This window comes from Acipenser ruthenus, chromosome 13 (assembly GCF_902713425.1).
Source record: "Acipenser ruthenus chromosome 13, fAciRut3.2 maternal haplotype, whole genome shotgun sequence".
NCBI classification, from domain to species: Eukaryota; Metazoa; Chordata; class Actinopteri; order Acipenseriformes; family Acipenseridae; genus Acipenser; species Acipenser ruthenus.
This window is the reverse complement of record NC_081201.1, coordinates 6,560,770-6,676,287: the sequence shown is the minus strand read 5'-3', so window position 1 is coordinate 6,676,287 and position 115,518 is coordinate 6,560,770. Positions and strand designations below refer to the sequence as shown.

Sequence of the window (115,518 nt, the reverse complement as noted above, 5' to 3'; positions counted from 1 at the left end):
TGACAAAAGTAATTGGCATCCATCATTGTTTATTCCATATTTAATAGAAATCAGACTTTGCTTTTGATTTTTTATTCAACATAATATTGTAAATAATAAAACAAATGAAAATGGCATGGACAAAAATGATGGGACCGCGAACCTAATATTTTGTTGCACAACCTTTAGAGGCAATCACTGCAATCAAACGTTTTCTGTAGCTCTCAATGAGACTTCTGCACCTGTTAACAGGTAGTTTGGCCCACTCTTCCTGAGCAAACTGCTCCAGCTGTTTCAGGTTTGATGGATGCCTTCTCCAGACTGCAAGTTTCAGCTCTTTCCATAGATGTTCGATAGGATTCAGATCAGGACTCATAGAAGGCCACTTCAGAATAGACCAATGTTTTGTTCTTATCCATTCTTGGGTGCTTTTAGCTGTGTGTTTTGGGTCATTATCCTGTTGGAGGACCCATGACCTGCGACTGAGACAGAGCTTTCTGACACTGGGCAGTACGTTTTGCTCCAGAATGCCTTGATAGTCTTGAGATTTCATTGTGCCCTGCACAGATTCAAGGCACCCTGTGCCAGGCGCAGCAAAGCAGCCCCAAAACATAACCGAGCCTCCTCCATGTTTCACTGTAGGTATGGTGTTCTTTTCTTTGAAAGCTTCATTTTTTCGTCTGTGAACATAGAGCTGATGTGACTTGCCAAAAAGCTCCAGTTTTGACTCATCTGTCCAAAGGACATTCTCCTAGAAGGATTGTGGCTTGTCAATATGCATTTTAGCAAATTCCAGTCTGGCTTTTTTATGTTTTTCTGTCAAAAGTGGAGTCCTCCTGGGTCTTCTTCCATGGAGCCCACTTTCGCTCAAAAAGCGATGGATGGTGCGATCAGAAACTGACGTACCTTCACCTTGGAGTTCAGCTTGTATCTCTTTGGCAGTTATCCTTGGTTCTTTTTCTACCATTTGCACTATCCTTCTGTTCAATCTGGGGTCGATTTTCCTCTTGCGGCAGTGCCCAGGGAGGTTGGCTACAGTTCCATGGACCTTAAACTTCTTAATAATATTTGCAACTGTTGTCACAGGAACATCAAGCTGCTTGGAGATGGTCTTGTAGCCTTTACCTTTACCATGCTTGTCTATTATTTTCTTTCTGATCTCCTCAGACAACTCTCTCCTTTGCTTTCTCTGATCCATGTTCAGTGTGGTGCACACAATGATACCAAACAGCACAGTGACTACTTTTCTCCATTTAAATAGGCTGAATGACTGATTACAAGATTGGAGACATGTGTGATACTAATTAAAGAAACTAATTAGTTTGAAATATCACTATAATCCAATTATTTATTATCTTTTCTAAGGGGTACCAACAAATGTGTCCAGGCCATTTTAGAATATCTTTGTAGAATAAGCAATAATTCATCTCTTTTCACAGCTTCTTTGCTTTATTCTATGACATACCAAAGGCATGCAAGTATACATGATAAAATAGCTTTTAATTTCATCACTTTTCAGGAGGAATGAAGCATTATTTCAATGAGCTGTAAGGGTACCAACAAATTTGAGCACGTCTGTATATATATATATATATATATATATATATATATATATATATATATATATATATATATTATTTCAATGATAAAATAAGATAAAATTGATGAATGTGACAAAATATGATTAAATGTTATTAAAGATAAACGCATCTCTAAAGAACCAGAAGAATCCTGCAACAAGAAAAACATTCCAAAACAACTAAAGCATTCATTTCAAAATCCACCTTTACCAAATACTAACATATTTCATCTAAATGAGAAGGAAAGAAAGGGGAAAAAAAACACCATCATTTATGTGCCAGTGAAAAATGTGCATGAATCCATTTCTGCAGCTAGAGTTGAATGGAATGCAATACTTCCTGAACAGAAAGAATATTTGAACATTTATTAGCATATAACAATTTACTGCAAATAGATCTAAGATAAATCACTGACAGTGTGTTGTAGCTGAGAAAACCGCAATCCAATTCATTGATCTGTAAAACTAAAAAAAAAAAAAAGTAAAAGTACTTTTGAGAATGTATTTCTTAATTGTTGGTTATGCAGTGTTTCCTTAACATTGATATTGTCAATACAAAATTGAAAACATTTTCTGAACCATATTGAGAGGAATGGTAGTTCCTTGCGCCTATCAGCGAGAACTGCCAGAGACTCTATACAGCAAGGATAGATTACATGTTTTTAGGGTATTGGCACAGCAAAAGCACCATTTCACTTTTAATTTGTAGTTCCCAATGCTCTTAGGTGAAATAAAGTAAATACCTGTCATACAGTAAGAGAAATAAGTTGCCTAAGTAAGGTAAAAATGTCCTTCCCCTCCTCCTTTTTCTCCAGTTTTTTGCAGACTTTTGCAGACACAAAAAAGAGCTTAAGTCCCTTAACTGAAAGGTTAGATCATGTCCAAACAATAGTGAAGAATTCCAGGTAGACTCCCCAGAAGAGTGTTTCCTTTGCAGTGGTGTAGTCACTCGAAAAAATGTGTGTAATGCATGCCCAGATATACTTGTGATTTCTCTACCAAGAGCACAGTACAGAGTTTTTTTTTTTTTTTTTGCAGACACAGGTGTCCGAGGGAGGCCATTAGTGGTCAACACTGCTGAATACTAACAACCATAGCTGTTTATATAGCTTGCATATTTCAGATCCAACATCATCTTGTAAACAAGAAAAAACATGCAGAGTATATTACTTCTTTGAAAAGACTGACATGTTTAAAGATATAACTAATACATTCACTGAGAATAAACACATCACTCATTGTAAGAGTACTGAAAAATGATATATGTGAAATCCAGAAAAATGAAAAAACATCCATAAATGATACTGACTTTGTTATTTCTGAGAGCAACAGGTTTATTAGATAACAGGGAACACACATTAAAACCATATGAAATATTCTTAACAGTACAGCAGCAATTCATCAGACTCACAGTCGTTTAAAACATGCAATAAAAAAATGTACAATCAACAATTTCAAAAACATACTTTTAAAACTGGAATATATATATATATATATATATATATATATATATATATATATATATATATATATATATTAGCTCAAAGAGCCAGATAAAAAGTAAATCTCTACAGAGACCGTTTCAAACAGTTAACTTGATTTATCTAATATGGTTGAGTTTATTCATATTTTCTTAAATACAAATCGTTCAGCACATTCAGTCTTGCTGATGCCCTTGTGTATATCTCAAACAGTTAGAAATTCTACTTACTAAGAAATAAGGATGATAAATTCAGTAGAAATATCAAAAAGTGGCATTGAAAAATGCATTTTTTAGACTACCCTGTCATCACAAATATGGTCTGTAAATGCTATGCAAATTCTGATTTTAACATTTTTTTTTTTATAAAGTATAATATTTTACATCTCCCGCTGACACTGTTAGTATTGTGCAATACTGCGGGGTGCGACTATGAATAAAGGGGTAGTTCTTAAATGTTTTTGTTTTAAAGGGCAGAACATTTTAAATAAATACATACATTAGTCCAAGTTCTTACCTTTCAAACAAGCCATTGATGATCACTCTAGGACCTGTAGAAATGGATAAATGATGTTTGAAGTGGCGAGTGGGAGTGAAACTGCAGGTAAGAGAGCCGAAATGGTGGCTTCCATGTATGAGGCGACACGTGTAAAAAAGAAAAAAAGCACTAATGTTTTTAAAAAAATAATAATTACATTCACTGATTTATTTGTTAAAAACCCAGATTTCACATGCTGACAAAATTGGGTATAGTTTTGAAATGATTCAGAACATGGTTTCTAAATGTTCTTTCCTCATCTGTGCATAGGACTGCATTTCTACACACAATCTAAATGAATACAGCATAATAACAGAGATGAAGAGATTCTGAAATGATCAGGTTGCAACATACCTGATGGATTCATTACAAAGATATGAAAATGAGTTAAAAGGAGTTCTTTCCTGTCTACAATTATACCTTACTGTACAGTACTTGTCTCTGACAGACATAGTCTGTCATATAAAGTTAACTGTTGAGTAAGTACATAGATGTCTGCATTTTCCAAAGCAAACAGATGGTAGTATTATTATTTATTTCTTAGCAGACGCCCTTATCCAGGGCGACTTATAATAAGTGACTTAGTAATTGTGGACTTTACGTCTCCCTTATTTTCAAAAAATGTGTTACCTGGAGGAAACTATCTTGTTCAGTGCTCTGAGAAAATGAGGGAAACAATATTATTTGAATTACAAACTCAGGATGTTATAGTTTGTGCTTCTGAAAAACTACGGTATTAGTAACATACACCCCCATCCACGATTAGAAACAACACATGAAATCATGTATGAAGTTTGCAGTCTGTGACCTAACATGCTGGTTTGCATTTCATTGTTAATATCTGAATAACTGTACTGTTTTTTTTAGGCCTTTTCCAATTCCAAGGCCTGCCAGACCAAGAGGAAGACAAGAATGCCCACTTCTAGATTGACCTTTGCACCGAGATGGCCTTGCCTCTGCACTGGAGCCATTCAGATCTGTGTTGTCCTCCGGCACTACAGGTCTGGTGGCTTCGCTGTGGATCCGCAGTGCAAAAAAAGACGGCTTGGCAGAACACGTTTGAGAGGACACGTGTGTATACCGCTGTATTGTGTTCCTCTCCCCAGGTCTGTATTACCTGTAGTTGCAGGTTCGCTCTGTCCTTGTGGCTGTGCTAACTATCCTGCACGCATGGTGTGCTCTGGTCCCTGTCATTGGCTGTTGGTTGTGTGTGTCCATTGGTCCTAGTGTGCGGCTGAGGACCAATGGGATAGCTGTTGGCTCTGGCACCCAATTAGCATAAAGGTGCAGAGCTAAGGGTGCGTTCACAACACGCAGACTTTCGTCATCCTGCTACAATATATATTAGGTACAATTAAAACATATTTTAAATGTTGAAACTTGTCTGTGTGGTTTTAGATATTCGCCAACAGTATAAAAGGTGGTTTACTTTCTACAGCGACCTAATACTGATACAACCCTTATTATTTCCTACTGTTTGGGTCTATAGATCACATTTCACCCCCTTTTTATTGAGTTACAATAAATTGCCAATATGTATGCTCCATTACTCTTGCATTTTAAACACATTTTATTGAGGGAGTTATTTGTTATATTTAAGAAAATTGAATTATTTTGATTCTTTATGAGCAGATGAGAAAGTATTTAAAAAAAGAAATCCATATTCTATTACTGTAGCTAAGCTATTTGTATGTATTTTACTGTTTAATGCATGTACGATTGCCTTCCACAAGAGGCTTTTATTTTGAAGTAAATGTGCGATGCTACTAGCGGACGTTGCTTGTTGTTCCCAGCAATTGTTGCTAGTTGCACACAGCCCTTGAAATGTAGCCTTGGTTATCTCCCCTTTGATACTGTGATGCTACTATTCATGTTGAGATATCTCAAAGTGGCAGATATCTACCGTTTTCTTTTTCGCTGCTCTTCTGAAATGTACTTTCATTAAGTTTATTATTATTATTATTATTATTATTATTATTATTATTATTATTATTATTATTATTATTATTATTATTAGTCATTTAGCAGCGACTTACAGAGACTAGGGGGCGAACTAGCGAACTATGCATCAACAACTGCTGCTGCAGAGTCAGTTAGGACCTCGGTTTTACATCTCATCGGAATGATGCAATTATAAGGCGTTTATTATTACACCCACTACAATGTATTCATATATAACTTTAGTCGGCACTGAAATACTGTAATTCCATGTGTGTCTTACTCACTACAGTGTGGGTGTTCCCATGATATATATATATATATATATATATATATATATATATATATATATATATATATATATATATATATATATATATATATATATTACTACTGAGCAGAGTTACAGGTCTTTGATTATTGCTTTTCTGTTAATGTTGTATTCCTACAGTGCAGCATTCAACATGTGACTCTAACGCAGCAATACGACTAATTAAGATACATTTTATTTTGTATGTATTTAGTTAGCAATTGAGACCGAGGCTTTGTTTACGAAGTGGTCCTGGAAATACTTAAAATTATCCATTGCTTTTTGTGCATATTTAAATTTGAAAATGTGATACTCTTTTATGTTGATGCTATAGGCACTCTTAAGACTTAAGCATGGATAACGCTTTATGTTTATTTTTATTTTTTAAATAAATTGCTTACCTGAATTTAAAACTATTAATGACGCTTAGTGGCATTAGTGCATTTTATTTTTGTATACTGCTATACATAACAAAATCCAGTGGATCGCGCTTGGATCCCCCTATGCACCAAATCTGAACGGAAACAGCACTGTGTTAAATACAGCTTTTGCTAAGTGTGGAGACAGACCCCGCGTAATGCGAATTGTGTACATGAGGCGCAGAGCAAAGCGCAGCAAGTGTGTTTAATGCGGTGGAGACGGCGCTCTGAGGGTCTAAGGTCTCCTCTTGCTTGATTTTGGCACCCTTCATATTAAAAAGCACTCCCTTTGAGGTATTGCGCTGTCAGATACCACCCCTCTCTCGCTCCCTCGCTTTCTCTCACTCACTCACTCACTCACTCACACACACTAAGATCTGCTGTTCAGTTTTAGCACCACAGTTTCCGAGGTGAACTGCATGAGAACGCGCGCTCTGCTCATCAAATTGTAAAAGTAACCACAAAGAGTATTGCGGGGGGAGTTCAACCACTCACAACAACAACGCGTGAGCTTCACAATACATTATTTGTTTCGTGTGGCGGAGCTGCAGTAGTAGTAGTAGTAGTAGTAGTAGTAACAGTAGCGAGAAGATACCATCCAATTTTACTGAGTGGCTGTTGTGGATATGCATCTTGGCTTCTTGTGAGACCAGGTCGTCTTCACTTCACGCCGTTTGCTTTTCTTTAAGTCTGTCAAAGGACATTTGACAAGCGGGAGTACACGATGAACAGAATAGGGCTGCTGCTGTGTTACTTTTTGGTCGAATTTATGACTTTGGTGTGCAAAGCACAGGGTAAATCCGGGCACAATTTGGGGAGCATTGTGGTGGTTTCGGGGTCGAACGGGTCTAAAGACGGTGCTAACAGCGTTTCAGACCCTCCACCCTCAGCAGACATGTGTCGGGGTTACTTTGATGTGATGGGGCAGTGGGATCACCCGTTTAACTGCAGCGCAGGTACTTACCTGTATTGCTGCGGGACCTGTGGCTTTAGATTCTGCTGCCAATTGAGGCAGAGCAGGTTGGATCAAAGCACCTGCACCAACTACGATACCCCGGTTTGGCTTATGACCGGCAGACCCCCTTCCAAGAAAGACGATCCCACGCACGACCCCACAAAGGATAAAACTAACCTGATTGTCTATATCATTTGTGGAGTAGTCGCAATCATGGTCCTGGTTGGGATTTTCACTAAACTGGGTCTGGAAAAAGCACACCGACCTCAAAGAGAAAACATGTCTAGGTAAGGTTAAAAAAGACGATTAGTTATTGGTGTGTATGTGTTGTGTGTGTGTGTGTGTGTGTGTGTGTGTGTGTGTGTGTGTGCAGGTATTACTATCAATGTGCGGACAAAATTTGAGAAAATGACCCCACAAAGATAGTAACTCCTGAAAAAAACGACGTTGTGGCGACTCCCCCACTTTGTAAAACACGTTTTTAAGAACAAAATATGCCTTCAGAAAATAATACAACTGCCAAAAATATTTAGTTTGTTGTCGACTTTCACCCTTTGTGGAATTTTGTCTAACGAGTTAGAAACAGTAAATACAAATATAGTGAGAGTCAATGAGAGGTCCCCACAAATATAGTGAGAGTCAATGAGAGGTCCCCACAAATACTGTAATGCAAACGTGTGTGTGAGTGCAAGTGACACGCAGCATGCAACAAAATGTAGGTATACTCCGATATACTCTTATTAATAGAATGCGATCTGCATCTCCAGAAAAACAGTAAAAATTGTATTTCTTCCGTTGTCTCTTCGTATGCTCAATTGCTATAGGCTACTAACTACACGTTTGTTTTTAATACTTATATTTGAACGCGCACTGTATCAATGTATACAACGTTTAAACACATACCCTGTTAACTTACTGAGCTTGTGGGAATACAGCATGTTAAAGAAAACTGAAAGCCAAACGAGCTTTTTTTTATTATTATTATTAATCAGGCCAACTGTTACATTGAAGCTTGAAAACACCTGTGAAACACTCATGCACACACACACACACACACACACACACACACACACACACACACACACACACACACACACACACACACACACACACACACACACACTAAAAACTGTATTTAAACAATACTTTAGATATGTTCAGTGTCTATATAATAATAAGAAACTAATATGGAAAGCATACAAAAACCAAAGGGGATACATTCCAAAATACTCTCTCCACATATTCGTTGAGATCGATCATATTATCTGTTTTGGTCATGATCAGTCATTTTAGAACTGTGGATTGCGCAGCATATTGAAAAAACTGCAGTGCTTAAAGAGGGCTACCCACAACTGTTCCAAAGCATTTAGGTACTAGAAGAGATCTGTGGTATTAATGGTTGTGTTGAAAACTGGCACGGTTTAGATGCACAAAAAAGTGTTACCAAAATATACATTGCGTTACTGTGAAAAGCATATGAATTCTAAAATGTGTTTAAAATGTGATTTACAGTGTGGAGAGTATATTTTTCAATGTTCTGCCATTCACTGGCATATACATATTTGCCGGTATGTACTGCAACGCAGACGCTCGTATGTGATGGAGGCTGGTACTGTAGTTCTGTCTAGTTTCGTACACAGCAAGAGAGAACTCCCCGTTGAAATATAACAGATATCTCCCTTCGCATACATTAGCACGAACAAAATGATGGGAAGTGAAGAATTGGGTCAATGTTTTATTTGTCCTTTTTAGAGTTAATTAAATAATGAATCAAATGTAGGCTATTTAGCAAACTAATCTTGCAGGATATTTGCGAGTTACTGCCGTGATAGATTTATATAAATCAAATACATAAACCAATAAATACATAGATAACATTAGCATAAACAACAGTCGCGTGGATGTGAGGGTTAGGCAGTCAAAGATTTTGCAGATTAATGCTGAATATGGTTTTTGTATTGACTTTGTGTTCAGGTGACAAACTATAAGCTAACAAGGTTTACATAATAACAAGGCATGATGTAGCTGAACCACTGTTGATGAGCTCCCCCTATCTTTTGGTGTGCGCTCTGTTAAGAGATTAGTTTAAATAGAAGTATGACATTCCAAACTGTTGTGTACTGAGGGTATTCGAATTAGTTATTTAAAGGGTGTTCTTAAACAAACAATCAAAAAACTATGTTTGAGTGCCTATATCACTCCACGTTTTTTTTTGTTTTGTTTTTCAATTTTGGTGACTTCAATGTTTTAGAAAGCTTTAGTACTTACAAATGCTCCTCATAAAAAAAATAAAAAATACGATGTCGTGGTAGCTCATAACAACTACCCCATCAAATGTGAGGGACGTTATTTTTCTAGTCAGTCCGTGTTCTTTTTTTCAGTCTCAGAAGTCTTACATTGTGTACAGCAGTCGCATGTTGACAGCACTCTGGTTTTCAACGATTTTAACAATTCCCTGGTTTCACCGCGGATCCGACGTGCGTGTTCAGTACAGACAATGTTTAAATGCATTAAAAGCATCTAATCTACAATTTAAAAAAAACAAAAAACTGAAGCATATGCAAATGCTGCCAGAAAGATAGAGAACGGAACTACATAAACCCCTTGTTTTCTGCCCAAGAGAGCTTCAAAGCGTTTTAGACCCTGCGTGCATCACAGATAAGATATATTTTTGAATATGTATCTCTTTATGCGCGCTTTCTTTTTGGTATTAGATTGGTGTATTATTGCAGGAGAATTGCCGAATGATTTACAAAATAATCCTAGTTGTCCAGAAATGATGACTTCATGTTTTCAGCTATATTTTGCCTTTTTGAACATCAGTGACAGAAGACACTGAGCAAGGTCTGTATAGGCCGTATATAAACAATTGTGTGAAGCTGTGTGAAGCTGCTTCTGTTAAATACAGTGTTTGAAGAATCTTTCCTAATTAGCAACTTTACCAAAGCGATACTGCGCCCCAACAATGGCAGCAGTTAGGAGCGGATAACCCGGACGCAGCTGGAACCAGCTCCGTTCTCATTTTGTTCAGCACTTTCGGATCACCACTCTGCAGACTGACACGCTGTTGCCTTCCCCAAGATATGGGTTTCAAATATCTACCCCTCTTCTATGTTATACAGTCGTGTCACTTCTGTGGCTGCTTTAATGTTGTACAGTAGACTGGTTGCCACATTTGTTATACATTACATAACCCTGATGCTCATATACGCGGGATGTCCCTGGCAGCTGCCGATGAGTCACACTTGACCTAGTCTTACGCGAGAATATAACAAAAGGGAACCGTTGTTACTAAGGACTTACATGATCATAAAACAGTGTGTCAAACACAGCCTTGCAGTTGCATTTATTTAAAAGCCCAATTAAATCTTTATTTTTCTTCTTCGATTAAAATTACGTTGGTGCCCTTTTGTATCTTACTCTAGACATAGCCCATACGTACACACACATTGCTAGAGAAAGTGAATATCCATCTAACTGGAAAAAAGCAGGATGGGAATAAATGTTTAAACATTCATCACCCTATAGTTCCCCAACAGCTCGTAAAAGCTGGAATTGTCTTTCTTTCAATCTAAATTAAAATTTTATCCTGTCAGCAGTGCATGCGGCTTGTCTTAATGACATAACTCCCGTATACCTTTCTCAATGTGTGTGATTGTGGTAACTAACACCTCTGTTTCATCCCCAGAGCCCTAGCAGATGTGATGCGCCCGCAAGGTCCCTGCACAGGGGAACATCTGGAACGAGATGGCAAGTTCGGGGCTCACGTACAGCACTACGAGAACATGCAGTCCAGACCCTCCGCCAACAATCTGCGTGAGTCCCACGGATTGTGTATATATATACACACACACACTAATGTCTTGTTCAGTGAGGTTTAATGTATGTTTACCAATCACTTGCGGGCAAAAGATCTGTAGGGTGGAAGTACTGGATTTTCTTTAAATGTGAACAGACATCAGAGGCAAACGTCTGTAGATTGTGGTTGAAGGGCATCCTCTTCTTTCTTCCCAATATATATATATATATATATATATATATATATATATATATATATATATATATATATATATATATATATATATATATATATATATATATATATATATATTTACAGTTCATTATTCCACCAAAAGCCAGTGATTAGGATTACTTAAGGGCTTTTATCCATCAGGAATTGGTTATACAGCCTAATAAGGCATCGCGCAGCTTTGGTGGAGGCAGTTTCCAATAGAATGTACAAATAACTGGTATTTCAGACGAAGGAATGCTCAGATGTATGAATGGAATTGAATGTATTTTTTCTTGTCCTTATTTAATAAGCTTTACGCCCTGGGCATTATTACCTATTACAAGTGGCAACTGTTTCATGAACACTACGCTCTCAATTATAGGTCTAGTATCTAATGCATTTCTAGGCAAAACGATCTAGTAGCATTGACATACTAAGAGCTTTATTAAAATATATTTTCCACTTTTTTGGTGATTTGGAAGATAAACGTCTAGGGGAACATATATTTTTGGTGGCTATTAACATTTTTTTGAAAGAAGCAAAAAAAATACATACTGCAATGTATCCAGTGTGTTCTATCTATCTATCTATCTATCTATCTATCTATCTATCTATCTATCTATCTATCTATCTATCTATCTATCTATCTGAGTCTACTGGGAAACGAAGCGGACATTGGCAAATGTGTAACGATATTACTTCACTAATAAATTGACTTACTGAGTTTCCCCTTAGGGGAATACATTGCTTGCTTCTTGCAAATCTTCTTAAGGACTATACAAAGGGTTTAGGTTTCTGCACTATCAGATGCATAAAATGCGATTGCAAGTTATCAAACTACCGCTTACGGCTATGCTGTAGCTACCTTTTTTTGCACACAGTCATTTCTAAGAATTGCTGCCAAATGAAGAAAAACTGTGAAATATGTCTAGTTTGGATAGTTCTGTCGGTAGTAACAAGAAGTTTTAACATGTATGCTGATAATTTCACGGGCAGTTCAAATACTCCGGCTTTTATAATAATACTAAGAATGAATACATAAAAATAAACACAGTTTTAGCTTCATGGTTATTTAAGAGCAAGACTCACACTTGTCTTTTTGGTAAGATTCAGCTAGATTCATCTGGATTCAGAAAACGTATAACATTGTATTGCTTCAGTGAAAACCGCACCAAAGGCACTAGCCATGGTGCTGAAATAAGCGGCTGTACAAAAACAATGCTGATGCTCAGTTTCATTTTGGTCGCTGCTGCTGCAGTTCACCCTGGCACTCACCCTGGATAAACAATTATTTGTTCTTTAGGAGAGAAACATCAGTAGATATTAGAGCACAGAACTACAGATTATGCACAAACACATAGGCATTTAAACTGGTCACTTGTTGGTCTCAAACCAGCATGCCTGGCATGTATTTGTCCAAATGTAAATCTAATTAGAAGCTAAAAAGCTACAGAAAATTAAGTAATTAAGTAGAACTTGCATATCTCTGGGCCTTTTTATCTGCATGCATTTCCTTTGTTAAGACTGTAAATGCTCATCTACCTGTTATCCTGCTTCAGTGGTTAAATCGGACTGTATTTACAACATAAGGCATCTACAGCAAGGCAACACACACCAGTGTCGATAGCACCCTCCTGAACAGCCAGGAGAGGACAGCACATGGAACTAAGAGCAAACATTTTGTTTTTGCCTTTTTTGTAATTATTTATATCAGTAATCTAAATATTAGCACCTATCAGAACTATGGCGTGCTTCTCATGATGTGTTTGTTGTTAATAAAAGACAAACAGACACACAGACACATGCATACATACAGTCCCTTTAAGCCCACCTATTCACCCCTATCTATAATAAAAAGGAACAATTGCACAGATTTAACAGCATGGTGCTTTCTATGGCCAAAACATCCTTTTTGTTCATTTTAATGAGGGCTGAAGCAATTAATTTACTATTCGTAAAAGCCTTCATTCTTAATTCATTGTTGTGGATCCCCAACACTTAAGGGCCCAGTAAAAACTAATTGTATTACCATCGTCCCTGAAGACAATAATGGGGTTATAAGGTTAAAAACAAAAAAAATGTCTGTTTGACTGGAAAGAAGAGCTAGCATCAGTTTTGACTGCGGCAGTAATTTCCAGATCTAAATCTAAAAGATGCATACGATTTACTTTTCAGGTCAAATGTTGCTAATCCTGGTAATCAGTTGCATGTGTCCTGTATGTAACTGTTTTATGCAATAAAGTATTCTGTGCAATGAGTTTAATGGGTTGAGATCACAAAAATATGTTGTGCAATTAAATCCACATAAGTCAGCATTTGGATATTTTTTTTTTATATGTAGTTATTCCAATTCGCCTCCAAATGTTGCATCCTCCAGTGTTTGCAGTAAAACTAAATGCACAGAAATAAATACCTTACCCAGTCTACCGATTCATTCAAAGGAGCTAGCTATGGTGCTGAAGAATGGAAATTAATGACACACACACACACACACACACACACACACACACACACACACACACACATACACACACACGCACACGCACACACATACACACACACTATTAATAATGCAAAATGAGTAAGAAGCAACATAGAGATATCAATACCTATAGCTCTACTGTTATCCTGTTCAACTAATTGCCTCATCATCTATGTCTATCATTAACCATATTGGGAACTACAGCAATGGCCAAAAGTTTTGCATCACCCTATAGAATTAACACATTTTACTTCATAAAGTCTAATAAAGCCTGCTGAATAATGTTACATTAACATATTTAATTACATACCGCTTTGTCGTTTTCCATATACTTGACAAAAAACTGACAGAAATAGAAAAATGTGACATTTCGAAATCTAACAAGAAATACTGTACTACTATTATGGCTTCCAGTAGACTTTTATAATATAATTTTTGTAGTTTCTTTCAATACATGATGTTAAATAAAAGATCAAAATTATGTTCATATAGTTTTTTTATTTAAATAATGTCTCAATCCTAAAATTCTAGGTGATGCAAAACATGTAGCCATCGCTGTACACCTTTTAGTAGATAAACTGGAAATAATAAGCTTTGAAAACATCCTCCTTAGCACTATGCACAGCCTTCATTCTTCAACAAATGTCAGTACCAGAGGCAGCAAGATATCTTATTACAGATTATTGTTCCTTAACTCACTTATCACTTCTGTCCTTTTGATTCTAGCTGATCCCATTGTGCATTTCACATTGAGCCATGTAACAGTGTCCCAACTGGCTCATAAAGAGAACAGACTATAACTATACCAATCATAGCAACAATTACTTTGTGTCCCCTCTCGATGGGTTTCAGAGTAAATGTTTACGTGTTTTAAATGAGTGGGATGTAAATGGTTATTGCACTGCCTGAGGGGATATAGGCTATAGGCTATATCAGCTTCAACAGCTGGGAAGGTGTCGGTATCTCTCTATAGTTGTTTAGTGCACCCAGAGGAGATGAATGATGGTGATTTTATATCCACTCCCTAATGGGACTTTTCTGAGATTCAAGATCTCATTTTCTGTCTATTCTGGCTGGTTGTGATCCAACACTACAGCAGACTGGATTTCTGCCATACCTGTTCCGCAGGTGAGAACTTCAGCTTTGCTGAAAGTGTTAAAAGCTTGTTATTTGTAATGTTCCATTCTGTATCTTGGATACATCTTAGTAACTGTACTTCAATTGCTCCTGATCAGTGTATTTTAACAACAAACATGCCTTTTGATTAAGATCCATGTTTTCTGTTAATCTCTGATACTCCCACAGTCACTGCAATCAAAACTGAACTCATTTTATTTATGCATTGTATAGAGAATATAACCATTACTCAAGGAATGCTTTGTTTTATTTAGGCAATGTTAACTTTTTTTTAAAAAATGGCAATGAAAAACATCAGTAAAGGACACCCTTTTAAAGGAAACTGATAATAAAATATACAGTATAATTTGAAATGCATTAAGGTGAGTAATAAACTGACTCCATTGTGATTTAGCAGTTGGTTCAAATAATTTAACAGCAAATGCTGGAATGTTTCTGAATAATTCTGTGTAAATAAATATAAAAATACAAAGAAGATCAACAAAGTTCATCCAGAAATAGGACAACAGTTTTTTTTTATGCTGGGTTGTTATTTGGATGATACTACTACGATGACTATGACTACTACTACTACTACTACTACTACTAATACTACTACAAATTTCACTTATACAGTGTTCTTCATGCAAGAATTCCAAGGCGCTTTACAAAAGAAATATAAAAAAGGCTGTGTCTAATATATAATCCAGCTACAAATAAACAGACCCAAACAAATACATTTTCAAACAGGAGTTAAAATATTAAATTGTGCTAGCATTCCTGGTATGAATCGGGAGCAAGCTCCAAAGACGAGGTGCATTATACCTAAATTCCCTGGCTCCAACAGAGTTCAAATGAATTTTAGGGACTGTCAGAAGATTAGCATTTTCTGAACTCAGATGACCAGGGACATGTGGGGTCAGCAGACCTTGATGATAAGAAGGTCCAAGACCATAAAGGCCTTATAGGTAATAAAAGAAAAACTTTAAAATAATAATAATAATAATAATAATAATAATAATAATAATAATAATAATAATAATAATAAAACACATTTAAATGAGATGGATGCAGTAATTGTATAAATTAAATATGCAATTAAAACCAAGATTAACTAAGATTACAGTTTTTAATTGTGAGATTAATCATGATTCATTTTTTTAAATCACTTGACAGCCCTAGTAGCAATATGACTCTAGGTAGAATGTCATCTGCATAGACATTAACAACTGTCAGTATAGATTTCTCCTTAACCTCAAGTCACAGTAAGAAGTTTTAAGACTAGTGTCCAGCAAGTTGCGTGGGAGTGATAATGTAGTAATAGGCAAGGTAATGTATGTTCTTATCTTAAAAGCATGAGTGTGATTAGCAGGTTATAAATGTTATAAATAATATGTCCAATAGGTGAAGTACAGTATAGTCAGTGTGTGTTTGTAGTCTATCTGTTGTATATATCTATCTGTTGTATATTTATCTACCCCTACCCCAGATCTCTTGTGAAATCGTAGATGGACCCCAACTGGTCTTCATGTTTGTTGCAGAGAACTTTCAATCACTTTTGTGGATAGTGTCTGAGACTGCATATCCATTCTGTATTCTCAGTCATTTTTAGATTCCATTTGGGGAATAACCTGCAGAAAAACACTCTATTATAATACTGAATGGTTTCACAGCATGGCTTATATACTGTAGGTTTATCAAAGGGGCACATGTAATGGTCCAGAATTAAAGCACTGCATGTCTTTTCTCTATGCAGTGAATGGTGTAACGGGCTCTCTTGGGATTGTCAATTTGGTCTAAAAACGTATTGGTTTTGGAGCAATATTTAAACACTGTAAAGAAACTTCCACAGCAATTTAGAAAACTCCAAGGGTAAACTAATAAATATTTATTAAACATGTCAAGATTTCACATTGTGTTCCATCTACTGGGGTGATCATTTTTACTTGATTTTTTTACTTGATTTATGTTATATTTATAAGTTCCTTTAGTGTGTATTGGCCATAAGAAGTCAGCAAAACCTCAAGGAGTAAAAAGCTCTACGCAGAAAACTTTTAATACAGGTTTTGCATCCTCTGATGGCAGTGCTTCAGAAATCTTCATTTTTGAGTGGGAAAGGATAACAAATTTACCGTACAGTACAATTAAATAAAATAAATTGAAAATGTAATAAAGAGGGTATTATCCTTCTTGCTGGATCCTCTACAGCTCAGCTTAGCACCATGATCCAGGGCTATAAAACGTGGCCGGTAAAGCTATTTAATAATCCAATCGATTTCCCTTTTCAGCTTCTGTTAATGATGAGGAAATTAGCATTGGGTGCATTAATAGCGAGATCAAAACGGTTACAGTTCTTATTTCTTTTTTTCCCCTCCTAATCCTTTAATCTGGAAGCGGTGGAGTAATTGTTCTGATTTTATTAACCCTGGCAACCTGTGAGCCTGAACTTCTGATTTGCTGGCAGTGGCGATTGAAGTGTGTGCTGGCACATTCCATTCAGCCAGAATAATCTCTTTCTCTGTGGCTGAAGCGCTACTTTGTGAAATGAGAAGTTTTCATTAGAATAAATTAGGCTGCAATCCAGGCTGTGCTTTTATTCATTAGCTGAGGGGCACGGGAAGGGATTTTAAAAGTGAGGGAATTAAAAATGCTGATGCCCGGAGAGGGTGAGTATATTAGTGCATCCCTGGGCTGGATTCATGTTTGACATCTTTCTCATTTGAGTCTTGCACTTTCTTTGATGCATTCAGTTGCAGCCTTTGAACTTTATTAAAGTAAAATCGCCCACCTCTGCTCTGTTTACTGTATATCTCACAGCACATAATCTAGACAAGGTGCCAGGGTTCAAATGCACTACTGTTTGTGCTTGGGACCATTTTTATGCTTCTTATCCGTATTCGATCAATTCCTTTTTTCCAGGTCAGCCTTATTGGTTGTATCCCAGACAAAAGGGTGAGGTTGACCCGCAGCTCAGGATGTGATCAGTTGCCAAGAAATAGAAGCTTTCCTTTTTTTATATTTGTATTGTGTATAGTTTAACCATGCTGGGGCATTATTTAAAGTTGCCCTTCTCTTACAGCCACTATCACCACTTCCTACAGCATTTATTTTTCGGTAAAGCTCTCCCACCCAACTTGAAACCAGACCCCACCTGGCTTAATGTACAGGATCCCTATCCCCTGCAATATTTATTTTATAAAGGGCTTGCGTTTTCAGAGTGAGTCAGCGCTGCTTCAGCACGACACAAGTGATTTTTCACGGATAAAACAAATCCATCAGCAACAAAAATGTTGCTCAACCACTTTCTATAAGTTCAGACAAGCACACTTATGCCAAAGCTGTTGTGCTGCTATACTTAGATGCTAAGTATAGTTTGGCAGGCATGGTTTTGAATGAGCAGAGATCCCGTAGTCAATTGCCCATTGTACAGTACAGCAGAGTGCCAGGTATTCTTCAGCCTAGTGAATCCGCTGTTACATAATGTTCTATTCAGATCATCAGATCAGGATGACTCCAAGGCATTTTCTCACTCTGTTGTGTTAGCATACAAAAGCATGCTATCGGCACCCAGCGCTGAAACAATCTCCGCCTAAGATAAGCAATTGTGTTTCAAGGGAAGATTTTTAAATGTCAGAAAAAAAGAAGAAGAAAAAACGTGGTGATTCCCATTTAAAAAAGAAGTATGAATTCATGGGTCATTTAGGGCTGTTTTTCTCTCTCATGTATCAATGGTAACAGCCTTAGCTTAGAAACCTTTCAGCGGCGTATGGTGTGCTTACACGACAAAACTCAGGTGTAAACGATTGTTTGAATTTGTGCCTGAACAAGTCTCCCACTCACCTGTGGTATGAAGCACACACTTTTGTTCCAATGGTGGTACTTTGTATGGATCAGTCATGTGTTATACAAATGACATACCTGACGTGTGGTGCTGGGGTTTTAAAGCAGCCCAATCCAAAAAGCAAGCTAGCTAAGTAAATGAAAAGGCCACTTAACTCATCTGTTAGATGGAAGAGGTGATTTATATGTTTCAATTTCAAATTTGATCCATTTTTAATTTGGGAAGGAATGAAAAACCCACAAAGCCTGTGCTTCAAAGCTCAAAGCGAGGAAACTACAAAATCATTCTTTAGTTCATGGGAGTTGTAATATAAAGATACTTGTTCCCCATTTACCATCAGTCCACTAATACACCTCACACAGGGATCAAGCTGTTTTTATAGGGCTGTTTCAATTCTACTGCAAAGTGGGTGCAAATTAATTGTACCTATGTGTAGTTATGAGCTTGAAGGAACACATATCAGCTCTCATTATTCAGGATTCCAGTCTTGCTATGTTAAAGGCAGATTAAATCTTTAAAAGCAGAACCTCACAGTACTTTTAGTGTCAACCGCATGTTTTTAGACACTTTGCACAAAATGGCCCCAAAGGTTTCATTATACAATTTTATAATGTTCTGTTTTTTTGCATGGTGCATATTCGTTTCACTCGATACTATGTTTCAGTGTTTTAACAATATTGTACTACGGTTTTGCATCATTTTATCGTGCTTGACTACTTGTTAACTGATCATTGCTTTACTTTTCCAACATTATAGTGGCTGCTACTACACTGAAATAGAACTAACGCTCCAGTAGTGCTGCGCTAAATAAAAACAAAGTTATCACCATTGTAAAGACACTAGGAAAGACTTTCTAGAACTGTGTGTATTTTTAGAACTTAGCCATCTCTCTTTATTCCTGATCCCTCCTGAACCCCTTAATGAGTGGGCTCCTGTTTCTATGGGTCAGGTTGGACCCCATAATTCTAATCAGGGCTTGAGTGACATGATGCTCAAAAGAAAAAGAGAAATAACAGAATGAAATAATAACTTTTTTCAGGCTGCATGAGTCAAAGGCTGCAGCAGGAAAAGGAGACAGCAAATGTAGTCTGAATTCATCTAGGCTATTAAAACGGGTGCAGAGTACAACGTGACACTGGCTCAACAGTAAGCCAGTAAGCTCAACTATTTGAAAATCATGGAATTCTAGTTTAACTTCATTCTGACCTCTCTAGTGCTTGTCTGAATACCCCATGATCAGCTGTCCAGCACTGTGACCCTGCACCTTATAAACAAAGCACCTTTTCAGCACTGCAATTCCTGGATATCTTAATAATGATAACTAATCTAAAGACACCATTCTCAGGCCTATAGCACTGCTTATATAATACGCATTACAGCATCCTATTTTCCCACGCTGCCAACCAAAAGAAAAGAAATTAGGCATGCTGTATTGGTGTGGTGGTCGGAGCTGTGAAATCTGCTGTCTCTCCTCCCAACCTGTCTGCTGACCCTTGAAATCTTCTTCTGGTGTGCTGGGCAAGCGAGAGTGGCAGTCACCCAGCATAGCAATGGAAACAGAAAGAGGACGAATGCCACCAGATGCACATTGTATTCTTCTTAACTCCTGTTTTATTGGCGGTGTATTTCTAAATTGGATCTGAACCATGTCTTCTTTCTGGGACTGAGATGCTATGTTTTGTATCAGAGCTATTGCAATGCACAGCCCTCGGCAGTCTGATTGTATTCACTCCTAATACAGTAAAGCTTCATTAACACAGACTATAAGGGGCCGATAGCAATGCTTCTCCCGAGACACAGCTGTTGTTTGCTCAGGTATCAGATGGAAAAAAAAGTAATCAGCTTCTCCAGCATCATCGTCATCATCATCGTCATCATCATCATCATTATTCACAGGTTTACCACCTTACTGAGATGTAGCATAGCGCCCGTCATACCTGACTTTCTGAGAGGGTATTAAATTTGTTGAGGAAAATAATAGTGTAGTAAATAGACATGAACAGATGATTTATATTAAACCCCCCTTTTAAGGAAAAAGCTTTGACATTTCCTTGAAGGTAAATGGAAAAAAAAAGTAGCTGAGTTTTGGAATAAAGTAACAGAACCAGCTGTTTAATGATCTAAATACAGCCACACTTTACATTAATCCCACTGGGGTTCCCCCTGTGATTGTGATAGAGCAGGTTTCAATGTTTTAGTGCAGTGTTATTAACATCTGACACTTTTTAGATCTTTTTAGAAATGTATTACAGTACTGATTTAAAGTGATTGCAGATAACACAGGGATTTAGTTAACAAAAGAATGTACAGTAGTACCAGATGTTTGAAAAATGAAAGTATGTGTTTGCTATAACATGTGTTTCTGTCAAAATTGCACATTTGAGACCTACACAGTTAATGGAAGGTAAGGTTTACAGAATTATTTTGTTAGCTAACATCACTTTAATGGGCAGAAATCCAGACTTCTGAAATGTTAGATTTCTCTTATCTCTATACTGCAGTTATGAAGTATGCAGGATGGAGGCAACATTGCCACTCTCAGCTGGCAGTGTGGGTAAAATGGGCCTCAATGAATGTTGGCAAATTTGTTGTAATTGTATTTTTCCAGCTCACACTGGGACGGTGAACAGGCTCAGTTTGTTTTAATTAATGCAGATCCACGTTGCAAAAACCTCCTCCAGCCCCCACTGCTTTGACTTTTATGTTTTTTGTGTATGATTTTTCATGCCATAAATTAAATTGGTATTAAATTAAAAATATATATATCGCCCCGCGCTGTACTGCGAATTGGCCTGGAGTTGGCTCCCCATTTTTACTGTCTAACTGTGTATGCCTTAGCTGCAATATACATAGGCACTTAGAATTACTGTTTGTTTTATTTCGTACTGCACATCACAAACAGCAATATACAAAATAATTTAAAACAAAACATTAATACCGTACTGTTATCATATACACACGCATTGCACAATAACACAAATATGTACTTGCTGAAGCGGTTTTTATTTTAGCCAACAAGGTGTTCACGTGTGGCAGCAATGCACTAGCAAAAGTCACATGGCAGTGACGTCAGCTCCCTAGCAACAAGCCTCCTATGTTGGGAATGGATTATTTCAATGCAGCGGGTTTGTGCATTTGAGAAAGGAGAGGAAGACTCATAAAATTACTTGGAAACTCAAGTTGATGAGAAGCAATTACCCTCCTCTGTACAAATTAAAACAGTGTGAAAAAATGCAGGTTGCGTAGAGGATTTATACTGGACCCTGACGCCCCTGATAAAACGAGGGAGTGGTTGTTCAGTATTTGTTAGCCTATTTAATTTTCTATGGGTCTCTCGCTATATTGCGGCATGGCTCTATGCTTAAAGTAATGCAATTACAAACTTTTTTTTAAGACTAAATACATGTTAAATATTTTATGACATTCCCTGCAGCTTCTACTGTCGAGAGATGTGAGCTGAATTTAAAAAGCATTGATTACCGCTTGAGCATAAATATACAAAATCTATTTTTATCTACATTTACACACAGACAGATCTGCCAGGCTATCTATACACATATGTCATATCTGAGCGATATACAGTAAGGAGGAGACCACATGCTGCCTGTCTAACTGTACAAATGAGAAATTTATCACAAAAGCATTAGGTGCCTATGAAAGCTATGATTTGATAATGAGAAACGAGACTTTATCTAGGTTTATACAGTTGTCAAGGAGACGGATAAGGTACAGTTCTATATGTTAATTAAACTGGCATAGCTTGTTAGAATAGGTGGGAAGTAAAACTGAATGGCACCCTGATCCTATTGATGATGCACCAAGCCACTACATCCATCAAGAATGTCAATCACCCTGGCCTGGCTCATCTGTAACACGTATGTACTCAGTAATCACATGCAGATAAACCTTGCTTTTGAAAAACTAATGATATTTCCCAGTTATGTTGCCACAATGTGCTTTTCTTTCAAACACAATACTGTTGATGGCGTCCTCACTTACTGGACCTAACTCAGACACACCCTAACTGAAATATCTTCAAGGTAGCACAGTGTTATACAGAACAATAGTTAGTGCCAATGGTATCATAATGATATGCACCAATACACACTGAAAATATATTGTTCTACCATGGTATTATATCAGCACCAGTGTGCTACCGTGACCATTATCAAATCATTGGGGTCAAATCACAGTGTTTCTTCTTATTATAATGATATCCCAATGGTATTTTCCTGGAAGGGCACTGATACACACAGACAGCACTGACTAGCATTTCAGAGCAGTTTAATGGCTTTTCGAATGGTGGTATTTAGTGTTGCCATTAACTTTGGAGCTGAGAGGTGCTTTAATGCGATTCACAGCCCTGTCGGATAAATAATTCATAGATATTACCAAAGACTGGAACACATGAATCATCATCAACTGCTGAAATAAAATAAAAAGGGAACATAATGTTGTCCCGCCTCATTCTCAAAGATAAGCTTCATTAAGCCATATTTCAGATCAGACTAGCCAAATTTTCTTCTTTCTCTTCACTGTAAAAAGTCTGATTGTAGCTTTTGGTAATTACATTCTAGGGAAGCCATTTGCTTAGGAGTGTGTTACATACAGTATTGCAAAGCTCTCGTGTGTTATGATGCACTGTAAGTGCTTGTGGTGTCTTTCCTGCGCTGTGGCCTCTTGACTCTCATAGAAGAAAAGTGTTAGAGAGGTGAAGGAAACAAGCAGGAAGATGGCAGAGTCTGAGCGAAGGGCAGAGCAGAATTTCACAGACCGATTGAGAGCTGGAGAAAGAGAGTAATAAAAAAGGAGCTGTGGCATTAGATTAAAGTTTATCCTTTAATCTTTAGCACCTATGAAATATTTGCAGATTAGAAAGTGACTCTCTCTTTTTTCCCATTGCCTCTTTGGCTTAAAGCTACAAACTAATAAAACACACTGGTATTCAAAGAAAAAGGAGAAAACAGACAGTCATGGCTTGAGGTCCAAAGACACTGTACTAAAAAGGCTCTCTTTCTCTCAATAGGAGGCAATCTCTCCCAGTATATCTAGATCAAAACTTCATGTTTCCAGATCGCATTGATAAACGGACGAAGCATAGCAGGGCATCGTTCAAAATGAAGTGTCCCATATGGTTTAAAAAAAAGGTTCTTACATCGTTACTAAGGCTGTCACTATATAAGCCTGTATCGACATATCAGCTTTATACAGTATGTTTTGCTTGTAAAATATCAGACTAATAATAGTAATAAAAAACTCCCATCTGAACAGGCAATAATATGAATGAGCTTAGATATGTGCTGACATGGAGGCAAACCTCTTTCAAGGAGGTAGGGTCCCCAAAAACTACCATCGAGGAAAGTTTACAAAACAAACCGGGAACAATGTGGCCATCAAGGTCTGCTCTCCGAAAGTAGAATGCGCAGGAGGCTAAACCATGGAAGATTATAATAAACCGACACCAAGTCATTCTATGTTATTTGAAACATTTAATGATCGTGGGTCACTGCAGGCTTTGGGAAACTGCAAAAGAAATGCTCATTACAGAGATGTCCGAAACCCACAATGTATTATGTATTGCAAAACAAGGATGATTAGGCAGCTCTTGAGATTACAGGGCATGTATGTATATGCACTAACATGGTAACTGCTGTGCAAATTCATGGAAAAAGCCTTGTGAGCATCTTCTTACCTGATTTAATTACATTGTATCAATGTGGTTCAGATCATTTACATGTAATCACTATGTAAGTGCAAGAACCATTAGTTCTTTCCCAGTTATTACAACGTTATTACATGGTTATGTATGGCCATAGAATCTAAAGTGCTATAGATTATTTTCCTTATCAGTTGGATTCCTAGAAAACCAGTTGTCACAAGATGAAGAAGCACTTGACTTTATCTTTTCTAATTAGGTTCCAGGATCCAAAAAGCAAACAAAGCAGGGAACCTCCAGCCCTTAAAATACAATTCAGATGTTAATGAGGCAGGGAAAAAAAGATAAATATACAGTATATTTCAGTTTTGGTATTTCCAATTTATACTAGTAACTAGCTCTGTTCAAGAACCTTTTTCAAATCTCCATTACACTTGTTCTCTTTGTTGTGGGGGTGGCTGGATCTATTGTCCATTATCAGAAACCTAGATTTCATGGCTGTACCTTCAGTATCTTTATGAGAGTTGAAGGAAACACTGCAATCACCTTTTCTGATCAATTTCTTCACCTTTCAGTCAAACCTTCAAAAGAGGCAATGTGTTCTTCTAGTGATGCATCCTAATAGCAATCCTTATAACAGTCCGGGTGATGAGGAACAGACTTGTAGTATCCCCTGCTGTGATTGCCCACCCCCACAGCAATATAGGTGGAGGTGGGCGGCATACATGTCTATATGCAACACGTTGTAGTTTTGCATATATCTTGAATCAATCATAATTGTGTGTATAAAGAATCTATCTGTCTCCATGCATGCTAGACAAAAGCTTGTCTAATTGTGATGAAACGTGCTAAGGACTATTAGCACAGTTTATTGAGTCTATCACAATCGGTAGGTATCTGGAAGCCTGTCTGCCTTTCCGCCTGTCCGACTGCCTGTTAAGATCTAGTGCAATTTGTGCAACGTGGTAAATTAAGTGACACATACACGCAACCTATAAATCACAAAAAGGAAGATCAGACTCAGGAATTGCAGTTAAACATAACAAAGTGTGGTGCTGTGTGGAATTGAGTTTCCGATTTTGAAAGCCCTCCCAGCATGTCCATTTAAGGATGAACACGTAACCTCAGGGACAGGCAGAGAAATACAGTATAGTTCAACCACCTGCTGCTCATTTTAGCTCCAGTGACATGCTCCTATAGTCCATTTTTAGTGTTCATTTTATAAGTGCACTCAAGCGTTGAAGGCTATAATTCATATAGATGAAATATATGTCCACCGAGGGCAGCACATGCAACTCATATTTGGTGTTTCATTTTTATTTTTTTTAACATAAAAATCATATATATATATATATATATATATATATATATATATATATATATATATATATATATATACACACACACACATACACACAGTATTACACTGCTACAAAAAAATAAGTGTCATACCAGCTTTATGGCATATGGAGATATTTAAAGTAGAGTTCTGTTTGGTTTTCTAGTTTTTGTGGTTAAAATAGTTACAATTCAGAGTGACTGATCAGGGCTTATAGCTTACAGTTCTGTTTATAAACTGTGTGCCGTATGTTGTATATTAGTTCTGTGACATGCTGTTCAGAATCTGTAAAGATATATAACTTGCTGATTATAAAAGATAGAGGTATTGGGATACATAAATGGTAACTGGAGGGAGGGAGGGGGACACACACCATGGAAGGCTCCTCATGAAAAGCTGCTTTACTGCAGACAAACAGTAATTGTGTAGCTATAATCAAGTTACAAAAGCGCCTAATTACCTGTCAAATAAGTCTGCTTCAAATGTCTACCTCCAGTAATCTGAGGTACAAGGATAGTAGTTCTTTATGTCCTCTTTTGACAAGACTAATTATTTAGCTCTTCTTTATTAGACCCATTGCCATGGCAGGTAGTTGAAATTGACCCACATACACGTACAATTGTTTCAGCGTCAGTGATAAGATGATGCTGTGATTGCTGTAGTTGTATCTGTGACCACCCCTCACAAAGGATACTTTAAATAAAGCAATCCAGAGAAATGGTCTGGATGTATAAGCCATGGAACAATGAACACACTTGATCCTGTTACTATGCTTTACAAAGCCATCGGGAGACTTGAAGCTTCCCTGTCATGACCTTTTAGTTAATTTACACAGTATATTTATTCTGTAATATATAAAAGATTAATCTCTATGTTTCAGGTCTGTTTCAGTCACAGAGGTCAAGACAGTAGGTCTGACACATTTTGATTATTTGATTATTATTTGTATTTTTGTTTGCGGCGCGGACAAAAGTGCTGCGTCTTTTATTACTTATATTTAAAAACCCTGTGAGGATGCATGACTGATCAGCTACTGATTATTTAAGTACCTGACAGTCATGCATCCTTACCAAACGCGTGCAGACTCTGGCCGAGGGGTAATAAGATAATTAACAACTAGTTAACCCCTCGGCCAGAGTATAAGAAGCTGCAGCTGTCCGTTCTGCAGGGGTGGAGTGTACAGAGGAGAGTACGGGGAGCGGAGAGAGCGAGGAAAAATAACAACATTTAAAAACGACTGCTAAACAGTCTTTGTTTATTCGTTTGGCCCTTGTGCCTTTTTGTTTTGTGTTTTGTTGTTTTGTTTATTTGATTTATTAATAAATTTGCTGAATGCAGTAGCATTCAGCTTCACCCGCCCATCCATTGTTTTGGTTTCTGTACTTCCTGGTCCGTGACGTCACCACACCTCACCACTGCGAGCCAGACTGTCACACGGGGTTATTGTATTCTCTCTCTAGTCAGGTACTTCTCTATATTCTAAATGTATTCATTGCAGATGTTTCATGAACAGCCACCTCAAACATCATGATTTAGAGGTGCAGGATCATATCCCTATCATATCCCATGGCTGCCACCATGGTACAATCAGATTTCCTACAAATAAAAACGATTTAATGACTGGCTTGGTCTGATGTTTATACAGACTGATCGTCTTGGATGTTGTGGAACTCATATCCCCGTAGCACCAGAAAAACCTTAGTCAAAACCCCTGAGAGTTGCCTGCCCCTGTGTGCATGGGATCCAAGGAAGCAGCTACTCTGTAATGAGAACTGGAACTGATCAGTTATCAGATGTCATTCTGTACCTAACAAGTGCCTCAAAACCGCAGAGTGAGATTGTAAATAAGAAAAAAATAAATGACTGCCTGCAAAACTATTTCTGGCATTTGCCCAGGGAATATGTTGCTATGATTCAGAGCAGGCCAGAGGCCCAAATACCGTATTACTTTGAATTAACTCCCCTGCATTTATTTTAAATTGCTAAAAACAACTGCGGTGCTTATTGGCAGTTTTCGAAACGCGCCATTTTTTATTGCAGTTTTTACGGTATTTGAGGGAGTTGTGTATTGAAGTTTATTTCTGCAGATAAAACTTGATCAGGATGGCAAAGAAGTCATACAACTTAGCTTTTAAACTGAAAGCTGTTGAGCTTGCAGATCAGAAAGGCAATCGACCTGCTGCTTGAGAACTTGGAGTTTTACCCTGCTCGGACCGATATTGAAGAGGAGCTAAGCAATTGGATACTGCAGAAGAGACAGAGACAGTTAAGGGTAACACGAAAAGCAATTGCATCATCTCACCGTTGATTATTATTTGTTTATTTAGCAGACGCCTTTATCCAAGGCGACTTACAGAAACTAGGGTGTGTGACAACAACGTCTCACCCGAAAGACAGAGCACAAGGAGGTTAAGTGACTTGCTCAGGGTCACAGACGCAGTGAGTAAGCCAAGATTAGAACCGGGGACCTCCTGGTTACAAGCCCTTTATGTTTAACCACTGGACCAACACAGCCTCCTTGATGATGAGGTGCAACTCTCAAGGAGGCAAAAACAAAAATGTCTTGCATTCCTGGTGGCTGCACAAAGTTGATCCAGTCAGTTTCTTGGCATGCTCCATTTAAAGCAAAGTACCGGGATTTCTATGAGGAGTGGCTGCAACTCCCTGAACATGCTGACGATTTAACAGTACATGGAAATCCCTGAGCTCCTACTCAACTTCAGCCGGTGGTTTGGATAAAGAAAGCATGGGAAACGGTGAGCAGGGAGATCATTTTGAGATCTTCTGAAGCGTGCAGAACATCGGACCCAGATCTCATACACTGCACAAAAAAAGGAGGACTAGCAGGAGTGCACGAGAGTTCCTCCTTAATACCAGTGCTTCCGATGGTGACGCAAATGAAAATGAAAAGGAGGACAACGACAGAGAAGAAGTTGTGTTTGACTAGGTAAGGACACATGCAAGTATCAGTACATCGTGCTGTCGAGCTTTAGTATTCAATTCATTTTGTTTCTATTTGTAATGTTTTGTCATACTCATATTTTAAGGAGAATGAAGTGCATTTTAAGTGATCCAGGTGATGCTCAGTGGTTTCTTGCTGTAACATCAGCAGTGTTAACTCAGCACAGTGGCAAATGCTTTACAGTATGCATATGGCCCCTAATATCTTCTCTACCATTGTCAGTCCTCTCCTTTTGTTTGGTAACTGACAGGCTGTCAACATATTTGATTTCCTTTACCCTACCATTTCTCCCTAGTAACAGGAAACAGAGCAGAGAGTTGATGGTAAGGGAGTATGCTAACTCTGCCAGCGCACAGCATAGGGGGGATGGTAGTGCCTTCCGGTTTCTTCACTTTAATTGCTAGGCTAACCTGACTCTCCATCCTTTAGATCTAACCATTAGTTCCACAGTTCATTGCTTTAATTGCTAGAGTTTATACCCCTGAGCTAGTTGATTCAAGAGATTCTATACCATGTGCCATGTGCAGAGTCCTGTAGCATGCACAGGAGACTGGAGCTGTGTGGAATTGTGGGAAGAGTCTCCAGCGGTTTGATGGCATTAAGGTGCACATAATGAATCTCTGCTGCACTCCTGAACTGTGCCCCCTCCCAGAATAACTAACAGCTCATTAACTAGCCGCCAGTCACACTGTCACTTAGATGTCTCTTAAGAGTCCCAAAAAACAGGCTCCGGTCTATGGGAGATAGGGCTTTCTGTTGCTATGCACCTAAGTTATGGAATGCTCTTCCACAGATAATTAAGGAGTCAAAGAATGTGGATATTTTTTAAAAGACACCAAAAACACATTTTTTTAAATTGGAATTTTAGCCTGTGTAAGGAACTTTTTATGAGTTTGCACAGTACTTGTGTTTTGTTTATTTAGTTTTATCGTATATCGCCTGCTGTAATTATTTATGATTATGTATTATTGTGTTTTTATCACGTCTATAGCCTGCTGTGATTATTTCTGATTATGTACTATTATTCTTGGACTGTAAAGCGCTTTGAGATGTGTCGCATTAATTGTACTATATAAAATAAAGATGGAGACAGGGCGTTTCAGGGGGATTTGCAAACATCAGCATTATTGTCTTGAACTCGTGGTATAGAACAACAGCTTTAGTAGCAAGTGATTTTCAAAAGGAATTTGTTAATAAAATCAATCTGATAATGCTTTGAAATTGAGTCGATGAGGCTTTTAATTACCATATTTCTCGTTAAAAAGATTCATTGTCGCAGGTCACTTACATAACTTCCTGTCTCAACGACTAGATAAGGGGAACTTGTTAATCAAAATGCAAATTGATTCAAGCACCATGAAAAAAAGCCATAAACTGGGTTTAAATTTTACATCAGATCTGATTCTACCTTCCAGTGATTATATAGAGAGTGCAATCTATGCAAAGGTGTCTGTATTGTGCACAGATCTGAAAACTTTATATTTAATTGTCAAAACGCATCAGCCCAATATACAATGTCAAATTCTTTTCCTCAGAAGAGCCAGCTTCCCAACTCTTCTGCTAAGATTTATTTTCTCGAGGGAGCGTGCATTTGTAAAGAATCTGAATCTATACTTTCATAATGTTTTTTTTTTCTATTAGTCATTTTTTTTTAAAAATCACAGCTCTTGCTTTTGGTTCTACTGCACCTGCTGAAAACATTTTCAACTTATAACTTAACAACTTTCTAAAACTTTTTTTGCATACTGATAGACAAAGGCATCATGAATTTCAGTCCTAATTTAATATGGCGGTTGAAAAAAATGAGCCACCCTGTCTGTTTTATAAATTCCAGTAATGAGACCAAATTTGCAAAGTCTACACATTTTAGCTCAAGAGAAGTTTGTATGTGAAAAAGTGGTGTGCCTCAATTCATAAAACTGAACTGTTGCCCCTTTTCAGAAATGTGTGCCATAAAAACAGTGGCACTTTAAAAATAGAGAAACACACAAATAATGCAAATAATAATTATCTTCCTTGGAGTTACTGGCTTCAAAATGCAGGAAGACCACAGAACAATATCCAAAAACAACAAAAAGAAAGCTTCAGTCCAGTGCTTTTGACTCAGTTTTGAAAAAAAAAAAAGTTCAGAGCAGTTTTATTTTATTTCGTTGGGTCCTGCCTCAGGCAGATACTGTTTTTTTTTTTTTTACTTGTATAAGACCGCCCCCCCCCCAAAAAAAGTTTTTCAAATACAGTGTATTTGCTGCACAGAGCTGGAAAATGTGTGTGTTCAGCTGCAAGTGACTAGAAGCGCCTGCAGCAACATGTCACCAGACTAAAGGAAGGTTCCTGTCACGCAAGACCCTGCCATGTCTCCCGCTCACAAGAGGCGGAATCAAATACTGTTTGTTTTCCGATTGCAACATTGGAGAAACCACTGAAACTGCCATGTACTTGTCTGTCACTATTGCTTACATTGGAGGGGTGCACCTGTGAGGAGCTGGTTCACTGAACTACACTTTTAAGCCTTCAAATTCTAATTTCAGTTTATTTGTAAGATCGCTGGTGCATTCTATTTACAACATTCACCCATTGTTAGCCCCGGTTTCTATGCAAAATAGTTTTAAAGTTAGACTCAGCAGCATTCACAAAGCAGAATGACTTGATGGCATTTTTATGGAGCAGGGGGAGGGGGGCTCTCAACATTTTCCTTCTTTTTGGTCATTTTTCTTTTTTATCTCATCTTTTATTGCAGCAAATGTTTCAGGCTGTAGAGTGAGGCAGTGTTTGAGTGAATTTAACTGGCCGGTTAAAGCTCTGTAATTTAACTTAATTTTCTCCAATGCTAATGAACTGCAGCCCAGTACCATGTCACCCTAATTTACAGTTAAAACAGAAAGAGTCTAAAGAAACAGGCACGGAAACCCCTGCGGAACTGATAATTGCAGATTTAGCAGAATATCTAATTAAAGTTCCCAGCAACAGCTGTCATTGAGACAAAGGTATTGCAAAACCCTCTTTCCCCAATATTATAATTGTTCCCTGCTATGATACAAGTACTACGGCTAGAAACTTTCCTTTTCTTAATCCATGCCTCCTACTTTTAAGCCTCGTCTTTTATATCTTAGGATGTGCACAAACACAGATCCTGATCTCCACAATATACCGAATATTTTTTTTGTTGTTGTTGTTGTTATTCAAATGAGAAACACCAGTGGATTGTACAACGAGAGCACACCAGTGGATTGTACAAGGTACTATGTGTTGAGGAATTTGTGTATATTTTGCAGAGCAATAAAAGGGTACTGTTTTTTTTTATTACTGCCATCTTATCATAATCTCAAGCTTAAATCATAATCAATTCTTGAGCAACAACACACAGTACGAATGCCTCCTGTGTACAATGTACAATGCTGAAATCTGTATTCATTCCCTTTTTCATGCAAATAGTTTTCTGTTAGAATTGTTCATTTTTTTTTTTTTTGTACCAGAGTTTGAAAAGAGGATTTGAAATATTTCAAATGAGAAGCACATTCTTGTTTATAGTCCACAAGCTGGGCTCTGAGCTCTTAAAACTGTTCACAAAGACTGTCCCTGGTCAGGCTGTTAATTTGCTCCTCAGCATTTTTAAAACATATCAGTGCAACGTGGGACTATAATTGTATCACGGGTTGCTGGAGATTGGTTCAAAACTCATCATCTCCAACACTCAGATCTTTGTTAAAGCAAAGGCTAACAAATAAGATCATTGCTATGCATGTTTGTTCCTGTCTGATTTACCCTGATGATGGCTGTAGCCACACGTTGGTACAGCCGTAAAAAAACCCAAAAAAAGCTGTTTTGTTGTATGTATTCAGCCACTTATTGTTACTGTTCTCTGACAAACATATGGAAACACAATCAAATCAGATATCTTCTTTGGAGAGCAAATTACATTTCATTGACATTCGATTTTCACCCGTTTTAGTAAAATTAGTTTCCTTCTTGTTCAATTCAGCAGATGCTGAATGCTGTAATATACTGGCTACTCGCCAGTAAGGTATACTGTACATCATTATAAAGCAGCACCATACTGTGAACTTTGAAAGGGTTCATATCTAAGCTGCTTGATTGAGATATTTTAGGAAATCTAGTTACTAAAAAATGTGAAAGAAAGAAACAGGCATCATTTCTTGACATAGTGCTGTCTCTGAGGACCAAACAACAATGTAGACATCAATAGACACAATCTGTTTGAAACAAGTCTGGTCTCAATTGAAGTTGATTGCTTATAATTCCGCCACACCATCAGAGAAGCCAATTTGTTTGAGTCGTGTTCCAGTAATTTAAAGGAAGTTAAGCAGCTGCCAATCCAGATTAACACTCAAACAGTGCTTATCTTTTCTCTCTGCCTATAGACAGTTTCAATCGAGAGCCACACACTCAATTGCTTGACTATAAGGGGGCTGTTAGTTCATTTATATTAGGGTGACTGAATGAAAGAAAGCAAGCAGTTTCTCCCCTCAAAACAGCAGTTCTGTGTGCTAGAAAATGTATTGATTCAACCAAATGCCCAGTGAGTTGTGGAGTCAACAAAGTTTCTGAAGATAACCAAGAGATATCGCCCATAACTATTCAACACTCAGTCGTGCTGATTTTAGAAACAGTAAAAAAAAAAAAAACTTAATTTCAATGATACGCTTTTTGATTAGAAGTTTTACAGCTTTGCTTGCTGGTTCATCTGTCTAGGTACTGAACCTGGCAGATAAAGTCTGAAAGAAGATATTGAATGCACACAGCTTAGCATCAGGTTTGGTCCTTCTTTATTCTTATAGTGCTGGACTCTACCAGTCCCAGGTTCTTTGTGGTTCTGTGTAGATCAAGGCAGCCATTGCAGTCCATTCTGTGGCTTCCATTGTGGACATTTAAAGGCTAAATGCTACTGGACACATCTCCATTCCCCTGCAGGAGATTGGTACAAGCTACAACCGTACCTCTGCGTTCCATAAAAAAAAATATATATTATTCATCATAGAAGTAAGGTAGGTGTGGTGAGATGCTGAAACTTGTTAGCAAAAAAAAAAAAAAAAAAAAAAAACGAATACAGGTCTGTGTTTAGGCACATTCACCTTATAGCTGAACTAATCCTTGATGTGATTATATAAAATCGATAATGACAGGAATAATTGTGCTTTCACCAGGGGGTGCAAAATTTACAATGAGCTAATTTTTTTTTGATAACATAAACTGTAAATTATCATTTGAAAGGAAGCAAAACAAATGGAATAAGTTTTTATTGACAGTTAATTTAAGGAAGCACGTTTTTCCATTCTAAAAGCATAAGAAAAGTTCTCCTGGTAAATAGATACATTTTTTAGACATGTTTTTTAAATTGAGAAAGAATAAGATAATGATAACATGTATAAAGGCTTATTTCAGCTGCATGGCTAAGATAGGACTTCTTCTGCTTGATGAGTCAGGGGATTCGCTTCACCTGCACTGAACTGCAAGCCAAAACACTGTCACCTGGGTGAATAAAATCCCTTTTTAAAAAGCCTGTCGTCTTCTATTGAGGCAAAGTTACATTTCAATATGTCAAATGGAAAGGTTACCCTTTCCTTTCAGTTCATACCTTAAGAACTACCGAACAGGGGCTCATATGTCAACAGTTGAGAAATCTTTTTGAAGCTGCAGAGGAGACAAAAAAGCAACGTTACCAAAAATAAAATCGAAACAACTCTGGTTGCGTCAGTAAGAAACTGAAGCTAACTGTGCCAGTACTGCAATATACATATAAATCTTTTACCAGCATCTGAAATTGAATTGCTTAAATGCCATTTCTGTGTGGTCAGCTTGCAATTTCATGAAGACTTGTCTGGTTGCAAAGGTCTGGAGAGGTGGGCTCATTTTATTTTTTGGTGGGGTGTTGGCGTGGGTGGGGAGGGTGAGTCATTTTGAAAAAGGCAGGCAGCAGATAAAAGCTCAGTGCTGAGGTGGCTGTTTGGACGCCCACGTTGTTACATCACTGACAGTCGCAGGATAGTTGAATCTAATATGTAGTCAAGATAACAAAGATGTTTAGCATCAGTAGCAACCAAGTTGAATGTGCGATGTTTCATTAAATTCCACACATAGATATAGCTGCATTTAGTAAATCTCTGTAGGCAAATAGCATTACTTAAGTTACTTTGATTTTTTAAAAAAAGAGTAAACACTTACTCAACGTTATATTTTTGAGCACAGTGGCTTGCTTTCTGAAATCCAAATTATTTCTGATTTATTTGTGCATTTGTTATGTTTTCAACAGCAGCAGTGTGTCAGATTATGCACTAGGGCAATACAAAGAAATAAATAATTCAAGAGCAGCACACATAAACGTGACATGTTAATGGACTTTTAACAGCACCCATGCAATCTGTCAGAGAAGTCTTACATGTAGTTTAAAAAAAAAATCTATATATAACATACAAACGTGAACTCCCTGTATTGGTTTTTAACTGGCACACATTTTGAAGAGTTGCATACATACAATCACAGCCATAAAAGGGGCTAAATGCAAAAAAAAAATTTGTTGTATATTATTAGTTAAGGAAAGTGTGTTTCAGGGTTAGATCGTGCAAAAATGTTTGCCATAGTCCTGTTCATTTTTAAGATACTTTGTAATAATCTTTATTTTATAAAGCGCCTTTCATGAAAAGTCACCACAAGTAAGTTTTAATGTGAGATTTAAAAACACCTAAGGATTCAGAGTCCCTAATTTCTTTGGGAAGGGCATTTCACAGGGCATAGGAACAGAAGACCCTATCACCCACAGTTCATAGTCTGGTCGTGGGGACACATAAGAGTCCAACACCAGTGGACCACAAACTGCATCTAGAGCTATAAATAGACAAAAGTTTAGTTATGTAGGGGTGAAACACACCCTTCAAAGTCTTAAAAGTCAATAGCAAGATTTTAAAATCAATGTGAAATTTAACAGGATGTAAGGATTCCAGAACAGGGGTAATATGATCACCAGATCGAGACCGAGTCAAAACCCTGGCTGCTGAGTTTTGAACATACTGCTATTTGTTGAGGGTGTTCTTGGAAACCCCAGCAAGCAGGGCATTACAGCAGTCATCTGGATGAGACAAAGGCAAGGACCAGTTTCTACGCAGCAGGCACAGAGAGAACAGGGCATAGCCGGGCGATATTCCTAAGATGGAAAAAGGAAGTCTTGGTGATATTCCATACATGAGGCTCAAAAGTTAAGCGAAGGTCAAAAATGACCCCAACATGTTTCATTTTAGAGCAAAACTAAACTCAGGTGTCATCAGCATAGAGATGGAAATTCACACCATGATGTCTAGAATATGTGGGAACATATGTATACTAAATACAAGAGGCCCCAATATGGAGCCCTGGGGAACCCCCGAGGAAACCATCCCAGTAACGGACCTAAACCCACCCAGAGAGACAAAATGCTTTCTCTCAGAGAAATAACAGCTAAACTGAGCAAATAGAATGTTATGGTTTACAGTATCAAAAGCGGTACTAAGGTCCAGTAAAACTAAAATAGAAAGCGCACCTGAGTCAGAAGCCATTATAAGATTGTTTACAACCTTGACAAGGGCTGTTTCAGTGCTATGAAGCAGTCTAAAGCCTGATATGAAGAGGTTCCTAGAGTTTATTTATCAAAAGATGATTATTCAATTGTTGTGCCAAAACACGTTCCAAAAATTTAAGACAAAAAAGGCAAATTTAATATATAGGCCTATAATTACCCAAATTATCAGTGACTTGAAGTTGACGTGTAATGTTATCAATCTTGGTGATGAAAAAATTCTAAAAAATTTTTACATAGCTTTTGAGAAGCTGATAGATGTTAATGATTTTATTAGGTAATCCTGAAATACAAAATTCAGGAAATGAAATACTGCTCCGTTGCTAAGCGACACTGGAATGGGGGGTAATTCTCGCCTCTCAGGCATTCCAAAATTGCCCTAATTTGTTAATACTTATGGTATTTGGGAATACTGGGTTCCACCCACTACAGCTGTTAATAGCACAAAAAAACATCCCAGGTGGTAACGTATTGCACTAGTTGAAAGGCTGTATACAGATGTCAATGAATGCATACACTGTGTAGGTAGATGTTTTAGTTAAAGGATGCTTATAATGCTGAACAGAGGACAGAGCTGCATGTGTTAAGAGGGGATGGACATTAATGGATGTCAGAAGCAGGTCTCAGGCCACAGGCATAGCTGGCCAGTGCAAAAACACAAGATGGATAAATTGAGATTGTAGGAGGTTTAGTACTGGTCTGCCACAGTTTGCATGAAAAAATGCATTGTAATGTATGTCATAAAAAGTGCACACAAATTGGAAATAAAACAGTTAATACTGTAACATTCCTTCATAGTCTAGTCATTTGACCACAGGATAATGGTTACATGTGTATTATTTTATTATTATTATTTATTTCTTAGCAGGCGCCCTTATCCAGGGCAACTTACAATCGTAAGCAAATACATTTCAAGTGTTACAATACAAGTAATACAATAAGAGCAAGAAATACAATAACTTTTGTTCAAGCAAAGTACAAGTGTGACAAAACACAATTCAATAATACAGCAGATAATAGTGATAGTTACATCAGGATATGATTAAATAGTGATAGTTACATCAGGATATGATTAAATACAAAGTACTACAGGTTAAACACTTGGCAGATTACAGTATTCTGAAGTACAGGATTAAATGCAGTAAAATAGGGGGCAGATAAGAGCAAAATAAAGCACATTTACATGAAGGGTGATAGTGTCCCAGGATACAAACAGAGGAGTTCTACAGGTGCTGTTTGAAGAGGTGAGTCTTAAGGAGGCGCCGGAATGTGGTCAGGGACTGGGCAGTCCTGACAGCTGTAGGAAGGTCATTCCACCACTGCGGAGCAAGGGTGGAGAAGGAGCGGGCTCTGGAGGCAGGGGAGCGTAGCGGAGGTAGAGCCAGTCTTCTAGTGCAGGTGGAGCGGAGAGGTCGAGTGGGGGTGTAGGGAGAGATGAGGGTCTGGAGGTAGCTGGGTGCAGTCTGGTCAAGGCATCTGTAGGCTAGTACAAGAGTCTACAATGACATGTAGGACATGCTTAAAAGGCAAAACCAGCAACGAGTGCCTCATCCTGTATGCCATGTTTTCTGGAATTCAGTAACTATCAAGTTGCAAGAAGTTGCACTTTTGGAATACTTTGTATTCACAAATGAGAAGACAGGTAATGGCTTATTTAATTGTATTTAACTCATGAGCACACTTTTAATACTTTGTAAGTTAAATACTGTAATAATAATTATGTTTTGTTATTGTAATGCAGGCATGGTAATGTTCTTAAGGGATACCCACAATTAAATTATATTTTCATTAAAGTTAGCACTTTATTTCCACAGGCATTTTGAAGTATTTGTTTATAACATTTTTTTTTTTTTTTTTTTTTTAGAAAGCAGTTTAAGATTTGTTTTAGTTGTTGGACTAGCTATATGTGTATGGGTAATTATTATTATTTGTTATAATTTTTTCACAGCACTGCCAAACAATCTAAAATGGTGCTGCAGTGGAGAGGACTTGACCGCTAATTATCATATCAACGTACCTTCCAATTTGTTGTTAGTGAAGTGTCTGAAGCTGGTTCCAGTGAGAGATTGTTAACACACCTTCTCATGTATGCAACATTACCATTTTAGAAATTACTTTGGACAGCAATTAATATTCACGTTGGCTGTGAATATTCAGTCCAGTACCACCAAGGTAATGGGCACCTGTAGACTCAAAATATACAAAATAAATAAATAAACCAGGAGAAGAGCGGTGAAGCAGAACTCTCCAATGATGATGACAGCTGTTCACTGCTCTTGTTTATTAGCAATTTAATTACCAGGAAGTTGGGCAACCCTGTTCTGTTTATTAGACCCTAAAGGCAGCAAGAGTGTTTCTCAGTGCCAGTGCGAGAAAGGGAGCACAGGTCCTGGGATGAATTTCATTGTGTATAGAATTAGGCCACATGCTTTTTTTTTAAAGAGACAGTGAATCGGTATGAGCACAAAACAAAACCCACACCGTGCATTGGCTTCATAATAACTGGGATATAAAGGAGCTCATTTATAATATTTAAAAAGCATTTCCAAGATTTTTCAAATGGTTTAAATTAACCATACGGGAGACTTTTGTTAATCCATACTCCGGTAATAATCTGAACCACGCTGTCATAATGAAATGCATGCTGATTGCAGCCGTAGAAACCAGATTGCATTATCATAATTGTTTTTTGTATTATGTAAAACATTTACAGCAGTCTGTGTGTATTTTTTTTTATTCCAACGGCTATTGATGGATTGACTGTTTCACTGGCGTTCGGTGGGATTGTTAATGGAAAAAATGCATTTGAAAAAAGTTGCTTGAACTGATGAACCTTTGTCTAGCAGTCTTCCAATCAGTTCCCCATAGAGCCGTTTTAAATAAAACAAGCCCCAGCTCACCCAGTCGGCAAATCTCAGAATGCAGTGTCTCACCAGTTTTACTACATTTGTTTATAAGAGGTTTTGTGCACAAGAAAGAAAGGATAATTTAAGTAATGCAAGTCATCTGATGTCGCTTTGAATATGTCAAAGTGTTTACTCAGACCTTGTCCTGATCTAGCCTGGTGTTATGTAGCAGAGATACCTCTGTACATATATAGCAGGATGTGTGCCTCAGGTCTCTGCCACACTTCACAAAAAGAGATTTAATTACTGTTGAATGTCCTTTGACATGCCATTCTCCTGATTTCCTTGCTCTTGAGTTAAATACAGTTAAATGAACTATTACTATGTCAGTCTTCTCCTTTGTGAATACAGACTTGAGATATAGTGCAACGTGATCATATACCGGTAGTTATTCAATTCCAGATGAGAGGCACCCCGAACTTCTGCTGTAGTTGCCATCAATGCCTTTTAAGCATGTCCCACATGTCGTTGAACATATACATTCAACCGCTGTACTGCAGTCAAATTAGTACAATATGAAGAAATGGTACAGTATTAAAAGGTTTTCTTTTCATACTGTATGCATTTTTTATGACATGCATTACAATTTATTTGACGCACCATTATATTGTACACAGGTTATTTTTTTCATGCAAACTGTTGCAGACCACTAAACGCCCCTACAATCCCAATTTATCCATCTTGTGTTTTTGCACTGGCCAGCTGTGATTTGATTTGTATGATGTACATACCTATATGCATAGGCTACAGTATAATATAATGTACACACCAGTGAAAACAAATTACAGAAACTCCCTTAAGAAAGGTCAGGAAGCAGCTTGAGGGACAACAGTTCAGTTTCTTAATGAATGTCTGAAGCACATTACCAATCTTATAAAAGACACAGTCGTCTCTGGAAATACAATTTGCTTTTTCCAGGTGTTATAATGAAGTGCTCACAGTTGCACTACACGGTGCAAAAAAAAAACAAAAAAACGGTTTACTCCATGTGGCAGGGCAGGAGCCCAGCGCATGAAGAGGGAGTTTTGTGTAAATGTATATTGTAAATGGTGTGTTGATGAATTACCTGACGTTTCCTGGGACAGCCTGCCTGCTGTGTGTGATTGTCAGCTGTGGATAATAGGCAGGTAGGTGGTGGTGCTTACTGCAGTCTGTAGGCTAAAACCTTAAAAATCTCAAAGAGTCACTGTATTATGTTGCTTCTTCTAAAAATGTGTAGTATTTACTAGGTAAGTTTACTTTCTGAAGTTTAAATGTTCAGTGTTTTATACTTTATGTTTTTAAATAACAGTATTATTGAGTGGAGCAGGCAGCTGGGCAGCCTAGTTCAATAAAACACTTGTTCTGCGCTGGAGCGACACGACTGTTGTCTTTACTTGCAATGCTTGTATGTGTTTTTTCATTATTAATTAATTTGCTGAAGAACTATTTTTATATTATTATTACAAAAATGGAATCCCGGGATTAAGAAAATAAAAAAATGAAAAAATCTGTCCCTACTCCAGACCTATTGGGTGTGTTCATATCATACAGGGAGCGCCCATCAACAAGCTTTAATTGTTTTACAGCTGATTAACATTAACAGACTACTGCACTATAATATGTAAGTATTTTGCTAAAAGTTTGACTGCTTTATATAAATATCCCCTTTCTACTTTAAAAAAATTGGAAATATTCACTTCAAAACAATGTGCTTAATCTTGCTAGATTCGATACCGCACAAGACACACATAGCTCAAGTGTTAAATTTGAGTTCAATTAAAAAAAAAAAATGCCTATATTTATAACTTTTTAAAATGTTTTTTTATGTAAACTGCCCCATCTGTTTTCTCTCTACACTTATTCATTTGTTGGAAGAAATGCATGACTTGCTTTCTGATTTTGTTTTAAATTGGAACCTTCTGCAGCGTACCTCAGTTCCCGCAGGCAGGCGCATCACACAGGGTGGGGCAATCCACACACAGGCGGAGGTCGGGCGCGGACCCGGGACCTCTCGCACTGAAGCATAGTGCCAATACCGCTGTTCAAAAAAAGCCGTCTCCTTTGCAAGGAGTGTATATCGCCCGGGCTTATGTCGTTGTGTGTGATTACATCTAGCCCTGCTTCCCCTGTGTACGCTACACTTTGTTTTGTTTTTCAGAAGCATAACCTGTTTTGGGGTTCTTAATTTAGACTCATTTTGGCATACTTATTGCTGTCTGGATTTTAAAATAATTTGACATTGCATTTTTAGTTAACTAATTTTATTTTGTTAGTTTTTAACAATAGTTTTCCATTTGCAGTACTTGCACTACTTGTTTGAACTCTAGCCCCTCCTCCTTTCCTGTGTGCCTTCTGAGTCAGCAAATTGAGGCACTTTTTTTAAATGGCCCACTTAACACTTTTTGTCCTATTGGTTCATTTTTAAATACAGAATTCATACCCTCTGTGTATGGCTGCATTGTTTACTTATCCGGGCTTAGTTTTACTGAAATCATCTGCCCTGCAACACATGACAAATCTGAAACCAAAATATTGGCTTGCAGTCTAATTGGCCTCATTCTAAAGACTGCCACACACCAGATGCGATGAGATTTTTTAAATTGGCGATGAGACACTTTCGCAGCGACATGACCATACACACCAGAAGCGACACAGAGGTGATGCGACAGGTTTGAAAACTGCCAGATCTATACAACTGTTCAAAATTGCTATTGACAAAACTATGGTCAAGACTGGTACATATTCGTCAACATGATGTGGTAATTATGAGTGTCTTCTCTGACGGTATTTCAACACATATGGAAATAAATCATACACAACAGGCTTATCCAGTTCCTTCGAAATGGACTCCCATATATTATCTTTCAAATCTGTATCTTTATAATTGTGATGACCTTTGTCATAAAGCTCTGGGTAGTTTTCCACGGCAAGTATTATTGTTTCCTCCGTCATTTTGGATGCTGCTTCACCCTGCTGGACCACGTGCATTGAAGCTGTTCTCTGATTGCTCAATGCCCTAATTGCAAAAAATAGGATTCAATCCTTTCATGTCGCTCCGGTGCCACCCTGGTGCTGCCCTGGCGCCACTCCCACATCGCCTGCCGTGTCGCTTGTGGTGTGAATGATACTTATCAAAAGTAGAGGTTCTACTCATTTTGTCACATCGCTGCACAGTTTCGCTTGAGAGGGAACCAGGGTTACGGTAAGTAACTTAACGTTATCGGCTTCTGCTGTCTAGTTAAGAGGTTTTGCAAGTAATGAATCTAGTAATCAGAAAAAGGCCATATTTTTTCCTATTTTCAGAGGAATTTATTATGACCCTATCTCAGAGGGGGGTACTGCTGGGCAGCAGTGTGGAGTAGTGGCTAGGGCTCTGGACTCTTGACCGGAGGGTTGTGGGTTCAGTCCCAGGTGGGGGACATTGCTGCTGTTCTCTTGAGCAAGGTACTTTACCTAGATTACTCCAGTAAAAACCCAACCGTATAAATGGGTAATTGTATGTAAAATAATGTTTTAAAAAATAATGTAATTGTATGTAAAAATAATGTGATATCTTGTAACAATTGTAAATCGCCTTGGATAAGGGCGTCTGCTAAGAAATAAATAATAATATATTTTGTATCTTTGTTAATATCCCGATCACAGAACTGCATGCTAAGCATTATTTATTTATTTATTTATTTATTTATTTATTTATTTTTTGGGCAGACACCTTTATCCAAGGTGACTAGATGTAACTATTTCAAGCATGGTAATAACTACTGCACAAGGTAGGTGTATTTATATTTTGAAGTTTGTATAGTTACTCCACTTTGATACTACATCTGCATTCAGCGGAATTCCTGGTTTTAGTAGATGTACTATATGTTTAAATGTATTCCACCAATTATGCACTGAAATAATCAGTTTAAAATGATTAAATTAAAATGATCATATTAACATGCACTTATCACACCACATCTCCTCTCTAATTACTCACTCAATCAACATGTATAAATAGGAAACTTCTGCTTTAACTACAGTATGAGGTTTTTAATGAGGGAAGATAAATGACATGATTAACAGCAGAAGGAATGGTACAGTGTATCGGCGTTTTACTTTTTTTTTTGGTTTGTTGATTACAAGGAAACTAGCATGAGTGAATGAGCTGGAGTTTCTCCTTCAGAAGAACTAAAAGCAAAACAATGCATAAAGAAAAAAATATGTCATTACGACTTTAAAAATATGTCATCGTTCTCAGGATTTGAACTTCAGTGTGTCTGCATACAATTTAAAACACAAAAAGAACTATGTAGATCAGACGATTCTTGTATTTAGAGCCAAACAATATATAATCTTTTTTTTTTTTTGCAACTGCTAACAAAATGCCAAAAACAATGATGGCAGATTTTTCAAAAGCAATTATCCCAATTATCCCAGATAACTGTCTCATTATTCTACCTAGTTCTCATGTCTGTAGGAGTGACTGTCTAATCTGGTTCACCTGTAGCATGTCAACACTGACCTCAGGAAATACAAGCGGAGAAAGGGTGCCAAGAGCAGGCACTGGGAAAGTAATCTCAACTCTCCAAATAATGTATAACATGAAATCAAGTTGCATGTTTACCAGACTGTGTTTTTCTGTTAAAAACTCCTTGGGAATGGCCGCGCAGTCCAGTTAAGATGGTGGAGTCCTTTTACTGGCTTCTTATCCTTTAAACAGAGGTATACTTTGTGGTCATGAACAATGTAATGGCACTGTTTCAAAGATCAGCAGTCATGTTCACCCTGTTATCAATACAGATCAAAAAGGACCTGGCTAAATCATGCATATTCCCCGTACCTCTGCTTAGCTGCTATAATTAAGTAAGATCAGAATCCAGGGATCTTATTTTATGTCTCCTGGTTCAGGAAACCTGTGGTCCCTAGGAAAGAGAAAGAAGATTCTGTTTTGTCATTTTGTGTGAAACTCAGGAAATGTCATTAGAGATTGTTAGAGGGCTTAGCTCTTTAAAAAAATCCCAGTTTAAGCAGCAGCACTGGGACTATGACTAAAATCCGTTCCTTAAGCACTGGAACATTCAGCGCTACTTTCACAAAGAAGAGGGAGAAAGCTGGCAATTATTTTGTATAAAATAAATACATAAGTAAAGATCATTAGCAGTCCCAGCTGGGGTTCCGCTTCTCTTTGTGGAAACCCCTGGCACTTTATTGAGACGGGGAACAACCCTGACGCACAAGGTAGAATCAGAGCAACATTCTCGTTTGAAGGCTCTCCAGTTCAAAATGTATTTATTTACCAGAAAACAAGAGAATTGAGATTCATTTTCTAATGGTTTAGTTTTACACTGTATTTACTTATTCATAGGGGTTGCTTGAGTTAAATGTTCTCTCTGCAATTTGTTTAAGACCGCCGGGTGACCCTCTTTTTTCAAGGCAGGAGCAAATTCAATAAAAAAAGTGAGATGTGTGTTTTTTTTTTTTTGTTTTTTTTTTGCTGTAGCTGGCTTTGTGCATTTTACTTCTTTTTATTTTTCCTCTAATGGTTCTGAAATGAGAAAATTAGGAGTGGATGGAATGGGATTTGCTGGCATGCCGGAAAAATGATTCTTCTTAATCACAGTGTCTCTCCTGTGCCACTGAGGAAGCCATCAGCCTTGCTTATATACCTCTGTTATTAGCATAATGCTGTCTGAGAATCAGCATCTGTCATAGGCTGACATACCCCCCCACCTCTCTCATTGAAAAACACACATACTTTACCAGTACCCATTCCATCAGGCTGTGGAACTGACCAAGCCTTGGAAGTTCTTTACATTACATCAAAGGGGGTCTGATGTTAGTGTTTATTTTGTTTTTTTTGCTATTGCCCTCTTCAGAGCTTACTGCACTATACCATGGTGAATGCAAAGTATAATAAATTAATAGTTTTTACTCGACTGCTAAGAGTGGTGGATGCTGTATCGTTGCAGTAACGAAGCAGAATGCCTCATGCCAGAACTGTTTGTGAAGGTTTATACAATACTAAATCTTCAGTATACATTATATAAGTATACACACACATAATACATACATTCTCATCATGCAAGAGCTTTAGGATTAGAAGGTAGCCTAATGGTTCAATGTAGTTGTGTGTGTTTGAGTTTGTTTGAGTGTGTTAACAGAAAGCTAGGGGTGAACAAGTTCCAGGTGCATTTGGGTGGATTGGGAGAATTTGTGTAAGAGTCTGACTTTACTGATAGGCTGTGGGTTGAACAGTGGAGATGAAAAGGGTTGTGTGGAGTACACATCTGTGTTTAATCCAGCATACTTTCAGAGAGCTTGGTAGCCAAGCCAGAGACCAGGATTATAGAGAAGTACCCTGGGGCTGTTTTTTTCAAAACTTTTAATCTGGATAACAGTGATCCAGATCTTGTAATCCTATATTTTGTAGATCCTTTTTTCCTAGTTAATCTTTGGTAAAAACAGAATCTCAACCACACTCTAACACAGGCACTGACAGGCCAGGTCTATGTTTCAAACCTCACTGCAAGAAAGTCAATTTAACTGAAATTATAAACTGGAGGCAAGCCAGATAAACCAATCTATAATCCAGGCTGTGATTTGTGAGGTGGTTCGAAATAATGCGGTGCACTTAGACATATTCACCTTTTCAAGGGGCTAAGGGCAGGCTGCAACATATGGCAATGCAAAGACAAGTTGACAGGTAGATGACTTTTAAACACAATTTTCTTTTTAGGTTTTATTTTAAAGTTTGACTTTTCCACATTTCTGCCCTGTGTGCTGAATTAAATTACCTCCCCTATAGTTTTAGGAGACCGCTCTGATAATTGTTCCTTGATATTAATTTCTTATTTTCGTCTAAGCTTGGGTGTCACACTTTGTTAACATCAATTCTACACTGTGTCTGTCTGGTAATGAACCCCCCCCCCCCCCCCCCCCCCATGATAACTTCTTGGTACGACTGGAATAGCGTGTTAAACTCACAATATAAAAATGTATTACATTGCTCTTACCGTATATAAAATTCACTTCACGGCTCCAGTGCTACAGGGGGGTCATACAAAGCAATGGGTTCCCTGAATCTAGCGTATACAGTTGTAGTCAAAAGTTTACATACCCCAATGGAAATTTCTCAAAAACAAAGAATTTTAGGAAAAATCTTTTGTAGCAAAAGTTTTGCTTTTGTGGATGAGGAAAGAATGTGTCAAGAAATGTTACAGCAATTTTTTTTTTTTGGGGGGGGGGGACTCCAAAAATGCTAATTAAATAATATTCATACCCTTTGATGCTATGATAGTATTGTCTTCAAGGTGCTAGAAATTTCAATATGATAATGCAGAACGTAATTCTAGAAAAGTCCAGAAAATGCTGGATTCTAGATGAACATTCTTAGAGAGTATAAAAGGGTTAGGCATAGGATGATTGCTGTCATTACCAATAAGTCAATATGGTAAAAAGTAAAGAGCTATCTGACGACCATAGGCAGAACATTATTTATTGTCATGAAGCTGGAGAAGGATACAAGAAGATTTACAGGCATTTGAGCATCCCAATTTCAACTATTGTTTCTATTATCAAGAAGTACAAGACTCATGGTTAGGGCTGGGATCTAGTCACAGTGGTCGTGGGTGTCACGGATTGAGTGACTTTCGCTAGTGTCCGCGATTTTTGCTGATGCCCATGACTTGCGGGGATGTCAGTAAATTGTGTTCCGTCTGTATGTGATTTTATTGGAAAGTGTTTATCTTATTAACATTGTTTATCGTTTATTAATTGGAATAAATAATTACAAGTTCCAACACTTTACTCAGGAGCTGTTGCAGCCTTTGACTTTGACAAAAATGAGGACATTTTCTCTCTACCACAATGTTTTTAGGGAAAAACCGGTGATACATTAAGCCAACAAACCTCTCAACATACAACATGCTGTACCAGCATAAAATTTGAAAAAAAAATACAAAAAACAATGAAAGCGAGATAGACTGCAAGCCTTCTTTTTATAATTTAATTTTTGCTGTCCTGTTTGGTTTTTTTTGGAGAAGAAAAAAAAATTCTGAATCAAACAGAGCTCTTCGATTAAATACTTCTTGAAAGTTATGTTAACAGTTCATAAATTCAGTGTGTGTGTGCGTGTGTGCGTACTATACTAACTGCCAGCATTCGCTGTGGGAGATACATTGAACAGTTTTCTCTTTTTAATTTAAATTATTGTTCCACTTGTTGTTTAATTGTTGTATGGTTGCACTTAATGTAATGTTATTAGAGGTTATTATTGCTAAAAGTGCCTCAACTATGAATACGTTTGAATTTGCATTTCTTGAGTTTTGCAAAGAAATTGCTGAAATAAATAATTGTACACATCTATTTCTTGTAACTTTTGCAACAAAAGATTTTTTCTATTATTTTTTTTTCTAGAAATTTCTAGAAATTATAAATTTCCATTGTAAATCCATTGGGCTATGTAAACTTTTGACTACAACTCTATAGTAGATTATATCATTCACATGATCCCTCTGAGGCTAAAGAAAACAGCAGCAATTATATACAGTAGCACCACAACACAATTCACCATTATAGCAGTGGAAATGTTTACTAAAACAAAATTCACAATCTGTGTCCGTTAAGCTCCTTTAACAGGAACACGCAGTGAATTCATTTATGTACAATATAAGAATCCTGTGTTAGCGTTTGTGAAGAGTCTTGTTCATGCTTAAAAAATTCACATTCTATTCGGGAAATGTTGGTGCCGTGTGCACAGCTCTGCTTAAAGACTGGCATCTCATGTATCACTTTCTGAAGCTCGTTGCCTTCCCCCAATGCATGGGCGGTGTTTTCAAAATTGCTGTTCTGAAACTATTTCCATTTTTTGTGACTGGCTTTTTCGTGATGACCTTGGGGTTTGACCTGAACATTTCCAGCATCTTTAAAAAACTATAGACTTGAAAATGGGGCAAGGCCAGACAGGAATAGAACTACTTTGCTTCAAGCGATATTTACATTCCTTTATTGCAGGTACCCTTTTCACGCCTAATCATTGTGCAGTGTATTTTTAGGCTTGAAAAGGCTCTTATACTAGCTCCACGACCTCCCTCTGTGTGAAGGGAGGCTCTTGTACTTGCTGAACAGCCTCCATCTGACCCAAATTAATTACTTTGACAAACATGCATAATTAATGTTAACCGATAACTGGTTCCAATCCTAATCTGGTTAGCATCAATGTCTAACTACAAGGCACTCACAGCGATGCAGCTGAGCTGAGGAAACCAGCCCTGTTGTTCGGCAGAGAGAGAATACATTAGGCAGAGTGACAGGAGGAAGAGCAGCTAATGATCTCGCATCTTCAAGGACAAGTGTGACAACGTGTAATTTCCAAGGGGCTGTCAGCCTCTTTAAAGTGATGGGAGAGCTGTGGGCAATCTCTGGGAGCAGTGACCTACAGGGGGGCCTCTTCCTACGCAAGGGAAGTTTTCCATCTCTGATCCAGGAGGCTATTAACTGGAGCTGGAACCTCCTACTGTTACAAGCCTCCATATTGAAGGACACTATTTATACCATGACTGAAATGAGTGTAAAAATCTATTGGAAGCCTGAGCAACCTCATCACTGGTATTCCTTTCATTTTAATGAAAAACTCTTGGTTCCTTCATGCTTGTTTTTTATTAGCTTGGATGGCAAAATCTCAAATGTATTTCAGCGTTTCATTAAGTTGTGGTTATTTCTACATCCTTGGATGGCTTTTCTCACAAGACACCCTGGCAGGATGACTAGTATTTCATGCTGTGACCTTAATGTTGGTGGATTCTCAAGGCTAGCTAACCTGCAGTGTGTCCCTCATGCTTCCTCGCCTGGCTGGCAGCAGTCACTGGGTGCAAAGGGCTGAAATGCCTTTTAACATACTTCTGGAGGTTGTTTGGGTGATTTTTACTGCATTCGGTAAGGAATGGCAAAGGAGTTTGTCATAAAATGGAATAACCCTTTTATTAATAGTACAAGAATGTGCATATAGATGCAGCTATCAGAACAGGGGAAAAAAGAGTTAAAGCAGATTTAGATTTAGTCTGGAGACCAGGTGTGAACCTACAACCTTGCAATCCCCAAGCATCTTAATCACCATACAAAAGGACCAGTCTGTGTTCATTGTGTTCCCTTTTGCTGTGTGTTTTTTTGTTTTTTGTATATCAGGACTTTTATGTTTTCAAACAGTCTAAATTGTTAACGTACGTAATATAGGGTTTGTTATTTATTACATTTTCAGGTTTGAAATCTACAAACCCTTTTGTTTATTGTTCAGCTTTTTGATCCTACATACTGTACAATTTTATGTGCAATTTTGAAGATTTTGTCTGACAGTGAAAACTTTTAAAGGGAGATAAACAGGATATGCATTATATTATGATCCCAACATAGAGCCACAGCACATGTCTAGTACTAGTCTCCACGGTGCAGTAGTCCAGCAGATGTGGGCTTGTGTTCTCAAATGACCATTAGTGTGAGAGACAGCTCTTTCTTGTCTGGTGCTCAAGAAAGCATTGCAACAAGCTTCAGGGAGACAGTATTTTGCTTTCAAAAGTAAATCCCATTGGGTCATTGTGATGGGGTGCAGCCTATTTTGTGGTGGTTTTGTGTTTTTTGTATTGTTTAGAGTGAGTTTGGGGTGTGGTTCAGTGAGGTTGTGTGAGGAATGTGTGGAATGTGCCTGGGCTAATGATGTGCGAATTGCCCAATTAGCCCAGGCACCTGTATAAAAGGGAGTGGTTGGGTATGTTAGTTGGTGAGTGTTTGTGAGATTGAGAAGACCTGTGTGAGAAAGTGAGTGGTTCTTTTTGGTATAGTTTGTTTAAAGCCTGTTTTTGTGTTTGTCTTTTTGGTTGGCCAGTGTGCCTTTTGTTTTGTGTATTTTGTTTAATTAAAAGTCTTTTATTTTCTTTTATATATCCTGACTCTGAGTCTCCTTACCTTGGTCAACCTGTCACAGCTGGTGTCAGAGAAGTGGGATTTGGTGTCAGAGATTTAGATTTGCAGTACAGTCATTCTCTCAACAAAGCAGTTTAACCAGTAAGTATTTAGGTACTGTATACAGGGTATTGATCTAGAATCCTAAAGAATGATACCCTATCAGCACTCCTTATATAATGTGTTGTATTGTGTTGTATTAGCAAGCCTCATGAGTGACACCTGTCTGCAATCTTGAGGGTTCTGAGTACCCCATCGATGTGTTAAAAATTCCTAATCATAAACCCTCACGACTAAAAATGTATCCTAAAAGCTGACATTAAAATAGTTCCAGTAAGCATTCGCTGTGAAACAGTGCATCCACACCTACACTCTGATCTATTTACACATATAAATAGTGCTTGCTGCTCCAATACACTGACGCTTATGACTGCATTACTGGGAGAAGCCCTGCAGTGTTTCATGCCTCTGTTGTGATATTATGCCTTCTACGACATACAGTAATTTACATTGATATCATACAACCCACGCTACTGCGTCAGGATCTACAAAGAGAGCATCTGCCAATAGCCCCCCCCCCCCCCCCCCCCCGCACACCCAAACACACACACTTTGTTCAACATTGTACTGTAATATATATTGAATACAGAAACTTAGTTATACAATGAGACAAACATTTCAACTTGTATATAATTAATCAAAAATAATTTTAATAACTTCAGTTGAAACCTTGTGAACATGGCCCTTTTATTCCTACAAAAATCCTAGAAAGGGCAGCAGTGTGGTGTAGTGGTTAGGGCTAGTGGTTAGGGCTCTGGACTCTTGACCGGAGGGTTGTGGGTTCAATCCCCAGTGGAGGACACTGCTGTTGTACCCTTGAGCAAGGTACTTTACCTAGATTGCTCCAGTAAAAACCCAACTGTATAAATGGGTAATTGTATGTAAAAATAATGTGATATCTGTATAATGTGAAATAATGTATAATGTGATATCTTGTAACAATTGTAAGTCGCCCTGGATAAGGGCGTCTGCTAAGAAATAAATAATAATAATAGAAAACAGTGAGTGCAGCAGGAAAATGTTTCTATTCTTCCTTCTCTTTTTTCTTTCTGTTAAAAAAAGTCACATTCCCTTCTTCTCTCTTTTTTCCCAGTACACACACATAACAGAGTTCCACATTATTTATTCATGTTGACTCCCAGGCTCTCTCTGGAACATAGGAGCTGGTCTCTCTCGGCTCCCTTTCAGCCTGGTCTGAGTCCCCTCAAGCTACAGGGAATGGAGGGAGAGAGTGCTAATTTATGGCCATACTTCTGACTCCCTTTTCCTCCCGGGAATCTGAATAGCACTTGTTTTGTCAGGTTTCCAAAAGAAAAAGTGGACAGGCCCTTTGTGTTTAGTTCTGCCAGCAGCCGCATGTGTTGCAGGCGAGGCAGCGTGCAACAGCATTGATGGAGCTGAGACGTAGAGACTTGATTGTCATTGAGTTGCATAGTAATATGCAGTTGAGCAAATCCCACCTCTTGAAATGGATGTCAGGTACCTAAAGATTGAACAGTTAACATTTAGCCATAATTGGTTCCCCAGCTCTTGGTTCCAAAGGGTTTAAGTGGATGTTAAAATCTGTATCTATGCAGAACAAATCAATGGAAGACAATAAAATGGTCACATATGGAAGGAAAGTCATATATATCTTGTATGGCCTTAAGAAAGGGTGTCACCCAAAGTGCATACTTTCTGATTCCTAACCAGTCATGTATGACTTTGACCTTTCAACTCTATTTGCTCAACCTGCTTCTATACTATGTCAAAATTCCAGTACATTGTCAGAAATCATTACTATAGGGTAATATTGGAAATGCTTACTCTTGCTCTTTTGCTTGCTACATAATCCTAAATATAGACATGTGTGCTCACCTCACTAAAACGCCAGACATTACACATTATTCTGTCCTTTATAAAGGGTAGTAGTTACCTGACACTTAAAATACCTTGTTTTTCTATGTTGAAGGAGTTGTTAATCGTCTTAAGGTTAAACCAGGACCCTGATCTCTTGAAGTTTATTCTACAACGAGCAGACAATGTTACTTGTTTCTTCATATCCATGTTTTGAAACACAGACCACTGAATCTGACGTTCGTGAAAGTTTTTTTCCCGCAACATTTTGCTTATGATTGTCTCAACAAATTGGGTTCAATTATATCCCTTCCTGTCATTCTGTCATTACTCCTCGTTGTCGCAGGCTTCAGTTTCTCTCATTTCATTTCTTTTTTTACCTCTCGTGTCCATCCACATTGCTCATAGATAGACTCAGAGGCAGGAACCTGACAAGACAAACGGCAGTGACAATGGAGGGGGGGAGGGGGGGTGGGGTGGGGCGAGCTGGCAGAGTACGGCACAAACCTTTGACATCCTGAGGCCTGTATTTAAATCCAGCTTATACCACAAGTGAAATTAGATCTCAATGCAGTCCTCCATGGATAGTAGCTAATTTGCGGAACTTCATGACTGAACTGCTCCCTCATCCCTAAGAGGGTAGTCAGAGGACTGGAGTGAGTATTGTTGGGAAGCTCAAATTGACTTATAAAGTCTGACCTTTCAATTGTACAAAAAGAGCCCATTAAAAAAGAAAATGTCAGCCGTATGAGGATGTGTTATATTCAGAAAGTGCCAAATTAAAAAAAAAAAAAACAGGTAGATTGGATAGTGAAGAAATATAAATATGCCAAAATTACACTGGTTACAATTAGGTTCCCACCATTAAATACCTTAACTTTAATATAAGGGTACAGCTTTGTTTTTTTGTTTGTCCAATTATGTTATACAATAAGCTCTGAAGCCAGAATAAACAAAACAGAACACAGGAACAGCTGTTGCATGGCAACCCACAGCCTATGAAAAATAGCACTGAAGTTAACTGTGTTAAAGTGCAGTAAGTTAGAACAAATAAAGTGGAGGTGCGCTCTGATAAATATACTGGAACCACAATTGGAGACTGAGGTAATAACATAATAATTGTATTTTGGAGAAGTTCAGTTAAACTCAATTTGAACTTGATTGTGTTGTTGTCTGTCCCACATTATAGAAATTTCACTGGCGTTTATCTACAGTAATGTTTGTTTTAAAAATGGAAGTCAACTAGCTGACGGTGTTAGCTATCATGACTGTCTACCTGAATTAGATTCATTTATGATTGGATGTTTTTATGAATTATGGGTGAACTATGGTATTGCAGGATCCACACACCACAAGAAGAACCAGATCCTTAGAAAATCACAAACAGCTTTCATAGTCAAGGAACAGAACACTGTTCCAAATCAAGAGGAAACCATTATACTGAGAAGCAAATTAGCCAAACATGTTATTTTTTAATTATTTTAGTTAAACTGGGCCAAACGATATAGTGCTTAAACCAAACGATATAGTGCTTTTTGAAAGGTGCATTATATATATATATATATATATATATATATATATATATATATATATATATATATATATATATATATATATTGTAATATAGCGGGTTGTGAGAGACGGCAGGGAGGGAGTTAACCTCCCTGCAAGAAAAAAAAAAAAAAAAACATGTGGGAATGCACCTTTTGGTTAATTGTTTGATTTGTATTGCTTTATTGTTTTATTTAATTTGCTAATTGATTTGCTTATTGTTTAGTTTAATTGTTTTATTATTAATTATTATCCACACCTGGGCATTATTAAAAATTAGATCCAGGTGCGGAAGTTTAAAAGGAGAGCAAGCAGTCTGTTCGGGGCTGCTGAGTGGAAGGAGGCAGAGAGGTGTGCTGTCTCCGAGTAGCCAAAGGAAGAGAGAAAAAAAGTAAGTGCTGTGTGAAACCGGCGTGTTTTGTGAAGACGGGAAAACAGCTTAGCTGTCCCGTGTTAGGAAGGGGATTCCTGAAAGTTGAGTTAGTGCTCCAAGAGGAGCTAGGTGTTTATTTTGATTTTGTGTGTTTTGTTTTGTTTCCTGTTTATTAAAAAAAATAGCGCAAACGCGCTTGAAAAAATCCACTTCTGTGTGCTGGGTCAAGTTCTTAAAGGGGCAACGAACCCAAGTGGGTGCGAATCTTTTACAATATATATATATATATATATATATATATATAATATATATATATATATATATATATATAAAGAACAGAGCCCCTATAGACAGCGCTGTCTGCTTTCAAGTTTCTGATGAGCTAATATTTAATAGAATAAGCAGTAATATGTTAAATGTCCAGCAGGTGGCATTGGTGTATATACTCATTAGTGTCCATTTGGTGACTGACAAGTATATGTATGTTTATAGTAAGCAAGTAGTAGTTAAAGAAGGTAGTGTTTTAGAAAGCTGAAATCCAGTAAAGAAAGCTAAAGGCGGAATAACAGTACAGTATTCTATGTGTAACTAATCCATCACAAATCATAATCCAAAAGTGACCTATTTCAGACCCAATGAAAGCGCAAAGCTTCATTTTAAACAACTGTGATTGTCCTCGGTGCTTAGATAATTCACATTCCTTTTTACACGGCTCTGCTGTAATGTGAAAGCTACCATAGTACAGACTGACATGGATAAGTGGTCTTCCATTTTCAAATGAAATCCTGTTTCTTTCCGTGGACTAAAATGAGTACCTCTGAGAGCTGCTCTCATTGCATCCACTGTGGATGCGTGGAAAGCAGATGTTACTGTTAATTTTATCATTAGTAGATGTCGTTATAGTGCCATTGATTCTTTTTCTTTTTTTTCTAACATAAAAATCTCATTTTCAAACTAATTATCATTGTTTTGAAATGAGTCCCATGCAGAAAGGGTCATTACTCCCAATAGCCTTTTATGAGCAGAGCATTAATGGTGATTAAAGGCACCTTGTATTGTGTCAATCAGCCTGGTACGGGGACATTAACTATCTGGAGAACGATTCTACTCACACCAGACTAGTGGCATTTTAAATTTGAGATGAGCAAATTCCGTGTCTGTGTGTGCGTAGATGTGTTTTGTTGATATTTCCTATAGGAACCTCACATCCTTATTTGATTTGATTATTAAAAAAGAGCAAATCCTATCCACTCTATAGCTTGTCTTTATGAGAGTTACACAAAGCACAAAACAAATGTTCCTTTATTAAATAGTATTCTTAAAATACTACTTTGGAAACACAGTCTATTCATGCAAATCAGGGTCCCCAGTGATTTACACAGTACCATCTCTGATTTTTGGAGTGCAGGGTGAGCCATGAAAGTCTGGTTCCAACCCCACTCACAAAAAGTTGCCAATATTGGCTGGGGACCCACATGGAGCTCTGCATTGGCCTTGCGCTGCCATTGGGTTTAGGTGGAAAATCAGAGAGGGTTTGTGTCTCTGTTGGGTGGAAAGAGGATTGGCCTGACAGTGGAAGTCTAAGTGGGTTGCAGTAGTCAAGCGACATTCGAATTGTCCAGAAAAATCTGAGATAAAATTGATAAGTCGTTTAAAAAATAAAAAAAATCAACAATACTCTGTAGGTAGATTTCAACTGGAAACAGTGTGAACTTGGAAATGCAGTTTCTAAGGTCATTTGAAGAATGGTAATTCCTTCTGGAAAACAACATTAGCACCACATTGCAGGGTATATGGGAGAAAGTACAGTAGGTTTCCCCTGGGAAGCAATATAAACTGTGACATGCAGTTTTTGTGGCACAAGGAATCAAATTGGGAGCTAACCATAAGGAAAAAGTATCCTTTCTTTATCTGAACCCAACACACTGGAAAAGCTTACCACATGATCCTGGACAAATCAATAACATCCATCCACATCCCCTAGGCAAAGGAAGTCTTCCAAATTTAAAAAAAAAACAAGTGCACCCAAGAGTGATTAATACTACACACAGTTTGCTGTTTGTACCCTTATTGGTTTTCTGAATAATCTCTATTTATTCATGCATTTTTTGTCCTCTTTCCTGTAATTGTTATATTATTTTATGATAATTTATGCCGGGACACATTTGCTGATAAGAAGTTGCATCTTCATGTTCAATTCTGTAACTTTTTTTTTTATTTTTTTATTTCAACTTGGTTGCAATATGAAATGGGGAAAAGTAGTTTCCTTTTAGTCTCAATTTCTGAAAATGAACTCTTAAAACAAAAGGACCAAGCATCTATTAGAGACAGTAAACTGAAACATGTGAATCGATTATATGTCCTGCCTGAACTTTTAGCTCCTAGATATCAGCATCAAAGTGTGCAGCCTGTATCACAGTCTGAACCACAAGACGAGGTGATACCCGCCCGGTAGCAATGACTTCAAATCAAATAGAAAATATTTTTAATGAGCGGCGATTCCAGCAGGCCTTGTGTATAGAAATCTGTATATGGTGGTTTAGGGTTGCCTGTCAATACACAGACCTTGCCTGATGCCTGTCACAGACTCCCTTTGAAGATGTGACATTAAAGCTTGATGCCTGACATGCATACTTTTCATTGTAATCTGTGTGCTGAGTGTTCCGCCCTCTATATTCAGCAGACCTCTACAGTACACCGCACATTTTTAACTTTCCATTAAATTGTCATGCAAGCGTCACATTGGTAAAATGAACCCTGCTTTTTACTGTATCTATGTGCCAGATCTTTGAGTTGTCAATCACAGACATTTTTTTTTCCTACAATAATGTAAGAGGGTCCCCCAGAAAGGACAGAAGGAAATGTCCCTTACCACTCTAAAAAGCAACTTCATTGTTCATGTATTGTATACACAAAACACGTTCAGCACTTGTCACAGAAAAGATGTGCTTATTATTCTTTCTTTAAAAGATGTAGTGCCCCATACCGATTTAAAAATAGTCGTTACATATTTCACGTCAGTCTTCTTACATTTCTGGATGATCCTTGATACTGTGCTCTGGCTGGCATAACCTCTGCTGGCGATCTGACGACTGCAAAAATCTTCCTTATCAAGTGCAATGATGGCTGAGTATGTTTTTGAGAAGATTTGGCTCTTCCCCAAAAACCAATGCTTGTATAGCTTAAAATACAGCTTAAATCTCATTACCACGTCTAATATGTTAACGTAACATTATTCAGCAGGTTTCATTCGACATTATGAAGCAAAATTAGATCATTCTAAGGTGATTCAAAACTTTTGACCATAGCTGTATGTACAGTATTAACTAAGAAGTTATATTACTCTGGGACACACTGGCTTCAGGTTGAAACATTGTCTCATCTAATTATTACATTTCTTTTAAGCACTACTGTGCATCTAATTGAGTTTTTCAAGTAAGGATGATTCCTCATGTTGCCGGCTTGTGAACTGTGCAAACAGAATTTGTATTAGGTGCTGCTTCACCTGATAAATAGCTGCTGTCAATAGAGAGCCACATTCTGGAACCTCACAGTGACCCTGACACTCCCTGCAGGGGTCTGGACCACTCTGAGGTCAATTAGAGCAAGGTAACCACTCGGCTCTCCTTTGTGCTTGTTTTTCCCTTGTGTTTCCACGCTGCTAATGTGTAAGATCAAAGCTGCATTAACTGAAATAGTTTTGTGATATCCCTACTTTGTAATTGCAATATTTGAGATGTGCTGTAAGTTGTAATATTATTAAACCCAATGTGGGGATTCCTGTACAGCTTGTGTTCATGCAGTTGGATAAAGCTGATTTCCTTCTCCTTGTCTCCTCTGCAGACACCTCCCAGATGAACAATGTGGGCCCCAACATGTCCCACCCGCACTCCTACCCGGCTCTGAGCCAGCTGACCAATCCCTACGAGCAGCAGCCGCCCGCCAAGGAGCTGAACAAGTACGCCTCGCTCAAGGCAGTCGGTAAGACACCCTGCTGCTGCTTCTTTATTAAAGACCAGTGTGCATGTAGTGCCTCCAGCTACATGTGGTTGTGTAATTACAATGCAACGACATCATCAGTTACAAAAGGAAAATGTTGCCTGTTGCTAGCCCTTATGTAAATTCATTTTGAAAATTGGTGCTAAACTGTTTTTAAAGTTTAGCACCAGAGAACCTACTGGTGTTAAATTATCAAACCCTGCCCTAATAAAGCCCCCCCCAACAACTTCCCACACGACACGAACCTTCTCTCCTGTGTATGTGGATTAGTGTGGGTGGTTCATATGAGTAGTCTATGGTTGCTAAGGAATAAAAAAAAATAAATAATAATTATAATAATTAAACATGTCTACTGGCAACAGCATTTTATGTTGCTGGTGCTATATGAGGTACCCTGGCGCTAGAATCTATCAAATTTGCACCCCTGCAATTGTATTTATAATATATATCTAACCACACATGCTATAACAGTGTAGTTAGAGACACTTGTTGCATCCTAGTGACCAGAGAAATATGCAGGGGCCAGTTGCAATAAAGGCGTTTAGACCTCATTAAAGACCAAGGCTGATCTTGCTGGTATTATGGGACCAGTCTCAAAATAAAAGACTGTTGCAGAATGCCTGTCTTAAAATTAGACTGGTTTTAAAAATGGTCTTAAGTATGGAAGAGGCTTAACCTTGTCTAATCAAGAATTGCATTGGTCTAAGTCACTTTTTCATATAAGACTATAACAACAAGCTGGAGGCTGTGCTGTTACTGAAGGTGCCGATGGTGAGAGATTTAGTAGAGAGAGAGTTTTTAGAGTGGCATTATCCTCTTGGTATTTCTAATGACAATGAGATAAATGAGATGCTCTGTTTTAGAAGGAAAGACTATCCTAGAACGTGTAGATTTGTTGGAATTTGATCTCCATCCGCTAGCAGACAGAGGCAAAGCTGTTCCACCAGGAATTCAAGTTTGTATGACCTTACGGATTTACATGGAGTACATACATCTACTGCCTCTAGGATTCTCCATCGTGTATCATAAGCGCTTGTAAAGTTAATGCCAAATTGTCTTCCCAACATCATTGTCTGCTATGAGAAAAAGCAAAATGAGATTCCATACATTGGCTGGCTTTCCGGATGTGGTTGGTGCTATCGATGGAACCCATGTGAGGGTACAGGCCCTACAAGAAAATGAACCATTGTTTGTGGAGAGCAAAGGCTTTCATTATATTAATGTTCAGGTAGCATGTGATATCACTTAGCGTTGCTGTGTGGTCAGAAAGCACCCATGATTTGAGAATTGTACAAAACTCCAGCATTTGAAACAGGTGAAGTAAAGGGTGTTTTGCTTGGGGATGGTAGCTATCCTTTTTTTTTTTTTTGGCCATTGCTTCTTACGCCATGCATCTACCCGAAAAACAGGGCAGAACAGAAGTAAAATGATGCCCAAGTCAAAACAAGGGATGCTGCAGAGAGCTGTATCAGTTTATGAAAAAGGTTCTACTGCCTGCATGGTTTGCACCATGCTATATTGTGTTTGTGCCATAGCTACATTGCATAACATGGCAAGGAAGCTGACTTTGGCAGAGTTCCCTAAAGAGGACTAGCAGAAGGAGGCTGAAGGGGCTCACCAGTGCTCATACAGCATATGTATTAAGTAGGACTGCAACGAAGTGCCGTCACCATAGCTACTAGTTTATATTTGAGTAAAAATCGTATTATTTTACAGGTAATCCATATAAATGGAATAAAACATTCACATGTAATTTAAAAATACATTATATTAAACAGTAATCATGTTTTTATAAAATAAAAATACACATTGTTTATGTACACGCAATTGATGTTGTTGCGATATATACGGTAAGCTTGCATTGCAGAAGCACCTTATTGCGGCCAATTAAAAGAACTGCAGCGGACTCAGGCAAAAAAAAAACGTTATTTATCAGTCACCGTTCCAAGCAGGTTATCAGTCAATAATAATAATAATAATAATAATAATAATAATAATATGAACTTACGCTTGTCAAGTGACTCAGGAGATTGGTTGTGCCTCCGTGATACAACAGCAGTCGCCTGCACAGTTTACATTCAACTTTTTTTTTTTTCTGGTTGTCTGGGCATTTAATAAAAAAATACCAAACAGCAGAAGGTTTTTGAGATATTTCTTTCAATACAACTTAATCTATACAATGCTTTGTTGTTGAGATGGCGAATGAAAAAGTTGAAGTTCTGACTCTGGATAACACGAGCTGGAGTTAGGAGGAGCAGACAGTGCTCAGGTTTCTAATATTAAAATTATTAGTGTTAGCGTATATTTTGTATGTTTCAAACATATTCTACCATAGCACTTCTCTTACACTGTCTTGTACACTAGGTATTCAGTACATATTTTACTGAAGCATTACAACCACCCCAGTGTTTGGCATAATATACCCTGCTCCATACATGGCAGCAGCGCCATATAGAGTTGCTATGTTTAATGATCTGAAAGTGGATTTTAATACAACAACATTTGTTTAAGTTATACGCATTCTACATAAGGTAGAGGTGGAGGTAGTAGGGCAGAAGTGTGAGGGGTAGGAGGAGGCAACTGTTTCGTGAGGCAGTAAAGGAACCAGGTATTGGTTTAAATGGTGTGTGCCTGAAAGTAACCTGCTCAGTGTTATGTATGACCAAAGCATCCTGGAGATTTCACAATAAGTCTGAGACTTGCTGCAACTTCTGAGCATCTGTCTGATTTGTATGGGTCTTCACCTCCTACACAACCAAGGGCACAGCATCATTTGGCTGGAAAGGGACCTCCAGTGGTGTGGGACCAACATGAGCTACTCTGTACTATTTTAAACATTCAGAGGCTGGAAAACTGAAACCGCACAGTGTAGAAGAGGTGAACATGGCATTGAAGCTAGAAACAGTAGTATTTAAAAACTCAGGGAACCTTAAACGAAAGCAAATTGAATTTGCCACGCATTAACTTAGCAATTCTAATTTTAGTTTGCACAGGAATGTTAATATTATTAATTAATAGTATCATTAAGTTACTAGCTAGATATATAATGTTGTTTTTTCTCTCTTTCTAGGTGATGCATGGACAGTGGAAATACATTCATGATGATCCTGCAAAGAACCTGCAATACAATTTGTTTATTTAGAAAAAATAACTAACATTTAATAGAAAAATAAAAACTAGCATTTAATAGTTCTTATCATTAAATGTCATTAATATTGTCATATTTAACACTTAAAACACCACCCAAATTGTTTTAGTTTAAAACAAATATCATGTGTATGTATTATTCCCTGTCATTAATAATAATAATAATAATAATAATAATAATAATAATAATAAAACATGTGCAACTTTAGATCCTTTTTTCTTTTTTCTCTTCTTAGTTTAAATATTTCTCTTTGGAATTAAAAAATGTAATTCTGAAGCAGATTTTCATTCTGTAGTTGCAAACATCTGGGTTTATAATTAAGTTGACCATATGGCTCCGTGTTCAGTGGGACAGTTTGGGATAGTTCAGGCAACCCAATGCATTCTGGTACGTTTTACCTGTCTCAGGTACCATTCTTCCCTTTAAGAGAAGCAGGACTACGCTTACCAGAATGCATTGGGTTGTGAGTTGAAAAGCATCAAACTCTCCCAAACTGTCCAGCTGAACACGGAGCCATATGGTCACCTTTTTTATAATCCCCGAACCGAGTTTCCCCATTAAAATATCTTTTCAGATATTGTGCTCGTTAACTGTTGTTAGTTTTTCCTCCTCGAAAAAGCTGTGTGGATTGATGGTCTAGACTGACGTGCAAGTGGTCTAAGTCAAGCTTTCGTGTGTGCAACCGTCTTAAGCTACTGATTTACTTTAGCCTGGTTTAAGAAAATGTCTTAAAAGCAGGTTATTCATAGTTTATTGCTACCAGGCCCCAGAATTATAGCTGCTATTGAACCACATTGTTAAAGATATATTAACCAGCTCTTGCTTGACAACAGCCAGAATCTTAAAGTCAAAAGTGAGATGTGAATCCTCTGCACTCCCCCTGGTTGCAGTGCAGTTTTGGTTTTTCACAAGGTTTTTGAGCACCTGGATCCCAGCTTTGCCTCTTATTAAGTGGCTTCACTGCTCCGTTGGAGATACACACATCTGCTCAAAGTGGCTCTGTGTGAATATCTTGAAAGCACAGTAAGTGCAGACTCCCCTACACCTTCCTTCTCACCCTCTCTCTCCGTCCACAACACAGGGTCCCTTAGGTACTCTCTGCTGGGCCTGAAAGACAGACTTTCAAATGATAATTAAGCCGTTCTCATGTTTATTTTCTTTTTATTTTAAAGGCGATCTTGCCAGGTGTTTTTTTTTTTTTTAAGTAGGAAGGATATCACTCACAACGTGTTATTTTTAAAATTGTTTAAATGTATTTATTAGGGGTTTAGAATGATATTGATTATTAAGATTTGTTTACTAAATAACTCGCAGATTCTAGTGCGCATGTATTCATTGAACAATGGAATTAGTGGTGTAGTCCTAACTCTGAAAGTACCGGAATGCCACTAAAACAAAGATTTTTCTTGAAAAGAATTATTATAATATGAATTCACATTTTGTTTGTATAATGAACTTCTAGTAACATATACATTAGGCAGTGCCAATTATCTTCTTTCTACACACAGTTGTAGTCGATGCACTGTTGCTGTCATCTTCGTCAGCATTCTTAAAGAAGCAGCTTGTAATAGAAGTTCCTATTGCTCTTTTCATTGTATCAAGAGGACTGAATCAGACAGCTGTGCTGGGAGATGTCAGTCATGTGACTTAGCTTGCCTAGTATGCCTATAGAGAATAGTACTGGAACAGAGTTCTGGCACGTTCCGTCTCAATTATACCAATGAGCAGACTTTAACCCCATTGCTTAATACTTCTGTTTAGCTTAGCTAAGGACAATATAATTGTCAGTATTATGAATACATATAAATCAGTAGAACTGCCGTTACTTTATTTTAATGGAAAGTTACACAATGGTGAAGGCATACATGGTTGACTACTTGAATTTGTTTCTAGTGAATGGAAAGGTTTAAAGTTAGTGAGTAACTGTAGTTACGAGACGTGGTTTCAGGTGCGGTATTTGTCATTTAAAAGCATAACCTGCACAACCCACTGGCTAGACAAGATTGAATAGTGCTAATCGATTCAGTTCATGATGTTTCTCACATCAATCTTTCATTTGTATTGCTTGGCAAATGAAAAACAAAAATAATAGTGTGTGAGGAGAAGTGATTGACAGGTTGTCACCACAACAAATAACGAATCATAGAGATAATGTTATTTACTTTGGTTATTTTTTCTGATTGCCTTCTCTCCTCAAACCTGTGGGAGGCTGGTATCCAGTAACAGGAGCCGGATAAGAACACAGACCTGGGTAATCAATACTGTCCCCAAACACTAAGTAAGGTCACAGTATTGGATTTCTGAGAGCCATAAAAAGCAGATAGTGATGAAAAAAGGACCTGGATCTGAAATTAGAAAGTTATTTGATTTGCCCAGCATGGGATTTTGGCAAGCATTCTTTTAATGTCAGGTTTACATGAAAATGTTAGTAAGCTATCTCTCATGACAAGAGGGGTTTGCCTTTTTTTTTTTTTCTTAAAACTCGGAGGAGGCTTGGAGACCCAGACTGTATTCAGAGGACCTCACTCTTTCTGTTCGTGTACAACTTTTCTGCATTTTTCCTAACATGCAAACCTTTATTCTTGCTGGCATAATATCAGCAACACCACTCTTAATGGCTTCTACAGTATTTTAATAGATCTTAATAATGTCTTCCTAAAACTCATGAACTTACTCCACTGTGGAACTCTCTCTGAAAAAGCTGTGCTCCTACTAAATTCAAGGGTGACTAAAGGCAAAAAAAGGTATCTCTCTCAAATATTGTCAGGAGACAGGAACCATGCAATCAGGAGTTTTAAAGAGCATGCAACAGCAATAAAATAACCCCTATTCAACAGAGACAGTCAGCCTAGTTCTGTATTCATGTCACAATAATGAGGAGTATAATTGCAAGCCTATATCAAGCCCCATCATTGTTGTCAGTGGCTTCTATGAGAAGAAGGCTGGTTTTATTTTCTGCACAGAAAGATAATATCTCACGGATCAATCACTGTTGTTAGAAGACGATTCCCTTCATATTTTCCACAGGTGAGATTAAAGCCACTTCTTATGCTGTGAAAGAACTTGCTGCTTTATGTTTGCCAGTGTAATCGATGTGTTTACACGACTCACCTTGCACTCTAAGTGGCAGTGCTAAGTTACCTTTTGGTTCTGTTTGTTTGTTTCTCTTCTGATCAAGGCTGTCCTTTTTAATCCACTTCAACCAGCTCAAGCTCTTCTGACTTAATTTCGTTTTTTATTGACTAGACATTAATCTCTTCTAATACTCTCCATCTCTGTTTCCCCCACTCTTCCTCTTTAATCACCTTTACTTATATATTGAACAAAACTTTGAGTATTTTCTAATTTTCATCTTATTATGTGACAATTAATTTAATCTCACATACAAATGAAAGGAATTCATGAGGGTTACTAAAGAGCAAAATACGACAAAACACGAAATAAGCTGGCACTAAGGCTGACACTGAGGACTGAATCGGCATTGCCCATTGGAAAAGGCTGCTATGTGAACTTCTTTTAATGAAAACCAGATGCCTGATCGCAGCGGCACTATAAATAACACAACCCGATGCGTCTGCGGTTCAATGCAGTGACAAGGACCCAGGCAGCTGAAACAGAATCCTCCGTAATTGGATAGGGGGACCTGATATTACAATTATGGCCTAATTAAGACAAGCAGATGGTGAGAGAAAGAAAGACAAGCAAGCTCGTTCAATTGCCTGCACCCTTCCACTCCCCAGCTCACTCCCCCTGGGAGACTGACAAATTCAGTTGCTGTGTATTGGGAAAACGCTGACCCACACTGCAGCAAAATGGTAAGAAATAGCCAATTAAATGGTTTTGAAATAGACTGGATATCTCTCAACCTTTGCTCTGTATTGACTGCTGGAAAGAAAACCACACACACAAAATGATGTCTGACTCACGTTTGGTCAGGTTTTTTTTCCACTATGAGATTCTCAAACACTCAATGTGAACGGTTTATCATGCACTTTCTGGAGCTCAGTCCACATGACAAAACCTCCAAAGCATTTGGCACCACAGGAAGGTGGTGTTTTCTGATCGTCATCGTAGATTGCTCCCAAAACTCTCAATGGAATCTCTCATTCCCAATACCATTGTCTGTGCATTCTTGATTAGCTGCATTTCACTGCCAGTAACGCATCTGAGATCAAAACAACCAGACTGGCTGCTCTATCCAGAAACACTCATAAAAAAGTCCTGATTAAAAACGACTGTTCGAGAATTAAAATACAGGGGTGGAAAAATGCTCTAAATTGATGGTTCAATTAGAGGTAGATTGGATCCTGTCATCACACCTGGTCATAAATCCCAGTCTTTGTCATTTAGCATTACTACCGGAAGCACCAGAGGCATGCTGACTCTCACAGCCTTGATCTGCCCCATGAATCTCCCTCCTTACTCGCCAGCCAAGACCGCACCATTTTTATGAGTCACTATTTACTGTCAGTTAAGCTACACAAACCCTCCAACCTACATACTGCCGCTGCAGCTTTCTTGGAAGACTCCCATCCAGTTAGTGGTCAGGCCTTAGCTTCTGAGAACTGATCAAAATCTTGAGTACTTGGATGGGAGACTTCCAGGGAAAACCATTTGCTGAGCGTATGAAGTGGTGTTCATCCTAAGACATCCCACAGTGTAATGCATTCATTCAGAACAATCCAGCACAGCAGAACATCCTTCCCTAACTGTAATAATAAAATCAATGCAAAGTATCCTTTCAAACACGACAGGCAGTTCAGCTGGTACCTCAGCTGGTACCCCCCGTCCGGTATTGTGGAATGGATTCCCTCATATTACTTTACCACAAGGCTCTGCATCGGGGGGATAGTGTATTAATTTAGCATCTCTTCATGCTGTTTACAGGTCCAGGATCAATAAACCGTTAATGAAAGGATATCATCTTGCATGTAGCAGGAGAAAGCAAAGAACAATGGCATTTATTAGAGCTATTTCTAGACCTGTGTTACAACAGGAAGAGTCCTGTACTTGGGAAGTCCTAGTAATGAACCTGTGCTGTTTTTTCTTTTCGTGTTTTGTTTTATCCTGTCAAGGTTAGCCTTCTTTTCCTACTTCTTCTCGGTCGAATGCTTTCGGAGGTCACTATTAGAGTATTCTATATAACGCAGCAATTTTTCAACCTATTTCAGTGCATTTAATTATCATTTTCTATACTTTTACACTATATCATTAAGGTCCTGAGTTGGCAGTACAGTAAGTGGGTTATCATAATAGTTAACTATTTTTACATTATTCAACACAGCCGTAAACTAGGTTTTCAAAAGAGCCCCCTGCAAAAATAGGGCAAGCCTAAAGAAACAGCATTAACCTAATTCACTTTCTTTGAAGTTGTTTTTAATTCTGCTGTGTAAAGAAGTGCCTACAAGCCAAGCACATTACTTCCCTCAAGTCAGCTCATTATCATACATTCACAGATTACACATGGTAAATTGGAACCCAAGACTTTCTGGGTCTAAGCATTTCACCAGCTGAGTTAAAGGAGTTGGCCCCAATAAGCACTAGCGTCAGTGCATCTTATGCTGCTCGCTACACTCGGTTACAATGAGCTGAAGAGAGATGAAAATAATGCAGGTGTATTTATAACTCTGTACTTGTGGGTCTGGAATAGGATCTGTGCTACTGCATTAGCTTTCCCGGAGCTGGCTAATTATTAAATGATAGGGTTTGCCTAATTTACGCATTTGGAGCGTGATCCCGCTATCACTCAGGGGTCAGCGCAGAAGAGGTAGCCTTTCCAATATGAATCCAGCGCTGGCAATGTAGAGGAGAGGGTCAGCGACAGGAGTGTGACTCACACGCCTGGCAACAGCAGCCCCTTGTGTAATAACTCCCCTAGAGCACTGATTTGTCTACATTGTACTGATAGAGGGGCAATGGGCCCCTATTCACAAAGTTGCAGGGTCCTTTATTCCAAACTTTATTTTATCCATAACAATGTAATATTCCTTAAGTTAAAATGGTTATCACCCCTCAATACACAAATCCTAGCAATATCACTGCCACACACACACACACATATTCCCATCATTTGCAGTTGAGATGTTGTATTCAGCTGTCTGTTGACTTGCTTTACATGTGATGGTGAGTCATAAAGGATTTCTGGAATAGAGCCTCACTGAAGCCTTGCAAGGCACAGCGGTCAAGAGTTCCTAAGGTTGGCACTGACCTGCCTCCTTACAGCGCTGCCAGCTCACCTCCCTGTTTTAACTCATCCCTGGTTTAGATAACACAGCTGCATAGAAAAGAAGAATGCATATACCAGCACGTCTGATACAAATCATAGCCATTAGCAACCACATCTAAAATGGGTCAGAAATTGTTTTATATTGATATTTGTATGTACTTTGCTCTTTTAGTATTGTTTCTTAGTCTAACTTGTTGTCTTTGTTATAATCCTGTTTACTGTAGTCACAGTCACATTCAGCTGCACAATGACAAGAAATGTGGCAATTATGGGGTTTTTTTGACAAGCATTGGTTCAGCTTCATAAAAATGCATAGATTTAGGTTTCGAAAATCCATATTCTTACCCTTTACTGGCTTTTTTTCCAGCTAATTTTTCCCATTCATATTTATAATTTTTTTTTTGCATCCAACAGCGGAGCAGGCCAACAATGACTTCTACTCAAAGCGGCGGCACCTGGCGGAGTTGGCAGCTAAGGGCAGCTTGCCGCTACACCCAATGCGCATGGAGCATGAGGAGAGCAACCCTTACAACCCTGACCTGACCGCCGTCAAACAGAACGGCCACAAGAACAAAATCAGCAAGACGCATACACACCCTCTGGCCTTCAGCTCCAACACAATGAAGGGCTGGGACCCCAATGACACCTCCAGCCGCCGGCACACCTACAGCAACAAGAAGCACTGCACAGTGGAGCAGGTCAATGAGCTACAAAGCAGCCGCAGCCAGCATTTCCTGCCCCCGCCGCCTTACTTTGTAACCAACAGCAAAACGGAGGTGACTGTGTGAGACCCCCTTAGCAGAGAGAGAGATAGAGAGAGAGAGAGAGCGAGAGAGAGAGAGAGCAGGAGAGAGAAAGAGGGAGGCACCCTGGCTCGGGAGGGTGAGATAGGGGTTGGGGCGTTGGGTTTGTGGCTTGTAGCTCATCCCTAGTAGTACAGTGGCAATGAACAAGAATAGCCACGGAAAAACCTTTTGACACAGACTCACAGGCAAGCGAGCGTGCATATCCTATGTATGCGTGCATACTGCAAATGCATAGGACGTCCACCAAGCATAGATGAACCAAAACAGAGCAATACCTTGGTGCAAAAACTGAACAACATCAAAACAATATGAGAAATGACACAGAAAACTTGTAAACCCAATAAGTGTTTGTTTCCACTGCAATATATATATATATATATATATATATATATATATATATATATATATAGTACCTGAATCCACAACTGTGATACAACTAGCAGCACACTGAAAAATTGTGATCGCTTGACAATGAAATGTGTTCATGGAAGAAGCTGTCTACCACATGTGCAAAAACGCAGTGCAGTGGTGTTGAAGTGGAGCAGATATATTCACACTCAGTGTCTGCTGACGATCGGACACTGTTGGAAAGAAAGACATGTCCATGTGGAGTCTGTACACAGAAGAGGTGCCTGTTGGCAGCTTGCTCCTCTCGTGGCTTGTGTTTTCTCTCTTGACTCATTCCAATGATGTGGGGCTGTGCCTTTCCTTGTATTATTCAGAAATGTTTACTGCAATTTACTGTCTATGATCTGAACTACAGTGTATGGCTATCTTATTTAAAGAAGAAAAGAAACACTTAATCTAGAGACTAATATTAACAGCTATCTGTGGCAGTACATAGAATTTCTCATTGTCTTGAGTTGTAAATTTCTCCCTTCTTTATGTTGCTGCTTCTTCTTTCAAGTCACCTAATCTGTTAAAAAAAAAGCAAGTTTAGACTTCTCATTCCCTGATGTCTACTTGAAATCCAATGTTTACAGCTTAAATTTTGCTCCTCAAATTCCCCCCATCATTATAAATATTTAAATAGAAGGGCTCCCAAGTGGCAAATGTATTCCCTTTGAGAACACAGGCATGTACTTTCTTTCAGGTTGTGTTCACAGGTGTTCTATAACTGACCGGATTGTGACCCGAGGAACTAGGAGCCAATCAGAGATGCTGAGCTAAATGGCTGGCCCAATCAGATAGCATAGACCACTGCAGCGATAGTACTGAGCTCAAAAAAGCATCTCTAGATATACTGTATATTTTTACAGCTGATGTATGGTACAGCTTCAAAGTTGTCAATCTGATTTATCCATCCCAGTGTTGAGCTCAATGCACTAGCGCACTATACCTCACACAGTGCCAACAGTAGGCCAAATAAGTATAGCAAGGACCTTAAAGTGAAATCTGAATTTTTCTGCACAGACCTTACGCATTTCTAATGTTTGAAACCACATGCAGTATAATGCCAAACCCCATGTGATTTTATATATGTTGCTTGTTTGATATCTAAATCCATGTGTGAGTGAGTGAGATTTAGGTAAAAGGACGACAGGAGGGGGTGCCAGGCATAATGAGACATAATCAGGCACTGACAGTGAGTGCAGCTATCACTAATAGGTAGTTGTGCTACAGGAGATGCTTAGCGTGAAGAATGCAAATTATCTTGATGTGGAGATTGCAATGTCTTTCATTAGTACTGCAGATAAGGACAACACCAGATAGGGCTTCAATCAGAGATGATCAATCTCAGTGCATTGACCAGTACTGTATTCTCTACTGGGAGTGAGTGCAGGTACTGATGATCACAGTTATAGATTGTGAAAAAACAAGGTTCAAGTCAAAAGTTTGTCACACAATAAGAAACATCTTTCCACAAGTTTCATAGAACCACAAGATCAAAATAAAACCGAAGAGCAAACTTAAGATGAAAAAAAAAATCAAATACACAAGCATAGAAAATAGCACTAGACCCAAGGTAATATTTATTCTCTCAATGTATTTGATTGATATCCTTTATTAGGCTAACAATGGTTTTTCATCTTGGTGGAATATCCGCTAGAGTAAATCATCAGGCTTGCAAAAACAAACAGCTCCAGACAGCATGTCCTGTATTAACACGGTTGTGCACCTTCAGATAAGCAGCAGGCTCTCTGACAGTAGAAGTGCTTCTGTAGAGTAAAACATTCTGGCGAGGTATTTAAAAAAAAAAAGCCCTCGCACAGTAGCTTTTAATAAAAGCAAGTCTGCAATCTGAGTCACATGGATGTGTAAGTGAAATGAGGGGGAATATAAGATTAAGTGGATTCAAGACAATAGGCACAACAAAAGAAAGTAACAGAGGTACAATAAACGTGTTAATGGGGCTATGCAATTTGCACCATGTGTTTTATGAGCTTGTTCTTTTTTCATATTCATTTGATATTTAATTCCCATATGAAAAGTAACCACATTCAGATTGCATTGATTTTAATTGAAAAGCAATATTTAAAGTGTTTTTTTTTAATTAATACATTTAAACATTCAATCATATGATATAGATGAATTCCAAAAAACAAACAACAACATTGTAACAGAAGACAGTTAAACACTGGGCTAAATTCTCAAAGCTGTTTATTTCAAATGGTCATTTGTTCATTTATATCACAATGGAGAAACACACCCAATAAAGTTACCAAACCAAAATTAAACAACTAAGACTTTTAATGCAGGAGCTTGAATTAAGAATGGCGTTGCTTCTTATTCATTTTAGACAGTTAATTGGTATTTTTTCCATTCAGAAAAAAAAATGCAGAAATTAGGTTTTGGAGTAAATAGCTTTGAGAATCTAGCTCTTTGTACACAAATGTGACTTTCTATTGAAAAGTTGGTCTAATTTTATCCTTTTTTTACTATTATATTATTCAGTTATAATAGACATATTAATTACTGTTTGGGTCATTACTTTTTGTAGTTTTATAATAATAAAGCATTTGGTGCAATATGGAGAACACTCCTTCTAAATTTGAGCGTTCAGTTTTCCGTTACTGGGACACAGGTTATTATAAGGGAAAGGTGCATTCGGAAGGCGTGCTTCTGGCAGACTTTAGAGCTCCAGATCATGTCTTGATACAAAGTGAATTTGAGTTTTACCCAAGGGAAACTCTTCTTAAAAAAAGTAACTTTCTATCTCAAGCAACCCCAGTCAAACCAATGGCCCAGAGCTGAAAGGCTTCATTGATGATATATTGTGCCATTTATCTCAGCAGAATTCTAAAGTAAAGGCCTTTGAGAACCCTCATAGGAGGAATGTGACAAATAACTGCTTAGTCATTTTTGCACATAATTAAGAGTTTGCAAATTGAACTTTAATGCCTAATTGCCTGTTTTGAATAACATGTGGCTTGGATGTTGCAACAGATGAGCAGATCCTTTTTAGATGCTTTTGCCAAGATTCAAGTTCTCTGCTAAAGAAAGGGATTAAGGGCACATATGTTTTCTTTTAAAAAGAGAGTGCAGTAGCTTCAGGGTATTTGTCATCACATCCTAAACAGAAATAAATGCAGTTTAAAGTGGAGCTCGGTCTCTAAGAAAAAGTATGTTAACAAACTGTAACACAAAATCAATAATATCATTAATCAAACTTTCTTTAATTCATCAGAATCTATTATAAAAATTAAAAATAAAAATATATAAAGTATGAGAACAATAACTAGCTTGTATCCTTTCCGAAAAACTGTGGTGAAAATGTGTTGTATTTGAGGTTAAAGCAATGTGTCCACTTTAACTTGAATTGACTTATTTAACATCCTTTTCCAATACTATCTAAAGCTGTATGCCTGTCTCTTTAAAACCATTCTAAATAAAATTAATATAAAAATCTATACAGTAAATCTGGACATAATTGGCAAGGCAGATGTAATGAGAGGACAAGGTGTTCAATGAAATTCTAAAAATAAAATTGCATATGAGGATGGAAATGCCCACCATATTCTCTAGAGTAGCACTGTATTGAAATGGAAAACACGTTTATAGTCTCTGCCTTGAACTCCTGGAAACTCAGTCTTGCTCATGACCTGACCTTGTTGCTGCAGAGGATTCTTTTACAAACAGAGACATTTACCCAATGACAGAGAAAGAGAGAGCAGTGACTCATCAATCAAAAGCATGTTGTTTTTAAATTAAGTATCAAGCAAAACAAGGAGTTCAGAAACCAATAATAATTATACTATTGATGCCATCATACCCAGTGCCAGCGTGTTACAACGCTATGTTACCGGTACTATATATTGTGGAAAGTCAAAAACAGAATGAACTGGTATATTACAATTCCAGTATACTGTGCAAGTCCATAGAAAAGTTATAAAATCAGCAAGTGGATTACCCTGTAGAAACTTTAGAAGAACCATTAACAGGTCACAGTATTACCAGGGATATTACCTCTTTGATACCATACCATTGTAGCTGCCCATGTGCTACCATTACCCCTTAGTACAGAATCATTACATTGTCAATGAAGATCATTTGGGAAGGCATGCTAGTACATCACTAAGTAAATTGGCCTTTAAAAAGAACCATCTTCTTATTGTAACTTTTCTTCTTGTTTTCAATTAACTACTCAGCCTACAATGGCCTGTGCTTTACCAAAAATGTTGCCTTCCTCATACCAAGACACTTGACCCTCATTTTAATGAGGGGTCACATGCTGACACAAAGACACTGTTTACCAGTGAGGAACAGATCCTTAGTATTCTTAGAACATGTGTAAATCAATTGCTAATTTATAAATAGTAGTCTAAATGGACGTTTCTTGCGCCCATCTGCTATCACTGCCATCACAGAGCACTTTTGTCTCTGGGTTCCTAACTGCTCTTTAACCCTATATTAATTCTGCTGCTGTTAATTGTGATGATCATTACTACATACAAGAAAAATACAGGGGAAAAATATCTACAATAACCTTTTAGGATGGTGATATCAAGATGGAAATGTTTGGATCATTAACATAGACCCTAACCATGTCATATAAACAAAGACCATGCAAAAGTACACTGTATCTGAATGGGATGCTTTTTTTTTTAGCAAATTTAATTTGGATTGGGGTGCACACAGGAAATCAGTATGCTAGAGCACATCACCATGTCTCAGCTAAAGGACTCCACCTGGGAAATCTCCAGTTAGTTAACAACGAAAAATTATCAGTTATATTATACTTTGAAAACGGGATGGTCCAAAAGGTTTTTTTTTTTTTTGTTTGTTTTTTGTTTTTTGTATTATAATTTCCCAAATTAAAATGAACCAGGCGAGAAATACACCCTTGTTTTAAAAGTCTTAATGTACAGCTCATTCAGGAATACAATGCTTTTTCAACAAATACGCTAAATTCAACGACTTCAAATTGGGTATGAACAGCCGAGCTTTTGAATATTTCAGCCACGTAGTACAGAATGTTATTACTGATCAGTGATGTGGAATAAAAGGATCTCAGGGTGTGATACAGTATTACAGACCCAATTCCACCTGTTGATTCTTTTCAATTTCGAGTTTAGACACATGGGACTAAGGATGCCAGGTAATGGTTTTATGTGGAGGTTCTGAACATGATCCGAAAAAAAGAGGACATGAATGTTAGGTTTAAACAAAAGGGAATAAAGGAGATTCTCATTCATACATATTCATAAATCTATGACTGTGCTTCTGTACCTAAAACTGCTCGTAAGCAAGGATTCCATCTAACATTTTAGTACAGTTGTTGAGCAGAAAGAACAACAACAACAAAAAGAAAAACAGTCCTTCTGCAGTTTTACTGTCTTGCTCTACTTAAGTTGTTGCTCAGTTTGAGTTGGATATGAAGTGTGGTAACTGAGGAGAGGTTAGGGGTGCGTAGAGAAATGTAATTCAGATGTAATTTACATTTAAAGTGCAATTCCAATTCCAGTTCCAAAGGGGTATTAGCTTCATATAGTTTTCCCTTTTAAAATAATGTATGTCTGTCTTACTAAAGATAGGTAATACATGTTATTTAAAGGTTATTAATAATCTCTTTAAAGGGAAAGTGATTTTAGCCACAATAAAGGTACCAATATTCAGTTGTCCTGTGAATCCTAAGTAAAGCTTCTTTTTCTTTCTAAATTAAAGAAGCGTACAATATTTTAGTTTCAAAACTGTTTAATTAAGAGCTTCATACAGTATGTGTACCTAAGATATTCAGTAAGCATTTCAAAAATGAGATCGAAAAATGCTGTTTTCAGTTCCAATGAAGAGGCTTGGCGAATCATTCCCTTCTCTGGTACTTTATATTAGTACACTGTATGTCAGAGAGCATAAGAAATTCGGGATGGGGTTAGGGTTGGTACTCATTGATCTAATATTTGAATGAACAAACATGTGAGTAAAGTGTGACTGGTACTTCAGAATGATCGGCAACTATGCACAATTACATTCAGATTTCGAACGCTTGAATGGGTGTTACGTATTATAACTCAACCATCACTTGAAAAGCTTCCGTTTAAAGAGATTCGATGAGAGACTTGATTTCAGCTTTTCTATCGACTTTCCACTCTTTTTCTAATTATTCTTTATCTTTTTTTTTTTGTTATTGTCAGATATAATGCAGTGGTTTTTAGTTCGCTGAGTTAAGCCACTCTTTTTATAAGTTGTTTCCAGTGTTAACAAATGCAGAAGGTTTATTTTCTGTCATGTCCTGTGCTGCACAAAGCTCCCTTTTAATTTAGTAGTATTAATCCAAACATGTAGTACTTGTATGTTTTGGTAAAAAAAAAAAAAAAAAAAAAAATCAATAAATCAAAGTGGACTGGTGTTTGTTAGACCGTATAATTTTGTTTGGTATTGATAAAAAAAAAAATAAAAATAAGAAAAGAAAAGAAAAAAGAAAAAAAATGTTCCAAGATTTCTTCTTGTTGACTTTCCTTTTTTTTTTGGCAGAATGTTGATTTGTAAACTATTTATTCACTGTACTATATTTAAATTTCTTACATGGCAATAAAACTGAATACACACTTTCTTTTAGCAAGTGCATTTCTTTCCCAACCCCACTACCTTGATTTCAACACTGTGCTTCTCACATTGATAAGTGTCTCATCTATCCTCCGTATGGGGAACTTCAAGCATTATCGCCCTTCAAGTTGCTGAATCATTGCCAACAAGCTAATGTATCCTGAAGTTTTCATTGTCTGTGGAATTAAATGCAGTAAAACTTCTACAAAAAAAAACTGCAGGGCAGTATAATAATAAATGTACTATCACATTCATTTATCATAAAACACTGTGACAGACAGCCAATGAATCCTAGTCAACAATCTCCCTCCCGACCTGTGAGGGCGCTGTGTAAAGGGAACAGTGTGCCTCGTACTGGATGGTCTGGCAGTTCATTCCAGGGTCAGTCAGAAGCCAGACATCCAGGAAGGGGGTGGTGTCACAATGCCCAAAGTCATCGCCCTAATGCGGTATGCGATGTGTCAGTCATGGATTGGAGGAGACGTGACTGGACTAGCTATCGCAGGGGGCGTGACTAAGGGTATAACAGGGGATGTGACTATGTAATCTGTTCCTTTGATGTGATTGCTGAAAGGACCTGTTTAGGAAAGGGAAGTAATTAATTATCGTGAGTGTTTCGTGTTTTGTTTGTTTGATTGTGCTAACTGTTTGTCTTTTGCACTGTTAGATGGCTAACACAAACCGAGAGCTGTCGCTACTAGCCAGCATCAAAACCCGGACTACACTGCACCACTGTTTCATGAACTGACTACACTGCACCACTGATTCACTGCACCACTGATTCACTGCACCACTGATTCATGAACTGTTGTCTTTCACCCCACCTGCACACGAGCACTCACTGTCTGTTGAAGTGATCATGTCTGTGTTTGGTGTAGTTATAAAGTGTCATATTATTTCGGGACTGAAACCCTTGTTTTGCATGGAGCGATACACATGGCTGTGTAGAGCCTGTGCTTATTATTTAAGTGTTGTTGACACGCAACCCAGCCAAATAAAGGAGCTGTTTTATTGAACTTTCACTGTCTTGTGTGTGTTATTCCTGAGCACTGCACCAACTACACCTGCGCACAGTAAGCCACAAACGCACACAGAAATTACAAAAAAAAATTTTAGCCAGTAGAAACTTTACTGAAGAAGTGTGCCGCCTTATTTTCTTTTTTTTTCTTAGATAATGACAGGCTATTCAGCAACAGCGGGCACACTGACAGTTGGCAATGATTGCTCACAAAACAAAATCTTTCACCCATTAATCTGGAGTGCAATAACAAATAGACAAGATGCCAAGAAAAGAAAAGAAAAAAGAATTAAAATGTTTGCAGTTGTTTGTATAAATGAAATGGTCATCCATCAGAGGGCACACTTTCTGCCTTTCCCTGTAGTTAACTAGAGGTTAACAGAGCCGAACAGTCTTAGTGCCAAACTTACTCCAAACCTTTTGCAGGTCATTAATTCACAGTTAAAGAGCAAAACAGTGAATATTAACTCTATAACTGGGGAAAAACTGTGTTGCTTTCTTCCCAGAACCCTGAAGTGTGAAGTGTGGGAGGCAAGAATTAAAAAAAAAAAAAAAAAATTAAAAACTAAAATAATAACAACAACAGTCTTTAGCTTTACAAATGTGCTGGAGTGCCACAAGGCACTTTATAAAGCAAATGAATGACTGAGCTAGGTACAGTATTAAACATAGCATTGAATTGTTGTGCCAATTTGATTTTGAGAGCCTGACTAAGATCACCATAACTCAATTCATGGGTATTTCAGGTAACGAGACAGAGGGTTTTACTTTTATCATCAAATTGCCACGCCAGCATGAAGAGACTGGGCCATGTAATTGAGTGTGTACTGTCAATGGGACAGGAATCAACATTACCAGCCACAGCACCAAAACAAAAATCATGAGCAAAATGCCGTTCAGTTTTTCTATTTAGGAAGATGGAGCCCAGTAATAGGGAGGAAACCGCTATGAGGAGTTGATTTTATTTCCGCGTGCCTCACAGCATCATCCTGTTGACGAGCTGTCTGGCTGCTGAGTGGAAATGGACATTCGGACGATGTATAGAAGTCCCTTAACTAGGGGCTGTCACTCTGAACAAACTGCCAGTGATGGAAGCTTGTTTGCGCCATTGAAGACCAACAGATTGGCAAGCATGCTACATTCCCTCCTAAATATTATCAAACAGCCCACCCACCCTCTGTTAAAATAGAAATCAATTAAAAATGACATCTCGTCATGTTTCCAAAAGTCTAAACCTTTAACGTTCACGTTCATAAATAATACACATCAAAGCATATTTACTCCGTATGACTGCAACCTTTATATGTGAATTACAACAATGAAACATTTTTCAGATAAGTAAGAATCAGCGATGTACTCAACCACTTTTATTGTTTGTAAACTCTACAGTTGTCAGTGCAATACAAATAATACCTTGAAATGCAATTTATTAACATGATTAGACTGTTTGACCTTTTAAAGTTTAATGTTGTATTTAATGCTTCTGCCGAAGCCTTGCTTGATTAAATTTGAAACAGATGATGTGGGAGGTCTGAGGGTGTGATAAAGAGTGTTTACGGAAAAGTCACACAAGTCCGATAAAGTTCAAGTGATTACACACAGTACAGAGCTGGAACTGAGGCTAACCAACCTAGTTACTAGTTAACAGGTGTATCAGATAATGGCTGTATTCCGTAAGTAGAGTACTGAAGCATATGTGAAGTTTACCTTCACCAAGATGGCCACTGCAACCCGACACTCGACTTAAGGTCTGTTCCATCTTGGTGAAAGGTATCAGGAGTCAGTGAGCACAGCGCCACCACCCCTCGGGAGGCCGAACTTCACCAGTATTATCCTTTACCCTGTCAGAGTTGCAAAGCAAGGTGAATAAATTCAATAGGCTTTTGCCCTTGCCCTGTAACATGGAGTGTTACTAGCATCTGTCTTCATGCAGCTCATGAGTGATTACCGAGGGATTGAGGACGGGCAAGGATAGGTCAAACATGCAATGTAAAGGGCTGAATAACTGCAGCAATGTCATACCAAAAAAGATTTAAAGTCTGTGTCAGTGCTTGACCCTGGTGGCAACTTAGATGCAAAATGAATACATAAAACACTTGAACAGGCCTATTAGTATTTAAACATGCAACTACTGTTTATCAACTTAGATGGTAGCTCAGAGCAAAAGCATGACAGCAAGGAAAGGTCCTGAAGTACCATTATGTTGACTTAATAAGAAAACAGTGCCAGAGTCAAGTGTGCTTACAATGAATACAATTTCCTTGCACTTTGATTGCAGTACAAGGCTTCAGACAAACAGGGACTCACTAGGGAATTGTGAAAGATACAGACATGCAAATCTCTGCAGAAGAACAAATGTTTGGTTGCATGGCAGTCCGCTAAGAAAGGCTGTAGGCCGACCACACTTTATATGCTCTACATTACATTTTTCTGTTGGCTTTCATTTTTTCCACAGAAAAAAACATATTTAAAATGGAAGAGAAGAGAAAACTGTCATGTGAAATTATAGTCATTTAACAATGCACCCCTCTGAACGTTTAAAAACAATAATCTTAATATAATTTATTGTGTTTATATTTCTTATATTTCCCTGTTGGGTGCAATTGTGCTTTCACTATTAACTAATACATTAACTTAAAATGTAGGTGTATTACAATACCTACAGTCTTTCAAGTCCATTGTAGTGTGCAGAAAATGTCAAAATAGCACACTATGATTTGAAATTAACTTGTTAAACACACTACCTGTGATTTTCTTGTTTCTTGTAACCCTTCTTTATTCTACGCATCTGAATGATTTTGGCTTTATGTTTTTTTACAGATGTATCTGTTTGTATGATGCTTATCTTAAGCCCATTCCTGTGTGGTCCCTATATTTAACTCACTTAGGAGCTTCATGTCTGGTATATAATAAAATAGATATAGACAGTACTGGCCTGGATGGTCCTTCACTGGTGATATCATCCTTTTCTGCTCCACAGGAGGTGCCACTACCTTCCTTCAGTCCTCCCAGGATGCACTGCTCTGGTGGCAGCATGTCTTTCTCCTCCCCAGCTCAGGCCTCCTGGAACTCATTACCAAATGAAATTTAGCACTCTATTAATATATGCGTGTGTAGTTATTCAAATTATTATAATTTGCTGCTGATAGGGCTCTCCTGGATGCATCTCAGCAGAACCCAAGGTAAGAGCCACTGTTCAAGACTGCAGTCGGTGTCTGTTTATTAGAAAGTTAATTAATGGCAAGTCAGATATAAAATACCTGTTGGATTTAGTACAGCTCTGTTAACCCATTCAACACATGGAATCTGAACCATCTAGGTGAGCATTTCAATTTGTCTTCAGTTTCAGCTAATAATATACAATGTGATCTCAGTAGCACATTACGATATTATTATTATTATTATTATTATTTATTTCTTAGCAGACACCCTTATCCAGGGCGACTTACAATTGTAAGCAAATATATTTCAAGTATCACAGTACAAGTAATAATACAATTAAGAGCAAGATAAATACAGTGACTTTGATAGTGTATACACCACCCACTCGATATATCGCGGCTCTTGGGGTCCAATATAATGCCACTGTATATCGAGGGCTGAGATATAGCGAGAGACCCATAGAAAAACAAATAGGCTAATAACAAATACTTTACATCCACTCCCTCGTTTTATCGGGGGGTGTCAGGGTCCAATATTAATCCTCTACGTAACCCGCTTTTTCTTATTTTTCATATAAAAAGCAGAACACCATAATTCGTACTGCAAAGGGTAATTGCTTCTTAAGTCTCCAATTAATTTCATGAGTCTTCCTCTCCTTTCTCAAATGCACAAACCCGCTGCACTGAAAGAATCCCAATCCAAACATAGGAGGCTTGTTGCTAGGGAGCTGACGTCGCTGCCCTGTGACTTTTGCTAGTGCATTGCTGCCACAAGTTAACACCTTGTTGGCTAAAATAAAAACTGCTTCAGCAAGTAGATATTTAATTTGCTTTGTGTTATTGTGCAATGCGTGCCTATCTGATAACAGTATGATATTAATTTATTTGTTTTAATTAGTTTTGTATATTTCCGTTTGATGTGCAGTATGAAATACAACAAACATTAATTCTAAGTGCAATTGCCTATGTATATTGCAGCTAAGACATGCACAGTTAGACTGTAAAAATGGGGAGCCAACTCCAGGACTGCGACATATCCGAATCCGCAGTATAGTGAGGGGCTCAGTACTGTGTTACTGAGATCACAAATATATAGGTGGGTGTGTTCCAACGGTGAGTCATGTACAAAAGGGTCCCGGGTATACAATTCAGAGCTGCTGCAAGGCCAGAGGATGCTATTGAGTGCTATTGAATGAGAACAGGAAAAGCTAAATTCCTCTGATCACCGGGTGAAAAGGAAGCCAAAGCTGCCAGTGACCATGTGTATATCCGAAGTTGAGGTTTGGTGAATGTGGATAGGAACAGGGGTTAATGTGGGATTTTAGATCCCTTCAGTATGCTAGTGAGGTATATAAGCGGGACCTCCTCTATCGAGGAGTAGTGCTTGTCGTCTTGATTTCCAGCCCACACCCCGTATTCTATCCTCTTACAGTAGCCCTTTTGTTTTTGTAACAATTTTTGTCTTGTTTTTCATTCCAGAGACACAAATGAGCTAAAAAAAATATGCAGAGTTAGCCTTTGCAGGCAGTGATAACGGATGCCCTCATCCCACAGTGCACGTCCCTGTCAGCTCCGCCACCTCAACTCCATACCTGTGCATACAAATGGGAAAACAATGGACAAAAAACAAAAAGCCAAATGTTACTGCTGTAGCCACTGCTTAGAAACCTCCTACTGTGTTGCCATGGAAACAACTCCAGAGGAAGGATTTATATCCTATATATATACATCCACTCCTTGTATTTAAACATATGCTCCTTTGTAAGAGTTGTTTTAGACCAGATATGGGAATGAAGTGCATATGCCGACAACATAAATACAGAGAAAAGTATTGCAAAAATAGCAACCAGGCCACGGTTTATTCATCTGCATTCTGTGTCATCATTTGTGTTTTTTGGTGTGCTTCTGAATTACAACAATTATGCTGTACAGATTTGCAGTTACAGTGTCATTACAAACAGTCCAGCTGGACCACAGTCTAGCCAGCCTCTCTATGTGCCACTTTATTATTACACTCTCACTGCACCTCTGCTGGCTCTGTCATACAATGCACAGATAACAAGCTGGACGTGTGTATCTTGTGAGTGTGCCGGATTGTTTCAGCTCTGTGTTTTCTCAGCTGTTTGAAATGACGCTGCATATTTTGTGTTCAGTTACCAGAATGGCCTGGTTTCGCTCTTGGTTTTCCATTTCATTTGCTCTGTGGTAATTCCGCGTGGGGTTTTTCCCATATCTGTTTAGAATTCAATGTGATTTAAAATACATTATTCAGAACACATCCAACATAGGGAGCCTCATGGGTCAGCAGGCATAAATAAACAGGAAGGGAGGAGAGGGTCAGCTATGAATAACAGCAGACCATTTACATTTCCCTGATGAACCATGACTAACAGAAAAATAAACTCTTTAATGAAGCATCGAAAGACTTTTCTTTTCATCTGCAAAATCCAAGAAATGGACCTTTTACAAATCGCACCTCATTAAAACAAAAGTTATGGGTCAGTGGAGAATCAAGGCCATTGCGTTATTATATATTTAGCACTGCCACCTTACACTGTGAGGCTAGCTGCTCTGGTTTTCCCGTTTTGACTCTGCTCACTGTTCATGTGGGAAAGCTGAAAAATAATAATTTCCCCAGCCATCCGAGAGAGAGAGAGAGAGAGAGAGAGAGAGAGAGAGAGAGAGAGAGAGAGAGAGAGAGAGAAGCAATACTTCTTGCTGATATCTCTTTTATTTCAAGGCAGACAAACATAATTGAAACAACATGATCTGTCAGCTCAGACATATTTATTTAGATTTTACTCAGTTTTGAAGGGGAATACAGGTATTAAGAAATGAAAAGAGCAACCATCAAAAACTAAGATAAATCAGTGAGGTAACACAGCATAGCAGATAGCTGACATTAAACTTCCCTGATTATTTCTCAAACACACCTTCAGATCCCCTATCCCTGTAATAGATGACTGGACACTGTAGTTATCTTTCTCCATTCTGACAGGTGTTAAGCAATTTGAATCTATTACACTGTGCTACATCTACTGTATGTGAAATAAGAATAAGAAAAAAATAAAGCTGAAAAATGTGATGTGGAGTAAATACACTGGAATTTAAGAAAACGCAGCAGAACAGAACTGCATTGAAAGCCTATTAAAGAAAACAAAATCAAGAAAGAATGGAACTACTGCATTGTCCAAGGGAGCTAGAGAGATTTTCAGTCCCATAGTTGCCTGTGGAACAGTTCATTACAATGAAATCTCTCCCAGAAACCCTTTGTCACAGGTTCATGCTTCCCAGAAGAAAAAAAAAACCCAGCTGGGCAATGCCAGTGGCAAAAAACAAGCCGTTACTATTAATCACTTTAAAGACCATAGACTTATTTTTGTTTCTTGTGGGTCTATCCAAACAGATCTTCTCCACAGCAGCAATCAATGTTTTCTGAGATTCATTGCACGTGGTAACATGGCTCCTATTCTCAGCTGGAAGCCAACACATACTGTAGGAATCTATAGTAAGAAAACAATGGAACAAATTAACAGACGATTTAATAACCCATCATATATTACATGCCATTAATAAATGCTGCTCTTGTACGGTACTGCAAAATATGCATGAGACCTCCATCAATGTATTGCATCCATAAGTTATTGTGTTGAAATACTGCATCCCACTGCAGTACTCTAAACACTGGCATCTAGTTTTCTGACATATAGTGTGTCTTGTGGAGCTCCAGCATCAGTCATTAAAGAACACAAGAACTTAAAGCGCTATATTCCACACTTAAGTGGCAGTCTAGCTGTGCCTTCCCTGCAACTGCAGCACAGTTGTTTTTCATGTGGGATTGGAAGACAACCAGTTGCTGCTGAGCTGACAGAACTGTGCTGTTGAAAGGATCTAGAGGGACCTTCATTTAAAATTCTTCCACATGGAGCATTGTTTTGAGTCCCTTAGTCCTGAGCCTGGTTATAATTATAGCTTTGGAGAATGAGAATACCCCTGCTTTCAATCATTCTCCAGAAGAGACTTAACAATGACTTTAGGCAATTATTAATATTATTTATTTCTTAGCAGACGCCCTTATCCAGGGCGACTTACAATTGTTACAAGATATCACATTATTTTTACATACAATTACATTATTTTTTACACATTATTTTACATACAATTACCCATTTACACAGTTGGGTTTTTACTGGAGCAATCTAGGTAAAGTACCTTGCTTAAGGGTACAGCAGCAGTGTCCCCCACCTGGGATCAAACCCACGACCCTCTAGTCAAGAGTCCAGAGATCCTAACCACTACTCCACACTGCTAAGGATTCAGAGTCATAAAGTGTCAAGGATCGGAGTTAGGTGACTGGAAATGGCTGCACAAAAGACTGCACATATTTTCTTCCAACAGCCCGTCTGGTCATATCCATGAGAATTTTATTTTTGTGACACATATAGCATACATAGATCACTTTTCTCACCTAACAGAAAACTTTTTTTTTTTTTATGTAATACAAATAAGACACACAGGGCCTCATTTAAGAAAGCGTTTACCATACACAAAACATGATTATTGTGTGAAGTTCTGTTCCCGTCCTATTCGCTATTCCCATTTACGTGCGGAAAACAAGGATTTAGCGCATACAAAATGAAAGGGGCGGAATAGCAGCGCTGCCTCATTTGCATTGAATTAATGATGTCTACATATGCAAAGCAGCATGTTAAACACAAATAATGAGCTGCAATATATTCATGAGCTAGTCACAAAGTCATAAGTAATACAGTACAAAACAAACCATTCTGATGCGTTATAGGCTTCACATTGTTGTAGGACACATAGATAATAAAATATTATTTTAAATTATTTCAGCATATTTTCTTTGATCTCTCTCTGATATTTTTATCCCTGCCGCCGCCAGTAAGTAAGCTCCTTCACCTGTAATAAATACCGTGCGCAACTTCAGACCTGTTGCCACCCACAATTTGTATGCTAATTAGAATTTTTCTGTATTTTTGCTTCTAATTAGTTAGTAAATAGGGTGTGACACTTTGGGGAATACCATGCGCAGTCATCTCAATTTTCCTCCCGCCATTCTGGCCAAATTACTACCACTTAGTAAAAGAAGCCCACAGTATTATTAAACCAGTATGGAGTTTAACCCCATCGTTGTCGTACACACAAAACTGCAGATTATGTTCTTGCCAGACTTTTTTTCTGTATTAAATTACATATTCATTTTTTAACAGGAGAGAATCAACCCTCCAATTTCCAACTGGAATAATGGTGCAATCATATTCCTTTGTATCTCTTTGTATTCCTTTGACCATGAAAATACAGTATATGGGTTGGGGAGGGAAGTCCTGCACAAGAATGCACATTTACCTGCTTTCATGATTCAGGGTACCTAGTTTCCAAAGCATTTTTATGTTTAATAAACTCACCTTTCAGTAATCATGTGTTTTAGTAGTTTACATTGAGCACACAGATAATGACACCTAGCTGAAATGTTTGTCTACTTCACTTAGTTCCTTCTAAGTTTTACATTGCATTTATAGTTTTGTTTTTTCTTTGACCATGGGGACGTCTTAAATGATGTCTCTAAAACCAAGGTCCTTTCAGCTGCTTTTCTGCACTGCACACTCTTAATATTTGCAGATCAACACAGAAGAAGGGGCTGCTCCATAGTGTGGAATCTTCTAGATGAACTAAGACAGGCTGGTTTTCCAGGTTTCTGACTTCAAAGTGCACGAGTCCTGCACCTACAGCTTGACAGAAACACAACTTGCTTTGCATGGTTCAAAGTCAAAGATCCAGGCACTTATCCAAATAGACAAGAGGAACAAATATCAGAAAACAAACAGAACCTGTTTTAGGTTTAGTTTTGTTGCTAGGATAAAACTAAAACTACAGTGATTAATTAAACAGCCTGAAGCTATTTTATATTTTTTAATGAGTGTTGCATCTTACATAAATTCCTTAATGTAGTCATCATAAAAAATAACAAAACAACTATATCCCATTTGCATTAGCAATTTCCCCATTACAAATGCATTGGAATTTCTGCATTAGGATACCACAGCAGTACCCACACTGGCAACAACTCCGATTTAGAAGAATTATGTATGCATTTCTTTATTTATTTAAATTTCTTATTATAGACTTTGATATGTTCATGAGCAAAGCAGACTTCTAATACCAGTTGGATAAACAATAATATATACAAAAGCGCTTTAATTGGAATAAAAATTAATTACTCGCATTCAAAATAGAGATAAAGTGTGTGTAGTGTTTATGACCAATTAATTCTGCATTAGACCTTGCCAATAGAAGACTCCATTAAACAAAAGGCTTACCAGCTAAAGTGAGTCTGTGGAAACACATCTTAACTCCTTCCGCTAACTGATTTTACAGTATACAGCTTTAGATAATTTTTATTTTGGGAAATGTGTCTCTCATTGGCGGCGTTTACATGCACAATCATGACAGTTTTCCTCACAACCTGTTTGCCATACTTTTCAGGAAATGCGTTGCTATCCAGTTCTGATTTAGGAAACAAAATCATCCGTACCAATGCAGATTACTCAATTCACAGTCATTTAGGGGAGCGGATATTTAAAGGTCTGTGTCTGTTTACTAAGTAGGAAAAGAACCATTCTGAATATTGTGTGGAGAGCTTCATGCGTTGCCATGAAGATCAAAACATTTAACAAGAGAAATGAATTCACGTGTTGCCGCGCACATTCCGAATTACTGCGCATTAGCTACTTGTTTGTCTGGTTACCTTTCCAACACACATACAGACAAAATTATATAAAATATAATTTCTACTAAGTACTACTACTTAGAATTTATATATTTTTTGTGAGTATGTGTGTTTGTGGTACATCTAAAAGTTAAATTTCATTAAAGTAGTCCATAAATCTAGATTTTGTGTGTGTGTGTGGGCGGGGGGTGCATAATCAGTATACTCAAATGACTCAAATTGTCAATTTATTTCCAGGTTACTATATAAAAGCGTTCTGTGTCCATGTGCGCATTTGGGAGCGATCGTACTCTTGTTTGCAGCATCAACAGGAAAGGGATCGTGTAACTGTTGCTCTCGTATCTAGAGTATTTTTCTCAGGCCCTCTCAATCGGTTCATCCCTATATACAGACCTCCGTATCCTGTATATAGACAGGAAAGACGAATGTGGGCGCAACATCGACCCTCTGTCTGGTGGGAGGAGGTTGTGCTTCATCCGTCTTTCTTGGATGAACAGTGGATTTAAACTTTTCAGGTCACTAGAGTCCACAAAAGTACAGTTCATCGCTACCTACACATGTTCTGTTGTTCTCTTGTCCACAGGAACATTTCCACTTATATTGCCATGCTTGAAGAGAGAGAAGCTCAAACGATAGCTCAGCGTGAGTATGACAAATACGGTCTGCCTCAGATAATGGTGGCAATAGATGGCACACACATCCCGATCACTGCTCCATGTAGGCATGCACGGGACTACTTGAACTGTAAATTCTGGGCGTTTTGAATTCTACAGGCTGTAGTGGATGACCATGGATGGTAAAGTAGTAAAGTTTTTATACAATTGTTTATTTTGAACTGTCCATATAAGATTGAGAACAGGGGGATATGTAGGCTATAGATATGTACGAGGTTCCTGAGCAGTGTGACACACTGGCAGTTCTTCAGTACCAGACTGAGCATCCTGATGTTCCTGTACATCCGCAGGTCCCTCTCTTCCCTGCCGCTGCACCTGAGGTTCTTCCTCAGGGACCACAACATCTTCTTATTATAAAGATTCAAACTACAATCCTCATTCTAAAGGTGTACAACACTCATGTATATACAGTAACAGTAAACACAAGTTAAACAAGTTAAAATGCATGCTTTTTTGTGTATCCAAATGCAAACTTAGTGATAACAATTAACTTTACATTTCTGTTGTTTGTTAACTATACTCATTACTTCTTGCACAATATGCCAGATGATGATAACAGTTAATTCCAGTTCTGTATCATAAATCTTACATCTCTATCAATACATAACTCGTTGCCTTCAGATTGTGCTGAGGGTGATGTGTCCAAGACATGGTCACCGGCCACTGCCACTGGCCGCTGCCCCATCAACAGGTGCATCTCCTCCCAGAAACAGAATTGGGATCCTGAGTGCTCACCAGACTGCCACACCCGATTTCGCTCCTGCAGGTACGAGTATTTAAGTTTCTTAAACTTATCTCGCACCTGCAGGGTGGAACGCTGTATGCCAATTTCAGTCAGAGCATTCAGCACTTGTGTGTATACGTTTACATTCCTCTGACGAGGCCGATCCAAGCTCTCCATCACGTCCAGGTCTGTTATAATTTGCATGAGGGCATGGGTTTCCTCATCTGTCCAGCGCACCTGCCTCTGTCTGGTGGTAGAAGAGGTGGAGCCCTATTGTTGTTGCTGGGACATCTTAAAACAATGATAGAAAGTAAATACAACAAATACTACGACTACTACGACTACTACTACTGACAGGTCACACATTTGTGGAGCTCCTGCAGTTGTGTTTAAAAAGCATTAAAAAACAGTTGTTTCAACTTTTTATTTTGGAATTCTTTTTATAATTTAAGTTATCTAAAGTAGTAGTGCACCTTTTTAGTTAAAAACATTCTGGTGAAGTTGTTTTATTTTTAAATAAAACACTTATTTAGTTTGTCCTTTTCTCTCCCTGCACTTGCCTGCATAAGCAAGTGCAGGAGAGATTTTTCTTTCTTTGAATTTTCCTTCTTTTTAAAACACTCCTTTTATTGATTCGTTAATTTTACTTGAAAGCTTTTATTTTTGTCTTTTTAGGAAAATTATTTTTATGTAAATAGCTGTTTTAGTTTTTTAGTTAAAAATCGTTTTGTTTTGAAAAAATCCCCCATCTCTGCTGGGTGCAGAGTGGGGGAAGGGCAGGCAGGGAGCCACAGGCCGTGTGCTCCTTTGTTTGCCCTTGGTTTGATTTTTGATTTTGATTTTCTTTTTAGTTTAAAACTATTTTTTAGTTTTAGACTTTGGTTTATTTTTGAATTTTCTTTGTACCCCTGCACTATTGTAGTGCAGGGGTGTGTCAACTTGTATTTATTTGTTTATTTAAAAATAATAAATAAATAAATACGTTTGTTTGTATTATTACAAAAAAAAAAAAAAAAAAAAAAATCCCTTTGTTTTTTTGATTGTTTTATTTTTTGTTGTGTGTGTGCCCCTGCACTATTGAAGTGCAGGGGTGTGTGTGTGTAAATTTTATTTTTTCGTTGTTTTAAAATAAATTAATATTTTCTGTTTGTTTGTTTAATTTTTTACTTTGCTACTCCTGCATTATTGGAGTGCAGGGGTAGCTATTTTTCGTTTATTTAATTAAAAAAAAAAAAAAAAAAAAAAAAAAAAAAAAAAAAAAAAAAAAAAAAAAAAAAATTTACTAATTTTGTTTTGATTTAAAACTTTTCTGTTCTGTGCGCCCCTGCACTATTGGAGTGCAGGGGGGTGCAATTTGTGTTTGTTTTATTTTTTGAACTATTGTTTGTTTCTTGTTTGATTAATAAATAAATAAATAAATAAATAAATAAATAAATAAATAATACAAATAAAAAGTAAACAATGAGCGGGCAGACACCACAGCCCCCCAGACAATGGGCAAAGGCGGCCGCGAGCAACGCGCCCCCCCCATTTAAAAACATCACCAGGAGGCACGGGGTCAGGTGCCTCCTGCGAGACTCCCTCTCGATCGAGGGCTTCGTCAAAGCTATGGCGAAGGCGGTGGGACCAGCAGCGATCGTGGCGGCCTCCAAAATGTACGGGAAAGCCGTCTTTTTCCTGAGATCGGAGGCCGCCGCGAACACCGCGATCGAGAGGGGTCTCAGCGTGGGGGGCATGTTTGTCCCCATCGAGCCCCTCGCGGGGCTGGGCAGCAGGGTCATCCTGTCCAACGTGCCACCGTTTATTCAGGATGCCCTGCTCATGCCCCATCTGCAAGCCCTGGGGGAGGTCAAGACGGCCATCCACCCCATCCCCCTGGGCTGCAGAGACCAGGCCCTCCGCCACATCCTGTCCTTCCGCCGCCAGGTGACCATCCACCTGGCGGGGAGGGACACCGCGGAGGGCAGTTTTGTGGTCCCCTTCGAGGGGACCAATTACGTCATTTTCTATTCCTCGGAGGAGGTGCGGTGCTTTCACTGCAAGGAGCTGGGGCACCAGAAGAAGAGGTGCCCCAAGCTCCAGCAAAGCGCAAAGCCACCCGCGCAGGCACCGCGCCCCTCCGAGTCCACCTCGCCCCCGGGGCCCTCCAAGAGGCCCGCAGAGAAGGGGGGCAAAAAAGTACCCGCCCCCCTCCCAGTAACACCCGGGGGGGGAAAGGGAGAGAGGGCCCCCGAGGCGGCCGGACCCTCCGCGCCTCCCGAAAGCGCGCGGGGGGAGAAGGCCGCCGAGTGGACCGCGGTCGCCCGCCGCAAGAAGAAGGTGGCGGCCAGGTCCACCGGGGAGGCCAAGCGGGGGGAGACAAAGCCCGCCGCCGCACCATCTGGCGGTGGGTCAGGGGGAGTCTCAGAGATAGGGACTCCCTCGACGGCACCCCCCGCGAGGCAGGGCGGCAAAGCCGCCCGTAAAACAAAGCACCTCATCCCCGGGTACGAGGAAGAGAGAAGCGCTGCCGGAGGTGTGCTCCCCGTCGCCGTGGCAGGGCAGGGGACAGCCTCCGGCAGCCTCAGGGGAAAGAGAAAGGCGCAGGCGCGTCTTCCCACGTGTGCACGCAAGTGCACACGTCTCGGCCTCTTGCTGAGGGTCCCCGGGGGGGCGATGGAGGGCCCCCAAAAAAGAAAGAGACCGCCTCGGCGTCCCCCCTCTACCGGCGACGAGGGCCCCGGCCCTCGTGCTGCCACGGAGGGGGAGAAGGAACCACCCCCCGAGGCGGTCCGGGGCTCCGCAAAGGCAGCGGAGCCCATGGAAGAGGCCCCCGCCGAGAGGCCAAAGGGGAGGGAGGAACCCGCGAGGGCAAAAGAAGCCCTTCGGGTAGATCCCCTCCCCGTCACACCACAGACCTCGGAGGCCGGCCCCGACCCTACCATCGGGGGGCCGGCCGCAGCGGAGGTCGCCGAGGGGGCGCAGGAGGGGCCCCCGAAAGAACAGCTGCCTCGGGCACCGCCTTCTTCCGACGGCGACGCGGGTCCTGTACCCTGTGTTGCCGAGGAGGGGGCGGCGGAACCAGCTCCCGAGGCAGGCGTGGGCTCCGCGGACAACGCGGAGCCCATGCAGGCGACCCCCGCCGAGGGGCCGGAGGGGGAGGAACAATTACCCCTCCCGGAACAAGAGCTGCCTCGGGCTCCCGAGGCAAGCGTGGGCTCCGCGGATAATGCGGAGCCCATGCAGGCGACCCCGGCCGAGGGGCCGGACGGGGAGGAACAATTACCCCTCCCGGAACAAGAGCTGCCTCGGGCTCCCGAGGCAAGCGTGGGCTCCGCGGATAATGCGGAGCCCATGCAGGCGACCCCGGCCGAGGGGCCGGAGGGGGGGGACGAACCACCCCTCCCACAACAAGAACTGCCTCAGGCTCCCGTCTCCGGGGAGGAGGCGGTTTCGGCCCCCGAGGCAAGCGTGGGCTCCGCAGACAACGCGGAGCCCATGCAAGCGACCCCCGCCGAGGGGTCGGAGGGGGGGGAAGAACCACCCCTCCCGGAACAAGATCTGCCTCAGGCTCCCCTCTCCTGCGGCGACGGGGGTTCCGGCCCTCGTGCCGCCGCGGAGGGGGAGGAGAAAACACCCCCTGAGGCAGAGGCGGGCTCTGAGGGGCCCGCGTTTACATTGGTCTCCGGAGCGCGGAAGGGAGGGGAAGAACCGGAGAGGGCAGAAGGTGGTGCCCTCGCAGTAGATCCCCTCCCCGAAGTGCAACGGGGCCAAGAAACCGGTCCCCGACCCAGCATCGAGGGACCGGTTCCAGTCACCGAGGGGGCGCGGGAGGAGCCCCTGAAAAACCAACAACCGGTGACTGATGCGGAGGAAGGGGAAGGACCCGAAAGGGTGTATCCCCTTGCTCTAGGGGAGGGAGGGGAAGGACCCGAGAGGGTGGATCCCCTTCCTTCGAGGGAAGAGGACGGGCCTGAGACCGTGCCTCGGACCTCCAAGGAGGGACCCAGAGCGGGGACGACGAGACCGTCCGGCTCGGCGGTGTACGTCGAGCGACCGTCTGCGCCCCCGAAATCGAGGGTGCAGACGGTCCCCGCCAGGGTCCCTCCGCCGATCTCTCCCGCCGCGTCCCCGGGGGGGGGGGCGCTGGGAGAGTCGGTCAAGATCAAAATCAGACGCAACGCGCTCACCCACCAACGTGAGTGCGTTGTGCTTCTCCACCGCGAGGGGGGCGGTGGAGAACCGGAGGAGCGGGAGGAGGACTCGGAGTCCGCGTGCAGCGTGGGCTCGGAGAGTCTGTCCGCCCCTTCTCCGGACATCCCTGCGGCGGAGCTCCTGGAGTTCCTGGAGGCCACCATCCACCGCAGGGACAAGGTCCAGCTGGCCCTGGACAAATGGGGGGATTTCCAGAGGATCCTCAACTCTGTGAGATCCTTCCTCAGGGCCAGCCACGCCAGCAAAACTTCGGGCACGTGCGTGCACATACGTGCCCGAAAGTTTCACGACCAGTTGGTGAACTTCGGGAGATCTCAGGATCTCCCGTGAGTGTCGCCAACTACTCCTGACAGAGGACCATGTATCGCATCGGGACCGTGAACGTCAACGGATGCAAGGACCATTTCCGCAGGGCCCAGGTAATCTCCTTCCTGAAAAAAGGGGGTTACTCTGTGTGCTTCCTGCAGGAAACCCACTCCACCCCGCAGGCCGAGGCCAACTGGCTGCTGGAGTGGGGGGGGAGAGTGTCCTTCAGCCACCTCACCGAGTCATCTTGTGGGGTGGCGACGCTCTTCTCCGGGTCCTTTGTTCCCACGGTGCTCGATGTGGTCAACGTCGTGCCGGGCCGTCTGTTGCACCACCGGATCCGGGACGGGGACGCTACCGTTCACCTGGTGAACGCGTACGCTCCGTCCTCGGGTCCGGCGAGGGTCCAGTTTTTCCGCCGGATGTCGGCCCACCTGAACACCATCGGCGCCGACGAGCTCGTGGTCCTCGGGGGTGACTTCAACTGCACCCTCGAGGCCGCGGACCGGGTGGGGCGCGAGCCCTACCCGCTCTCGTCGGCCGCCCTGAGAGAGCTGATCGCTCGGCTCTCTCTGGTCGACATCTGGCGGTGGCAGCACCCGGACGCCTCGGCCTTCACCTTCACCAGGGTGAGGGAGGGGCGGGTGTCTCAGTCCCGGATCGACAGGTTCTACGTGTCGCGGAACCACGCTCATTGCGTTCGCGCCTCCGACATCAGGCCGGCGCCGTTCACGGACCACAACCTGGTGGCCGTGACGGTGGCCGTGGTGCCAGCTAGGCATTTCTCCGCCTACTGGCACTTTAACAACAGCCTGTTGGAGGACGAGCGCTTTGAGCGGTCTTTCCGGGACTTTTGGACGGTCTGGCACGGCAGGCGATCTCGCTTCCCCACCTGGCGTCAGTGGTGGGACGTGGGGAAAGCGCAGATCAAGGTCCTCTGTCAGGAGTACACGAGGGGCGCGAGCAGGCGGAGGGACTCGCGGATCGAGCAGCTGGAAAGGGAGCTGCTCGATCTGGAGAGCCGCCTGGCTCGCGGGGACCAACTCGAGCAGAGCGCGTACGAGGAGAAGAAGTGCACCCTGCGGGACCTGCAGCTCCAGCGGTCCCGGGGGGCGTTTGTGCGCTCGCGCGTCCAGTTCCTCCGGGAGATGGACCGCGGCACACACTTCTTCTACGCGTTGGAGAAAAAGAAGGGAGACCGTAAGAACATCACCTGCCTCCTGGCGGACGACGGCTCCCTTCTGACGGATCCGGAGAGCGTGAACGAGAGAGCCAGGGCTTTCTACTCTGCCCTCTTCTCTCCGGATCCCGTCGACTCCGACGCGTGCAGGGTTCTGTGGGATGGGCTTCCCACGGTCGGCGAGGGCGTCCGGGACGAGTTCGAGGGCCAGCTGACCCTGGCCGAGCTCTCCGACGCCCTCAGTCAGATGCCCTATAACAAATCGCCGGGCATCGACGGGCTGACCGTGGAGTTCTACAAGAAGTTTTGGGACTTGCTGGGGCCCGCCTTTGCGCGGGTCCTGGCGGAAGCCTACGAGACCGGGGAGATGCCCCTTTCGATGAGGCGGGCGGTCATCACGCTCCTGCCCAAGAAAGGGGATCTCCGCTGCCTGAAGAACTGGCGCCCGGTCTCGCTGCTATGCACGGACTATAAAATCGTGGCCAAGGCCGCCTCCCTGAGGCTCAAGTCCGTGCTGGCAGACGTGATCCACCCCGACCAGTCCTACACGGTCCCGAACCGGACGATTTTCGATAACATCTTTCTGGTTCGGGACCTCCTGCACTACTGCAGGAGGACCGGTCGGTCGGTCGCCTTCCTGTCGCTGGATCAGGAGAAGGCGTTCGACCGGGTGGATCACGGGTATCTCTTCGGAACCCTGCGAGCATTCGGATTCGGGCCGCGCTTTGTCGGCCTGTTCCGGATGCTGTACGCCTCTGCCGAGTGCCTTGTAAAGGTTAACTGGTCCCTGACCGCGCCCCTCGCGTTCAGGAGAGGAGTGCGTCAGGGCTGCCCTCTGTCCGGACAACTGTACGCGCTGTGCATCGAGCCCTTCCTCTGCCTCCTTCGCAGGAGGCTCACGGGGTTGGCGCTCGGCGCGCCGGACACGAGGGTGGTCCTGTCGGCCTACGCCGACGACGTGCTCCTGGTGGCCTCCGACCCGGTTGACCTGGAGAGGATGCGGAGCTGCCAGAGCGTCTACTCTGCCGCTTCCTCTGCCAGGATCAACTGGGACAAGTGCTCCGGGTTACTGGTGGGTCCCTGGCGGGTGGACTCCCTCCCTGTCGCGCTCCAGCAGTTCAAGTGGAGCGCGGACGGTTTCAAATATCTGGGAGTCCACCTGAGCCCCGCGGAGACCTCGGTCGCAGCCAACTGGGTGGAGTTGGAGGACAAGGTGGCTGCTCGGCTGAGGTCGTGGTCGGGTCTGCTGAGACTGCTTTCCTTCAGGGGACGGGCTTTAGTGATTAACCAACTGGTGGCGTCGATGCTTTGGCATCGACTCACCGTCCTGAGCCCGCCCCCTGAGTTTGTGTCCAGGGTCCAGAGGAAGCTGACGGACTTCTTCTGGGCCGGAAAGCACTGGGTCTCTGCGGCGGTTCTGAGCCTCCCTCTGGCCGAGGGAGGGCAAGGGTTGGTGTGCATCAAGAGCCAGGTGCACACCTTCCGCCTCCAGACCCTGCAGAGATTCCTCTACGCAGACCCGGCCCCGCAGTGGTGCACGCTGGCGTCGCTTTTGTTACGCCAGCTGCACGACCTGGGCTACGACCGGCAGCTGTTCTGGATCGACCTCCGGGGAATCCGTCTCCCCGAGCTGCCGGTCTTTTACCAGGACCTGCTCAGGACCCGGAGCATGTTTTCTGTCGGCCGAGACGCCGTTCCGACCGAGGGCGAGGAACTCCTGCTGGAGCCCCTGCTGCACAACCCCCACCTGGGTGCGCAGGCGTTGGAGTCCCCCTCGGTGCGGCGCGCGCTGATCTCGGCCAAGGTGACCAGAGTCTGGGATCTCCTGGATCGCGAGCGGTCCGAGTGGCTGACCCCCGAGTCGCTCGTCGCCAGGGCGGCTCGGGCGACCGTCAGGACGGCCGGCCGCGCGATCCGGGAGTGCAAAGCAGCGTTGCACCCAGACTCTGTCAGGTATCTCGAGGGAGTTCTCAGGACCGGGGAGCCATCTTCCACCCCCCCCCCTACCCCCGGCTCTCCGGTCCTGCTGATCGAACCCAAGGCGCGGGCCCCCCCCCGGCCTCCCCTCGAGAACAACCTGAGCAGGATCTCGCGGTTCTCCTCGACGCCCCTCCGATCGGCGTCGAGGAGGACCCTGTACGCGATGACGCTCCACACCCTCCACTTCCTCGCCCTCGTCTCCCGCCGAGACACCGCTTGGCGGGAGACCCTCCGACCACCGGAGGGCGTCGGTCCCCAGTGGGAGGCCCTGTACTCCCCGCTGGTCTCCAGGGGAGCTGGGGACTTGGGGTGGAGGGTCCTGCACGGAGCGCTCGCGTCAGGAGAGATCCTGCGTCACTTTACCGACTCGGACGCCGCATGCCCTTTCTGCGGTCAGTCCGAGTCGGTAAGTCACATTTATTTTCTTTGCGCCAGGCTGCAGCCGTTTTTCCTTTTATTGAAAAACCTTTTGCTGCAGTTCTGGCTGCATTTCTCCCCCACCCTCCTCATTTTCGGGCACCCTGTTCATGGCTCCACCAAGAAGAGGGACCTCCTCGTGAATCTGCTCCTGGCTCTTGCTAAACTGGCAATTTACAAGACCAGGAAGCGTAAGATGATCGGGGAGGGTCTCTTTGACTGTGGGGCCATGTTCAGGGCCCTTGTCCGATCCCGGGTTAAGTTGGAGCACGCCCACGCGGAGTCTGCTGGCGACATGACATCTTTTGTCGACCAGTGGGCTCTAGGGGGCGTGCTCTGCACCACCTCCCCTTTGGATTTGAAAATTTAATTTACAGCTCTTTTTGACCGGTTCCTCATTTAATTTAGTTAAGGTTCGTCTTTTTTAGCACCCATAAAGGGTGCTAATTAGTATTTTTGTCCAGCTGTCTGTGGATAGCTGGTGTAGTTTTGCATACGATCCTTAAATAGGACTACTACTACTGACAGGTCACACATTTGTGGAGCTCCTGCAGGTGTGTTTCAAAAAACATTAAAAACAGTTATTAAAACTTTTTATTTTGGAATTCTTTTTATAAATTCATTTATCTAAAGTAGTAGTGCACCTTTTAGTTGAAAAATATTCTGGTTAAGTTGTTTTATTTTTAAATAAAACACTTTTTTAGTTTTTCTTTTCTCTCCCTGCACTTGCCTGCATAAGCAAGTGCAGGAGAGATTTTTCTTTCTTTGAATTTTCCTTCTTTTTAAAAACACTCTTTTATTAATTCATTAATTTTACTTGAAAGCTTTTATTTTTGTCTTTTTAGGAAAATTATTTTTATGTAAATAGCTGTTTTAGTTTTTTAGTTAAAAATCGTTTTGTTTTGAAAAATCCCCCATCTCTGCTGTGTGCAGAGTGGGGGAAGGGCAGGCAGGGAGCACAGGCCGTGTGCTCCTTTGTTTGCCCTTTGTTTGATTTTTGATTTTCTTTTAAGTTTAAAACAATTCTTTAGTTTTGAACTTTGGTTTACTTTTGAATTTTCTTTGTGCCCCTGCACTATTGTAGTGCAGGGGTGTGTCAACTTGTATTTATTTGTTTATTTAAAAACAATAAATAAATAAATACGTTTGTTTGTGTTTAAAAAAAAAAAAAAAAAAAAAATCCCTTTGTTTTTGATTGTTTTATTTTTATTTTTTGTTGTGTGTGTGCCCCTGCACTATTGAAGTGCAGGGGTGTGTGTGTAAATTTTTATTTTTTGTTGTTTTAAAATAAATTAATATTTTCTGTTTGTTTGTTTAATTTTTTACTTTGCTACTCCTGCATTATTGGAGTGCAGGGGTAGCTATTTTTCGTTTATTTAATTAAAAAAAAAAAAAAAAAAAAAAAAAAAAAAAAAAAAAAAAAAATTTACTAATTTTGTTTTGATTTAAAACTTTTCTGTTCTGTGCGCCCCTGCACTATTGGAGTGCAGGGGGGTGCAATTTGTGTTTGTTTTATTTTTTGAACTATTGTTTGTTTCTTGTTTGATTAATAAATAAATAAATAAATAAATAAATAAATAATACAAATAAAAAATAAACAATGAGCGGGCAGACACCACAGCCCCCCAGACAATGGGCAAAGGCGGCCGCGAGCAACGCGCCCCCCCCATTTAAAAACATCACCAGGAGGCACGGGGTCAGGTGCCTCCTGCGAGACTCCCTCTCGATCGAGGGCTTCGTCAAGGCCATGGCGAAGGCGGTGGGACCAGCAGCGATCGTGGCGGCCTCCAAAATGTACGGGAAAGCCGTCTTTTTCCTGAGATCGGAGGCCGCCGCGAACACCGCGATCGAGAGGGGTCTCAGCGTGGGGGGCATGTTTGTCCCCATCGAGCCCCTCGCGGGGCTGGGCAGCAGGGTCATCCTGTCCAACGTGCCACCGTTTATTCAGGATGCCCTGCTCATGCCCCATCTGCAAGCCCTGGGGGAGGTCAAGACGGCCATCCACCCCATCCCCCTGGGCTGCAGAGACCAGGCCCTCCGCCACATCCTGTCCTTCCGCCGCCAGGTGACCATCCACCTGGCAGGGAGGGACACCGCGGAGGGCAGTTTTGTGGTCCCCTTCGAGGGGACCAATTACGTCATTTTCTATTCCTCGGAGGAGGTGCGGTGCTTTCACTGCAAGGAGCTGGGGCACCAGAAGAAGAGGTGCCCCAAGCTCCAGCAAAGCGCAAAGCCACCCGCGCAGGCACCGCGCCCCTCCGAGTCCACCTCGCCCCCGGGGCCCTCCAAGAGGCCCGCAGAGAAGGGGGGCAAAAAAGTACCCGCCCCCCTCCCAGTAACATCCGGGGGGGGAAAGGGAGAGAGAGCCCCCGAGGCGGCCGGACCCTCCGCGCCTCTCGAAAGCGCGCGGGGGGAGAAGGTCGCCGAGTGGACCGTGGTCGCCCGCCGGAAGAAGAAGGTGGCGGCCAGGTCCACCGGGGAGGCCAAGCGGGGGGAGACGAAGCCCGCCGCCGCACCATCTGGCGGTGGGTCAGGGGGAGTCCCAGACAAAGGTACTCCCTCGACGGCACCCCCCGCGAGGCAGGGCGGCAAAGCCGCCCGTAAAACAAAGCACCTCATCCCCGGGTACGAGGAAGAGAGAAGCGCTGCCGGAGGTGTGCTCCCCGCCGCCGTGGCAGGGCAGGGGACAGCCTCCGGCAGCCTCAGGGGGAAAAGGAAGGCGCAGGCGCGTCTTCCCACGTGTGCGCGCAAGTGCACACGTCTCGGCCTCTTGCTGAGGGTCCCCGGGGGGGCGATGGAGGGCCCCCAAAAAAGAAAGAGACCGCCTCGGCGTCCCCCCTCTACCGGCGACGAGGGCCCCGGCCCTCGTGCTGCCACGGAGGGGGAGAAAGATCCATCTCCCGAGGCGGTCCGGGGCTCCGCAAAAGCAGCGGAGCCCATGGAAGAGGCCCCCGCCGAGAGGCCAAAGGGGAGGGAGGAACCCGCGAGGGCAAAAGAAGCCCTTCGGGTAGATCCCCTCCCCGTCACACCACAGACCTCGGAAGCCGGCCCCGACCCTACCATCGGGGGGCCGGCCGCAGCGGAGGTCGCCGAGGGGGCGCAGGAGGGGCCCCCGAAAGAACAGCTGCCTCGGGCACCGCCTTCCTCCGACGGCGACGCGGGTCCTGAACCCTGTGTTGCCGAGGAGGGGGCGGCGGAACCAGCTCCCGAGGCAGGCGTGGGCTCCGCGGACAAAGCGGAGCCCATGCAGGCGACCCCCGCCGAGGGGCCGGAGGGGGAGGAACAACTACCCCTCCCGGAACAACAGCTGCCTCGGGCTCCCGAGGCAAGCGTGGGCTCCGCGGATAATGCGGAGCCCATGCAGGCGACCCCGGCCGAGGGGCCGGAGGGGGAGGAACGACTACCCCTCCCGGAACAACAGCTGCCTTGGGCTCCCGAGGCAAGCATGGGCTCCGCGGATAATGCGGAGCCCATGCAGGCGACCCCGGCCGAGGGGCCGGAGGGGGGGGACGAACCACCCCTCCCACAACAAGAACTGCCTCTGGCTCCCGTCTCCGGGGAGGAGGCGGTTCCGGCTCCCGAGGCAAGCGTGGGCTCCGCAGACAACGCGGAGCCCATGCAAGCGACCCCCGCCGAGGGGTCGGAGGGGGGAGCTGAGCCCCCCCAAACACAACACGAGCTGCCTCAGAGTTCCCTCTCCTGCGGCGACGGGGGTTTCGGCCCTCGTGCTGCCGCGGAGGGGGAGGTGAAAACACCCCCTGAGGCAGAGGCGGGCTCTGAGGAGCCCGCGTTTATATTGGTCTCCGGAGCGCGGAAGGGAGGGGAAGAACCGGAGAGGGCAGAAGGTGGTGCCCTCACGGTAGATCCCCTCCCCGAAGTGCAACGGGGCCAAGAACCCGGTCCCCGACCCAGCATCGGGGGACCGGTTCCAGTCACCGAGGGGGCGCGGGAGGAGCCCCTGGAACAACAACCGGTGACTGATGCGGAGGAAGGGGAAGGACCCGAAAGGGTGTATCCCCTTTCTCTAGGGGAGGGAGGGGAAGGACCCGAGAGGGTGGATCCCCTTCCTTCGAGGGAAGAGGACGGGCCTGAGACCGTGCCTCGGACCTCAAAGGAGGGACCCAGAGCGGGGACGACGAGATCGTCCGGCTCGGCGGTGTACGTCGAGCGTCCGTCTGCGCCCCCGAAGTCGAGGGTGCAGACGGTCCCCGCCAGGGTCCCTCCGCCGATCTCTCCCGCCGCGTCCCCTGGGGGGGGGGCGCTGGGAGAGTCGGTCAAAATCAAGATCAGACGCAACGCGCTCACCCACCAACGTGAGTGCGTTGTGCTTCTCCACCGCGAGGGGGGCGGTGGAGAACCGGAGGAGCGGGAGGAGGACTCGGAGTCCGCGTGTAGCGTGGGCTCGGAGAGTCTGTCCGCCCCTTCTCCGGACATCCCTGCGGCGGAGCTCCTGGATTTCTTGGAGGCCACCATCCACCGCAGGGACAAGGTCCAGCTGGCCCTGGACAAATGGGGGGATTTCCAGAGGATCCTAAACTCTGTGAGATCCTTCCTCAGGGCCAGCCACGCCAGCAAAACTTCGGGCACGAGCGTGCACATTCGTGCCCGAAAGTTTCACGACCAGCTGGTGAACTTCGGGAGATCTCAGGATCTCCCGTGAGTGTCGCCAGCTAACCCTGACAGAGGACCATGTATCGCATCGGGACCGTGAACGTCAACGGATGCAAGGACCATTTCCGCAGGGCCCAGGTAATCTCCTTCCTGAAAAAAGGGGGTTACTCTGTGTGCTTCCTGCAGGAAACCCACTCCACCCCGCAGGCCGAGGCCAACTGGCTGCTGGAGTGGGGGGGGAGAGTGTCGTTCAGCCACCTCACCGAGTCATCTTGTGGGGTGGCGACACTCTTCTCCGGGTCCTTTGTTCCCACGGTGCTCGATGTGGTCAACGTCGTGCCGGGCCGTCTGTTGCACCACCGGATCCGGGACGGGGACGCTACCGTTCACCTGGTGAACGCGTACGCTCCGTCCTCGGGTCCGGCGAGGGTCCAGTTTTTCCGCCGGATGTCGGCCCACCTGAACACCATCGGCGCCGACGAGCTCGTGGTTCTCGGGGGTGATTTCAACTGCACCCTCGAGGCCGCGGACCGGGTGGGGCGCGAGCCCTACCCGCTCTCGTCGGCCGCCCTGAGAGAGCTGATCGCTCGGCTCTCTCTGGTCGACATCTGGCGGTGGCAGCACCCGGACGCCTCGGCCTTCACCTTCACCAGGGTGAGGGAGGGGCGGGTGTCTCAGTCCCGGATTGACAGGTTCTACGTGTCGCGGAACCACGCTCATTGCGTTCGCGCCTCCGACATCAGGCCGGCGCCGTTCACGGACCACAACCTGGTGGCCGTGACGGTGGCCGTGGTGCCAGCTAGGCACTTCTCCGCCTACTGGCACTTCAACAACAGCCTGTTGGAGGACGAGCGCTTTGAGCGGTCTTTCCGGGACTTTTGGACGGTCTGGCACGGCAGGCGATCTCGCTTCCCCACCTGGCGTCAGTGGTGGGACGTGGGGAAGGCGCAGATCAAGGTCCTCTGTCAGGAGTACACGAGGGGCGCGAGCAGGCGGAGGGACTCGCGGATCGAGCGGCTGGAAAGGGAGCTGCTCGGTCTGGAGAGCCGCCTGGCTCGCGGGGACCAACTCGAGCAGAGCGCGTACGAGGAGAAGAAGTGCACCCTGCGGGACCTGCAGCTCCAGCGGTCCCGGGGGGCGTTTGTGCGCTCGCGCGTCCAGTTCCTCCGGGAGATGGACCGCGGCACACACTTCTTCTACGCGTTGGAGAAAAAGAAGGGAGACCGCAAGAACGTCACCTGCCTCCTGGCGGACGACGGCTCCCTTCTGACGGATCCGGAGAGCGTGAACGAGAGGGCCAGGGCCTTCTACTTGGCCCTCTTCTCTCCGGATCCCGTCGACTCCGACGCGTGCAGGGTTCTGTGGGATGGGCTTCCCACGGTCGGCGAGGGCGTCCGGGACGAGTTCGAGGGCCAGCTGACCCTGGCCGAGCTCTCCGACGCCCTCAGTCAGATGCCCTATAACAAATCGCCGGGCATCGACGGGCTGACCGTGGAGTTCTACAAGAAGTTTTGGGACTTGCTGGGGCCCGCCTTTGCGCGGGTCCTGGCGGAAGCCTACGAGACCGGGGAGATGCCCCTTTCGATGAGGCGGGCGGTCATCACGCTCCTGCCCAAGAAGGGGGATCTCCGCTGCCTGAAGAACTGGCGCCCGGTCTCGCTGCTATGCACGGACTATAAAATCGTGGCCAAGGCCGCCTCCCTGAGGCTCAAGTCCGTGCTGGCAGACGTGATCCACCCCGACCAGTCCTACACGGTCCCGAACCGGACGATTTTCGATAACATCTTTCTGGTTCGGGACCTCCTGCACTACTGCAGGAGGACTGGTCGGTCGGTCGCCTTCCTGTCGCTGGATCAGGAGAAGGCGTTCGACCGGGTGGATCACGAGTATCTCTTCGGAACCCTGCGAGCATTCGGATTCGGGCCGCGCTTTGTCGGCCTGTTCCGGATGCTGTACGCCTCTGCCGAGTGCCTTGTAAAGGTTAACTGGTCCCTGACCGCGCCCCTCGCGTTCAGGAGAGGAGTGCGTCAGGGCTGCCCTCTGTCCGGACAACTGTACGCGCTGTGCATCGAGCCCTTCCTCTGCCTCCTTCGCAGGAGGCTCACGGGGTTGGCGCTCGGCGCGCCGGACACGAGGGTGGTCCTGTCGGCCTACGCCGACGACGTGCTCCTGGTGGCCTCCGACCCGGTTGACCTGGAGAGGATGCGGAGCTGCCAGAGCGTCTACTCTGCCGCTTCCTCTGCCAGGATCAACTGGGACAAGTGCTCCGGGTTACTGGTGGGTCCCTGGCGGGTGGACTCCCTCCCTGTCGCGCTCCAGCAGTTCAAGTGGAGCGCGGACAGTTTTAAATATCTGGGAGTCCACCTGAGCCCCGCGGAGACCTCGGTCGCAGCCAACTGGGTGGAGTTGGAGGACAAGGTGGCTGCTAGGCTGAGGTCGTGGTCGGGTCTGCTGAGACTGCTTTCCTTCAGGGGACGGGCTTTAGTGATTAACCAACTGGTGGCGTCGATGCTTTGGCATCGACTCACCGTCCTGAGCCCGCCCCCTGAGTTTGTGTCCAGGGTCCAGAGGAAGCTGACGGACTTCTTCTGGGCCGGAAAGCACTGGGTCTCTGCGGCGGTTCTGAGCCTCCCTCTGGCCGAGGGAGGGCAAGGGTTGGTGTGCATCAAGAGCCAGGTGCACACCTTCCGCCTCCAGACGCTGCAGAGATTCCTCTACGCAGACCCGGCCCCGCAGTGGTGCACGCTGGCGTCGCTTTTGTTGCGCCAGCTGCACGACCTGGGCTACGACCGGCAGCTCCTTTGGATCGACCTCCGGGGAATCCGTCTCCCCGAGCTGCCGGTCTTTTACCAGGACCTGCTCAGGACCCGGAGCATGTTTAACGTCGGCCGAGACGCCGTTCCGACCGAGGGCGAGGAACTCCTGCTGGAGCCCCTGCTGCACAACCCCCACCTGGGTGCGCAGGCGTTGGAGTCCCCCTCGGTGCGGCGCGCGCTGATCTCGGCCAAGGTGACCAGAGTCTGGGATCTCCTGGATCGCGAGCGGTCAGAGTGGCTGACCCCCGAGTCGCTCGTCGCCAGGGCGGCTCGGGCGACCGTCAGGACGGCCGGCCGCGCGATCCGGGAGTGCAAAGCAGCGTTGCACCCAGACTCTGTCAGGTATCTCGAGGGAGTTCTCAGGACCGGGGAGCCATCTTCCACCCCCCCCCCTGCCCCCGGCTCTCCGGTCCTGCTGATCGAACCCAAGGCCCGAGCCCCCCCTCGGCCTCCCCTCGAGAACAACCTGAGCAGGATCTCGCAGTTCTCCTCGACGCCCCTCCGATCGGCGTCGAGGAGGACCCTGTACGCGATGACGCTCCACACCCTCCACTTCCTCGCCCTCGTCTCCCGCCGAGACACCGCTTGGCGGGAGACCCTCCGACCACCGGAGGGCGTCGGTCCCCAGTGGGAGGCCCTGTACTCCCCGCTGGTCTCCAGGGGAGCTGGGGACTTGGGGTGGAGGGTCCTGCACGGAGCGCTCGCGTCAGGAGAGATCCTGCGTCACTTTACCGACTCGGACGCCGCATGCCCTTTCTGCGGTCAGTCCGAGTCGGTAAGCCACATTTATTTTTTGTGCGCCAGGCTGCAGCCGTTTTTTCTTTTATTGAAAAACCTTTTGCTGCAGTTCTGGCTGCATTTCTCCCCAACCCTCCTCATTTTCGGGCACCCTGTTCATGGCTCCACCAAGAAGAGGGACCTCCTCGTGAATCTGCTCCTGGCTCTTGCTAAACTGGCAATTTACAAGACCAGGAAGCGTAAGATGATCGGGGAGGGTCTCTTTGACTGTGGGGCCATGTTCAGGGCCCTTGTCCGATCAAGGATTAAGTTAGAGCACGCCCACGCGGAGTCCGCTGGCGACATGCCATCGTTTGTCGACCAGTGGGATCTAGGGGGCGTGCTCTGTTCCACCTCCCCTTTTCTATTAAACATTTAATTTACAGTCCTTTTTTCTGGTCTTTTCTGTTTATTAGTTAAGGCCTAGTCCTTGTTGGCACCCCTTTTTAAGGGGTGCTAAATTGAATTTTTTCTCCGGCCGCCTTTGAGCGGCCGGTGCACCGACTGCCACTGGGCGGTCGGTGTCGTCCGGCCTACTAGGCTTTAAATAGGACTACTACTACTACTGTTATCCTACTACGACTACTACGACTACTATTACTACTACCACTACTACTACTACTACTACTAATAATAATAATAATAATAATAATAATAATAATAATAATAATAATAATAATAATAATACATGGCTAAAAGTTCAGTAAGTTGTGCTTGACATCATGCATTTAAACAAACACATTCATAATAGGGTAGGTTCAACTTACAATTGCAGAGTGTTTTGCATTCATTCTTGTCTTTGCATGTGCGTGTGTGTATGTTTTGTACGGCCTTTCTGCTGGACAATAGCGTGAGATTACGGTCAAAGAATGGGATCTTGACTGCAGAAATCAGTGAGCCACAAGCACGATTCCTGCTCTGGTTTACATGGGTTTTTACAGCTATTTTTATGGTGAGAAAGCGATTGACCCTGCCTTTAAAGTCGCGCTGCCTAAAGGACGTCCTTTTGCTGTTTCACGATGTATTTGCGTGACACCATCACAGAGTCATGACTGTAGAGTCGATTTTCATGCGCATGTAAACCAAGCCATTGTCTCTATATGTCTGTACTACTGTGTGCATCATGAAATAAAATAAAGAGAATGCAGCCACCGCCTTCCTCTCCCCCTTGTAGATACAACAAGGTGGAAGTGTACTAAAGTGCTATGGAAGGGGGATAGCTTTGGTTGTACTGCATATGTGTTTAATACATTGTATTAAATACATATCTCCAAGTATACATTTCTAAATATCCATCTAATTTGTATCTGTCTGCCTATCCTTTATTAGTAACCTATCTGAATATTTATCTTCTTAAGACTTTTTATCAATAGGATGTATCTTGCCTCCTGAAGTCCAAAGGCTGCTACAATTACATTTCGAACAAGATAAGAAAATGAAAAACTAATAATATATTTATAAATGATATACAGACGTGCTCAAATTTGTTGGTACCCCTCCACAAAAAACGAAGAATGCACAATTTTCTCTGAAATAACTTGAAACTGACAAAAGTAATTGGCATCCACCATTGTTTATTCCATATTTAATAGAAATCAGACTTTGCTTTTGATTTTTTATTCAACATAATATTGTAAATAATAAAACAAATGAAAATGGCATGGACAAAAATGATGGGACCGCTGAAAGCTTCATTTTTTCGTCTGTGAACATAGAGCTGATGTGACTTGCGGAAAAGCTCCAGTTTTGACTCATCTGTCCAAAGGACATTCTCCCAGAAGGATTGTGGCTTGTCAATATGCATTTTAGCAAATTCCAGTCTGGCTTTTTATGTTTTTTCTGTCAAAAGTGGAGTCCTCCTGGGTCTTCTTCCATGGAGCCCACTTTCGCTCAAAAAGCGACGGATGGTGCGATCAGAAACTGACGTACCTTCACCTTGGAGTTCAGCTTGTATCTCTTTGGCAGTTATCCTTGGTTCTTTTTCTACCATTCGCACTATCCTTCTGTTCAATCTGGGGTCGATTTTCCTCTTGCGGCCGTGCCCAGGGAGGTTGGCTACAGTTCCATGGACCTTAAACTTCTTAATTATATTTGCAACTGTTGTCACAGGAACATCAAGCTGCTTGGAGATGGTCTTGTAGCCTTTACCTTTACCATGCTTGTCTATTATTTTCTTTCTTATCTCCTCAGACAACTCTCTCCTTTGCTTTCTCTGGTCCATGTTCAGTGTGATGCACACAATGATACCAAACAGCACAGTGACTACTTTTCTCCATTTAAATAGGCTGAATGACTGATTACAAGGTTGGAGACATGTGTGATACTAATTAAAGAAACTAATTAGTTTGAAATATCAGTATAATCCAATTATTTATTATCTTTTCTAAGGGGTACCAACAAATGTGTCCAGGCCATTTTGGAATATCTTTGTAGAATAAGCAATAATTCATCTCTTTTCACAGCTTCTTTGCTTTATTCTATGACATACCAAAGGCATGCAAGTATACATGATAAAATAGCTTTTAATTTCATCACTTTTCAGGAGGAATGAAGCATTATTTCAATGAGCTGTAAGGGTACCAACAAATTTGGGCATGTCTGTAATATAGATAAGAACTGGGGCATTTTATAACACTAAATTCAATCTGGAAACTTACTGGGGATCTGAAGGCCAGAAAGTTCAGTACTGGTTAGAGAATTCCTTTTAATGATCTGAGACTTAGCAAATTCAATATAGTACAGAAAATTCAGACTGGAGGTATCTGAGAGTTAGCAGATTCAATACAGTAGAGAGAACTCTGTACTGGGGATCCAATAGTCTGCATATTCAATACAGTATGGAGAACTGAGAGCCAGGATATTCAATACATTATAGGGCATTTCTAAATTCAGTACCATTTAGTTTTTCATAGCTATGGTGGATTTGAGAACCAGCCAACTCAATATATTATAAAGAATGTAGTGCTGGGGCGATCTGATTTTACAACACAAAATAACACAAAATAATAAAGAGCTTTGTACTCAAGACTAGCAATCTGAGCGCCTGCAATATACAATATACTGCACACAGCTTCCCTCCTGGTATAGCTGGCAGTTTAATTGTGTGGGCCACGCTCCCTGGAGGTTACTGTGCCCCCCTTGTTTACCTCTGCTGACAGCCTTGACAAATGGCCATCATTCCCGGTTGGCCCTGCCCCCTTGGAAGATCGCCGAGAGACAGCACCTCCAGACTTATTGACCTGAGATGATAAATGAAACAATAGAGTTGAGGATTATGCTAATCTTTCATCTGCACTGTCACAACTCAGCGAAGGGCCTCAGGCTCTTATCTCCATCGCTGTTAGCGAATGCTCTGCAGCTTTTCCGGGGGTTAATTCGGTTATGAGAGATAGTCAAGCACAATGCCATCAATCCTCATTCCAGGCATTGTTTCCATAGCGATGCTCCTATATTAACCACATTATTAAAATAGCAAAAAATTAAAAAATAAAACAAACAGAAGTATGACCATTTAAGAAGCCTGTCCCATATCACAAACTAAGCACCTTGACAGCCAATAGAAACACATACCGGGGGGGGGGGGGGGGGGGGTTGTGGGGGAGCTATGGGCCGCAGTAGGTTAACACTAGTCTTATTAAAGACTTTGATATGTTTATGAGTAAAGCAGACTACCAATACTGGTTGGATTAACAATAATATGTACAAAAGAGCTTTAATTTGAAGAAACATAGAGCTGAAGCATTTGGATGTGACATAACAAAACCCAACTCTCTTTAAAGAAAGTACAAGTATTAGATAGATGGCCATAGAGATTTAACTTCCACCTTTTAGGCATGCTGGCAGGGCATAGTGGGAAAGCAGACATTGCTGTTGCTTGTGCTATCCTGTCTCATGCATAAAAAGAAAAAACGTGTGTCTCTCATGCTGGCAAATTAGTACCCGTACCGGCTGTATAGGTCGCAGTTATAAAAAACAGAGAAATGTAATTTAAATTACATTTTTGGCATAACATTTTTTATTGTGTGTAATTGAGAAACCTACCAATAAAGGTGGACAAACTGTCCTTACAGGGGCTGTAAATGAGCACATTGACACAACTGGATCAGGTCCCAGCACTGTATTTAGGCTAACTGGAATAACTTATTATACTGAGCCCCAGTTGTGACGAATGTCCTAGCTTTTCAATTTCCTTCACTTATCTTCGTCTCTAAAATCCTGAGACAAATGTGTTAAATCTCTGACCCAGTTAAACCAATAATGTAGTCTGACCGATAACCAGACTGCTTCCTGAGCTGTACTGCATTGTATAATAACATACATCCTTGCTGTAAAAGCATATTAAATTGGGACAAATGACAAGTGTATTAGTTTATTTTAATATTTCTACTTACTATTCTTGTAACTACAGTTGAAAATTATGAGAACTACAATGTGCAAACTCAGGTTCCTGCACCCAACATCAATTTTAATTGGGTATTTATCATTAAGTTCTGTAAGCTATTATGAATAAACGTCCACCAGGTGGCGCTTGTGTATATACTTGTCATAAGTTCTGGGTTTAGGTTTAAGTGGTGTGGTCAAATGGATAGTTTCACTGTACTAAAACTGAAAAAGTATACTCATATATATCTTTTACATGCCTTGAGCAATGTTTTTCAGAATTAATGTACAGCATGTTGCCTCCACTCCCCATTGCAGCTAAACATTGAAGCTCAAGCCGCTTCAAACTAGTGGAAATGTTGTTGCGGGAAAGACATCAATGTCTGTCAAGGGGGATGATTCAACTATAGACTTGAAATACAGCCAATTAAATTTAGAAGTCCTGAAGCTATCGGGAAAAATACCTAGAATTGGATGGTCAGGTTCATAGACTGATAAGGGAGGACAAGTAAAACAACATAAAATGGTTCTATAAAGAAAGGCTTTCTGTGATTTCAGGAGACTAATCAGGAGAGAATTCCAGTATCACATACAGGGTTCAGTGCGGTCAGATGCTGAGAACTTTACATCATAAACCCGTGGTGAGAATTAAAGAACCCTTGCGAGAGACCAGAAAACCTCAGAAACCGGAAAGGCAGATAGACCCTGAACTGGGCTCTCTTGAGGCTAATGTTGAAGCCAGAGGAAGCTTCTAGCTTTCCAACTCATCGCAACACATTTGATAGCTTTGGCTACCATTTCAAAACAGCAATTACAAAAAATATACAAGAACAAGCCGCTGAGATGCATACATTGTTTACAGAAATTGCAGCAAGGGATACATTATGTCGTCTGTACCACAGCAAACATAACATATATAAAAACACACACACACACACACACATATATGTGTGTGTATATATTAAAATGAGCATGGTCATCTTCTTTTAGAAGAAGAAGAAGAAGAAGAAGAATAAGAAGAAGAAGAAGAAGAAGAAGAAGAAGAAGAACAACAACAACAACAACAACAACAACAACAACAACAACAACAACAACAACAACAATAACAACAATACTGTGATGTAGGAAGAACAATGCAACCCCAATTTGCCCTAATTCTCCTAAATCGTTATTAAGGCAGATATTATAAAGAGGATACCTAAAGAGCCATGGTGAATGCCACCTTAAGCCAATTCAATTCCCTTGTCTGTGACACAATTCCACGTGGATAGCATCTCACAGTGGTGGATTCCAATACTACAGCTCAAGAGAAATCTAGCCACTTTATTCTTCAGCTTGTTAGGATACAAACTCGCATGATTACAGATCAAATAATTTGCTGAGTAGTGAGTATAGTTCACACAGTGCTGCATTTCTCAGTGACATGGTCTCTGAGCCTTGGGGTGAATGAATGCTCGTCAACTTATCAGACAGTGATTGGCAGGTGCTTTTTTATTAACATGCACCTAATCATTTGAATTTCTTTCAGTTACTGTCTTGATTTAAAATCAAATTGATGTGATCTATAATAATGTATACTAAGCTTTTCAAGGTTTCTATTGGGTGTTTATTATGATACCCATCATTGTTCAATGTATCAGGTCCCAGTTTTGGCTTCGTATTTCAGAGACTGACAAGAGGGGATTAAAAAAAAACATTTTCCTGTTCGAGGTATTAAATGACAAAAGTTTACTGTATCGGTTTATTTTAAGATGCTACATCTATGATTAAGGGAATTACTGTAAATACTGTAAAAGGTCAGTACATTAGGAAATAAAAATGCTATCCCTCTTCCTTAATGATAAGATCCAATCCCTTTTTGTTTACAAATTAACCCGAGTAGATGGTGCTGGCTTATGTTTACCTGAGCGGCTGTATCCTCCTGTGCTGTTTCCCTGCTGTCAGTCTAGCAGTGTGAAATTCAACGAGGAAGGGGAAAAACGTAAGTGGAAAAGGTCAGTGATTTTTAAGTGAAAATGGAAAGTCTATAGTGGAATTGAAAGTTTAGATCAGGGCCAAGGAATTGCTCGTTTTATCAGTCTGGTATTTGCTAACTAGACTATAATATGTTATTCACTGGAGTGGAAGAAATGGAGTAGAGTATTTTTTTCTCTCTACAAATGTCTGTATCATCTCAGGTCCCTGGTGACCAATTCCAAGCCAGTGAGTTATTGCTAGCTCCAGACTGCAAGACTTGCTAGTATTTTTTTTAGTACTGATCTCTGTGGATCACCAATAATGATGCAGTCACTTGTGTGAGCAATTCACATTCATCTCCTGCAGTGCATACATGTATGTCACCAAAGCATTGACTGATCAATGTTAGTCTGCGAATCAGAAATGCAGTATTTCCTTGTGCATTTTTAAAGTAAAGCGTTGCTTAGCTTTTTTTACCTTTCAAGAGCCTGCAGTAGCTTTGTCATTGTGCTAAACTTCATCTGATAAAGAAAACAAAAAGTAAATAAACTGGGGTTTAACATTGCAATATATACAACTTCCCTCTGACATGTTCAGGATGGGTCCCTTCACCACGTGCCTTCCCTAAAAACATTATTTATAGATGCATTAAGAATGTATTCATAAGTTTCCCTGAAACATATAATGATGCTAATATGTGATGTTGACCTTAGACATTGATTAAACACTGATAAAAACATTAACTAAATATATATACCATACCGTACATAAATTATATGTGCCAAGTAAGAGCTGAAGGTGTTACTTTGTTTGTTAATCCACAAAGATGGTTTTAATTGGTTTTAAGAACCTTGCTTTTTATTATGTGCCATATAGAAGTACATATATTACATTTCATATTTCAAATGTATGCATCATGTATTTTTCTCATATGAATTGTATACTGAGCATGAAAAGAAACTTCACTTATATTTGACCATCAAAAGAAACTTATCACTTATATTTGGATAAAATTCATTAGATGTGATCGAAAAATGACAAACTCTGTTTTAGAGCAGGTGCAGTGACTTTTTATTGTGCTGATTAACAATTGACATCACGAAGATGCTGCAAAATGATCTATCGATCTTGGGCAGGTGTTGTGACTTTTGGTCTCCCAGTTCGTGGTCATTGACAGAGAGTGTCTGGTTATACCATCTCGCCAGGTTTGAAATTGCTGGCTGTGAGCACCCAAGACGGCGAGCCACAGTACGCTGCCCTAGTCCAGCCTCCAACATGCCAATTGTATGAAGGCGCTGCTCTCTTGACAAACGTGGCATATTGTTTTTTTTTCTGTGATTTTCTTTATTGCTTTTATTCAAGCTTGCAATTCAACAGCTGAAATCACTCCATATCCAGTGTCCAATCAACTGTCTGACTAATTAGGTGATTAAGTGCATATGCTTCAGTCATAGTCACTCAATCGTGTCATGGTTAAGGATTTCTTATCATATATAACAAAGATATTTTTGTTTCGTATGGGAGGTGAAGGTGGAGGTGGAGGTGAAGGTGTTTCGTGTTTCGTGCTGTTACGTCTCGTTTGTGTATGTGCGTTCGTGAGTATTTTTGTAGACCTTTTGTTTTGGCCCTTGCCCCTGTTTATTTTGTTACTGTGTTTTGTCCGTGTCTGTTTTGTTTGTTTATTAATTAAAGTGCACATTAGCGGTTTGAAGTGCAGATTTTCTGTGTGTCTGTGTCTCAATTCCTGCCGATAACATCCAGGCTGTGACGCTACCCTGTCACACATGCAAAAACAGAAACAGAAATGATTTGACATAAATCATCTTATATTGTTTACAAACACTTTTTATGCACTAGAAAGGGAATTATGTACTGTGTACCGGTACTGAATGTTTTGTAGAAAACATCAAGTCAATTCCTCTCTGTCACCTGTAGCTAAACATTTTAGTACAGGCACTGTTTCTGGTATTGCTCTGGAACACACAGAACCAGGCAGGAAAAACTGGGCATCTCAGAACCTTTTTGAAATGAACATTCTACCATTACAAGACCATTGCAAGATTCAGAATTTAGTTTTTAAACAAAACAACCTGATTAAATTTGATTTATTTTTCAGTCAGGACAACTCTTGCCAAGGCACTTTGAATGTAATAGCTTGATTACCATTGGTAGCTGGCAGTGATTGAAGGTTGACACAAATCAGTCTAATGTCTGCTTGACTTTTGGTGATGGTTACAAAGGTTTTCCTGTCAATCAAATGATCACATGTAATTAGAGTTTTCTGCCTGAAAGGTTTAGTGCTGTAGAGTCCACATAAATTATCTTCACTTAATACACAATGCTAACTGGCTGCTGTCCAACAGCCAACAAGGTATTTCAAACGTATTTAGTCATCAGAGACCTGCTCAAACACTTCACTTTTTATAAATTGATACATTACTCTTGTACGTTTTCATAAAGCTCATAAAGAAGTCAAGGTCTGATAGAATCACACAAACCCCTGTGTCGCTGCTTTCCTAATGCAGAATTAAAGTGGTTACCTAAGACAGTGTCATTTATTGATTTTGTTTCTGAAATCAGGGTCAGAAATGGACTTCTGGGTACTTTAATAGCCTTAATATAATTCATGCAATAGCTTATTGCAGGTTTATTTTATAACGGTGTCTATAATGACCCTGTTATCTTTCACACATTTATTTGTCACTTGTATGTTTTATTTTTATAATTTTACATGTTACATTTATAGTAGCTTTATGTACCCCTCTTGCAAACAGGATGGCCATCCTAGGGGTCTGTGTCTGTCTGTCATTTTTTGTTGTGGGTTTATTTGTGCAGGAGTGGGAATACAAATTTAGTGTTTGGAACGGAGAGTAACGGAGGGAAGTGAAATGAGCCTGTACATGGACTTTCCTGAAGATAAGTTGTAGGCTGACGTACAGTATGCCGGTTTGAACAATGAGTGTGAGTGAATTAAGAGTTTTTAGCTTGTCGGTAGCTGATTGGAACCTATGGTATGGATAGTAAAGAGATTGTTATACAGATTTTTCTCTCACGCTGATTTTCCCTCCCTTGCACAGACAACGTGTCATGTTTTGTGTTGTTTTTTATAATGGTCAGTGTTTGTATTATCCTCTATTTTACGCCTGATTAACGCACCGCACCCTTCCTTAGTGCACTAAACACTTTCTAAAGTGCAATATTGCAGTTTGCACTTTGGTGATTTAAAATGACTATTTTGATAAATCGTAATTATGGAAAATCTGTAATTGGCCACAATATATTTGTATAGCAGGTCACACATACAACTGCCACAATCAGACAATTTAAATAACATATTTAAATAACAGTATACACATAATACAAAAGCAGCAATTTTAAAGTTACATTAAAACCCACTAAGATAAGAAAGCCATTTTAAAAAATGTTTTTAGTCTTGACTTGAAAATTGTAACGGTCCCAGCTTCCCTGAAAAACGAAGGCAGAGCATTCCATAATTTAGGAGCTCTACAAGAAAAAGCTCTACCTCCCGTGTTGCTTTTGTTGACCCTAGGAATAACCAGCAGCTCCGCATCCTGTGATCTCAGAGTGCGGTTTGGAAGATACAAGGTCAGTAAATCCTGCAAATAACTGGGTGCTAATCCATTCAGGGCCTTGTAAATTAACAGCAAAATTTTAAAATCAATTCTTTACTGCACAGGGAGCCCATGTAAACAGGCCAAACAGGGGTAATATGTTCACTTTTCCTGGTTTTAGTCAGAATTCAAGCAGCGGTATTCTGAACAAGCTGCAAGCGGGAAACCACACATTTTGGGATAGCAGAATAAAGTGCAACAGATACAGAAATAATTTGTCTAAATTTGGCTATGTTTCTCAAATGGTAAAAAGATACTTTAGTAACATCCCTAATATGAGTCTCAAATGAGAGATCAGGATCAAAGATGACCCCCAAACTCTTAATTTCTAGTTTAGGTTTTAATGAGAGACTGCAAGGGTCGAGCTCATGTAATCCCACATTTCCTTTTAGTTGGTTCTGTGATCCCACTAGCATAACCTCTGTTTTATCTGAATTCAACATTAGAAAATTCTGTGACATCTAATGTTTGATATCTGTAAGGCAAGTTGCTAATAACAGCCAGGCCGAAGGGACAAATATAGCTGGGTATCATCAGCATAGCAATAAAAGTTCACTCCATGGATATTGAACCGTGCTGCCTAATAAAAATGTTCTCATTGATTTGATATGTATCTATGTTGTCTGTGTTTTTCTTGGTGACACTGTTCCCCGTATTTTAACTCTGTATCTGAATAAAAAGAACCTGATCAATGATCTAATATTGTTCTGTTCTTTATCACACTGAACTGGCGTAGTCAGACTACATATTAAAAATAACCCATCAGTTTGTAGCCCCTTTGAGCAAGCGGGTGTTACGATATTGCCCTATTTGAAATATATATAGAATATTAAGTATTTGTATACCTCAAGATATGAATCTGAAGATAGTACTTCATATCAGTTTTGTAAATAGCACCCTGTTTTAGGGTTAACAATGGTGCTTAGCCCCTGTGACAACTGAATTAAAAGATGAAAGCAAACTGTCTGCACAGGAATACAGCACAATCTATTCTACCACAAGCTGGAGAGAAGCGAGTGCATTATCCCAGATCCTCAGTGAGTGTTTGATGTGTGTCTCATTTAGAGGCGGCGGGTAGGTAAAGCATTCGATTGGAGAGAGAAACAGAGAGAGGCGTGCCAGCTAATTATCTGTGACACAGCTCACTGTTCGAAGAAGTTGAAGAGCAAATTAAGTGGGCTCACTCACTCACTTAAGTCACTGGAAACACGGTCCTGGAGTTTGCGTCTTCATGCAACACACATCCTCCTCGTACACAAGGGTCAAAACTGCATGAACAGCTTCTTCGCTACACAAAGGCCATTGAAATTGTTATGGCTGGGATTGATCTGCAGTTCGCCCACATAGAGTTTATTTGATGTGGCTACTGTAGCTACATTTCTCTGCCGTTCTGAAAGAGCCAGAAGGAAATCAAAGTTATTAGCCACACACTTCCCGAAGTCTGGTTTTCATATTCTTACAACACAACCTAAAAAATGGACAACCCCCACAGCCGACCTACCATAGTCCAAATACATTTTTCCATTTTAGAAAACAAAAAGGGAGGTGGTTCAAATCTCATGCATTACACTGAGATAAATATTATTAGAATAGTAGCACAATGGTAACATTTGCAAATGTTAACATTCCAATGATATAATAATGGTATAAGTCAATATGCCCCAATAATTCAATGCACTTTTTGCTGATGTCTCTTTGATTTCAAGGCAGACAAACATAATTGTACAGAAACGACATGATCTGTCAGCTCAAATACATTTATTTAGATTTTACTCCAGTTTTGAAGGGCAATACAGATATTAAGAAACAGAAAGAGCTGCCATCAGAAAATAAGAGGTTCATCTTATGACAGCTTTATTTGAAGTTCTAAAAAGTAAAAGTGGAAAATTCAATCAAAAAATACAGCAAAGGTTTTTGACCTGGATAATTTTCATGTTCTATCGACACTGGAAAGCAAGCGTTATT

General features: G+C 41.1%; 1 protein-coding gene across 1 annotated transcript; it reads left to right on the top strand.

Moving 5' to 3' along the window:
* Window positions 1–6,611: 6,611 nt before the first annotated feature.
* LOC117418287 (protein shisa-9-like) lies at window positions 6,612–68,349 on the top strand. Its single transcript, XM_034031185.3, has 4 exons — window positions 6,612–7,485; window positions 10,887–11,014; window positions 57,657–57,794; window positions 67,601–68,349. Exons 1-4 carry the CDS (start codon window positions 6,968–6,970, stop codon window positions 67,972–67,974), a joined length of 1,158 nt encoding a protein of 385 aa, XP_033887076.1. The 5' UTR covers window positions 6,612–6,967; the 3' UTR covers window positions 67,975–68,349.
* The last annotated feature ends 47,169 nt before the right edge of the window (window positions 68,350–115,518 follow it).

Excerpts from the sequence above, each read along its gene's own strand:
- LOC117418287 (XM_034031185.3), top strand. The coding sequence starts at position 6,968 with ATGAACAGAATAGGGCTGCTGCTGTGTTACTTTTTGGTCGAATTTATG. Across the intron at positions 11,015-57,656 it reads ACCCTCCGCCAACAATCTGC|ACACCTCCCAGATGAACAAT; the intron begins GTGAGTCCCACG and ends TCTCCTCTGCAG. Across the intron at positions 57,795-67,600 it reads CGCCTCGCTCAAGGCAGTCG|CGGAGCAGGCCAACAATGAC; the intron begins GTAAGACACCCT and ends TGCATCCAACAG.